The sequence below is a fragment of the Acanthopagrus latus genome, chromosome 11 (assembly GCF_904848185.1).
Source record: "Acanthopagrus latus isolate v.2019 chromosome 11, fAcaLat1.1, whole genome shotgun sequence".
Lineage (NCBI taxonomy): Eukaryota > Metazoa > Chordata > Actinopteri > Spariformes > Sparidae > Acanthopagrus > Acanthopagrus latus.
The window spans coordinates 19,619,976-19,741,871 of record NC_051049.1 but is presented as its reverse complement, the minus strand read 5'-3'; the positions used below and the strand labels follow the sequence as shown (position 1 = coordinate 19,741,871).

Here is a 121,896-nt window from a genome sequence, read left to right as displayed (position 1 = left end):
TGCTGGCGTATACTGACACCTGCTGATGGCTGAATGCCACTATAAAACACACACACGCCTGCCACACTTCCATTATGGCTGCCAGACACATGAAACCAATGAGTACAAAAAGCACGTCGTATTACATGATGGTCATTTATTGCATTTTTCCTTAATCATTCACGCTTTGTCTTTATACAAAAGTACGCATAACATTTTCCAGACATTCTTCTCTTCCAGAATCAATCGTTAGGCCTGACTGGTCTGTCTTTAAAGTTGAGGGATCGTGCTTCTGTGCACATTGGTCCTGAATCCCTCAGCCACCTCCATGTTGCTGCTGCTGCTGCTGCTGCTGCGTCTCAGCCCGGTGCCTCACCACTCATCTGCGGCCCTGTTTGAGTCCTCGTCCGCTACGGCACAGTCCAGGCGCTGAACACCAGGAAGCGCCAGGTCCCTTTCGTTTAGCTTCTCCAGAAACGAGGAGAGCAGTCGTTTGTTTAAATGGTCCGTCAGGGTCCTTTCTTCTTCGACCCGCTCCTTGGCGACGTTTCCACCAGACTCCGCTTCCTCCTCCTCGGCGTCCGCGCTGAGCTGCGGAGGGGCCGGCCGGTGGTTCAAGGACAAGCCGTTCGACTGCTCGTCCTCCCCGGGCTGCTGCTCCGTCCAGCTCCCGGCGTCCGCCCCCGATTCCGTCTCCATCCGCGATATTAAAGTGGTCTGCAGGGCGGCATTCTCCAGCTCTTTCAGGCGTTTACTGTGGAGGCCGCAGGCGGGAGGAGGTTCATTACCAGCCGGGTTGTTGTTGCTGTGAGGCGGCTCACCAGTTTGCTCCATCATGTTCTGCGTTAGTGCAGCCCACAGACAGACCTCTGAGGGGCAGGCTGACGGGGTGTCGCCCCCCTGCGGCCAGACACAGGCACTGCTGCGTCAACACGCACACTGTGGACCTTCGCCAGTGAAAGAAAGTGGTAGAAGAGTATGCATCAGCCCTTTAATCACTTAAAGGCACTCTCACAATTACGGAGTGCGCCGTTTCATATAAAAAGAAGAAAAAAATTTTTTTTTTTTATCCAAGTAACAGCACAGGAGCGTCAGATGGCATAGATTATTGCTGACTACAAAGAGAATTCCTGTGCCACAGGATGCTCAAAATTAAAGTAACATAGGAATACAAATTTAAAAAAAAACCACAACATGCAAAGGATAGAAATGTATAAAAGGAGTAAATGCTGACACAAGAGCCAAATACAACAAAAGTAAGATCAAGATAATAATTGCGCATGATTTGCTAAAAGAAGTACTGTAAACTTCCCCAAGTGGTTTTCCAGCAAACTTTGCAACAACGAAACGCCCACATCATGTTCTTAAGACCTGTGTTGAGGTACACTTTGGCTACGTTTGGTGAATCCAAAGCCGTCAGTTTACGTCAGTTCATTCATAAATGTGCCCAAATCAGCAGCAGAAATAAAACGCAGATGGAGCTGACGCCACAGTCATCTGGCCGCTTTGAGCTTCCGTAGAGCAAGAATCGGTTGCCATAGGGACCATCCTTGGTAGAGAGAACGAACCCCTAAGCTAGCACAGAAACATCATCGACAGGTAACAAACCATTATTAGGTCCGAAAACACGATATGTCACGTTTACTACCTGCTGATCGGGTAGTTTACACAAATATTTTCTTGTAGTTGACATGCTAACCTGCTATTTACGTTCAGTGACAAGAGGCTTTAGCTTTTTGATTTGGTCGATCTAGCCACAAGCTAGCTAGTTAGCTATTAGCTATGTAGTGACAACTCTGCAAGAGAGTTCTGACGTTACCTTGACACACACACATTCACTATTCTTTTTATATTTAAATTTTAGTTAGCCTTAGCATAAATCACTAGTGGTTCTGTTATTTTGCATGGAGATATTTTTGTATCTTAAACCACCCTAAAATGATGATGGAAGTCAGCTGTATTCATGTAACTTAAAAACACATTTATCTGTGAGTAGTTTACAGTCTATTCAACATAGCTATTAAACCTTTGATGCTTTCCTTCAACGGACTCAAACGAAAATACACACTAATGTTCAGAGTCTGTAGCTTGTTTATCTGTAAACATATCTTCTCTCCTTTGTTGTCAGAAGAGGAACCAGTGCATGTTTTGCTGTACTCTTCCTGCAGGTCAAAATGTCCTTCAGAGACTTAAGAAGTAAGTGATGCTTGCTATCTGCTCCCGGCTGTATTCTTTAAACAATGAATTTCTTAACCAAACTGAAATCTGATTTGTGTCAACACACAATTTGACAGATTTCACAGAGATGATGCGGGCGTTGGGCTATCCTCGGCTGATATCGATGGAGAACTTCAGAACACCAAACTTCACTTTAGTGGCAGAAATCCTCATATGGCTTGTAAAGAGGTATACTTGAACTAAAAACAGAAGTCTAGGTTATTTAAGTGTAAAGTCTAATCTCAGAAATCTGTAATGGTTTCTTATTTTTACTCAGCTCAGTACATTAACTCTTGTTCTGTACTTTGGTTTTAAGCTGCCCTGTGGTTTTGATCAAATATCTATTTTGTACTTGGATCAGCCAAAACCTGTGTAAATAAATCATGTATGTAAATGGAGAATACTGTAATATATTTTGCTGTTCATCTTTGGCTCTGTTCCTTTTTTTCTCCTTTACATGCAGATATGAGCCCCAGATGGATATCCCCACTGATGTTGATACAGAGTCAGACAGAATATTCTTCATCAAGGCCGTGGCCCAGTTTATGGTGACGTCTTTGCTTAACTTTACATGTTGTACAGATTACTATTAGCTATTGAAAGCATACCGTTGCTGGTCAGTCCGTCCTAACCAGTGTCTCCTGTGGTTGATACTGTTGCTGGTCAGTCCGTCCTAACCAGTGTCTCCTGTGGTTGATACTGTTGCTGGTCAGTCCGTCCTAACCAGTGTCTCCTGTGGTTGATACTGTTGCTGGTCAGTCCGTCCTAACCAGTGTCTCCCGTGGTTGCAGGCAACCAAAGCTCACATCAAGCTGAACACCAAGCGTCTCTACCAGGCCGATGGCTATGCAGTGAAAGAAATGCTGAAGATTACCTCTGTGCTGTACAGTGCGATGAAAACAAAGCAGATGGCGCTGGGAGATCAAAGTGAGGAGGACAACAGCAAGTTTAAGTTTGACCTCGGCTCACGGGTGAGATTATCAAAGGGTTATGTATGTTATGTTGAAAACAAAGCAAATGCCATATATTGTGCAGTTAAGCAGATTTCCTTTGTTTTATTAATGTTTATTAATTTCTTGTTCACTGTTTCCCTTCCTTTTTAAATCTATCTTAACTCTCTATGATAACTGTTATTAATAAATTGTAATGTTGAAGTCAATTACACTTTATTTGCTAGTTATTTTACTGTTAACAAACAATGAAATGCTTTTTAAGCAATTGTTTAATTTAAAGCCACAGCTTTGTCAATGTTAAACAAATATTGTACAGTATAGTATTGTATAGTGTTAAGTTCATCTATAAACATTATTTGGATGAACTTTATAAAGTTACGACTAACATTTATAAACATTTGCAGTTGCTTAATAAATAGTTTATACAGCATTTGATTGTTAATTAAAAGTGAAATAACTGTTAATTCCATTGACCTTTTTTTGAATGATTATACTTATAACGTTTTGCCTTTTCTTTTATCAAATCATAGGCAGAAGAGAAACTGATTTGCTGATAAAGTGTTGCTCTGTCTTCACTTTAGATTTCAGATCTTAAAACTGCTCGGCAGCTGGCATCTGAGGTCACATCTAAAGGAGCATCTCTGTTTGATTTACTTGGAAAAGAGGTGGACCTAAGGGTGAGGGAAAACACAGATATTAACCGACACTCATGTTCGTTTCCATTTTTCTTGAGTTATATGTTTTGATAAAACCATAGTCAAGAAACGATGCGCCCTAACCCTTACCCAAGAAAGTTATCTCATTATTCTTCAAAAGACAACATTATTTAAGATTAATCTGACATACAACTGTTAGTGTCCATCAAGTAACATTTGTGCTGACGAGGGGGATAGCTTTGTTTTTCGGCAGGGATGATAACAGTCACTCAATTACAATGCCATTTATTTGAAAAAACATCAGTAACAGTGAGACAGGTGGTCAGGAGTTAACTCATATTTAATGTCCCCACAGGAAATGAGAACTGCAGCCATCGCCAGACCTCTGGAGATCAACGAGACTGAAAAAGCCCTCAGAGCTGCCATCAAGGAGGTTTTGGTATGAATTTGTCCTGAAAACATGATTTTTTTCCACACAGGACATGTCTTTATCTATGAAATGGCACTGAATCTACAACCATGGACTTTGTGCTCATTATGAAGGAAAGTGTGGAGAAGACCAAAGACATGCTGGGTAATGTTGTGTCTGATGAAACCAGTCTGGACAACAAGATAGAGAAGAAGAAACAGGAGCTGGAGAGGAATCGAAAGAGGCTCCAGACACTGCAGAGTGTCAGGTAAGACACTTTCACAACATGAAAGGTATCAGATAAGAGTTAACCTACAGTACTTTTGATGAATCAAAACAAAGTATGGAGTAAATGGGAATGAGCTTCATATTTAGTTGAATTATTGGCACACATTGTTCAAAACTTGTGTCATTCAAGTTGTACTATTTTCTTCAGTCTTGGAACAAAAACTCAGAAAAATGTTGCTTGTTTTTTGTTCCTGTCATATTTATAGGCCGGCCTTCATGGATGAATATGAGAAGATTGAGGAAGATCTGCAGAAGCAGTATGAAACATTTGTGGAGAAGTTCAGAAACCTCTGCTTTCTAGAGTCTCAGCTGGATGAGTACCACAGACTGGAGCAGGAGAGGTTTGAGGTGTGTGTATGATTAATAGAACATTGATTCTCAAATGTTTTTATGTGAAACTGCTTGTATATAACTAACACTTTATTTGTGATTTTGCACATTGACACTTTGTCTCAGTGATCCTATGCATAACCCGGAGACCTATATTTGTCTGTGAAACTGGGTTATAAAAACATAGAAAAATACAAAATGTAAAAATGTAAAATATAAAAAAAAACACTTACCGTCACTTGAGTCTCATTTTTTGGTACCAAGAGAGCATAATCTTTCCTCTTCTCATGTTTTGTCTTTGGTAAACTATTGTTTTAGGGCTACACTAAAGTGTCTCTTGACACTCTGTGCAGCTGACTGAATTTGACTGATGTACAAAAGTTTGCACATACATACTCTCACCAGCCCTCTTCATTGTGGCTGTACTGTATGCATCTGTCCATTCCTTTCCTCTGCAGGAGGCTGAAAACACCCTGAGGATGATGCAGCACAAGCTAAGAGAGGAGGAGAGGGATCTGATGAAGAGTTCCTGTGAGACAACACTGTGAAAACAAAGCATAGTCACATGATCTTGAGGTTTCTTTATGATTCAAACAAAATATGTTTTCTGCAGTGAAAGATGATGACTCTGACATGGATGTTCCCGAGGACGAAGGATCAGACAGTGATATGGAAGAGATTCGACCTTCGAAGCCACGGCCCACACGAAATGGCATCATGGCAGGTACAGAGTGGAGGGACAGCTGTGTTCTTTTTATTATCAATTATTAATTGCTTGGAAATATTTGCTAAGACTTAAGTTAATCATAGACAAAGCTATCTCCCTTTTGTTTTGCTTGTTATGTTTCTGATTTGATGTATATCTGCAGTTCAAAAATAAATGCGCTGCATCAAATTTCACATAACTTAACAGCCTTCTTTCACATAAATTGAGTGTTGTTTCTGTTTGCACCATAGAAAGAGCGCGGTTTATCGGGAACATGCAGGGAGGTGATAGTGATGAGGTCAGTAGCAACATCTATGCAAGATTCCTTTTCATTTCTGAAAGATTCTTGTATTTTTTTGCTGATTCTGCTCCTAGTGACCTAAGATGGCGCCCCCTGTGCAGTCTCTTGCTACACAATGACATGCTGTATACTTAAATATTTAAAAACATTTCACATCCCTTTGGTGTTCCAGCTTGTAATCTATTCCATAATTTGCCATTCTCTGTTATTCACTTGTATTTCAAAAGCCCTCTTTAGCTGTTTCCAGAAGGTCGATCCCTCATGCCAAAAAACAAAGGAAAGGAAAGGTTTGTGCAGGACCGGGATGTAGTCCACTACTCAAACATCTGTGTGTTTAAAGGAAAAATCCACCCTCAAGTTTGTTTGTTCAAGTAGGGTTTGTTCGCCCAAAGCTTGCAGACTTGCAACAGTTTCTGCACTCTTTTTCTTCATGTAAGACTCTCAAAGTACACAAAGAACATATGACTATTTTTCTGCATCATAGAACAATACAAGCATGGATACAGTCACAACCTCTCTACCCTTGTCTTGATGCATCTAAAGAATTGGTATTTCTGTCTCTTTTAAATAGCATTTTGGCTGTATAGTGTGAAACGTTCATGCAGATGTTTTAATGCAGATGTTTGGGATGGATTTTTCCTTTAAATTAAGTAAATGGTTTCACTGGTCCCTGTAGTTATCTGGCTCAAGGTGGACATGTCCCAGTTCAATAATTCACTGTCGTATTAGTTCGGGACAGAGTGTGTTTTCATTTCAGCCAAAGAGGTGAATGAGTCATTAGATCTTCCTGCCCAATTAAAGTTTTTGTAAGAAATTAGTTGGTTCAGTAGTTAGTTAGAATGAAAAAATGTCCGTTCCTGTTGTAGTTCCACACTGTGTATTGACTATTTGACCATGAAAGTGAAAATGACCATACGTGTTTAATATTTGATTCTTAAAACTATGAGCGTTTTGTTTAAATTGTCATAATTATGTGTCCCTGCTGTTTCAGACTGAAGACAGCGAGATCGATGTGGACGAGGATGACGAGGAAGATGAAGAAGGAGAGGAGGAGGAGAGCAAGGATTTGGAAGATGACAGTCTGGAGGGACCAGTGTCCAGAGGTGCCCGGCCCTCCAGGGGGGGCATGAGACCGCCTCTGATGGAGGAGAGCGACAATGACTTCTGAATGACACACATTAGACCATCATTAGTTTTCAGAAATATGTATTTATCGTGTTCCGTCATGTTGTTATTGCATTGTAAAACATCCATATAGTTCCTGTTTTTGAATGTATGTGTAAACTGTTTGCCTTAATAAAATATTTGAAATGTTATTCCTCTTTGATGTATGAAAATTTTATTTTCTTTCAGGTCAATCAATCCACACCTCAATGTTTAGACGTTTTAGAGTGTTTAGATTTTGTGCAAAGTAGCCTTAATTTTAACTCTGCTTAGGCCCTTAGAAAAATAATTGGTAGAATTTAAAATTTGTATCTTAATGACATATATATTTTCTATGACGGTAAAAGAAATTAGGAGGATTGTACTGATGACATGCTCAGTGACTTTTAGATGAAAACAATACGAAATTCAGACTGAAACATATCATGAAGCAATAACAAAGTTAATGAATACTTCTCGATGGTAGCTTACAATGAGGCAGATGTGTTCGCAAACAGACCTGAGATTGAGATTCACGTGAAGCTGTCTGAGACATAATATTACTTGACTGGCAACAATAATGCTTCGCTGCATTTTAAAAAGCAATAATATTGCTAAACTGAACAAAATACGTTTCTTGATATTGAGATATCAATGTGGATAAACTAATAGTATTCAGTTATATCTCTAAAGTCAAGTATAAAGACTAAAAAAGTAGAATGTCTCACCGTTGATCGAGCACTACGTCATCAGAGTGCGCGGTGCTCTCAGAGAGGAGGTGGCAGATGCCTCTTCGAAACAACAGTCAGTTGTCGACTGCTTACGACCAGTTTTTCCTCTCATACTGGTATGTAACCATGTTTATACGTTTGCATGTTGTGTTCATTATCCTCTTAGATAAACGTCGGTGATATTGAATTTTGAGAGGCCGGCTGTTTGGCAAGGAAACCATCCTTGTTTTTCTGGCGAACATCAGCTAGCTAGAGCTAACTAGCTACACTGACAAGCACAACTGAAACAATGTGCAGCCCCTTTCACAGAATTCAGTTAGCCTAACGTTTAGTTAAAAAGAAACTCTTCTTTGCCAAGTCGCCTGTTTTGTTAAACTTCGTGTTCGTTAACCCAGATGTTCACACTGATAGGTAAGCTGGTTCTGGTAGATAACTAGCAGGCAGCATTGACTTGCGTTATCTTATGCAAACGTTATAGGAAGTTAATGTTGCACATTGTCCATCGTTTGTTTTTGTCAATTTACATGTGATAAACACCAATCAAAGTCTTTGACAAAGGCCCTTTTTGTATTTTTAATTTCAAAATTGCAAATTATATATAGAAAAAAATAGACTATATCACTATTTGACACCAGCCTTTAATAAGTGACTTGCCAGTCGAACTATTCTGATTTTGCTCTTGTTTCTCAGCTGAAGAGCAGCTGTTGGGATGCCAAAGAAGTTCCAGGGCGAGAACTCCAAGGCGGCCACAGCCAGAGCCCGCAAGGCTGACGCCAAGGCAGTGGCGGACGCCCGCAAGAAGCAGCAGGAAGAGGATGCTCTGTGGCAGGAGACTGACAAACATGTACTCAAGAAAGAGCAGAGAAAGGTGAGATCTCTCTGCAGGGCAGTTTCGTGTGTCAGCTGTGGCTTTTGCATAGTTGTGCAGCTTTGTTTGACTTAAATGATTTGCAGGTACATCTTCAAACATATGTATGAGTTGTGATTGAGAAACAAATGACAAGGCAGAAAATCAGGATTACCACAACACTCTGGACAGGAAGGCTACGTGTGGCTTCTTATTTATCATGCACAAACATCCTCATGTCTAAAGTCTAGATGGGATCAGGTGTCAGTTTTGACAGGTTGACTTGACTTGACATTACAACAGCAGAGCCATAAATTCTGTCTTTACAAAGATGATAATGTTCAGTTTTGATTCCTACACTGTCAGACATGTTTGTAATTGAGGTATGCTTTGCAGTGATGTTATGGGGTGTGTCTAATATTTTGGCCACGTCATTTGTAAACATGAGAGGGGCAGAGTGTCAGAACACCTTTTTTCATGGTGTCAACATGACCTAAAACATTTTTGGAAGATTTGGATTAATAAAAAGCGTATATATGCTTGATTCTGAGAGAGGGGAATTTATTTAGCTTTACCTACTGCACTGGACACACTGTACTGTATGACTACAGGTGGCAGTCTTCTGTGGGCTTAACATGTGATACATTTCTTTTTCAGCATTGTAGTTTTTACGGCATTGTCTTTATCCCCAGTGATGTCAGGGGCAGATTAGCAAAGCTTGCTGAATGGTGAAAGATTGCATATGCCATGATGCATGTAACAGCTGAACTCCTGTAAAACAGCAGATTTTACAGATTGTAGCAGAAGTACTAACGTCTGATGATGAAACCCTCTGTCGTTGCAGGACGACAAGGAGAAGAAGAGGCTTGAGCTCCTGGAGAGGAAGAAGGAAAACCAGCGACTTCTGGATGAGGAATCTGCCAGGATAAAAGGCAAAGCCCAGAAGGAGGCTGCACTTGGAGGAAAAGTGACTCGTGCCCAGATTGACGAGGTGCTTCAGAATGAGCGACTGAAGCAGGAGGATCAGGAAATAAAGCCGAAAGGTAAAGTTGAGGTTGATAATGACGACAAAATACTTGGTCTAGATTAAGATACAGTCTGATGAAGTCTGTGTGCGGTTGAAATCAATGAATTTTATTTTCCATGGCACCTCTTTTGTCATCTTCCCTGTAAACTGTGTTCCTACAGAAAAGAGCCACCTGGAGGTTCCCCTGGAGGAGAACGTGAACAGAATCATCCCTGATGAGGGAGCTGTGGAAGCCAGGACAATAGAAGACGCCATCGCTGTGCTCAGGTACTGATGCGTTGGCCGTTCATACTGCGTGTGAATTCTGATCATCCTTGTAATTACTCTGATGTTGGGTTCAGTTTAAGATTCTTAGGCTTACAAAACATGGGAATGTTAACAATCCCTCGATACATCCCTCTGTTCCCTGTCTCCAGCACTGGACCTGAGGAATTGGACCATCACCCAGAGCGGAGGATGAAAGCAGCGTTTGCTTCCTATGAGGAGGCCAACATGCCTCGCCTAAAAAAGGAGAACCCCAACATGAGGTTGTCTCAGCTGAAGCAACTGCTGAAGAAAGAGTGGATGAAGTCACCAGAGAACCCCCTGAACCAACGCTTTGCCTCCTACAACTCAAAATGAATGCACTGTCTCCCCCGAAACTCCATCTGAGAACTGTCTGCCTATGCACATTGGAGACTTCCATTGAAAAATTTGAATCATTTCATCTAAAAATGAGCGTTACTGCTGAGAGCCGCCCAGAAACAATCTCTACAGGTCCAGAGGACGCAGATTTGTTGGTTCACTCACTAGAAAGGAGAAGCTGATTTTCCCTTATCAAGGTCACAACTGATCATCATGTCTGTGCACGTGGCCTCTAATAAGAAATTAAGCATCTAATAAGTTTGATAACATCTTGTTTTTTTTTTCTCTAGCACTTCTGGGGAGGTGGGAGAGCAGATGTTTTGAGAGTAACTTATTAAAGTTCACCACTCAATCATACACATCTCTTGTTGCTTCTCCCTTGTTGTAAGAAGGCACATAAATCGACTCATACACACTGAAGTCAACATTTTTTGCCAGGTGCTTCCATTGTACGATCCTTACTCTGAAAATCACATGACAGAGTTTAAAAAAAAAAAAACTTTAAAAATCACTAACATCAGCAAAAATATTGGTAAATTTAAAGTAGTTGCTTAAAATGTGCTATGTTTGCCCACTAAGATGTTTTTTCCTGTCATCAGGTCTATCAGCTAGTAAACAAGGACCCAAGATGCTCCTGAAGAGAGTCGGTTAACTGCAACAAATGTAAAATGTGACGGTCTTGGTCGCCGATTAGGGCTGTTGTCTCATAAGCTCAAGTATTTTCACAAGATAAAGTTAGCTGATTACTTTCCTTCCAGTATTTTAAGGCGTTGTTCCAAGTAGAGGTTTATCAACTTTAACCAATAAAAGAAAGTGGCACTTCTTGGCCTGATAACTCTACAGGAGCAAATACAGGAGTAGTTCAGCTGTTATTTACAGGCTGACAGATGCTCTTCAGTACGTTATTAGTTACAAGTTGTTGGGTTTTTTTTGTGTACAGCCCTCATCAGGCTTACACAACAAATATGATTTGTGAATATGTTTGTTTTGTTTTTTGTGATCATCTCCAGGCCTCAAACTGTGGCTGCCTTTGGCCTCCCTTATCTGCTCCAGCAGACTTCAAGGTCTCATTATCTGCACAAATGTATTGGTGAAATGAGAGCGGATGGATGGTGACTGACTGAAAACAGAGGACACTCAGTGCCGTGTTGGTGCCGTGGTGTGTCTGTTTTTAAAATAATTAATACAAAGCGCAGAACCGGGTCGGATGCTGCTTTCCGAGGAAATGTTTCCAGTAGCCAAAACAAAACAACTCTGATCCAATTAACTGCAACAACAAAATTAACACCTTAGGGACATAGTTCCTGTTTGCTTTTGCCATCCAATCCACCATTTCCAGAATTATTTCTGTATGTGCTCCACACAAACATGGTTGTACTTGTTGCTTCTGAAATAGCTTGTATTCATTTATAAGGCCAGCAGTGGTGTCCAGCGCTGCCATTGGTCACAAAGGTTTTCTCCAGCACAGCAACATTTATATACTGAGCTGCTGAGGCAGCAAGCTGCAGGCTTTGTAGGTCTGACTGATGCCAGTGAGAGAGACAGAAAGCAGGAGTAAAAACTGAGCTTTAGCAGCCTTAATCTAAGAAATGTTTATATATATAATGAGATCAAACAATCAAATCAAACTGGTGTTATGAAGGAAGTGGGGTTCAACAAAATAAGGCTCTTACAGCAGCCTGAAAATTACAAGAAAAAAATGCAGCGTGCCCATTTACACGTTTTAAATGTTGTATAAATGTAAAAAAAAATTGCTGCTACGATTAGTCGATTATTTGCTAGTTATTAACTGATTATTGTTCTGAGACATTTTTCAGCTTCTAAAGTGTGGACATTTTCTGGATTCCTTTTGTCCTCTATGACAGTAAACTGAATATCTCCGGGTTGGTGGACAAAACCAGACATTTGAGGAAGTCATTAATTAACATTTTTCACAATTTTCCAACACATCATGGCCCAGACAATCAGCTAATCAAGAAAATGAATGACTGATTCATCAATGATGATAATAAATGGAACTCGCAGCCCCCGTTTTTTGGATGATAATCAAAAAAAGCAATTATGTTTCTTGAAATAAGTCTTTTAAATGACATGTACTTCACACTTCACTGGAAGGCATCAGACCTGTTTCTTGTTTGCCTTCCTGTCTTTCTAAATGGCACAAAAAAGAAAAAAAAAAACAAGCCACCACTCCTGCAGACCGAATGCAGATTTTGTACATCTGAGATGATGGACTTCATCCTATATTTTAAAAATCAATGGTTGTATTTTAATCTTTTAAAGTAGAATTATTGCTAGTTATTCATGTTACATTTGTTGCTTCATCTCAGACACATCTGAGGAGGCTTAGCACTCACTGGCTGTATCCATTCAGAACCAGATTTTTAAAAAGACCACCTTTGTCCAGTCGGGCTGCTGCGGCGGAGGAGATAAGAGACTGTGCGACGGCCTTTGAACTGCAGAGCTTCAATGACAAGTTTTTTTGCGTTGCACACAACCAGTCCCTTTTCTTTCCCCTAGCAACCAATCAGCCCACTCCCAATTTATTGAGATTTCTTTGAGCTTGTGCGTGTGATGTTCCGCCTTAAAACTCTGGTCTGATGTTACAGGTTTTTTGTTCTTCTGCATTTAAACCTGTCACTGCACCCTCCCACTCCCTGTCTATTTGCATGGCAACCCTTTACCAGGCCAGCTGCTGCTGCCCTTTTCTTTCTTCATGTTGAATTCTAATCATTACTTTCAAAGGAAAGCGTCTCCAAAGCTCCTTTATCAAGTGTCCGTACTGGGAGGAGGCAAGCCGCTGTCCAACACCCACTCAGGCTGCTCCTCTTCATCTAAACACTTCTGATCTGCAGAGCGGGAGCAACCTGCCTTTTCAAGTTTGGACGGAAATAACATATGGAAGAAGAAGGTAAGGATCACCAGTAGAAGTGATGATTTGTTTATATGTTAGTTTCATTTTTCAAGGAGAAAGTTAAAAATCCAGATGTTATCTGCAGCCGAGGGGTTATATTTCAAAAGAGGGTTACTCTGTTATAAAGTGATTCGCACTCACAGAAAATTAAGTTGTAAAGCCTGTTAAGATAAAGGATAAGTTCTGACACTGTTCTCTTTTTAATGTTTATATGTACTCTGGAGTTAATTTGACAGGGCACCATTTGGTCAATCTTTATTTGCAGTATGTCACTATATTCCCTTTTTTTTGTTTTGTTTTGTTTTTTTAGCTGCACTTTAGAAATTAAACACAGAATGCCTCTCAGTCCTCTCATACATTGTATCGGGAAGAGAGTTTTTACGAAATAAAAGGATAACTCAAAACTTATTTTGATGGTTGTAAGATAATCACTGTCAGTGCTGCGTCACAGTGAAAATGATAAAATAGCAGAAAACTCAAAATAACATCTACATCCTTAAAGCTTCAATTTAAACCGTTAGCGTAATGACACTTAATGATTCTAAATTATGAATTTCTTTCCTCCAAAATGATCAGTGTACATCTCTGAGCCACGAGCGGAGGGTGGTCACATCTGCTTCTGACAGAGTGTTTCACATTCAAAACCAGCTGAACACACAGTTTGAGATTTACCAAATCATTGCCATAGCTGAATAAACAGACCACAAGTAAGCACAGGAGTGTATTAATAGTCAAATGACAACCAACTGTTATGTTTACTTTGAATGAACTGTTTTTTCAGAACAATTCACATCAAACAAAGGTCATTATCATGGCCGAAGACAGACAAAAGTCAGATATTAAAAAGCCCCGTCATAGTTTAACACTATTTATTTCTAAAGCAAAATAACACACGTTTCTTTTGTTGCCTGTGAGGACAACATTTTGCGTAAGAGTTATTAAAAAGAAAAGAAATTTGAGGCATTTTTTCTGCACTGGTCAGTCAGGGCTCTTTCTCCAGCCTGGCCTTCACATACAGGACTTGTTCATGGAGGAAGAGGAAAGAAATGGAGTTAATGGATAAAGTGTGCACATCATTCAGCAACATCACAACATCCTGCACCCAAGTACATTTCAGGATCTTTGGGTTACACTTTATACTAATCATCATTATTAGATTATAAATATCATTTACATTTTCCTTAATAGTTATTTCACTATTATCAATCAACGAAATGCATGAAAGGACTAATTTTTCTATTGCACTTATCCAGTCGACTGACTGAGCACTTGTCACATTCACCCATTCACACACTGATACTGACCCTCTGATCACTGGACGACCAGCTCTGACTTTACAGACACTACAAATAATAATAATAATAATAATTGAAACATTATTTATTTTGGAGTTGCATCTGATGTTCATAATGCTTTATCAATGGTTAATAGGTACTGTGTTCATCTATAAACATCATGTAGATGGCCATTTCAAAGCTGCGGCTGATAAATATAAACTTTTACAATCGCTTCATGATTAGTTCTGTAGAATTTGATTGTTTGTTAACGGTGAAATAAATATTAACTAAAGTTTAATTAGCTATAAATTTAACATTTATTAATGATGGTTATGAAAATGTGATCTTTAGTTCATGTCATCCAGCTCTTTTTTCATTTTCCATTTTTTTTTTTTGCAGTCAAAGGTCGGGAGGGAAATTCTGGAGAAACGTAGTTGATTGAAGAGAATTATTCCCAAGTCTTTCAATACTGATGCTTTGGGTCGCAAAGTGTTGGTATTTGACAACTTAGGAATGAGACTCAGTCAACTATCTGCCTCCAGAACTGCCTTCCTGACCTTTGAAATTGATGAATGGTCTGTGTATGTGGTCTCATTTCAGCTCTGCAGTGATGCCATGAGGCTGATTTTAGTTAAACCCACCAATGCAACGCGTCGCCTCGACTCAACGGGTGAGGTCTTCCACGATGGGGACCACGCGCATTGCACCTCAGGAGGTCCGTCACGTCTGACAAAATCTCCTGAGGGGGTACACGACCGACTCTCTGGTTCCTCTGTGGAAGCATCGTCTTCCCCGCAGGAGACGAGTCTGTGCTGTGTTTCATCTTCGCCCCACGAAAGGTCAAATGGAATCAGTCCACCAACAGTTTCAGGTCAGATGTCGCCACTGAAAACCCGAAACTTGACTTTGTCACAGCTGAGTGACCAGGACTGGCTGCTGCTTTGTGGCCAGGTTAGCAGCGTAGGAGATGATTCGCCCTCAGCAGAGAGAGCAGGGGCTAGTGTGGGACATCCAAACCACAGCGACCGATGTGGCTGTTCCTGTCTTGATGTGCACCGACATTCAGACGCTTCGAGTTTTCATCCACACTCCAAACGGGGCACGGTCCAAGACTGCCTCTCCAGAGTTTCAAACAAGAGACGCCTTTCATCTTCGCCACAGACCCAGCTTTTCTCCCAGTGCTCCCAAGCTCCAGCCACTTGCCAGGTTTTACCACAACAAACTAACCAAAGGGATCTTTTGAAACCTGCGACAAACCACCCGCAGGATAACCTCATGCTCCAGTGCAGAGAGCAAGAAGGTCGGAAGGAGCTATCGCAGCCTTGCGATCATTCTAAATTTAAAGACGCGGGCCAAGCAAATTTATTCAACATCCCTCTGAACTCCATCGGATGTGCCGACACAAACCAGAAACATCTCCCTCAGCCTGCTGTCCCCGCAGACGTCAACTGGAGAGAGCTTTTTGGTAAAGAACCACTGCTTGTGCAGCAATGTCAAACGCATGACTCCAACTGCTCAATGAGTGGCGATCAAACCTGCAAGTCCGAAGACCCCTCCGTTGTCCTCAAATGCCGTCACCTCCCTTACAAACCTCTAACCAGCGCTCCGAGGGTGAAGAGGTCGTCTACTCCGGCCAGTAACAAAAGCGTCCAGTCCTTCTCCATCAGCCAGTATAGCTCTCTGGACAACCAGGATTTAGTGGAGGAGAGAGCTAGACAGCGACAATGTCAGGTAATTGAATTCCTCCTGGCAAGTTTATTTAAATCTTAAGTTAATCCTTGGAAACTTTGTCACTATTTGCCTTAAAAAGAAAGTTCAGCCCTGATTGGCAGTCAGTATTTTGTCTGCTTGATGCCATCCCCTGTACTGACTGACCATCTAACTTTCTTTTGCAGACAAACTCTCTGCACCTCAGTGGATCCAAACCGACTGCTCTACCTACTACTAACACTTTTGAAACTGGTGACTTAGTCAATGGGGAGGCATTGCGATCCCTGAGCGGCCACAGCACCTCCAGGTCCAGTTTCGCAGATGTCCACTCAGGCCAGCAGCCTCTTCAGCTTCTTCACAGCGCCATCCTGGAGGATGCCTTCTCCAAAGTGATCAGAGAAGATTCCAGCAAGGCCAACAGTGAACACCTGACCAGGGAGGACGGCACCGTACCACAGAAGAAGACCAAGGACATTAGCTACCGGCTGGGTCAGAGGAAAGCTCTCTTTGGGAAGCGGAAACAGTTGAGCGACTACGCATTGGTCTGTGGGATGTTTGGCATCATTGTCATGGTGATCGAGACAGAGCTGTCAAGGGGATATTACAGCAAGGTACTGTACTCCTCTGTCCACTCACTGTATTTATAAAGCACAGTACAAAGGAGAGTATCGTAGAGCAAAAATGAATCGCACTGTAGAGCATTTTGTACACTTTGCACAAGTATATCAGGTTTTCATCACTTGCCCCTTTTACTCTGGACAAAAAGACCAACTAACAACAACTGAACTTTGTCTTCAGTCAGATGAGAACATTCATTCAGGTTCATTTCTTCCCTCCCCTGAGCCACGCACATGCCAGCCTCTGGATGATTGATGCACGATGGAGCCAGTAGTCCCTTTCACACAGGAGAAGACATATTAACGCCACAGCAGCCGTTCGCCAATTTTCTGCCGATGGTGGTTAACACAGAAAGAAGCATTTCTGCCTTAAAGACCAACTGCTGTGTAACTCACACAGAAAGCCGGTGCTGCAGCTCCTAAAAAGATGTTGCGGTACACATCATGATGATGATGTCGGTGTGTTTTCAAGGTGTTTCCCAGGTGTCCCTCCTGTCAGTCTAAACCTGCGGACGGTTTATAATCATATGGATGCTGTTACAATGTGTTGTGATTGAGATCCTGACCCACCAAACATCCTGGAAAGTGACAAAGTTACATTCTTCACTCTAGATTACATAATTACATAACCGCCATCAGTAAACTGGAAGCTGTCTGACTCTCTCACTAACGGGGACGGAGGGTGTTTTCTGGGGGAAAGTTCACTGAAGTCTCGGTCCGGAGGATTGACCATTGCAGTGATTTTTTTTTTTTTTTTACAGCAAACACTTGGTGAGTTAAATTTTTTTGCCAGTGACAGACGCTATTTTTCTGGCAGAAATGTGACGAGGAGGACAGACGCTTCTCCACGTATATATGCTGTATTTTTTTCCTCATATAAGTTGCCAAAGACAGTTACAGTTACTACATTCATTTTGTTTGGACGTGTAACGTTGCTCTGTAGGACGTTTCTCTTTATGAAGTTAAGTGAATTACCTGTGTAGTTAACAGACCGTCCCATCAACATGCCCTCAATACGCGAGGTCGGCTTATCTGTTCACACTGGTTCGGTTCGGACACTGATACTGTGAGAGCGAAGTTTCCATTAAGTTTTCCATTGTCTTTGTCTTACAGGAGTCCATATATTCATATGTACTGAAAGGCCTGATCAGCCTCTCTACTGCTGTTCTTCTTGGACTCATTGTGTTGTACCATGCAAGAGAGATTCAGGTATGTGGATGAATCAAGGGAACTTAACTTACAGTGCAAGTCAGCCACGTGGTTCATCTGATTTGGGGGCACAAAAGTGGGTAATCAATTGTCTGATTACTGTTTTGATAACGGCTAAATTATCTTTTGGTTTAAATGAAAAACATCATCACGCACCAAGACAGTCCCTGTTCTTCTATTGAGGTCAGTTGGGTTCATCATCCTTAAGTCTTCTCTTCTTTCTGCAGCTCTTCATGGTGGACAACGGGGCAGACGACTGGAGGATAGCTATGACCCTTGAGCGCATCCTCTTTGTGGTGTTGGAGCTCTTCATCTGTGCCATCCATCCGATCCCGGGCCAGTACGTCTTCACGTGGACCGCTCGTCTGGCCTTCAGCTACACGGCATCGGTCGCGGACGCCGATGTCGACATCATCCTCTCTGTGCCGATGTTCATGCGCCTCTACCTGATTGGCCGGGTCATGCTGCTCCACAGCAAGCTGTTCACGGACGCTTCCTCCCGCAGCATCGGGGCGCTCAACAAGATCAGCTTTGACACCCGTTTTGTGATGAAGACTCTGATGACAATCTGCCCCGGCACGGTCCTGCTGGTCTTCAGTGTGTCCTGCTGGATCATCGCAGCGTGGACAGTGCGCGTTTGTGAGAGGTATCAGCTTAAAACTTCCTTTTACCTTCTCTTACATTAGAAACCAGCTGCATTGCTTCAGTATAACAGGTTTGTGTATTTCCACTGATCTTCATTATCATTTTGACAAAGGCAAATCAGGGATATTCTAGTGTTTAGGACTTGCATCACCTGCTGTTACAACCAGGTTTGTTTTCTCTCCAGGTATCATGATGCACAGGAGGTGACCAGTACCTTTCTTGGAGCAATGTGGCTGATCTCCATCACCTTCCTGTCCATTGGCTACGGCGACATGGTCCCTCACACCTACTGTGGCAAGGGGGTGTGCCTGCTTACAGGAATCATGGTAAGACTGCGGTACAAACTCTGGCCTTGAAAAGAGAATAAACATAATTTGTTATTTGTGAATAAACTCACATCATTTATATAAAAATTATGCAAATTATGTGAAGATCAAATGAGGCATTTGAATGTTGTTGTGTATTCACCACAGCTAAAGCCCATACATTTTTACCTAACACCTCGATATATAATTTATGATTATCGTAACTGCATGGAATATCATTTTAGCCTCTGCAAAGAACATTCTTTTACTTTTTTTTTTTTATTCTAGCATCCACTTTAGACAAAACATGATGGGGATGAACAAACTTTTAATGTCGTCACACCAAGATATGGGACGATATTTAAAAATTTCACTCCCGATCACCCTGGCCACAATAATTGTAATTCACAATTTTATTCCAGTAACCATCGAAATATACATAAAACTCTTATACTGGCACTATACTTGACCTCTTAAAAAAAGAATATTGTGCAGAGATGGGTGTGGAAACTGGAGGTGTTGAATACATTTACACAATTCAATCCAAATAAATATATTTTTTGTAAGGGATACCATGTCAGCCATGGTGACATGGTATTAGTATTTTGGGATGACTGAAAAGATGTGGGCTCCATCCTTGTGATAATTCACAATAATCTGGAAATCTATAAAGGAGTGTATACTAGCAATTCATGCAATAATTTCATATATATATATATATAGTCGATGTTATTTATGATTGTGATATTGTGATGTGCCCTCCTCCTCAGGGAGCAGGCTGTACAGCCTTAGTGGTCGCTGTTGTTGCGAGGAAGTCAGAACTCACCAGGGCTGAGAAGCACGTCCATAACTTCATGATGGATACTCAGATCTACAAAAAGGTCCCTTTTCACTCACACATACAAATTAACTTTACTTTTTTTAAACACACATTAACAGTAACCACACTAGAATTTAAAAAAAACAAAAAACAAATACAATATGAAACAAACATGATCTGCCACATTTTTATTGTGCAGTTTCATCTGCTCGGTGTTCTGTCCTCCAGATTAAAAACACTGCAGCCAATGTGTTGAGGGAGACCTGGCTCATCTACAAAAACACCAAGCTGGTCAAGAAGGTCGATCGTGCCAGGGTACGCCATCATCAGCGTAAATTCCTGCAAGCCATTCACCAGTAGGTATGAATATGTCATCGCCAGGGAGTGCAGTGTTAAGACAAACAGAAAGCTCAATCATATCTCATTATCAATGTTGGTAATTATAATGATTGGTAGATACAGTTTGTTGACATGTTTATTCATTTATCTATGTAGGTTATGACTTCAGTTGTCGTCAGCACAAACTGTTCTCTGCACTTATTTCCCTTTGCACAAAAGTGACTCTGGCTCTGATTTTCATTTGTAGACTGCGAGCAGTCAAGCTGGAGCAGAGAAAACTGACTGATCAGGCCAATACAGTTGCTGACGTTGCCAAGGTTTGTATTTGAGGTGTCATTCACAAAAAATTGTCTAAGCACAAATATTTCTGTTCGTTGTTAACCTCACGTGAATGTTTGACATTCACCGTGGAATGATGTCTTTAGCAGAGTTTCACACATTCATCTGCTGAGGGGAGAGAGTGTCTCTGTGCTCCCCTGAAGCAGAGTTTAACACATGAACATACAAGCAGGTTTTTGTTACATCACACGTCATTTGGAAGTCAGTCATGGTGCAATTAGCAGCACTTACAAGTGTGAAGTGCAAACTTGATGCCTCAAGTACTTTAAGTAGGAGTAGGACTCTGTGATCTGGCAGATTTGCATTTTCATGAATTATGTATTGTTCAATGTGTTCTTCTTCTGAGAATTTATCAAATGTTGTTAAAAAACAATAGTGTAATATGTAATCGCGCTTTCAGTTGAGGTCTTCATGATATTGTGTGTTTACAGTGGGCCCTCCATGAGTCCATCCCACACATGAAATGAAATGCAAGACCTCTTACATGTGGAGCACTGAAACAATCAACATCAAAAATGAATAAAATAGCCAGAGAAATACATGAATATGCCATTAAATACAACAAAATGTAAGAATTAATGAATTATTAAAATGTAACCTAAGTTGATATTTCCAGATTAATTTCTTTAAGGGATCTTTAGTCCTCATGGAGTCTAAAAAAGTTGTTTTCACCATATTCGCTTATTATCTCAAGTTGCCCTTAAATCACTATTATGATAAAACACACAGTCTTTAAAAAAAAATTCCCATTTGATTGGTTTTTACTTTCAATCACGTTAACTGGAACAACAGGGGACTGATGATTACAGCATTGTCTGTATCTGTCCAAAGAAAACTTTAACTGTAAATGTTCAAAGAAAAGGAATGAGAAAAGACAAAAGAATATATTTTTGTGTGTTTATTTATTATAATTTATTCATATACAAATACATGAGTACATTAATATAAATGAATAAGGGGTATAAATACAAAGGTGAATAAAAACAAAAGAAAATTCAAACCATTTTATGTTCCATTTCACAAATTAATTAACGGCTATAGTTATTTTTAATATTTCTGGTGCATTTAATGGCATATCATTTAGTAATTGGACCTTTAATTGTTTTATTTATGACTCTGACAGTTTAAGTTCTCCATATGTATATGGTCTTACACTTCATCTTATATATGAGTGGACTCACTGAGGCCCCACAGTTCCACTACTATAAATACACCATATCATGAGGTTTATGGAGTTTACATTTTACCCTAACGAAATTTATGTCTCGTCTGTTGTTTTTCTACTATGCCAGTGCTTTGACAACCCCCACCTTTTTACCTAGCCTTTCTTTTTCTTGGATATAACTGTATTTTCCCACCAGGGTCCAGTAGATGTTTGCATCTTTTCTGTGTTCATGATCTGTATTAAAAAATGTGTGATATTGGGGAGTGAGGTCCCCCATCACACTGACCGTGATGTCTCCTCAAAAGGACTCCAGATGTGTGAACTGTCCTCCCTGTTGCTTTCCAGACTCAGAGCATGATGTATGACCTTGTGTCGGAGCTGCAGCACCGCAGCGAGGAGCTGGACAGGAGGATCGTCGCTCTGGAGGACAAACTGGACTCCATCCTTCTCAGTGTGCAGTCGCTGCCCGTTGTGCTTTCTCAGGCAATAACAAAGCTACAAAAGGATTTCCTGGACGACTTGGCCTGTCGAGTCCATTTCCTGTCATCCTCCCTGAGCTCTGAATGCTGTTCAGTCCCTGCCAGGCAGCTCTGTCCAGGACCCACCACACCAGAGACACCATACAGCTCCTAGGCCACACTCAGAGTTTTTTTTTTTTCTCTTTAAATGTTCATGCTGGGAAGGATTTTGTGTAGTAGCACTCTGCTGCACATTCATAAAGTTACACACATTCACCCCTGGGAGTTCCAGCTGCTGTCTCATACTGAGCAGGTTCAATGAAAAGGGAAGTGCCTCGGTTAGGGGATTCTTGAGGAAGGGGAGATCATTATTCCTCCATTTCCTCTGCTTGTCAGTCCAGGGAGTAGTTTTTCATCTAGAAGTACACAAACATAAGTCCATAGAGCCTCTTTTGATCCATATAGGAACAGGATTTGTAAGTTGGCTTCATGGAACATTATAATGTTACTGTCAATGTCAATCAAATCCATGATTAAAACAGCTTATCCTGTACAGACTCTGATCATGTTAATTCAAGCATAAAAAGGGACTAGGAATGATTTTTTTTTTCAAGGACACCTCTGAGCTCACAGACCTCACCTGAAAGAAGCCTTATATATGTTCGCTCACCAGTCAGCTAATTTGCTAAATGTAATAAAAAGTTAATCTTTGTGGAGCTGGAAACATTCTTACTAGATTGTTATATTCATGAAGGCAGCTTTGATTGCTGATTATCAATGATCGTCTTAGAAGTATACAAGTCACTGTCTTGTTCCTGCGCTGAACTGGCAGTGAAAGTGATGGAAAAAGCTGCTTCTCCTTTATGGCTGAGGTTGTGTAGTAGGGCGTGTCCCACAAATGAATATGTAAAACAGATGGTCAGACCAAACCGTTATGATTGTGCCAAATGCCACATTAAAGCCCAGAGGGGGAGAAACATTGCAGTCTGGGCACCATTTCCTTTTGATAAAACATTAATTTCACGCAGCATCTTGTTTCAAAGGCCCTGTACCTTTTCTCTTTTCACATCATTGTTATCTTGATTTGGTTGATTGGTTGATTTGTTCTCCTTTTGTAACTATATGTCTATATGGTGATTTGCTGCTTCCTGCTTTAGTATTTTTGAAGTTGGCAACTGTTGAGAAATGTTTGTTTGTAATAAAGTTAATTCATATTTTGAACTCATAGTCCTGAAACCCAGTGTTTCACTTAGCCTATACTACATTAATATCTTAGTCTGTTTGTATGAATGAGATGTCACGGGTGTACTTTGTAGCTGCCACACATTGTGTTTTTTAAACATATCTTATACATTTTAGGCCCTTGCCCTTAGCCAGCAATATGGTCACCAAGGTGTGGACTTCAGGAACAAATTTCCTTTTTAAAAAAAAAAAAAAAAAAAAAAGCCTATTTATAGCCTAAAAAAACTGTGCTGAAAATTGTCTAATCAGAAATTGTCACTTGTTGATGTAACTGATGATTTGTCATTTCATCACAAATAAATACACATGTATGTTCACCTCTTTTATCACTTCTGGTTGAAATAAGTTAGTTCAGTTCACATCAAATAAACAACTTGGGGAAAAGACAGTAGTCTGTCAATGTTTTCTTGTCTTTTTTTAAGTTACCACTCAGGTCATTTTTTTTCAATAATTGTACCCTCAGTCAAGTGGTTATTTTGATGACTTCCACTTCCCCTCCTTTTGCTGCATCTGAACTGACAGCTGCTGTGACTGTGTGGTAGAGACTAAATGAAGAACAGAGGTGAAGAACATAGAAAAGAGGAGAAACCTGACTGTGTGACTTTATTAGCTGAAGAATGAGACAACAGTCAGGTACTAATGGGAACTTTTTAACCCTGGTTATGACCTTGAATAGGCCTAAGACTTCCTTGTTCCAGAACACAACATATAACTCAGTCAAAATTATATTTCTGTCACAGGTTTCCTTATGTTTCTCTTGGCGGAACTTGTGAGTAAAGTGACGATTCTCCTAGAAAACGGCATCACATGAAGGTCAGTTGTGTTACAGAGAGATCTAGGTTTTAGGAAATAATTTGTGCTTGTCAGGTGAAAATCAAACACAGTGTAGGCCCCTACTAAAAAAACATTGCAACTACCAGTACTCACTTGGTGGGTCAGAATTGAGATGAGAATGCCATAGACCAATAGGATCAGAGGGCCTCAAGGACACCCCAACCACAAATTTAGCAAACAAATGCACACAATTTATATAATCTATATACCCAATGTAGATCCTCCCCTCACACAAACGCCTACTTCTGATTTTCAGTGAACTAGTTTGAACTGAGCTGGCCTCTTCCGCCTTCAGCTCCCGCCAGACAAAAGGAGACATAATTGCACTTCATTAATGAAACAGCATTCATTGAGTCAATCCGTGGCTTCCACATAAAAGTAAAACATACTCTGGCAATTTGTTTGAAGAATGAGGCTCATTGTGAGACCAAATAACGAGGCAGTCGTGCGTCAGAGGTGATAAACAACACGACCAGTGAGGTTGTTTACCAGAACCACCATCTGTCTCTCCGGGTTACCGGTTTACAGGGCCCTGCGTAATCTCGCGATAACTTGTCCGGAGGCGAGCTGCACCCACGAGAATGTCGTTTCGCGCGCTGAGGCTAAGCTCCAGTCACATCTCAGATTGACAGCTCCGCCGGCCAATGAGCTCGATTTGCCTAGAGGAAATCAGCCAATGGTGAAGCGGACTTTTTAAGAGCAGGCGGGCTATGAAAGTCTTGAAGAATAACTCATTGATCTATCTCCAGCAAGGCATAGAGTTGGTCGTGCAAACCTTGCTTTAAGAGTTATTTGGAGAAAACGTGCGCGTTACTCCCTAAACGTCAATTTTTTGCTTTCACTTGGACGAACAAACAGGTAAAGCAGCTTTTTCCTCATGTTCTGATAACTTTTATAATTATATTCATTGATATCTTCACTCACTAGCTAGCTTACTAAGGTTAGCTAACTTGACAAAGTCCTACCTCGTTTCTGTTTGGTTTGATGTGCTGGACCAAGTGCCCTGGCCGGCCAGATGTTAAATTAAAAATGAATCCAATCTTTCCGTCACCAGGACAGTTTTCGTGTTGTTGAACGCACACCGATTTCTCGTTGGTAACGCACTAGTTGAAAGCTTTCTTAACAATAAGTTGTAACGTGGTGTGCTGTGGCTAAGCATTGCTGGGTGGGTGATAAACTTGACTGTTTTCTTGTGTTGTTTATCTGTAGTAAAGCTGCACAATGTGCAGCGCATGGTAGCATTTCAGCCAGCCTGGTTCCTCCACGGCTTCCTGGGAAGCAAAACAAATACGCTAACCTAGAACGGATGGTCTATTTTCCTGTTTTTCCAGTATTGTGATGAAATAGCTCATGTTTTCGTGTGCATTTTGAAAACAATGAATGGTGTCGGTGAAATCACGCATCGTTGATTGGAGGAAGTAGTTTGTTTTTGGTGTTATTACTCGTGTTTTTGCCCCTCTACTGCTGTTGGTTCATTTCGAGCCAGCAGAGCGAACAGGACCTCAGCTGAGAGCGCAAAAGTAAACGGCAGGCAGCCGTCGAGCTCGCTCGTTACCACCGCTTTAGAACAAATCACGGCCTCTGCGGGCAAAGGACCGATTTATTATGGTGATGATCGATTTAAAACTACACACAAGGTAGTATTTCAGGGTGCTTTATTGTCAGAGAGCGAGGGCACATTGTTTGCTAGCGCTCCCTCCCGTCCGGATGTGCTCGCTTTAAAAGAACTGGGAGTGGCCTGCAGCTCAGTTTCCCGCACTGTATTTAAATCAGCTTGTTCCCTCCCTTTCTCATACTCTGTTGAGGTGACAGCCCCGTGCTGACAGCAGGACAATACACGAACTGAGACAGGCATAATCATATTTCTACTACTGAGAATCATTTGGGTAATTCACTGAATACAGTTAGTGTGATTGAGACCTTTTTTTTTTTTTTTTTTTTTTTAAAAAAAGAAAAACGTCCTGGCCTTGAATTATGAAATGGGCAGGACGTTTGAGCTGCAACAATGTCTACACAGTCCTGTCAAAAAGCAGCAATCCCAGGATGTTAAAGCTTGCGTTTTATTGATTTAATGATAACATATTTTTAAATTTGACATATTCGTCATAGTTGCAGGTTCAGGAAGTTCTAACAAGACACTACACAAAGTTGAATACTTGTAAACACGAGACACAGGTTGAAATGAAACAACAATCATGTCACACTTACCCTGTCCAGCATATTCTTAACTTTAAAAGAAAAACTAAAGTTGCACAAAAAATGGCTGAAATCACTTCAACCTCAAATTATGCCTAAATCCTTAATCATGAAGTCTTCTGGCACAAGTAGATGGTGGTAACCAGATCGCGCTCATGTACAATATGCAAGCCATGCCTACAGCTATGGTGACAGGCTTGGGCAAAAAACCAATACAGGACTGTAGTAAGTTATGAAGAATATTCACCCTGTCATCTCGATTCATTACTATCCCGATAATGAAAATTCACAACAATCAACTTGTTGGTTATCGGTATTAAATGGCATGTTTGATACCATGGTGAAAAGTTGACACAACATCAAGGGAATAAATGGGGAATTTTATTTAGAGATAAATATAACAAGGGTTGTATTCCCTGTTGGGTACAACATAATCTAATTTACTACTGGAGTAGGTGGGGCTATGTTGACATGCACTGCTGGGGAAACCCATTTAAATATTCAGAATCAGTATGTGTATATACTTAAATATTTTTACAACATTAATCTGAACAGCCTCAAAAGGATATTGAGCCACATTTTGATCGTATGCAAATACATGTAATATACTTAAATCAAGACATGAATGAAAACAGTGATTAGGTTTGTTGATATAATTGTGTTAATCCATGCATTAACCGAGAAAGACTTCTATTTTGTTGCAAAGTGATATAAAAAAAACCTACACTACTGTGCTGCTCCAAGCAGAAAATACAGTTAGAAAAATAGTCAGACCTAATAGTTATAGCTCATTACACTTTTTATATTGGTTGATCTGTGCATTTATTACTTGTAACTACTTTTGTCTCATTTGCCAAAGATTTTTGCACTGACCAAACTCAAATGCAAATAAATAACATTTTACAGCACACAAATCTGCTCATTCTGTTCATTATATTACCCAAAAACTGGCTAGCTTCTGAGCACTGTCACTTTTAGTTGATGATGTAAAAGACTTAATAAAAAAACTAATCATTGTGTTTATAATGGATCATGGTTTGGCTGTTTACACAGGGCAGCTGCAATGTGGATTCAAGTGCGCACAATGGATGGGAAGGAAACCCATCGGGTGGATTCCCTGTCCAAACTAACCAAGGTGGATGAGCTGCGTGTCAAAATCTTTGAGCTCTTTAAGGTGGAGCCAGAGAGGCAGAGGCTGTTCTACCGTGGCAAGCAGGTGAGGCAGCAGGTTTTACAGTGTATTTTAGAGATGTGTTGTTGATACTGTTCATAGTAGCATTTGTTTTAGTTAGTCCATGTCTGAAAACCTCTCAAAGTACAAGAGTTTTTGTAAAGACGTTTTAGGTTTACATAGAGAATTTTGAATAAGTAATTAAAATTTCTTGTTATGAGGGACAAAACATCTCTTCCAGTTGTTCGGACATCAGCAGGAAAAAGAAATGGCTGCTGAACCAATTGATCAAAAGGAAATGCTGCTTTTTTTTCTTTTTACATCATTTTTATGTTTTGTTTTTTTTTTCTTCTTCTTTTTTTTTCTCAGATGGAAGATGGCCACACCATATTTGACTACAACGTGGGCCTGAACGACATAGTGCAGCTACTTATTAGGCAGAAGGCGCCCCCTGGTGATGTCGTTAAAAGCAAAGAAAAAGAAGCTGAGCTCTCTGACTCTGATTCTGGTTGCGGCTCAACTCAGAGCGAGTCTGACAAGAGCTCCACTCACGGCGAGGTAGAGGGCCAGACTGCTGGCACCTCTGCCCAGATAAACACCGCAGAGCTCATCGATCCAGGGTTTGGATTTTACAAGGTTAGTTTTTAAAAGCATCTTTGGGTTAACTTAAGTTGTTAATATTAAGAGTTTACAGGTGGGATGGGGGGGCATCAAATATATCTGTGGGGACAGGTGGTTAAAGGCTATAGTGAACAACCTGCTTCAGTCAAGGTTGGGAAGAGGTCATGAACCATCAATGGCTTATGTGGCTATTTTGGGTCCGATGGTTTATTGTTGGGGCCTTCATGGCCCTGACTTTTTCTAGCGCAACTGGTGGATGCTTGATCATGTTGAGATCTGTAGAGTTAGAGGAGTGACCACCACCAATACCTGTCTACCATGTTCCTCCAGCCGTCCCTGAGCAGTGTTGTGCTATGGCAGGTTGAATTGTCATGCTAGGGGCACTGTCATCAGGGAATGCCATAGCTGTAGGGATTGTACATGGTCTGCAGTGGTGTTTCCATGGTTGGTGTAAAGGTGTGAATTTATCTTCCCATTCCTCTGCAGACTGTGAAAATGTATAATTTGACCCAATGTATTTTCTGTGACCAAAGATCAATGAGCTGGTGGATGCAAGGGACCTGAACATGGGAGCTTGGTTTGAAGCCCAGATTCTGAAAGTTACGAAGACAACAAAGACTCCTAAAGAAGAGGCCGCGGAAGCCGAGCCAGCAGAGGAGGAGACACTCTACCATGTTAAATATGAAGAGTAAGGATCTTTTTGTCTTCTAATGATTGTCTTTTTCCAAATATTTTTTCCATCAGTAAATAACCAAAATGAATGTGTCCCGTCTTACAAAACTGAAATGAAATACTGTTTTTGTGAAAATCAAACTGTACTGACCCCAGCTAACATACTATAAACCAATAATGATCCACCTGCAGTCTGGATTTTGTTTTGGTTGTCAGGAATTATATTTGCAGATAGATAAAACTAAATGTTTTCAACAGAGAAAATGTTAAAGTCTATAAAGTCAAAACTGAACATCATCATTGATAAAATTATTATGTATTCATTGTGAACAGTGTTTTGATAATGTTGGCTTCCTGTGTGTATCAGTTTGCTTGCTAGAGTACTAATCTTTCTCAATGAGTTTGGAAACTTCAAACTCCTTCTCTCATTGTGTAAATATGTGAAGAAAGCCATAGTAGGACAGAAACATGGTAGATTACAAGGTATTCTTTAGCAGCTGAAAGATTAGGTTTGACGTGGCATCCTTTGCCCTCTCTGAGAGGCGCTCTTGTGTTCGCGACCTTGCAAGTACATTAGTTTTGGAGTTCTAAGTAATATAGTTGTGCATACTTGCTGCACTCATATATTCAGTTATGTAGGATGCACCTGTGGTGATGTGTGGTTCACCTCTGAATAGCAAACTGACATGGCATCACGTTTACTGTCACAGCTACCCAGAGAATGGGGTGATTCAATTGCTGGGCAAGGATGTTCGTCCAAGGGCCCGTACAGTGTACCAGTGGCACCAGCTGGAGCCAGGAATGGTTGTCATGGTCAACTACAACCCAGACGACCCCAAGGAACGCGGCTACTGGTATGACGCTGAGATCCAGAGGAAGAGGGAGACGCGCACCCTGCGAGAAATCTATGCCAAGATTATCCTCGGGTAGGAGCTTTAGCTTGTTTTAGTTGTAGTATTCTGTAGTAGAACAGAGCTGGGAACTACCGTTAGGGCTGCAACTTACAGTTATTATCATTATCAGCTAAACTGTTGATTTTCACAATATCGTCTGCAGTAGCAGGTGGGCAGATGTTCATTTCCTACTGTGGTTTTAAAGTAGATTGCAATGTACTATGTACTGGAAACATTTTAAGTTGTTCAGGTATTCACTATAGTAGTCAGTCACCTTACTTTTTTATATATCTGTACAATTTTCAGTTCTCCCTTCTAAGTTTCATTTGTGTTTGCAGTGATGCTGGCGACTCGCTCAATGATTGCCGGATCATGTTCCTGACTGAAATCTACAAAATTGAGGAGCCTGGTTCTCTGGATGAAACCCCAGCTGGATCTGAGAGTCCACTTAAAAGTAGGTTTAAAGATGAAATGTTGAACTTTTTGTGGTAGTAGCCATCAAAATTGTACCACCACTCGACCCCATCCTGTTCAAATGTTTTATAACAAAATGGAACACAATATAATGAAATGTCTGTACTCTCCAGGATCAAATGGGCCTGAGTGCAAACACTGTAAGGATGACCCCAAAAAGAACTGTCAGTGGTGTAACTGCCATATCTGTGGCATCAAGCAGGATCCTGACAAACAGCTGCTGTGTGACGAATGCGACATGGCCTATCACATTTACTGCCTGAACCCTCCACTCACCTCCATCCCCGAAGATGAAGACTGGTCAGTAGGATTAGATTCACAACTTTCTGTCTCCATTAAATTCAATCAAATATATGAAGGATATTTTGTTGAATGTAGTCATAAAGTCAGAATGTGTTCAGGACGTTCAAAGCTTCATGTGTCGCTCATTTGTTCTGTAGTTGACTATTAAGCCTATTAAGCTATAAAGCCCCAAGTTATCAGGGCTGTTTGGCTAAATTTAAAAAACTGAACATGACACTGTTTTTGTTAGTCAGAACTCAACTGGCTAAACTTGTGTTATTGATAAGCTGAGCTTGACTTGACCCTTACCCTACCTGTCGTACTGTCTCAGGTATTGCCCAGGTTGTCGCAATGACACCAGTGAGGTTGTGAAGGCTGGAGAAAAGCTGAAGGAGAGCAAGAAGAAAGCTAAGATGGCTTCTGCCAGCTCCTCCAGCCAGAGGGACTGGGGCAAGGTGAGTGCTTGGCTGAAACAGAGCCGACAGCTTACACGCAAGCTATAATGCTATAGTTGATGTTAATCTCCATCATTTTCAAATGCAAATCATGTACTCCTCCCCTAGGGAATGGCCTGTGTTGGTCGAACTAAGCAATGCACCATCGTCCCATCCAACCACTATGGCCCAATACCTGGCATCCCCGTCGGCTCCCTGTGGAAGTTCAGAGTGCAGGTCAGTCCCAACAACAGGAGCATTGAATTAATGCTATTACAGAAACATGCTGCATTAACAATACAATAGGTTTTGTGGTCATCTGCTCCAGTGGACAGTACTAATGTTTATTCTGCTTTCTAGGTCAGTGAATCTGGTGTCCACAGGCCACATGTAGCTGGGATTCATGGCAGGAGCAATGATGGTGCCTACTCTTTGGTTCTAGCAGGAGGCTATGAGGATGATGTGGTATGCCTTATTACTTTTTTAAATTGTAATATCAAGTCTATTTCATTTATATAGTATAATCAGAACTTAAAATATGTGTCCGTAAAACCTTGATTTGGATAAGGAAAAATGTCTTAAACTCACTTTTTGGGGAAAAAATATGAGAAACCTCATGAGGAGGGTGAGACAGGTAAAATAGATTGTTAACAAGTAAAGAATGTGGATCTAGGAGATGTCAAGCAATTTATAGGTGTTGCCAGACCTATAGGACCTGAGCAACAGGATCTCCCCTCCACCATGGAGACCTAGAAAGAGGGCAGAACATCCAGATACAGGGGCTCAAATAATATCTGTTTTTGAATGATCAGAATGGACGTCCCGTGAAAATTTGAAGCTAATTCATTTCCATGCAACCGGTTTTGGTTAAAAACCTTATCTGTGTATTTGCGTGTGTGTATTACATTCTAGGATGACGGTAATGAGTTTACTTACACTGGCTCTGGAGGGCGCGATCTTTCTGGAAACAAGAGGACTGCTGAGCAGTCATGTGATCAGACACTCACCCACATGAACCGGTACGACTCCAAAGGACATAACATATTAAAACTGCCTTTAAATCAATTTCTGAATTGTTTTTCCCCATCTTATTTCTATCTAATTTGTCTGGTTCCCAACAGGGCATTGGCTCTCAACTGCAACATACCTGTCAATGCCAAAAATGGAGCGGAGGCCAAGAACTGGAAGGAGGGCAAACCGGTTAGAGTTGTGCGCAGCTGCAAGGGTCGCAAGCACAGTAAATATTCACCCGAGGAAGGAAACCGATATGATGGCATATATAAGGTATGAGGGAAACACTGAACAGATTGCTGTTTGTGCTTGCAGATGTCAAACTGGCTGAACAATTATGCCAACTATTAAAGTATCAAACATGGGGTGTGACAGTTGGTTTGTTATGTTGATCAATTAAATGATTTGTGTGGTTTTAGTTCATGTCATTGGCTTTTTTCAGGTGGTGAAGTACTGGCCAGCAAAGGGCAAGTCTGGCTTTTTGGTCTGGAGGTATCTGCTGAAGCGTGATGATGATGAGCCGGCACCATGGACTAGAGATGGCAAGGAACGTATCAAGAAGCTTGGTCTCACCATGCAGGTAAAGATACTGTATACAAAAACTGTAGAATGTAAGTTCAAATACGGGTTTTCAGTGATATCAGGATGTGATGAGCTTCCAGTTACATCCACAATGCAGGGTTCACAGGCTAAAACTTTTGCAAAAATATTTGTTTTAAGGCCAACTTTTCTTAAACGTTTGTTTAAAATACAAAAATAGTGTTCAATGAATAAAAACAAAGTCCTGAATCTTTGAATTGGACAACTGTCTAACTGGCTGATCTTGGCATGATTTCTCAGCATTGCATTAGCATTATGTGCACTAAAGATATATCGACACCTTCAGCTAGTATATTAAGTAACGTGTCAATATTCTAACATTTGCAATTAAAGTGTAAATAAAGGAAATGTTGTGTTCAAATCTACTATGTGTTTACATGTTATAGAAAATGTAAATAAACATGCAAATATTTGCTGTGGTTTGAGCTCATAGCTAACAATGGCATAACTTTAATTTAAATGGACGCAATCTTGTTTCAGTATCCTGCTGGTTATCAGAAAGAGAAGGAGAACAAAAACGAAGTGGAGGAGGAGGCGGCGACACCCAGCAAGGCAAAGAGGAAGAGAAAATCTCAGGGCAGTGGTAAGTGCTATGTGTTTTTTACTTGACTAGGAAGTACTAGTACTAGTGATTAACAGAGTTTTGTACAAGACAGCTGAAAATCACCCTGGGCCATTCATACTTAAGCATGACCAACAACCTCTACGCTCCATGGCTCCTTGAATTAAGAATTTGTTTACTTTTCTTTCTATCAGAATCCACCAAGACCTCACCAGCCAAGACTCCTAAGAAAATGAAGGTAGAACAGTACAAGCTTACCAAGGAACAGAAAGCGCTCATCAAGAGTGATGAGGCAAACAAGAAGGTGTGGGGTGAAGCCATGGAGTCATTGTCACTTGGACCGGTGAGATTGCCTATTTTTATTTTGGGAGGCTTACAGTAAACCTTATATGGTAAAACAAAGCTGTAAACTGAGCATGGAAATTTTAAACTGCTTCAACACATTTTACATTCAGAGAGGAGCTTTTCTGAGTTCTCAGCTGCTGTGGTTAGTAATTTATTTTTACGTATTTATTGTTTTTATTTTTTGTTTCTGCAGAAATTCTTGAACAAAGTTGAAGAAGTTTTCCTCTGCATCTGCTGCCAAGAAGTGGTCTTTCAGCCCATCACCACAGAGTGCCAACACAATGTCTGCAGGGTAAGAAACTTTCATGGTCTCAAAATTTCAGAACCTTGAGGACTCTGTAAACTATGGAAAGCTGGATTTACAACTCTGTAGCAGGTGCAAAAAGTAAATGTATACATTTTAGAAGTCAGTGAAGGAAAGTTCATGTTTGTTTGTTTGTTTGGTTTTTACTTGACTTGTATGCAGTTACACAATCCCTTACAGTAAACCTATAAACAGTTAAAGGATGTTTTCAATGAAAAATACACTTAACAAAACTAAAAACTCAACACATCTTTCAGAAGCTTAATTAAAAGATTTGCGACATTTAAGCATACCAAATAATCAGATTTTGAGCCGGTATCTGTTGTTCTGTGTCAGTGGGGACTTCTGCTCTGGACATTTTTCTGCAGTCAGCATTACAAATGCACAATCTCTCAGCTTGTGCCTCAAAGAATCTGTGTCATTAGTGTTTGTGACTGAAAAGATACCCCGCTTTGTCACCAAGATTTTATTTTATTGTTTTGCATTAGTGGTGGTTAGACTGGTTATCCTAAATGTCATGGTAGCTGCAGTAGCTTTTGATCAATGTCAAGTAACTGCCTTACACCTGCCTCTGAAGAAATGTGGCTGAAAATCTAACAATGACATTCTGAGGAATGCAGGAAACCATTAAAGAAGCTTACAAAATCTTAAAATCACAAATTATATTTATTTATATTTATATTATTAATATTTATTTATTTTTCCTCCAGGAATGCCTTCAGCGGTCCTTCAAAGCAGAGGTGTACACCTGCCCGGCCTGCAGGCATGACCTAGGCAAAAACTACTCCATGGCCGTCAACAAATCCCTGCAAGACATTCTAAATCAGTTTTTCCCAGGGTACAGCAATGGGCGATGATTATTGGTTCTGCCTACTCAGTGTTTGAGGAAACGTGATGTAAACTGTAAGGGGAATTTTCAGTAGAGGCAATAAAGAATCAGTTTCTCTTAATATATTTTTAATGATTATAAAACTACATTTTTTTTTTGTGGACTTCAATGCTACCATTTTTCACCTTGGATCTGCCATGATGCGTAGTTAACGATAATTGAAAATTCCCTAGTGACTGTACCATTACTCCGTTAACGCCTTCAACTGTGATTTTACTCCCAGCTTTTCATGTTGTTCCATTAACTAATGCCTAATGTCATCCATGTAAAATGTTTGTTACTTTTAACAAAATCCCTCCATGTTTAGCACTCCTTAAGAGAACAAAAGTCAAAGGTGGTTTAGCCATTTGCCCAACTTGTTTGGAGATTATTTTTTACATGGCTGTTAGAATCTCGATTTTAGCTGGTCTGCCGTTAGTTTGGCTGTGGTTAGTCATCATTTTGGTGCCATTTCTTAAAGATCTGATCATTGTGGTCTGTGTTGTACATCACATCTAACTTGGAAGGTTCAATATCTCAAGTTACTTGTCTGTACTGTACTTTGTAAACACTGAGACTGAGGAAAGTGCTGCAGATTTTATAAACACAATGCAGCTTCCTGTAAAGAGACGTTTATTAACTACACAAACTATCAAGATGATAGTCGTATGTGTTAGTCCTGGCGTGATCAGATGATAGAAATTGCACTAACATGACATTTTGTGTGAGAAAGGGGCTATCTGAAACTACAGATCAAATAATAGATGAGGCTGAACATACAAGCACAAACAACATGTTTAAGTTCTTTGTTTTTCTCCTTCAGCAGTCTGAGAGGAAGTGTCTTGTTGGTGAGCAGTGTTATCAAATGTGGTTGGCTCTTCTAACTGTCCATATTGGTTCCTGTTTCCACTATATAACTATTTCCATGCATTCATTTTATATTTCTATTTGAGGGTTGCTATAAAAGATTTTATGAATTTGATAAAACTTTGAATGCTAAATACGTTCTTAACGTTCTTATATTTTGTTATATAGATTTGGATTCCCCATGTTCGAAAAAGTTTCATTTGATGAAGTCCAAAGAAACAAGTGCTTAACCAAGAGTGTAGTGTAGATCTCCCATCTATCTAGCTCTTAGACATTGTCCCTGACACTCAAACCCAATTGAGTCTAGAAACTTTATTTGTACTCTATGCTAAAAATTTAAATTTGTACTTTTTTTTTTTTTTTTCACTTTTTATAATCTATAACTGCCATCTGTCGGGTGGGGGGTTCATTCAGGCTGTTGTCTCCTGTGGTCAATTGTACTACCTGACCTCAGTTTTAGAAAAACAAAATGCTGGGATTAAGTTGAACAGTTAAGGAAATTCCACACACTCTTCTTGAAATTTGATATTGAATCCGCTAAATTATCTGAATTTGTTATATATTTTGCCGTTGCCTTTTGTCTTGAATTTCAACAATAGTGTGTGACAATGTCCATCCACATGCCAGCATTTTGAGTTTTAATAGAGACAAATATTTGCATAGACTGGGAAATGTATATTTTCAGAAATTGTATAATTTTTAGTCCATTTTTAGTTTTGATATGTAGTTTTAGAATTGCTTGCACATGTTCGGTGCAAAGATTTGTCAATACATTTTCAGTGTTATTCAATAAAAACGTGAAAATTAGATGTTTTGTCAAGTTTTTTTTTTGTTATGTATAAAGATTTTTGCACCTGGAAAGATGGAAATTCTTTTAGCTTGTCCTGTTTCCCCATGATACCACGGTTTTCTGTTCCTTTTCATTGCATGCTTTGAGGTACTCTTCAGCTGTCATTTAAAATTAGTAGCATCTTCTTTCCTCAATTTTTGCACACTCCACTGAACACAATGCTAGAAATACTTGACCTGTTACCACCACGCTTTAAATGTCTAAAAATACAGAATTAAATTGGCTAATTTTGATTAAACGTTTTGTACATGAAGAAATGTTTATATATATAAATGCCAAAATGCATATTTCTCAATCAAAATAATGTATTTCAATGATAGATTTTGGTGCAGAAACGACTTTAAATGCTCTTATTGTTTACAAAAAGGTAGGAAGTCACTCAAACACAAGATTCAGAGAAACTGGAAAAGGAACACTTTAATGGCGCATGATGTAGGCTTGGTCGAGCTGTTATCGGTATCATCATCATGAAATTACTGGTAAAACATGTTAATTAGCTTAGTGGCTGTTTTATTTTTGTGATGGTCAGCAGAGCATAAAAGCCCTCGCGAACCCGGCAGTGTCTACGTGAGACGCGTGCACATCGCTGAAGTACAAGCACCGGTGACAAATAGCAGCGAGTGCCTATCAGCATTGGTTGACTTTTGTGTCAATAAATGAAGCAGCAAATCATATTGTTGAGTTTGTCGCCAAGAACGCTATCATCCGGGTGATTCAACCAACCGCAGGAGGTGCTTTCTGAAGTGGGCGTGGCTCCAAAATAGCTCCAGCTAGCTAATGCTAGAAGAAAATCGATCAAGGGAATTTTTACAAAGCGAAACCAAATCGATTGAACGAAACAGAGCGAGGACACTACTTTGCTGCAGGAGGTAATATATTTCAAACGGGTTCATTTTGCTTATTTTCAATGACCGTATGCTCGTGTAATAGTGATGTGTGCTGTCTGTCGTCGCGGTGTTTTGTTTTTTCTAAATGCAGATATGGAAGTAGCTCGCTAGCTAGCTAGCTGCTAGCCTGTGTTGGCTAAGAACACATAAACGTTTGGATACGGCAAAGTGCAGTTCTGCTTGAACGGCTGCTTTCCCATCTTGGCACACCTCTGTAGGATCCTATTAAATGTCAAAGCGAGTTGCACGTTGTTTTCATTTATTAGCGAGTCAGCTACAGTTTTTTGTTCGCTGTCATATTAGATAAAATGCTAACAGTTAGTATCAGTTGTGCAGAGCCATCGTCGCCCTTAGCAGCAGTAGCCTGACCAGCTCCGGTTAAACAGAGCAGTGTCCCTTCACTCACACCAAGCAGATAAAGGAGTTAGTCATCAGGGGTTACGTTACAAAAGCAGTTTGTGCGTATTTGCCTCTCAGTGCTCATTGCGGAGGGCAGCGTGCTGCAGTATTAAAATTTCAGGCCCGGATGGAGTTAAAGGGGCTTTTTAGGCCCATTTTGTTGTGGTTAGACAGCTGGGGGTCATGTGGCCTTGCACCTCCTGAGTGGGTCAGTACTGGTTTTAAAGAGAGTCCTCGCTTGTGAGATAACGTTACACAATTTTGAGTGAGTGGCTGTTAATCATTTTTAAGCAATGCTTGCTGCAAATTGCTTTTTTTGGTTACTTTATGAACCTCCAGCAATGCCTTTCTCAGTCGCTAAGGAGGACACACTGTTGTGTTGGGGTGTGATATGTTTATAAATGTCATTTTAACCATGGCTAACTAACTAACAATATGGCTAACTGCTCTATTTTCATTCTGACTGTGCCGTTTAAAGCTGGGTCATGTTTTCATGCACAACATTGTGCTTCATGCAAATGACTGGTTGAATTGTCTCCACTGGCCTTGGACTGCAGTAGGAACTCACCGTGGATCCTAAGCTAGTGTTGCTTTTTACCTTGTGGATGACGGGTGTTTCGTGTGTACTTACTTAGTTTAAGCCAGAAACAATATTTGATATATCAAAGCTTGTTCAAATAAAGCAAATTGTAATGTTAAATCATTATCATTTACTGGCATACCAGTCCTAAACCTGAGAGCTTTTAATAAATCAAGATATCAGTATTATACCTGTCTATATAAGTATGGTGAAAAATGGCACATTTATTGCAGTCACTGAGAAATACTTATCAAGACTTTTGGCTGTGTGGTTGACAGTGCCAGTGTCATGTCAGTTAAACTTCAATCAGATAATTTCTTCATCTAACAGTTAATTTATTGTCACCTGCATGTTTTGAGATGGGAACTTCCTCAAAAATAACAGATGTGTTGCACATCTCTCTTGAAGGATTCAGAATCTTTCAAGAGCACAAAATGATGTTCTATTGAAAATACACAACTCTATTCTCTCTGCTGCCTATAGTGCCTAACAAATGGACACATTTTTGATTTTATGAAGTGCTGAAGGGAAGAGCATAGCCAAATAAGACCCATGTGGAACATATGGTGTTTTCTCACCCAAATTAAGCATAGCTGCAACTATCAAACTCTATCAGTTTCTATTTTTCAATTGTCACAAGTTCCCTGAGCATGATGTGACATCTATTTATTGCTTTGTTTGTCATGCCAACAGCCCAAAACAAAACCTAAAGATATTCAGTTTAGTATAACGTACCATCCAGTCTCAAGCTGGTGGGGATTATGCTTGAAAAAATTTAAAGATTTTCAAATAAGTTACTGACTTTCAACTGACTAAAAGATTAATTGACTAATTACACCAGTAACTGAAAATTTGAGCTGAACTGTAGTCTGTGCTCCTGTGGCCTTGAAACTTTCAGGAGAGAGTTTGCTGTACTTGGTGCTCCTGTAACCTCAGGGCTTCTACAGTTTTACAAAGTTGGTTGAGTAAGCAAAGATTAGTCGCTAGTTGTATCAGAATTAGGGCATTGGGTGGAAATGTCCTGTAAAATGATATTAAGTCTGACTGGTCTTGGGAGAGAGAGATAAAGAGAGCCTGTGGATGATACACAGAAAGGGAGAGGGGCAGTTAGTGAATGATGTGAGGGAAACAAAATTCACTTTATTTACCATCTGTTATATGCAAAAACAGAAAGGCTTTCTAAATAACACAGGGCATCCTTCTGAAATGTTGTTAAGCCCAGTAGCAGTTAACCTTGCAGTTTTGTTTCTCAGAGTAATTTTTAGCCCTAAAACATTACTAAAACATTAAGTGGTATTCTTCAGTTGTGTATGGATACCCAGGTCCTGACAAAAATTCAGAAATGGTGTTCGGTTTGGGTTGTTTTTGGTCACATCAGTAGTAGTCACTGCCTGGATTGGTTTCCATGAACACTAGTGACAAAAGTTAGTTTTGATTAAAGAAAAAAACCTGAAACTAAAACCGACAACGTGTCTGCTGTCGTGATCTCTAGTTTTATTTTATCAGCACTATATGTACATTATTCTGCCCTTCACCTAATGAGTTTCATTAATCTTCAAAATCCATCCTTGTCTTGTGGTTATGTTGTAAAAATTGGATTGGAAGCACCATGTGCTTCATTTAATAACTTCTAGGTGCTTAATCCACTGAGCCTGTTGTCCACCATGCAACTGCTCCCAATTTGTTTTTTAAAGAAAGGTTGTGGCAGTTTGACAGAAGCTGAACTGGACTGAATATGCTCTGAATGCCAATGCTCCCTCCTCCAGGTTTACCTGCAACCTTCAAAAGACCCAATGGCTACAGATATGCCCATGGACACGGTGCCAGCTCCTCACCCTGTCCCAGCCTCACACCCCGAAAATGCCCCAGACTCTCCTCCTGACCTCAGCCCCAGTGCAGCCCAAGACCAGATTCCTACCCAGGAGCCAGCAATAGCTGAAACGCCTGAAACAGCGGGGTCCTCAGAACACGATTCTGCTCCAGATCTCATCCCAGCTCAGTCCATAGACCAAGATGTGGCCCCAGGCCTTGTTCCTGGTCCTGACCTGCCCCCGCCCCCTCTGGTGCCACCAGTTCTGCCTGTCCCACCAGCCAGCACCAAGAACCCCAGCTGCAAGATTATGACCTTCCGCCCGACCATGGAGGAGTTCAAAGACTTTGCTAAATACATTGTCTACATGGAGAGTCAAGGAGCTCACCGTGCTGGTCTGGCAAAGGTGAGCACAGCACACATGCATTAACACGCCCTCACACAGTCCTGTTATGGTGGGGTGTAATTGTTAAACACATTGAATCCTATCAGGAGTTGTTGCCCATTCCTTTTTATTTATAGATGTCTGCAACTATCAAAACTATAGAAAATTCTGTCACAGGTTACTTGCAAGAAAATCACATATTTTGTTTTGTATAGAAACAAAAATCCAAATATTTATAATTTTTCCATATTAATGTAATTTTTTTATATGTTAGAAGCTAGACTCAGCTATTAGTTGGCATTTAATGTTATGTTGTGTTACAAATGTATGTTTTGTCAAATAATTAATTGATGAAGAGTATCTGATTATATGACTATCAATTTCTTAGGATTTCAATGTCAGTTTAAAGACCTGTACCAACCCCAGATAATCCACAATAAACTGGATTGGGTGTTGGTAATATTCTTGTTGACTGTCAAGATGCATGTACTGTACAACTTATTGTGTCAGCTTACCAATGTAAACAAATGGTAAAAAAAAAACCCTGTCTCCTTTACCAGGTGATTCCTCCAGAGGGCTGGAAGCCGCGGAGGTCCTATGACACCATCGAGGATATGGTGATTCCAGCTCCCATCATGCAGGTGGTGACTGGACAGTCAGGTCTGTTCACTCAGTACAACATCCAGAAGAAATCTATGACTGTGAGCGAGTACCGCAAACTGGCCAACAGTAAGAGGTATGTTCCCGGTCCAGTGGTCTTTCTTACGTGTGCGGTTGCTTTTTTATCTTCATGGACGGATCAATTTTTAGTTTAGGAAGCACTGAATCTAATGATGTGAGGCTACTACGTTGCTTTTGTCGACCCAAGCAATATTTGCTCAGTTTCATACAGGTGCTGGGATACAGTTTTTCCTTTGACGCAACCATTTAAAAGATTTTAAATAAAAACATGATCTGTAAGCTTAATGATGGAGGAAAAAATGGGTTTATCAGTAAGAATGTTCATATGAAAATGTAAAACTTCTATCAGTTATCCAAACACTTCTGTGTTACATCTGTAACAATTTCATGTGTACATTTGATTGGCTTGAAACTCTATGAGCAAGAAAAACAGTTTGTTTTATAGCTTGAAACGCATCAGAATATACTCTTTTAATGTTAATGTCAGTGGCAGCTTTTATTGATTTCATTTATTCTCCATTTGCAGATGATATTGTCTCAAAGGAGATCTCCTCTGATTCATTTAAATGAAAACAGGACATGAACATGCATTTAAGAGTATATTTCAGCTGATCAATGTAAAAAAAAAGCAAAGTTAGAAACCAAAGAAGACTAAGAATACTTCTGTAGGTAGTGTATGAAACCTTGTTGATGCAGGCTTGTTTTTGAGTGTATTTACTGCCCTCTAGTGCTTATCAAATGCAAATTAAGTTTACTAAAGACAAAAGTTGAAAACAAAAGTATAGAAACAGTGAGATTGTCTTTTTTATGCTGTAGAGAAGTTAAAGCCAATTGAAAGAAATGTCTCCTATTAAAAACATCATGCATCTGCAGCATAATTTGAGAATATCAGCATGAATAAGTTGTTCAAAAATAGCACCTGCTATAGAAATGTATTTATCCTTCCTTCTTTTGCCACTTTTGGTCAGGTTTCAGTCACTAACTGATAGCTTGCTACCTAATGATATAGGTCTACAAATTGAACTGAAAACTGTTTAAGTGCTTATTGTACTGGGCCATCATCCCTGCTTACTGTTATAATTTGACTGCTTCTGTGCTTTTTCAGGTACTGCACACCCCGGCACAAAGATTTTGATGACCTAGAGAGGAAGTACTGGAAGAACCTCACTTTTGTGTCACCCATTTATGGCGCTGATGTCAGTGGCTCCATCTATGATGAGGTGAGGGTTCTATGAAAGTGCTCACTGGTCAGGGCTGATTTTCTGACTTGCTGATGAGGCTAGATACTTTGACCGACACGTCTATTGCTTGGTGATTTTTTATATTTATTGTTTTTTTTGTAGTGACAATAGACCTTTTTTCAGAATTGCTGGTTTATAGTTATTATTGGATGATAAATTACCCATAATAATTGTAGTAATATTATTTTCTTGATATAGGATGGGTACTTTAAAGAATAGTTTTTATGACTTGTTGCCAGCATCAAAAAGTGTCCCAGTGTTGCTGTAATACTCTGCTTAGTGAATGTGACACTGATAACCAGATCAACAATCAGTATATTTTTGTTTAACAACAGCACCATCCGGTGGTCATTGATGGAATTTCAGGACTGATTTGTGTGTATTGTGCAAACTACTCTAAAAATGCCTGTTGTCTCTCTTCAGGACATTCACGAGTGGAACATTGGCCACCTCAACACACTGCTGGATATGGTGGAGCAGGAGTGTGGCATCGTCATTGAGGGTGTCAACACTCCTTACCTCTATTTTGGCATGTGGAAGACCACGTTTGCCTGGCACACTGAGGACATGGATCTCTACAGCATCAACTACCTGCACTTTGGACAGTCCAAGTCCTGGTGAGTCCATTTTTGTTTTTGTTCCATTGTTTTTCTTTCTTAAAGCTTTCTGTGCTCGCAGTCCTACCACTTGTCATTTTATAAACCTGGGCTTGGTGCACAGAGATGTCTGTCATTTTTGTTTAAAAATATAAGGGCATGGCTCCCCCTGGTTTCTTGTGCATTATCATGCCATTATTACAATAAATACGGCAATCTTAATCATTTCATGTTTTAAAGAATTTGTTTGAAAAAGGAGGCTGATAGAGTACAAAAATCAAACACACAGCGAATTGCAGCTTGTCCATCAAAACTCTGTTCAAAATAAAAATCAGTGATGAAAAATGTTGGCTGTTTGGCCAGCAGCTGGTGTTTACAGAAAGCACTGCCCATGACAGTGTTGAGTGTATTGAAAAATGCAGTTTTCTCTTTCTTGTCTTAAGAAGGTAATTTATGAATAGTACTTAGGGTGGAACTTGGTTTTAGAGGCACTTATATGAAGAGACAGACCTCCTGTTACTCAAACGCAAACTTGCACAGGGACAATAGCACAGACATGCACACTAAAGGAGACCATCAAAGCATAGTAGTCAGGACAGGAGCCCTGCGGTGCATGTTCTTTCTCGGTCAATTTTCTTGCTTTTTCGTCAGGCCTCTATCGTACACCAGGCTCCCTCAACTCATTTATCTCAGGGAATCAGTCCAAAGCACACATGACACACCAGGGCTAGAGGGTGGTAGGTTTCTATTGGGTATTAAACTACGCAACTCTTATGTTAACGTCATCATTCACAGTTCTCCAATTCTTGTTTAAGGCTGGTTTTTCAGGAGTAGTGAACTTAACATATTTATACATTTGTTGGAAATCTGTTCATATATGCTCCTTTTAGCATGATGCTGTGTGTTCACAATTCGAAAGCCTATCATTAGTTATTTCAACATATGAGGGTTTCTAATTTGGCAAGTACCCTTTTTTTGTTTGTTTGGGAATTGACCTTTCAGGTTTGAGGACAAACGCCAACCCTAACCCAGCTGTTCTGGTTAATTATGTGCAAATGTTTCCTTTTTTTGTATTTGCCCTGAAATATTTAGAGATTTATCCTTGCATTTCTCAAGAAGTGTGTGTGTGTGAATAGAGTTTGTGGTGGCAGTAACATAATTATAAAGCACATTACAGCTTTATGCCTGCATTGTTCTTTAGCCTGTGTGGCCTCATGGTATTGAACCCCCAACCTGGGCATTTATTTCACTGATGCAGTGTTACATTTACAAGTCGTAGGTAGGCAGGGTGTTATTGCCTTCCTCATGGACACAACACATGGCTGAAGCATGTGCCTACATTCCCCACTATGCACTTAGCCACTGAGCACCTCTGGAGGCAATTTACTCTTATATTGTTTTTTCCCATTTTCATTTGTACTCCCAAAGAATTTTTTAATTTGTGGAAATATAATAGTTACCCTTTAATGACTTAAAGAACAACTGAATTAGAGAAATAAAGCAGGAAGTTTCAAGAAGCGTTTTTAGAGTACATGTAAGAAGGCATCTGCAGAAATTTCTATTGCAGATTTCACAGTTCTTGTGATAAAACATGAAACATTCTTTAGAGGTCGGTTCTCCTAACAGGACAACCCTTTGAGGCAGACTTGTATGTATACAAATGAAATTGCAGGACTAAAGACCACAAGTCTAATCTGCTCCACCAAACAACTGTCTCCTCACTTATTCCATTCTCCTTGATAAAATCAACAACATACATGATTCTGCCCATTGCTGCATTTTATTTGACGCTTGAAGAAAAACAAGTCATACCTTTCAAATATGCTAATCATAATCTACAGTAATCAATATTCTGAATATGTTGTTAAATAAAAGTTTATATTAGTTTCTTTGTGGTGCTGGACAGATTAATTGTATAGATGTCACAATGCCGGTCTGCCCATCTAGAGTCTGTATTTTACCAACACATTAATGCATATTAACTTTCTTGCTTTTAAACTTGCTCTCTCCCACTTAGACTTGCACTTACTTTGCCCGTACCAATTGTCATTTGTTAAGACTAATTCACTCTTAAATGGATGGATGCACACCATTCATTTCTTTTTGAAACATGACCCTTTTCTTTTTCCTCTCTTTTTCTCTCCTCTGTTTAATTCTCTCACTTGGTTTTATTCTCTCCCTGTCACTCTCTCTCTGTGCTCACCAAGCCTTTCCACCTTCATTTTTTTCAGAAATTCAATCATTTTCACTGTTACACTTGTGTGTGGTGGGGTAATTACAGGCTGTTAAACAGAGCATGGCCCCTTAAAACACACACATACACAGACACACTCTTCCTCTCCTCTCATAGTGCAGCCGTTTGTGAAATTAAGTCCATTCCCCCTGCAACTCAGCTCCCATCAAAGTCGGACCCCACCATAACGACTGCTACTACTACACACATGCATGCTCACACACTGGCGGATCTGCAAAAGACCTCAGCCATAGCAGGCTGTCACTTTCTCCCTGCCTTTATCCCTCCATCATTCATTTTCTCTTTATTTTCATTGCCGAACCCCTCTCAATCACCCCTCTACCCCAACACACACCAGTGGATGTGCTGTCAGATAAAAGATTAGCCCCAGAGCATGTGAGGGGAAGGTAGAGAAAGGCTGACGAAAGAGAATTGAAAGGGATATTTTTAAGTGCATCCCGGCTGCAACTTCCCAGGAAGGTTTATTATGAATCCATCAGTCCTCAAGCTTTTCTATAGTCTAAAGTTTTTGAACCATTGTCGTTTGACAGGGGTTTTTTGTCCCTGAGGAGAGAAATGGAGAGCTGAAGATCTGTATTTAACATAGTTGGGTTGGAACTGTAGTTTGGATGTTGGGCGGGGTGTTCTGAGCTTTGATTTAGTATTTGCACTGAAAGAAGGCTCTTTTTACAGCTCCCACAGTGGTCGCTTTTAATACGTTTGAAGTAAGTCACACACGTGTGTTCTGGCGGGCATATGCACTCTGTATTTCAACTGCACTTCAGGTTTTTTCAGAGACAATTACAATCGGCTTAAGTTGCATGTAGTTGTTCTTTTAAGAATAAAATGAACCTCGACTCGTCACCATTGTAGTGCAATGATAATTGGTTCCTCTTCATACACGAGGCTGTGAGCTAGCAATCTCTAAATTAGAAGAATAGTTATCTACTAAATGTAACATGTCTGTAGTGGTGCAAAACAAATGCCGTCTGGCTTCTCATGCTATTGTGACAGCTTAGATCCAACTTTTGAGGAACGCTGTCCAACCATAGATAAATCATGCTCTTCCTCAGAGAGGTGGAAAAGTTCAAGCCTTCATTTGCAGTGTGTTGTTTATTTGTGTGATTCTCTCTCTGCTGCCAGTGTGACAGACGTGTTGCTGCTATGGCAACTGTGGCCTTAGGAGGGAGGGAACAGGAGGAGACGCGCCGATCGGCTGATTTGTTTAGTTTGATGTTGGGATGGAAGGGATCATCTGAGGGATGTTCTCCTGCGCAGGCTGCTCTGCTTTCTGCACATTTACACAGAACCCTCTGCAATGTGAGGCTTCCCAGCGATAAATTTAGCTTTAAACGAATACCCTCGACATTTTAAGAAATGGACTTCATGCAGTCCTACAGAGAATTACAGTTAAAGAAAGGATGAATATCAATTTAACCTTCAAAACAGGTATATCCCTGGTGTCTTTAGCCAAGCTAAGAACAAACACTGTACTACACATTACTTAACAGCCACCTTGTTTAATCTCTGGGTATGGCTGAGTCAAAACACAATTTCCTACCTCATAATGAGTAGTTCAGTGGGAGTTTAGTTTAGGTAAGAAGTTGTAAAATATCTAGTTATAAACGTGTCATTTGCAACCAATATACAAAAGAGTTCAGCACGCACATACTTTGACATGAATGAAAATTGTTCCCCAAGCATACATTGTCAGTCTCATGTGTCTTGTTTTGTCCACAACCCAAATATTTTCACTTTACTATCCTAAATGGTTAATGACAACAGAAATTTAGCAAATGTGAAAATTCTTTCCTCTTGAAAATGACTCAAACAGATTGATTTTCAAAAAAATAGATTATGATTGCCGACAATTTATCAATGAATAGTTCCAGCAGTATTTCTTATTCCTAAAACCTACCAAAAGTAAACAATGCACAGTGACCAGAGTCTGTGTTAAATCTGGCCATACAGAAAAAGGATTGCCTCTTCCTATCATCAAAATAAAAAATCCCGGGCTTGTTTTAAGTTGATACAACATTTTCTGCTCGCATTGTTCTTTGCCCTATAGTCACAAAACAAAAGACAATATGTGATCATGTAGAGAATGATTATGGTCTTACAATATCTGAAAACCACAAGATAACGGCATATTTACCTACTAAAATGACTCCCAGACAATCCCCTGTATTTCAGTACCTTTGCTGCTTATCAAATGTCACTTTCTTGCTCCCAAATGACATGAAGGGCTTTGGTCACAAGCCTCTAATGTGGGATACCAGGCCAGAACATTAAATGGTGGGGAAGGCTGCACCTCCTTGAAACGTAAAACTTTCGTCTACAGGTGGCAGTGTGGCACCATGTCTTGGCACTTAGGACTGCAATCGAATTTGTCTTGTACTTTCTTTTGTGTTTATTATTTTTATCTCCCCTCTCTCCGTCTTCTGCTTTTGCTCTTTCCTTTTCCGTCTCCCCTTAAGTGTTGTTGCTTCTCATAGCTCTCCATCTTTGTTCTTTCATTCTTCATTTTCACCTCACTTTCTCCCTTTGTTTCAAATACCAATGTAGTTGGCTTTGAGAAATGTTGGCTTTTTTCACCCATAGTTCATTGCCTAATGTCTCTAGAGGGTTAGACATCCTGGAGGATATTATTGCATTAATAAAGAGCATTTTAACAACTTCACAAATCTGATTCAGATTTGAGCTTTGCCGACTCCCTCCAACACTGTTTTAGAAATAAACTTGCTTTCTAAATGTAGCATCTGATATTTATTTTATTGATAGATACTTTAAAGCGCCTCCCTAATTATATTGACTTCTTGGTTATGTTAGTACTTTGCTCTACCTATGTAGCAACACTGAACCAGTGCCATAAGGCCACTGTATTTGTACAGTGATAAAACAAGCTTTAACTGCTCATTAACTCAGATACCTCAGTTTAAAAACAAAGCAGTAATGGACAAAGACATACCAGAGCGGATCAAAGCAAGCTGGTAGCAAAGACTTAAAACCACTTTCCAGCAAACATGGAGAAGAATAATGGTTGCTTTTCAGTATGTGTTCATGTGTAAGAGAAGGAGAGGGAAGGGTGGTGAGGTGTACGTCATGGGTAATTTAATTTCTTAAAATGGTGAGTGCTGAGGGCAGTGAAATAACCCAGCACTCCCAAAACAGCAATTTCTCCTCGTCCTGCCCTTCACCTGTCATTTAATCCTTTCCAACACCCTCCCTTTTCTCCTTCTTCTCCCCTTCAAAAATAACTTTCAAGTATATGGGGTTTGGGGTTGGGGGGGTTGATGTAAGGGTATGTGCAGTGGCTGTACATCATCAGTGCATTGTGTTTGAATGGAAATAAAATAAATATTTGATAAAAAAAAAAAACCTTTCATGTATCTACATAGCACTGTTAAAAAGGGCAGTGATTAAAACTGTTGTGTTAGCTTTAATTCTTAAAGTATGTTCAGAGTTAACAAATTATTTTTTCCATTCCCTGTTATTTGCCCAAATTTTGACATTGGAGTGATTTTACTGTCCATTAAGGGTTATTTTCAGTATTGATAAGTGTCTTGATTAATTTCCGCATTAATAGATTAATCTTTAGGTCTATTAAATGTAAAAAAAAAAAACAAAACATTGTGAAAATTGCTCATCACTCTAAACACAACACCTTTAGATTGCCTCTTTTGTCCAAAACACAGTCCTCAGTCTGCAAACTCTTCATTAAATGACAGAGAAAAAAAAACACATCTTGACATTAAACAGACTGAAACAAGGAAATCTTTTACATATCTCCACGAAAAATAGTTAAAGTAATTGATTATCAAAAGTGACTAATGGATAAATTGTTACAGCTCTAGACTGTACAGACCTTGTCTGTATATAGCTAGTAACATGCATATAAACACGTGTCTTTGGTTTGTACCATTTCTTTGTCAGTGTATTAGTGCAGATTACTGATCTAAAAAAATGAACAAAAGTCTTTATTTTTTTCCTCCCTTTTATTTCCCTCAAGCAGTTTCCTCTGATCTGTTTCTTATTGTGATATTTGAGTCTTACAGGGCAAATATGTTGCTCAAGTTGAATGGTGTCATCATATCTCTGCCTTAATTCTCAAGCCCAGCATGAATTTGCCTCTAAGAAATGACTTTGCCTTGACTTTGTATTCTGTCGTAATGCTTTACAATATGAACATTGAATTTTATGGAAATACTCCAAAGCAGTGTTGCGTAATGCTGCTTCAGCTTTATTCAATACCATCAGTTGTAAGTTGTTAAGGAAAATAGTGGATTCAAGACATAGTATCTTGAATTCCAAGAAGGCAGCCCAGTCACGATCCATTCCACAGTCCATTTTAACATCTATTTTACTTGCAAAATCCTTTGGTCAAAAAGGTCTTAAAATTGTAGCTTCACTTGTAGATAAAACCTTGAGATACCCTGTAGATCTGCTTAGGGGCAGAAAGAACCCTAGGGAGTTCATAGGTCAAATATGTAAATATCTTGTCTTGTTTAAGATAATATTTGAGAATATGCTATACATACTGAATTTCAGTGTTTCCCACAGGATTTGGTGAGACTCTGGGGGTGGACTTTGCACTTTGCACCGGGGTCTGGGGGCATATTCGCCCAGAAGAAAACTTTGTACATTTTAGAATTAGATACAGGTACATCTCAAAAAATAAGAATATCATGAAAAAGTTCAATATTTTTTTATACTCATTTCAGTCCATATATTATATAAATTCATTACACATAGAGTGAAATATTTTAAGCCTTCATTTCTTGCAATTTTGATGATTATGGTTTACAGATAATTCAGTGTCTCAGAAAATTAGAGTATTATATAAGATCAATAAAAAAGGATATTTTAAACAAATGTCAGGCTTCTGAAACCAATACTAGGCTGGACCTCCTTTCGCATGAATTACTGCATCAATGCAGCATGGCATGGAGGCACTGTGGCACTGCTCAGGTGTAATGGAAGCCCAGGTTGCTTTGATAGCGGCCTTCAGGTCATCTGCATTGTTGGGTCTGGTGTCTCTCATCTTCCTCTTGACAATACCCCATAGATTCTTTATGGGATTCAGGTCAGGCAAGTTTGCTGGCCAATCAAGCACCCTAACACCATGGTCCTTGGACCAGCTTTTGGTACCTTTGGCAGTGTGGGCAGGTGCCAAGTCCTGTTGGAAAATGAAATCAACATCTCCATAAAGCTTGTCAGCAGAATTGAGCATGAAATGCTCTAAAATTCCCTGGTAGATGGTTGCGTTGACTGTGGACTTCAGAAAACACAGTGGACCAACATCAGCAGATGACATGGCAGCCCAAATCATCACTGACTGTGGGAACTTCACACTGGACTTCAAGCAGTGTGGATTCTGTGCCTCTCCTTGTGAAGCTCCCCCAAATTCTTGAAAGGATTTTGCTTGACAATCCTCTCAAGGCTGCAGTTATCCCTTTTGCTGGTGCACCTTTTCCTTCCACACTTTTCTTTCCACTCAACTTTCTATGAATATGCTTGGAAACAGCACTCTGTGAACAACCAGCTTCTTTAGCAATGACCTTTTGTGGCTAACCTTCCTTGTGGAGGGTGTCAGTAGCCCTTTTTAGATAGAAAAGGCAGCACATTTGCTGCAGCCATGTGTTTCTAAAATGGAGGCATGATATTCCTCCTTTTCCAAAAGCCGCCACTGAGGTAGGCGTGAACATGTGATGTGACGTGAAGCACGAAGTTGGGCAGTGATCAGTGACAACGAATTTGTCTTCAAAATAAGAGCGTTACATTGCACCCCATTGGAGTTTTAAACTGGGTTCTTTAACCGGCAGTAGCTTGCTGCTACAGCAACAAGCGGACAACAAAGACAGCTACAGAGACCGAGGAGATGCTAGCATCTCCTGGATGCCAGCGGCTGTCCAGTTGCTCATCTTGACGTCTACGGATGAAGTGATGGACTAGCTGCTGTGATCAGCTGTTTCCTGGCTTGAAAACTTTCCAGCTGTGGGTCGCACAACAGTGCACATCATTGACACCTCCGCCCATCTCATGCAGTTGCCAGCACATTGACGCCTTGTATTTAGATATCAATGGAGGCGGAAATAAGTGTACCCTCCGAGGCGGCAAATTGGCAGCCCAAAACAGACCCCCGATTTGCCGCCCTCTTGTCAAAAACTGCGGACCTAGCCGCAAAAAGATGGCTAAGTTGGCAGCTTGCTGCCCAGCATAAATGGCTAGTGACTGTCTTCTGGACATCTGTCAAGTCAGCAGTCTTCCCCATGATTGTGTAGCCTACGGACCCAGACTGAGAGACCATTTAAAGGCTCACGAAACCTTGGCAGGTGTTTTGAGTTAATTAGCTGATTAGAGTGTGACACCATGAGTCTATATTCTAATTGTCTGAGACACTGAATTTGGGGTTTTCATTATCTGTAAGCCATAATCATCAAAATTGCAAGAAATGAAAGCTTGAAGTATTGCACTGTATGTGTAATAAATCTATATGATATATGGGTTTCTGAAATGAGTGACAAAAATTATTGAACTTTTTCATGATATTCTAATTTTTTGAGATGTACCTGTATATCTGTCTGGTGCACTTCAAAAGAACAATTCATTCACAATTGACTCTACTACACAGCTCTGGCTATGCAATGTTGGCAAAAGCCTATGAGCTATAGTCAATATCAGTCTATTACTTTTAATTTTGTAGCCTGTTAGTCCAGACTGACTTAACCTTGACTTAGAGACCAGATAATCATGGGCATTAATAATTTTAAAACAAGACAATGGGTGCTACGTTAACTATATAGTGTCTGGTCGGTGTGGTTCAGGTTGCTGCTGGAAACGATTTCATGTGCATGCAAAGACACTTTACTGAAGTAACGGTGGAAAATGTTGGAGATCTACAGCGCTAATATGACTGGTGAAAACAGAGACAAATAAACAAACTTAGACTATGGCCGGCCACCAGAGTCTCTAACTATTTGCAAACACTATTGAATGTGAGAAGTTTTTGGCACTCTTTCTTGGTAACAGGTCAACCTTTCACTAAACTGATCACCTTTTTTCCCCTCCCTCTACAGGTATGCGATCCCACCTGAGCATGGAAAGAGGCTGGAGAGGCTGGCACAAGGTGAGGCACTGATGATATCAATTAAAACCATATTTTTGCCTATTTTACCCTGTCTTGTTTGTCACATTAAGGGAAGGTGAAAGTGCTTCAAACTGTTTAGCAGGCACCATGAAATACACATGCTTCACATTTAGCACGTACACAGAACTAGCACACATCTAAAGCACAGCTACCTGCTGTCCCTTTCACAGGACAATAACAAAGTAAAATAGCACCTCTCAGTTACACACAGCACACACAACACTGTTAATACACAGTGGACTTCACAACCAAACAGTTTGTCAACACTGTGGGCTGCATGGTGAAGAACCCTTGCATGTACTCAATTGGTGAAAAACTTTGATGTCCCATTTTCTCAAGTCATACAACAACATAGATTTTGCCTGGCTGTGCTTAAATGGAGCTTGAGGAGCAGAAGCAGCTTGAGGCACTTAGTGTGTGCAGTGACTTGTACTGAAAAGATCAGGAGGACTGTAGATGCTGAGCTCAACTGAGCATTCTGCAGAATGAGTTTGAGGAATCTTTCTCAAGCCCAAGTCTCCCAATAGGTGTCACAGCCCAAATCAAAACATACCAGAGACATTTATCATCAGGGTTCTTGAGAGTTTGGAAGTGCGATTCAACTGGCTAGTATTTATTGTCTTGACTAGCGAGGTTGACCAGTTATCTAATCTTGCATGTCTCTAATCTGGACCTCGATATAAATGAAGTGAGCATTTCCTCAGCAGCTGCAGCAAAAAACCTGTTGAAAACTAAACCTAAATAGATTTGATAAGAGACTCCAAAGGAGTCGTATTTCATAGTGAGTTCAGTGCTTAGTTCAAAATAGACACTGTATACAGCTTTTTGTCACTCTTCATCTTTGCATTGAGCTTTCAGTCACAGTTTGCAGTCTTCCTCTGTGCTGCTATCTAAGCAGCTGTCAGTGGGAGGAAAGCAATGCCAACCTAATTTAACAAGCACCCACTGACCTATCAAAGCCATCGTCAGCACAGGTAGCCAACTGTTTACGAGGTCCTAAAAAGACGGTTATGGGTGCAGTAGGAATGCCTAATGGGACTGGGACAATGGTCTTGTTACTTGAAAACTCCTCTCCAAACATTTGACACAGCGACAGCCGTTTGTCTTATCGCTCCTCATCTCCGCATTATTTTTAGTCATGGCTTCACACTCACTGGGTGGGGGTAGGGGGGTGGTAAGGGAGTGTGCAGGGTTGGAGGCAGGAACTTAATTTTCAAACTCAAAAGGACAGAATGAAGCCTTTAAGTTAATATTACCCCGCGGAGAGCTCAGAGAGCCAGCTGCATTTTAATGGGGATTAATACTCGGGCTCTGTCGGCACATTATTCACCTTTATCAGCTCCAACAAGCAGGCAGGCGATGAGAGAATAGAGGCCCTCTCTCCCTCTTTTGCTTTGTAGGGTGGAACAGAGGCTGAAACAATGCAGTGAAAATGAAGGATGAAATGGGCACCGATTATACTGTCAGTCACATTAAAGTTTAACTGGGTGGAGGCTTGGACGGACCCCCCTTTGAGGCACCAGCGGGTACAGACAGTAAAGAGTGGGAGAGCAAGCGATGGAAGAGAAATTCTTGCTTTTGATTATGTAGAGACAGTCTGAGTCCCTCTGTCTCCAAGAGCAAAAGCAAGCCTTTGTTTTAGAGAGAGAGTTGGGGCTTCGAAAGCCCAAAATGTCAGAGGGGTATATTATGATCTCAAAGCAGTCTGGGTTTTTAAGAAAGTAGGGTGGTTGTTTTGCAACATGAAAGTGCCATTGCAAAGTGTCAGTAGCTATGCATGTGTGCTGTAGCTTATATTAATTTTAGTTGCTGTATAGTTGCAGTCAAATGAGAGTTTTTTTGTTTTTTTTAAGTATGAAGACTGCAGATGCTTTTTGACAAATGACTTTATGGGCATAGACACCAATAATTGACGGTAAACAAGTGAGACTATGGTAAATACACGTGGTCATCTCTGAACAGCAATCTTGTTAGTGCTGCTGCTTCTTAGTTCAAGTAATTGTGCAATATCAACACATACTTTTCTGTCATTGCAAAGTAGATCTTGAGGCAAAAGATTTTCTGTTTGTTTGTGCTGAATGGGATCAAGATTTTTAAAGTGGCAGCACCCAGTCCCAGTTTTCTGGTGTACGGTAGTCTTTTCTTGAAGACATAATACAATCCAGCACGTATCCCATTAAATTGTACCAGGAGGCACACAAACAGTGCATTTACATGCACTGTTTTAATGTGATTATTCCACACTTTAGGCAGTAAATTAATTCACACCCATGTCAATAGCAAACCAGATTTCCTTTTCCAGGTGGTGGGATTAACAATAATATAGTAAACACGGCTACAGTTCTGCTGGGGAAATCAGTTGAATTGGCAAAGCTTATCTGGCATTCTTTGAAATACTCACTTGCCAGCTAGTCACTCCTCCAAAACTGCAGGAAAAAGAATCTTGTAAAGCAACATCTTATCACTAAATATTTTTCTATTATCTTACATCAGAAACATTTGGAACAATACAAATTGAAATACATTTAAATATTTCAATACATATGGAAAATGTCACGTATATAGTAAGACATGGTTTAGATAAAGTGCAGAATTCTTACTACTGATCAGACAGCATCTGAATTGTTATATTCAGAACAGTGTTTCAGCATATTGTTTATCTGTTGATATTCTTTTATCGTGATATGTTATTATACAACACTTGGACATCAAATTGACTTACTGTTGATGATTTTTTTCAAAATCTCAGAGTTAATATGCAGAAACAGTTTTCACCCCTACAGCATCTCTGCAATATTGTTATTGGGGTATTTGGTTAAAAAGAATATTGATTTTTACGCACCACGACATAGCCTAAAAATATCACAATATTATTTTAATGTCACGTATCGTAGCACTACCACACAAATCGCTGCATAATGTTTGCAGTCCTGGAGCTGCTGGTCTTTGAATAGTTATCCATGATTTTATCAGACAATATGTTTGAGATCACATATCCCATGTTCTCTGTTCTCCTCCTTCAGGCTTCTTCCCTGGAAGCTCCCAGGGCTGTGATGCTTTTCTTCGCCACAAGATGACACTGATATCTCCATCCATCCTGAAGATGTATGGCATTCCTTTTGACAGGGTGAGTGACAACCGGTCCTTTGCGTGACATAAATTTAATACAAATGTAAATATTATTAATTTTTGTCTAAGCGCAAGGGGCAAACACTGTGCTGCTGCTGGATACTTATTAACTGTCGGTTAATTTTTTATCTAATAAGTGACTAAAATCTACCATGGCTAAAAACCTAACATGAACATTTTTACATATTAAATCATTGGCAGTGCTTTCTATTAGAATAGGAAGAGCTTGGGAAAAATAAATGAATAAATAAATAAATGAATAAATAAAGAGAGAGACTTATATTTAAAAGAGGAACTGAAGGTAAGCGTTTCTTACTGCCTCCTCCTAATGGCAGTCGTGGGTCTTGCATAAACAGCAGAAAAGAGAGTTTCATTTTGAATGACGAATTACAACGCAAGGCAGCTTTGACGCAAACATTACAACTGCTACAGGCTGTAATAATGATACAGTAGGAGTAACACCCTCTTTTGTGGCTGCCATTGGAAATTAATTGGCTTATTTTCCAACTTTCTGTTTCAGTTTGATTTACTAGTTCATCTAAATCCGCACAGTCCAAAAATTAAGTCATACAAAGTTCTCTACTTTCAGCAGACTGTTACCCCTGTGCCTATTAATCTTCTCACTCCCCCCTTAGGACATCATTATCACAGCGAACATGTTACTTGTAACACACCTACAGTATCTCTCTCGATTCATGGGTAAAAATAAAACCGTCTTCTTGTGCTTTTGCAAGAGCAAAAAAAAAGACGTTTGATATCTGAACCACTGCCTTTAGTTGAGGAAGTTCATCTCCCACTCTCAGCCTCAACTCCTGTTTCCTCCCCTCATGCCTGTCACCTTGTCTGGCTTGATGTGTCTTTTGATTGCCTGGATCCAGGATTCACAAAGAAGTTGAGATCAGCAACCAGACATATAGGGCTTAAGTTTTGGGGCAACACATTAAAAAAGAATGTGCTTAACTTGTCCTCACATTTTTAAACATTCTGAGAATAACACTGAGCTCATGGGAAGACACTTGGAGCAGCAGTCATGTTCCGCTGAATTAATTTTGCTCGCAAGTCAGAAAAGTGTAGAGAGAGGTTGTTTCTGAGGAGTTGAACTCTGAGAAACTCAATGGCACATGTTATGGATGTGAAATTCATGATTTACAACGGAATACATTTTTAGATTAGAGATTTTGAAATTGTGTTTTAAAGGCCAAAGCCAGTATGAACTAATTTTTAAGGAAGCATTTATAAAATAAACTAAATGTCCAATAAAGATAACAAAACTGTCGAGAAATGACCATATTCATAATAAGTGAAGAAAGACTTGAACAAGTGTTTGCTCCCAGACTAATTAGAGAAGATGTTCCCTCCACAAGAAACCTAATTAGTTTTTTATTTAGTGAGTATGAGATTCATATTTGTCAGCACAGACTTGGTGCTAATACATCTTGATCTCAATTTTAGTGGAGACTCTGTTGGAATTAGTTTCGCAGAAGGGGGATGGGAATTTAAGAAACCTTTTATACACATGCACACATGAAGCATTTTTATATATTAATTCTTTCATTTATGCATTTAGAAAAAAATCTGAAATGTCACAATAATTGTTTCTGCTCTGTCTGAACAGATCACTCAGAATGAAGGGGAATTTATGATCACCTTTCCTTATGGCTACCATGCTGGCTTCAATCATGGCTTCAACTGCGCAGAGTCCACAAACTTTGCCACCTTGCGCTGGGTGGACTACGGCAAGATGGCTACCCAGGTAAAATGAGACAGACGGACAGTATATTCATCCTGTGGCAGGAGATGAAGTCAGTGTATCAGAGATTAAAGTGGTAAATTCCACAGTGAGATCTATGCACATTTAACAGAATGTGTGAATGTTTTCTTATTTTCTGTAAACTGTAAACTATTGGCATCAGAAGTGTGAATCTGTTCAGAAAAGGTATGACATTTTGAAGTAAAAGTAAACATCTTACACATGGCAGGGTACGCACATCTAACACTACACTTGAAGAGGTTTGATCCGATGTGTGATTCAGCAGCAACTTTGCAGCCTTCCTGCTCTGGCTGTTTGGTTCTCTGAAGAGATGAAGTAATAGATCATATCGAAATATAAAAGCAGCGTCTGGTTCTGTGCTGCACACCATCTGTTACCGACACTAACCGTCCCCTCGTATCCTTCCATTGACTCAAACTGCTGCTTTGCCTGTGGGCTGCTGAGCATGAAATTGACAGGGTATGGGTTGGTTGTGGACTGGAGCCCAACTACAATGTCCTCTGGAAGAACCTCCCCCTTGTCTCTTTTCTTTACATTCCACTTCATTTTCTTGTTCAGTTCCCTCTCTCTTCCCTTTCATATTAGTGTTCACATATGTGTGTATGTGTCCCTTTTTTCCTGCCTTCTCTCTACTTGGCTGCATGTCAGATTTATGAGGTGCCAGTTTGCAGAAGTACATCTCCCTCTCATCTCCCTGTTTCTCATTTTCGGCTTTCCCACTTTGCCCGTGTGGCCGCTTGTAATTTAAAAACCAGTAGTCCAGGCTCCAGCAGTTTTTCCCTCCATCCTGCCCAGTGCTCAAGGGAGCATCTCCCCTACACTTGTCTCAGTCTGATAAAGAAGAGCGGTCCACTCTGCACTGCTAATCCGAGTCGACAAACCGACAGCGCAGCACCGCACACAGACACAGGAATTTGAAAGAGAGCAGCTTGGCCGATGAGACAGGCTCTTTCTGCCAGTCTATCCCCTTCTCCTTCTTTGTCTTTCACACTGATGTTTTTATTCTCTTGGGGTGGTGGAGTGGCATGCTGGTCACACAGATTGTCCCGTATCCAGTGCTGTTTAAAATCACTCTTTACAGGTGTACTGTATGTCGTGAGCTAGACCCTGAACCCATTCATGCTCTGCTGCCCCTCACTGGGTGTGGCTGCCCAAAATGGCATATTTTTTGTATTTCCTCCTTAATGGTTCGTTAAGTACTTTGAACCATTTTGATATTTCTGGCAGTAAGTTAAGCCTTTGTCTTGACTGCCATAAGAAAACATAGCGAAATAATGCCATTACATGAAGACAGCGACATTTGCTTCCACAGCAACTTTAAGTGGCTCTTTTCAACATCTTAGTTCTTGAGAGCGAACACTTAAGTACAGACACATCTAGAGAGTGTATTTGTCTTCAGAAAATGTCTATATATTGACAGGAACTGGCTACCTTTTTTGGTATTAAAGTCCAAATGCCTGCAGATCCCAAAGAGTTTTTCAGTCACGTTTTTAAATACAGTTTTGTAATATCTTTGAGATCAAACCAGCCCTTTTAGCAATAGTATTCAAAAATGAAAGAAAAAAAAAATAACACCTTTGTCCTTTCTTTAGCCTTGGCCAAAACTAAACTCTTGGGGGTCTCTGAGGTCAGCCTCACTTGTGCAGGGCAGTGTTGAATTGAATTGAGTGCTGGCAAAATTTAAATGCATTTTTTAGAATGAATATTAATTTACAACTACTTACACCATTGATTATGTCAAAAAGTTGTGGTTTCTTTGCTCCTCTATGACAGTATACTGAATATCTTTTGGATAGTGAACAAAACAAGACATTTTAGCGCAATATATTGGGCTTTTAGAGACACCATTTTTTCGGAGATTTTATAGAACGAGCAACTGACAGATACATTGTAAGTAAAACTAAATTCTTTATAGCTCTTCTCTACTTTTCCTGGTTACTCCATGTTTTAGCCTTTCCAGTCAGCTTAAAATGTTGCTTGTCGATGTGCAGTAAAAGTGATTGAGTTTAGTTTTAAGTAAAGACCTGTACTGTGCATAGTGTTGTGCTGCCTTCTCAGTGAGATATTGGGCTGAAATTTTATTTCCACTTCAATTTCATTTTCGTAACTTCTGTCATATACACCTAGTTATACACCTCACCCACAACAGCCACTTACTTTGCAACAATGAAGTCTCTCATTCTCTGTTGGTCTTTAACATAACTCCCCTCATCTCTCCCTCTCTCTCTCTGTCTTTGGCTTGAGCAGTCATCTGTTAACTCGATAGGCCGTCTCCCCTCCCTCTCCCGCCCTCCCCGTACTGAGCTTGATTCTGTCAGCACCAAATAGGACAGTGAACGATGGGGCTCGGGATCAAATTTGTCACAGTTTTGGGGCTGCCAGCACAGGAAGGAGGGAAGGAGGGAGTGAGCTCAGGCATTCTTCACGTCTCTTTTTCATGTCTTCTTAAATACAAGCTCCCCAACTGCTGACCCATCTGTCTGACTTACTAAGCAAACACACCTGCAGTCAGAGAAGGCCCACTGTCAGCACTCCTTCCATGCTGTCAGCATGCAATTAGACTTTCATTATTTCAGACATTGCAGCCTTTATTAACCTTCTCCTCAACCTCTCTGACTATGCTTTAAGCACAAGCCATTTCATTTCTTATTTTTGTAATCCAGGGCTTACACAGACATGACTCATTCTTCACTCTAGACTCAAACTGACTATACTAGGAATCGTCTTAAAAAACCCCACAAAAAACAGCACCTGTCCACATAACCTCACCTTGCCAATAGGTGCCTGGGACACACTGTTCATACTATATTGATGTTGTCACAAAGTTTAATCAAGTGCTAAGAAAGCTCTCTGTCAAGCGGTTTAAGTAGTTTGTGCTATGCTTAAATAGCTACACTGATTTGAATAAAGCACATGCAATTTTGGCATGTTTGATTGAGAGGAGTTCAGCTGGAGCCCACCGAGGCACTGCAGATGGCAAAAAGGATCTTGCAGATTATTTCTAGTAGTTATAAATAGTTATGTCTGCTTCACCATTATGCTGCTGAATGTTAACAGTTCCTATGTTCTGGCCCTGTAGTGTTTTCAATGAAAGCCTCTCTCGATTTGTTTGGTGCTCAAACACACTTTGCGACTGTTCCCGCAGGCTTCCATGGTGATTTTTCTGTCTGGGAGAGAAGCAGAAATCATCCTCCCAGTTTCTAGACTAAATCACATCACTTTTTCATCTTGAGAGTGAACTGTAGAGGACTCACTGTGCACGCTGATATTTGTTTGCAGACATGTCTAGTTTTGGCGTGGCCAGACATGCTGTGATTGGACATGCTGAATTGTTATTAGATGTTGCTTATGTGCAACCTATGCCCATGATAGCCAATACACAATATGTATTCTTCTTCTTGTGTGGTAGGCTTACTGCATTATAGAACTGATAAGAGTCTTGTTCTTGTAGAAAATGCTGCCTGGAGCCTAAGATGGGTTGTGTCCACTGACACAAAACATGATTATCTGCTACACACACACACACACACACGCACATGCACACACGCGCACACACACACACACACACACACACACACACACGCACACACCTAGCAGTAGAAAATAATTTCCATTGTTCTCCCAGTGAGTTTACAAGGACACTTAGTCACATTTGGTGTTGTCATGTTCTCAGGGGTTTTCACAAAAATATGTCTCACACATTCAATAAAGACAGTTTACCCAGACTTTCTTGGTCACATCAGTGACCTTTGATTTGAGTCCATTGGCAGCATTTACCGCTATAAACCTCCAGAACATCACAGATCAGAATCTTTCTAAATTGCATTTACTGAGGCAGGGTGCTAACATGACAAGCCCCAAGAATTCTATGTCCCAATGTTGGTGAAAGTTACTGTTCCAGAAGTTCTGTTTCTAGTGCAGTTACATCTTATGTGGTTGATTGATGAACTTATTTTAAGGATGGTTGCATCAGATCCCTCCAGTGTTAAGATGAGCTCTGTAACGCCCAGTGCACCCTGCCACTATTTGCTGCTATTAGAGAGCAGCCATAATATAATGAATGAGCAGATCAGAGACTTGGGGCCACACAGTGAGATTAGTGGGAACAGTTTCATCACAGTTGAAATATTGCTGACATTTAAAAAAGGAAAACTTGGTGCAACATATACTAGAGAGATACAATACAATGCTCTATAAACTGTTTATCATGCACACAATATCAAATGGTGTATGGCTTTCCCAGCTGTAGATCAGACATTTATATATCTCCCTCTTTCTATTCAAGATATTAAGCAGTTGTTGTTGGATTGTGGTGTATAATAATAGATAAAGAAGGGAATTAAAGAAAAATTTGAATAATTTGGATTTTTTGGTCAGCATTTTCTCTCTAGTGTGCATCTCAGTTAAAAAATGGTTGTGGAACAGATATGATATAAACCTCAGATTCGTTTTTATCTCATCACAGTAGTTTTTAGGAGAGTGTGTGATGATATTTAGCATCTTGACAAATTGTGACTACTTGACAGATCAATCTAAATTTTTTGGATCATCTCTCTGGTTATTGCTGTCCTCATCAAAGCCATCGTCAAGAATTGTGTATAATCACACTTTTCCAGTTACTGTTGGTCAGGTCACACAGGTCAGACTAAAACCCTGTCTTGCTATCAGTTCTTGGCACATCTTTTGAATCCACAGATCCATAGAGTCCCCAGGCTCTGGGTTTTCTGTGGCTCCAACAATTTAGCTTCATTAGGAGCTGAAGTATACTTCAGGGCTCATTGACTGCCTGCCTCAGGGCGAGTTTTTGTTTTCTCAGATCTTGTGCATTTCCAAATCAGTTTCCCTCCTCTAATTAAGTTTTTATATGATAATAAAATGGAACTTGTCCTGGCCCTTGAGGATGGCAACAATCTCTATAACCTCTTAATAGTTTCATGAAAATAAAATCAGCCATTCAATCCTTTTACAGTAGCAAAAAGCACATTTTGCCAGGTACAATCAGTGCAGGAGCGATATTTATCTGGTGTTCTTGTGCCTCTGTAGTTTTCTGGCATGTTGCTGTTTTTATTAAAGGTTTCATGATTGTAACAATCAGCTGCACCCATGCTCACTTGCCCCCCTCTCCGTTCCCACTTTCCACTCAACCAACCCCCCCTCCATATTTTAATGTTTCCGTCTGTCAAGTGATGACTAGATGAGATGTAGGCTGGATATTGTTTTGCTGGGGAGGGCGAGCTGCTGTGTTTCCAGTAATTGAACATAAGGTTCCCAGTACAGCTCGGGAAATAATAGGGCCAGAATGTAATACAGCAAACAAAGCACAAAAGGAAAATATTTCCCCATCCATCCCTCCCTCTCCTCCCCCATCTTTGTTTGTTTCATCTCTCTCCTTTTGTTTCCTTCATTCCAAACTTCTCTCTGCTGTAGCTGCCATTTTCTCTTACACTCAGCACCGTGGTTTCATTTAAAAGCTCTGCTGCTCCTCATGTCACCAGACAGCAGAAGGATTCATTGACCTGTATTGTCATTATGAAGGTTTGTGGAGTCACCTTGAGGTGTAAGTGCTCATAGGATGTAGCTATCACTGTCATTTACCTCTGAACTATTTGCACATTACCACATTTACCAAAGGCTTATTACTTGCAATATTTGACTGACTTATTTTAGAGTTCCAGTGTGTAGGATTTAGGGGCAGAATTGTAACTTATTAACTTTCATAATTAAGTTTTCTGTCATCATTAGTGTATAATCACCTGAAGGCTGAGTTTCCATAACCTTAAAATAAGTACTTTGTATCTACAGAGGGAGTAGGACCTCTTCCACTTATGCCTTTTTATATTAGCCCAGAACAGACAAATCTAACATCAGGAGGGCCTTCTTCATTTCTCACCTTTTCAGCAGCCACCATAGGAACAATAAGGCAAGAGTTGTGCAGACTAAAAAGATGGAGACTACTCAATCCTATGCACAGGACCTTGAAAGTACATCTGCTCATTGCAAATTTTTTTTTAACTCGTGGGACGCCAATTGTTGCCAACTTCACTGTAACCTCATCGCCTGTCTGATGTGTGTGTTGTGTTTTTCTCGTGGAGATTGCTGCACTCTAAACTATATGCCTCTTGTTATATGGTAAAACAAGAGCCAGCACAGTGTCACTGTTGTTAGCACAATTGCCTCACAGTAAGAGGATCATGTGTTCAAATCCTGTCATCTTCTCTTCGTGCTTGCATGGGTTTCCTCTACAGAACCAGTTTCATTACACTGTATGATTAAATGTAGGGTTAGGGTTATCCCTCAGTTCAAATTCAACCTTACCATATTTACTTGTTTATACACAATGTCCTCTTTTCACTCCTAACTGCAGTACTGTGTATAATACCAGTAAATAATACTAGTAAATATGTTGTAAATCCTATACAGTGGCTGCATAAATGTTTTATTAATGTCTCTCCCTCCATATAATGGATCTAATTAGGTTAAACAGGTTTGCTATTTGCACTAATTTCAAATACAAAATTGGGCATATAAATGTTTACCTCAGTAAAACCTCTTCAGCAATGAGAAGAAAGACTCGTTCTTGGCAGAGTGCATAACACACGTGCCTTTCATGTGAATAAAATGATAAATTAATTATAAAACATTACAAATTCGTTATATGAATTCATCTAATTTAAGTTCAAAGACCATCTCTGAAAAGTGTGATTGCTGCTGCTCTCCCCTGCTGTTAGTTACCATCCTCTTCGATCCATCCTCGTTTTTTGGGCTTCTTCATCAGTGTGCCAAAGTCTGTTAACGTCCTCTTTTGATCACTCTTTGCAGAGTTTTCTGTCTAAAAGTAAAAGCTAACAATGTCATCTGTAGCACCTGCTCCAGTTCAGCTCAGTAGCATCCTCCCACGGCCGAGCATTTTCATCTTCTTCTTCTTCTTCTTTTTTTTTTTTACCTTGCAACATATTTTGCTCCATGCCTTACCTGCAGCTATTCTCTAACTTTCAGTCATCTTCTTTCTTCGCTTGTTCTTCTCTAGTGTACCTGCCGTAAGGACATGGTGAAGATCTCCATGGATGTGTTTGTGCGCTGCCTGCAGCCAGATCGCTACGAGCTGTGGAAGCAGGGCAAGGACACCGCGGTGTTGGACCACCTTAAGGCCACTGAGCTTAGCAGCCCCGAACTGGAGCGCTGGAGGCAGCATCGTGTAACCCATCGGGCAAACCTACTGCGAAGGTGAGAGGTCAAACTGCACATTGTGTCCAAATTCTGAGGTTTTGACATTCTTACAAAAATTTATCTCTTGTAACCGGGAAAACCTGAAGTTGTTCTGGTTTTCACACTACATGACAGTTTGTGACAGTCTTGAGTCTCATGTGCTACTTTCCCAAACATACATGGAGGCTTTTGCAATAGATAGACATACATATGAATTATTACATGTCTTTGTGTCCCACCCCAGAGCCATGCAGAAGATGAAGCAGCTTCGTCGTCTAAAGCTGGAGGAGGTGAAAGTGCTGGCAGAGGAGGGCATTGAGCTGAATGCTGCTGATTACCAGCGTCAGGTTGAGGAGCGTGAGGCCCAGCGGAGACAAGAGAGGGAGGAACGTCTAGCCAAAGAGGCCATGATGACCCTGGAGGCCATGGAGCGTGAGGAGCAGGAGGCTGCTGAGGCCGCTGCCAAGGCAGCAGAGGCTCCAGCTGTAGAGGGTGAGGACAATTTAAGCATTAAGATAAATATTTTTCTATCTGTGTCACATACCTATGTGTTCAAAACCAGCTTAGTTGTTTTATTTTGAATTTTACTCGATCTTTTTTAACTTCTTGCTGCTGGTTCATGAAATATGGAAAACTAAACTTAACTCAAAACATTACAAATTCCAAATGTCACCTTCCTCCTCAAAGTTTGTGATGAATGAAGTTTGTTTTCCACCGATTCTCTTTGCCAACAACAGAACCTGAGGCCAAACCTCAGAACTTGATGGAGGACATTGAGAAAAAGAAGCCCAAAAAGCCGAAGAAGACTACAAATACCCACAACTCCATCACTGGGTTTGAGGAAGCATTTGAGCAGTTTGCTACATCCAATATGAAGACTTCAAATAATGTTAGTTTTGCTGCAGAGGTGGCGAAACCTCCTATCCCAAAACAGAGTGACATCCCAGCAGACAACAAGCTGGATGTGAGTGCCACCCAGGTAAGACTATTCAGATCAAAGTCAATTGTGTTTTTCCCTTTGAGATGTACTTGCGTCCAGCATTACAGCACACTTATTCATCTAACTCAGTAGTTGGTGCTATTTCAATATGGAAAAATGAAGTTGCTTGATCTGAAAATAGAGTTGAACCTCTAAATGTTAATTGTTTTTCAGCTGCAGCATACCAACAGTTACTGAGATCAGTTTGATGCACAAATTTAATCCTCTAAAAGAATCAGACTGTTTCACAGATGGCAATTTATAGAAACCACGTGTCCATAGTAAACAGTTTACAAAATCAATTTTACCTTGTAATATTTTGAAAAGATTGTAATGATTTGCTGCTGCATATGTCAAGGTCAAAACACTGAAATCTTGCGTTTTATCAGGCATGCTTCTCCAAGATGAAGATGCCAACAGAGGTCAAGAAGAGTCGCCGTCACCCCCTCAGCAAGCCACCCAAACGCTCCCCTTTGTCCGTCTTAAAGCAAGATCCGACCAGCGAAAAAGGTGTGCACGCGTCACCGTACATTTATTTAACCTTGAGTATATGAGTGAATTTTTAAAAAGTTGAAAAGAGTGAATCATTGCTGAATACTAACAGTAACATTTTAAGATCATTCACACACAATGTACCAAAAATGATGATGCAATTATAGATGATCTTCATCTATAATTATGCTTTCTTTCCCTCTATCCCCTACTTCATCACGCTACTTAAAATGAAGAAGACACACCATTTTTGTTTTGATTATCGATCTTGAGAAAGAAAAACAAGCAGGACTAAAGCTCCTTGTGGGGATAATGAAATCAAGACTGCAAGGCCTCTTTTCACTCCCCATCCCTTCTGTCTGTTTCTTCTCATTTTCTGACTGACACTTATTGATCCGGGGATCATGACTTCCAATTACCTGCTTTCAAAGTCACTTTAAGTTGGCAGCAGGGGACCCGACTCTGGGCCTGTCCTTCAGAAGGGTGGATGGGGTACAAGGAGAAAGAGAGGGAGAAGAGAGAGAGAGAGAGTTCAATGGCAAGCTTTTGAAGAGTTCTTCCTGCCTTGTGTCCAGGTTTAACAAACACTTTGGATCAGTAGCTTCAGGGGCTTCACTGAAAAATTGATTGCAGACCCCACAACAGCAAGTTGTTGACGTCTGTGCTATTTGTGCTCATCGGCCAATTATATCAGGAATGGTGTTGTTATTGTCTGGAACAGAATGTGCTATATTTGTTTCTTGGCAAGGGCCCCCTTATTAAAAAAGATCCTTGTGCTTTTCCAAAAATGCTTCACATGCATTTCAGAGTAAAATCATTACCAATGAGGATTCCTCCAACGTCGCTTCTGTGTGCGTCACTGACTTCAGATTGTTGTTATGTCTTTGAGCAGCATTTCTTTAATGTCTTTATTTATTTATTTTTTTACCCACAGAGCTGTCCTCCCCCATGCCGCTGGAAAGCGACATGAAGAAACAGGAGCACCTGTGGCAGAATCAGTCACCCAACTTCCTGGCAGAGAAGGCCTTCAATGCTGCAGTGGCAGCACTCCAACCGTACTGTGCGATCTGTTCGCTCTTCTGTCCTTATGCAAAGGTACAGCCACAAACTGCAGCACACGCACATACGTTTCAGTGAACTAGAATTGGTAGTGATTTGAAGTAGTAGTCACAAAATCTGTAGTATTGTATGTATTAGTTCAGCAGTGTTAGCACAAGTGATGTTGAGTAGCAGTAGTTTAGGTTAGGGCTTCAACTAAGGATGATTAACGTTATGGATAATCTGGATATTACTTTCACACTTAGGTGATTTAATTTCAGTCCATAAAGTATGAAAAGAAGTTGTGAAAAGTGCTCACCAAAAAGTCCTGTCATATAAGAAGCTGGGACCAACAAATGTTTGCTGGAAAAATAGTCGCCAGCTATTTTGTTTCTATTGACAAATCTTTGCAGCTCTCATGTAAGTTTAACAAAAAAATGTTTGTTAACTAAGGGTGTTGCGATTTCGATTTTACATCAAAATCGACTGAAATTAAGTCACAATCTCAAACTTCAAATTAAAAAATGGAATTGTCGATGACGCCACACCCCCATGTCACCCGTCTGGTCGGCTTGCCAAGCAGAAAAAAACACGCATGTGTTGAAGTGCTGCGAGTCAACCTCCTCTAACTTAGCTACTAGCTAAGCCAGTAGCTATTAGCTACAGCCAGCCAAACGATAGCATGGTGTTAGACCATTCCTGTTCGGCTCCCGGACCGTGGTCGGGAAGCACAGGGGAGGTTTGCTTGCTTGCTTGATTGCTGTCGCTACTCCTGCTACTCCTTTCGCTTCTCCCTCCTCTCCCATTCATTCACCGTCCACACATATGCACGCTCCCTCACTCTCGCTCGCCGACTCACCCCTCACACTCTGCCTTATTCCTGAAGGGGGCTACACCACTCTTACAACAATGGCAACTGCAGATGCAAGAGACCCATAGACAGAACTATAACCCCCTCCTCTTTCACTGAAGTCGCTGGTGTGGAAGTAATTTGGATTTCCAGTGAGTTATGTTGACAAAAAAGCCACAGTTTGCAAGCTCTGCGGAAACTAGATGGCAGGTTATTTTGTTAAAGTTTCCAGTTGACGGAAGATATAAGTTATTGTGACATCATGTTGTTAATAAATGTTTTAAATTTGACAATGTAGTGTGGTACATTGTGAACAAAGGTCAGATATTATATTACCGTACATAAAAGTCTAGTCTAGTCTAGTCGAGAATTGAATCGAACCATGACCTGAGAATCGGAAAAACTTAATCCAGTTGAGGATTTGGAGAATCGTGACACCCCTATTGTTAATTATCAAAACTATCCTCTTTAAATGCACACCAGCTGTTGTAAAGACTGACCAATAATCAACATGGTTAAAATACACTAACTGCATTATGTTCAATTTCTGGCCTCTCCAGCCACAGAAAGACGTCTTTGTTTCACCCGACGCCCATCGCGCCTCCCTTCCTAAGCATGGCAGTCGGACTCGTCCACTGGTCCCAGAAATGTGCTTCAGCGTCGGTGCACGCAACACTGAGCCTCCGCCCACCAACTATCACATTGCAGAGGATGGCACCAGTGTTCTGCTCCGCTGTTCATCTTGCCACATGCAGGTTCACTCCAGTAAGTATAAAACCAGTCAACACATCTTAAAGGATGCTTGCTATATTTGAGTAACATTGGGACCAATCATAGTGTGTTCAGCCCTATTAGCAGTGGAGTAATAACAACCCAGGAACAGCTGCAGGAGATAAAAAGTTGTTTTTCCATTTATGTCTAAAGGGGGCTTCCATAAGATGAGCTGTCGAAATAAATGTGAACACAACACAGTGTTTGTATGCTGTTAATGAAGAGTCAATAGTCAGCTCACAGCTGCAGGAAGCTTAATTCTATCTTAGACACTGATGAAGCTCTTTGAATTATGAGTATAGTCTCTCAGAACAGCCTCAGGTCTAAACCTGCATTTTGACATTTGTTTTTATTGACTTTGTGAAATATGGTTTAAAAAAATCTCACTATTAAGGCGATTGCTGCATTTGCAAATGTAGTTAACATCATATACATATGTGGGATATACATCCTAATGGATGTGTAATGCAGCGAAGTATATAATGTCTTCATTGTTTCACATTAATTTGTGGATTAAAAAAATAGCAAAAGGTCCTTGTGTGTATTGTTGTAGAAAAGTTATGTTTGATAGTGTGGAGGAAGCTAGCAGCTGTGGGTACACTGCAGTTTGAGTTGTAACACTCCAAGCGATGCACTCCACCAACTACAAACAGATACATGGACTGACAAGCTTTACAGACAGGCTCTGCTGGGCATTTCACCACTCGTCTTTATTCACAGCTTTTTATTTCTGAACCCTTGAGAATAGAGTTGAAAAATAAGAGGCACAGAGTATGAGACTCCACTACAGCAGTGTAACAACCTGTCTGTTCAATTCCCCTGCTACCACTCTCAGTGAGGCTTCATAGTTTAACTCTCCTTGACTCAGGGTAAACTAGCTAAGTGGCTGCTCAAGCAACGCAAAGGCCTCTCTGAAGGCTGCACACTATAAACTTCCCTAGCTCTTATTTACTGTGCTCTCCGCTCTTAACCATTTTTTACAAAGAAAGCTGACTTTTAGGGGATATGGCTTCTGTTTAAGCAAAGCGTGAACGAAAAGGCAGCTTGTTAACTTTCTATATGAGCCATGGGATCACTGTGCTTGTCTCTACTTCTCATTGCCACATGTTAACATCAGTCATTGTGCAGATAATAGAATGAATGCACATTTTGTGGCATATGTTAAGAATATACTACCAGTCAAACGTTTGAACATACCTTTTCTTTTAATGTTTTTCTTCATTTTCATGACTATTTATATTGTAGGTTCTCACTGAAGGCTTCAAAACTATGAATGAACACATATGGAATTATGTAATAAACAACAAAAGTGTGAAATAACTCAAAACATGTTTTGTATTTTAGATTCTTCAAAATAGCTACCCTTTGATTTGCTTACTGCTTTGCACACTCTTGGCATTCTCTGGATGAGCTTCATGAGGTTGTCACCTTAAATGGTTCCCAACAGTCTTGAAGGAGTTCCCAGAGTTGCTGAGCACTTGTTGGCCCTTTTGCCTTCGCTCTGCGGTCCATCTCATCATGGGTTTAGGTCAGGTGACTGTGGAGGCCAGGTCATCTGGTGCAGCGCTCCATCACTCTCCTTCTTGGTCAAATAGCACTTACACAGCCTGGAGATTTGTTTGGGGTCATTGTTCTGTTGAAAAATAAATGATGGTCCAACTAAACACAAACCGGATGGGATGGCATGTTGCTGCAGGATGCCGTGGTAGCCATGGTGATTCAGTGTGCCTTCAATTCTGAATAAATCCCCAACAGGGTCACCAGCAAAGCAGCCCCACATATCACACCTCCTCCTCCATTCTTCACGGTGGGAACCGTGCATGTAGAGACCATCCGTTCACCTTTTCTATGTCGCACAAAGACATGGCAGGTGAAACCAAAGATCTTAGATTTGGACTCATCAGACAAAAGCACAGATTTCCACTGGTCTAATGTCCATTCCTTGTGTTTCTTGGCCCAAACAAATCTCTTCTGCTTGTCTCTTTTCCTTAGTAGCGTTTTTTTAGCAGCTATTTGACTGATTTGCGCAGTCTCCTCTGATCAGTTGATGTAGAGATGTGTCTGATACTAGAACTCTGCCTGGTATTCATCTGGGCTCTAATCTGAGGTGATGTTAACTTATGATTTCTGAGGCTGGTGACTTGGATGAACTTAGCCTCAGCAGCAGAGGTGACTCTTGGTCTTCCTTTCCTGAGGCAGTCTTCATGTGAGCCAGTTTCATCAAAGCGCTTGATGGTTTTTGTGACTGCACTTGGGGACACATTCAAAATTTTTGCAATTTTCTGTACTGACTGACCTTCAGTTCTTAAAGTGATGATAGACTGTCGTTTCTCTTTGCTTAACTGTTAGAATTCATATTATGGCAAGAACCAATCAGCAGTCAAACAGGGTTGTCAGCTGTGTACCAACCTGACTTCTGCACAACACAACTGATGGTCCCAACCCCATTAAGAAGGCAAGAAATTCCACAAATGAACCCTGACAAGGCAAACCTGTGAAGTGAAAACCTTTTCAGGAGACTACATCATGAAGCTCACTGAGAGAAGGCCAAGGGTCTGCAGCGCTGTCAACAAAGCAAAGGGTGGCAACTTTGAGGAGTTATTTCACACTTTTTTGTTTACTACATAATTCCATCTGTGTTCATTCATAGTTTTGATGCCTTCAGTGAGAATCTACAATGTAAATAGTCATGAAAATAAAGAGAAACCATTAAATGAGACAGCGTGTCCAAACTTTTGACTGCTGGTGTATTTTTACAGTTACACTGATATATCTGCTTGTTGATTTATCGCATGTGTCATGCTGCAGCAAGATACTTAACAGCAAGGACATGTGCACATGTCAGTAACACACACACACACACCCCAACCCTCCTGGGTTCCTATTATCCCTAAAGCTGTAGTGCACCTTCAGCTGGAGAAGCAGTGCTGCAATTGATAAGAGGACATGAAGCAGAAAGAACTTCTGTCAAAAACAGCAGCTCTACACTCAAGCCTTTTGCTTCTCATTGTTTTGGATTGGACATTAATTTAGAAATTATTCAGACCTTTTTAGGTTTTGCATAAACATTCAATCGTTCTGGTTTAGGAGCTCAGATTAGTGGGACGAGAGGATTCATAATGCTAACAAAGTGGCTGGTTTTGTCAAGTGGTTTGTAGAAAAGGACCCAAGTATTTTAATAAACATTTTTATTAATGCTAGAGTTTGAGTTGCCATGGAGCCCATCATTACTGTTCATTATTACTCTTCTGCAGCCAGATGGTGTTTTGGAAACATTCAATGTAAAAATGTTAAAGGAAATATATTGAAGCTATTTATCTTTCCTCTTTCATAGGTTGCTATGGTGTAAGGCCAGAGTCCATCACCGAACCCTGGATGTGCTCCCGGTGTGTGGCAGGAGCCTGGACAGTGGTAAGTTTTTAAAAAAAAAAAAAAACAACAATCATTTAGGGCTCCAATCCAAGTCCAGAAAAGCAGTTTGATATTCTCCATGACTGCATGTATTGGAGTAGTACAAAATACTTTAAAATACTGTAAAGATTAGTTGATTAAGTTTCCCAACAGCTATTACAATACCAATCCATGGTATGAGAGCTCAGAAGATCTGTGTTTGACCTGTCCCTTGCTGCCTAAACTACATCCTCATTTGCTTTGTCTTTTTCAGGAATGTTGTCTCTGTAACTTGCGGGGAGGAGCTTTGAAGACTACCACAGACAAAAGGTTTGTGCATGTGCTTTGGTTTTAAGGTGGCAGTTTGCCAAATTTGCTGTGACGATTAGAAGTAACAAAACATCAGAGGTCATATTAAAATGTCTTTGCCAAATAATTGTTAAAAGTTATGTCAATTACATTTTAGTAGGAGATTTCAATAAAAAATGATTTTATTGAATCTAGTTCAGTTTGGACATTTTAATTCTTAAAGATATTCAGAATAAAACTTGGTAGCTAAAAGGACAAACATCAAGCAACACTGTTATCAGATTAAAAGAGAAGTAAACCACAACACACAGGTAATGAAACAGTCACATAACTTCTAACAAATTCAACCAAGTTCTGTAGATTGCTGTTGGAACAGAGTTTGTCAAGTTTTTTCAATACCGGTATTGGTGAGTACTTTGAGTCTATGCACTGCTCCGATACCATGTCATTTAGAACCATCACGTCATAGGGACCGTGCTACTTACCCGTTAACTCCATAAGCTCTGCCCAGTGTTAAACACCGGAAATCAATTGCTCTCAAAGCCAGTACAGGAAGTTGCACTGTGCTGCCCCTGGCAACTACTGTTTTTAGAGTACTATAGAAGAAGTTGATTTCACTTGAGTCAGACAGAGCTACTAACATGTCAGCTACAAAGCATTTAAAATCTTCTTCCTCTTCTTCTTTATTTTTTAAACCCACACTTGTATCAGATTGGTACTTGTTAATGGCCAATACCCAAAGCCCAGGTATCAGAAGTGGTATCAGTAAGGAAATAATGGTGTCAGAACATCTTTGGAGAAAGCTGAAAAAATGACACATAGGTTGACAATAGCAGTCTGTTGGATTTTTGAAGACATACGTTTTTATGGCGTGTCTCCCTTTGTAACCAGGTGGGTCCATGTCATCTGTGCCATTGCTGTGGCTGAAGCTCGCTTCGTCAATGCCATCGAGAGGGAGCCAGTGGACGTCAGTGCTGTTCCAGAATCACGCAAGAATCTGGTTAGTAACTATGGTGTAGTGAGACGGGCAGGAGTCATTTAAACCCAAGCAGGGCTACCCAGTCTTCTCTCAGAGATATCATTGAATGTTATCTTGTGCTCTGATTTAAGATTTTATCGATTGACTGGTGGCATTATCAGTTCTGCTAATCAGTCCAATTCCCTTATTGACTCCTGATCACTTTTCTGGTTAGAAAAAAGTAGGCCTTCACAGTTTTTCAGCATTAACAAAGCAGTTGTATTTTCTCTAAGTGAATACAATGTAGAAACAGAGTAGAAAACAGGTTCTTGCGTGTGACTCAGGTGGGCAACAGCTCTGTTGTTTAACCACTGAAGATGAAAGCACATCACTGTTGTTTGCATCTTTACTTGGAACTGATCATTTTACAGGTATTTCAACTAGTACTGTTGTTGGCTATGGATCATTTGTACCTCTCCTCCATAACGCAGATACATGAGTTTGACCCGATAATATTGCAGTGTGAAACTGTCAGAAACCCACACCAGCATCCATGAAAGGAATTGATAAGCTCAGAGACAAACGATTCCAAGTGGTCAGACAATTTTGAAACAGTTGTCAACTGGAATGGGTTCTTCATTCCCATCCCTATTCCTGCTCACTCTATCTGACACTCTCTCCATTGTCCTCCTTTCATGGTGAATGGACAGATCATGTTTTTGTGGCTGTGGAGGACATGGGGTAACTCATATGTGCTGAGGGGAATGACTGAATAATTAGCTGTCATTTCTGAGCCAAATGAACTGAATTGATCCCAAGGGGAGGAGGCAATTTCCTCAATACTGCCGTGTCTTTGAACACATGTCCTGCCCTCCAGTTCTCCTCCCCAGTCTCTGCTCCCCCTCCATTCACCTGATTCCACTTCACAGGCAGCTGCAGTGCTTGCTGGTGCATTATCACAAATCTACAAATAATGTCACCTCCCTCCTCTCCTCCTCTGAATAATCTATCAAACAGAAGCTGGGTGACATTTGCTGGGTGACTTTCAAAGCAGCTTTCCTCCATGTCTTCTTAAAAGGCGATGAGAAGAAGCTCTGCGGTCTAATGATTCGGATGACTGCGCAGATCAAATGTGAACACGCACCTTTGAAACCAGTTAATAGTGCACCGTGTTCAGCAGTCTGTGTTTTTTCCCTCCATCTTTGAACATTTGGTTTTCAGGGACGGAGAGATTTCATAGAAGCTTTTTTCGTCTTCGTTGTGTCAGAATTTCTCAGGCACAGTAACGCTGAGTGAATCCTCACAAGATGTAGCTCTCCCAATAGTGGTGTTGCATCTTGCACCTACAGGTACCTGGATTTCTTTTCTTGTGAGAAAACAGCCTCAAGCTTGGAAAAGCAAGCTGCTTAAAAAATCATCATCAAAACCTTTTAAAACAATTTTTCACCTGTCATTCCAGGTAAATTCTCCTGTTGCATTGGAACAACACACAAATGATTTTTATCATCTTTTAACTGCTTCTCCAATTTTGGAGTCTGTACTATACATAAGAGGATAGATTCAGTGCCATGCAGTGTTTCTTTTTTAGGTCGACATGCCAGGAGAAAACTATAAACCATACCAGCCCATGAAATATCACACAGCACTGCTCTGTTGAGAGCCGTTGTACATTTCTTTCTGCACCAGTACAAAAATGAAGTATTGGCACTTTAATAAAGAATTTTTATTTTTTATTGATCGGCCATGAGCTGCACTATAGCTGCTCACAGTGTGATTTGTCAAAAGGGGGAGGAGGATGAAGAAGGAAGGATGAGGGATTGGAAAGACATAGTGTGTGATGATAGATCATCACAATAAAACCAGTTCATAGAAAGATAGCAGTGACATAAGATGAGACGCCTGTCAAAGCTGTTGGAGTAATAGGTTTCTGTTCGATCGAAACTTGTTGTCATGGGTTGAACATTTATAATTTGACTTTTCTCTTATCAAATGTATTTCCTGGCAGGTGATGTCTTGATGTTCTTATCAGGAATTGAAGGGAAATGATGTTTCTGAAACACACCTACATCTGTGTATATAGAACGTGACTCAATATGACAGGCCAAATTCCTGCACATGCTGTTAATCTTTCCTTGTCCCTTCCCAAGGGTCGAGGAACAAATGAGGGGTGAGGAATGAAAGTGTTAAGACAAAGGGGGGTAGATAAAGGGTTGAAGGATTGAAAGTGCACTGAAAATGAAAAATAAAGGTTGGGGGTTTGGAGTGTTGGATGTAGAAGTGTCTTGGTGGAGAGTAGACTAGGTTCCTGGCCAGAGGCAGATATTTTGTTGGCTGGTGGTAATTTCACACTCAGGATGTGGGGAAGGAATGAAGGGATTTGAAAAGGAAAATGCTCCAAGGGAGGATGGCAAATTCATGTATGATTGCGAAAGAGTAGAAGTTGAACAAGTGATGCAAGACTCTATGAAGCATGCAGGAATAAACAGAAAGAGGGAAAAAGTTTTGAACATCATAAGAAGTTTATGTTCACTGGCATTAAAAGACAAACCAGTACTTGCTTATTGTCTAAAATGCAGTGCCACAAATGGCATTATTATACATACAATTATGTAATAATGTAATTTTGTAATACAGTTCCCATGATCCTTGAACGTTCATGAAAGTGAATGCAAAAAAACAAATCCCAGCTCAAGGTCGAGGGGAATTCTTCTCCAACCTAACTCCTTATTTTCTGTTTTATTTTTAGAAGTGTGTATTCTGCCACAGCAAGAATGCTAATCAGAACCGCGGCGCCTGCATCCAGTGCTCGTCTGAGAAATGTGCCACCTCTTTCCACGTCACCTGTGCCCAAATCGCTGGAGTCGTCATGACGCCAGCTGACTGGCCGTATGTGGTGACCGTCACTTGCCACAAGCATAAACGGGTCCCTCCAAAGGTAAGGATCGATCAGGATCTTGGTACTGTACAGTGAAAGGAGTGAAGTGGCTGCCCTCCCGATAATTTCTGAGCTCAGTCAGAGCTCTCTTAAAAACATATATTTATTTCAGAAGCTAAAATCCAAATTCTGTGTCCTCTGGAGAGTTTAACTCCTGTCAAGTTTATATCTACTGCTTTTAGTTTTGCTGCGATAATATCTCATGCTATTTGCTCCAGTGACAGGAGCATTGGTTAAAGTATAACTCTGTGTTATTTTTTTTCAGTATAACTGAAAATGGATTTTTAACAATTCAGAATTCAATTTATTTTATGCCGTAAGTCATGTGTTTTGAGCATGTATTGTGTTGTTTTAAATAGTAAGTGTCTCTTGGGATTTACTCTAGAAAGATTGCTTTCTTCTTTGTTTTTTTTTTTTTAATCCTGTCTTAAACCCAAATTCTCTGACCGGATTTTCCTCCCTCCAGCCTCGGAAAGCGGCCAAAGCTCCACCGGGTCTGAACCTGGACCAGAGGGTGATTGGTCGCAACAATGATAGTTGGTACTACCACTGTACCATCGTCGGCATGGCAGCGCAGACATTCTACGAGGTCAACTTTGACGACGGGTCGTATTGTGACAACGTGCACCCAGAAAACATATTAGTGAGTGTTTTAACAGTGTAGACACTGACAGCTATGTGTGATTTATAGAGATAACGTTTAATTCCCTTTCTTAAACCTAGGAGGAAATATCTAAGCAACTGCTTTGTTCCTGTAAGCATCTTTCCAAATGAAAATGTAATATGACTTACTGTAACTTCAAATAACCTTTAGTAACTCACTGCTATATGTGAGCAACACACATAACTTGAACTGAATCATCTGCAGCCAAGAAAACTGCTTCAAAGTGGCTTGTTTTTGTTTTTTTTTAAATTCCTCAGTCAAACTTCATCAGGGACTTGATAATAATAACATTTTTCTTTTGTCTGTATGCTCAATTTCATGTAATTATCAGGAGTTCCTCTTCTTTGTCTAAATCCTTTTACTTTTCTTCCCCCCTCCTCCTCCTTCAGAGTCATGACTGTCTACATAGCGGCCCTCCTGACGTGGGAGAGTTGATCATGGTCAGCATGCCTGAAGGTCAACTCCTCAATGCTTCCTTTGTCAGACAGCACACCCTGCAGTACTACCAGGTGAGGAAAAACCCAAATATAAGATGGCAGCCTCAGTCAGTTAAGGCCAAACCTTCTAAACTCTGTGATTAAAAGTTAGGAAGTAATTTGTTAATACTCTGTGGCAATCGCATAACTTGCATATATCATCTGATGCTCCTCTTCCGAATGATTTGGAAGTGGCGGAACCACGTTTGGTAACAGGGTCCTCCATCTCATTGCTTTGCCATCCTCTGGTTTGGTTTCCAGATCTGGTATTTATCAACATATGAAAAGCTTTGCTGCCCTTGTAGATTATGGGCGAACATTTTGATACAGTGTGGCATTAAAACATAAAGTGGAGAGATTTAGCATCACTGCATATTTGCCCCATAAATTCCCCAGCATATGCACCATAGTGCTTACAAAGTGGAAAATGTGGAATTGGAGAAGATGATTCTCTGGCACTGGTGTCAGGGGAAGCCATCTTTAAAAAAAACACTTGCATACACAGATACAGGAATGTATTGGCAGTAAATTTTAAATGAAGTTGTTCATCTTAGATTTTGCTAGTTCTGTGAGCACATCTGCAAACATTTTTGGGGGGATTGTTTATAGAGGCTGCATCATAACCTAAATATGAGTTGCTGAACAAGCTATTAAACTCTCTCTGTATTTTATTGTGCTCCCTTTATGTCCCTGTGACGCCCGTCTGCAGCAGCAGCACTGAGAGAGTACTGTTAAAGAGGAGGAGTGCTGTTATAATGAATTCAAAACAAGCCTCCAGCTGGTCACTGTGTCAGGGCCACAACCCTGACCATGTATTTTTTTTTTTTAAATGCATACCTGATGCTCCCATCCAGTCAGTGAGCACCTTTGGGGTTCGGTGTCATGGTCAAGGGCATTCTGACAGAACACATGGTTTCCTTCACTAACCACAGTTGTGTCTTCTTTTGCCAGGGATTTAGTTACCTGCTGAGTCGTGTTTATTCGGATATTATATTTGACAAACCAGATGGAAATGTTTATGAAAATGTTCATTAATCCAAACTTCTATTATATCTGCCTAGGTTGAGTTTCAGGACAAGAGTCAATTGCTGCTAAAACCCTCAGAGATCCATCAACTGGATCAGGAACTGCCCAAGAGGGTCCGAGCCAGACTGGTGAGTACATTTACTGAAACTCTGCTTTCTGCTCTGCTCACACACCATACAATGGGCCTCTCAGCATTCTTGTAATAATAAATAAAGGGGAAGACACCTCAGCCTGGCAGCTATCTGGCGGGGCTGCCACAGTAGATTTTAGTATTGGATTCCGAGGTGAATTATAAGAAAGGGCGAACCAATGATAAGCTTGTATATTTCAATAAAACATCACCAAAGTATTTGCAGATAAAAAAAACAATTTTTTCAAGCAGCCAACGCTTTGCAGCCCACAGAGGATAAAGGCCTCTGTGTGGGCCGCAATGTGTAGGTTGTTTAGTTTTAATGAAATTTAGTTTTGTGTGATTTGAAGAAAAAGTCTGTAGAAACATTTATGAAATGCTAGATCAGCTTTTCAGAAATATTTGTCCGAGGAAAGCTGTGATAACTTTTAAAATCCAAATAGATTCTGAAGACAGTTGGTCTTCACACAGTTAACTGGGCATCAATTCTGTGTTTACAGAATATTAATTTTTCCTTTTTTTTGTTGCAAAAAACTTGGAAGTGACTGTTGTTAGTGCAATGTCAGCGTGATTTGGTCTATATTAGATATATGCTGAGCAGCCCCAACATTAAAACCATGGACAGGTAAAGTATATAACATTGATCACCTTATTAAAAGGCAGTTATTTTCTGGGAAACCTGTGATTTGATACAATCACCCACCTTAACACTGTTGCAGACCAACTACAATCCCTCATGGCAACAGCATTCCTTGATGGCAGTGGCGACCGGAGCAGGACAGTGTGCTATGCTGCACCGCGAAAACTGCTCAGGAATGGGCCGAGGAAAGAGCTTAAGGCATCCACCTGGCCTCCAAATTCCCCAGACCCCAATTGAATTGAGCATCCATAGGATGTACTGTACCAAATCTGATCCGCCGACGGACAGATGTCCTGTATTAATGCTTCAACAGGTTAGAGCCAAGTCTGATCCTTGGAGGCCCCACCGTGGATCAGACTTGCCTCTGGCGCATCCACGCTTGTAGCTTGTTGTGACGTACCTCGGACTGTTCCCTTGGCAGTTCTTGGAATGTCACAAGCCACATTGTGGGCCTCTGCCATCAGGGAGTGCCATTGCCACAAGAGGGGTGTACTTGGTTTGCACTAATGTTTGGGTGGGTAGTTTGTGTCGGGTCGCATCCACATGAATGCCAGGAGCCACTGTATTGCACTGTATTGTAAACAGGGAATGATTTTGGAAACAGCAAGAAACTCCTAATTAGGCAAATGTGTCCTGACTTGAAGTCTGTACTTTTTTTTTTTTTTTTTCAGGCCATTAATGCACCACAACAAGAGGTTTCCTCAGCAGATGAAGCCCAAGCAGCCAAACGCCGCTGCCTGCCCTCAGGTTCAGCCCCGCCTACCCAAGCCCCCACGGAGACAACCAGTAACCCCGACTGTCCTCTAACTTCAGCCCCGGTAGCAGCATCAGCAGCACAACATCACAGTATTAGTACACCGCCGACCTCACAACCTCTGTCCCAGCCCACCACGACCCCACAGGATGTCCCCGCCTCAATCAACAGCATTCAGATGGACACCGTGTCCCAAATGGACACCAGTGCTGCCCTCACCAACACACCGGCAGAGTCGGCCCCAGCCTCGGACCCGGTGCTGACTCCGCAGTCAACCCCCTTTCAGTCAACATTGAACTCTGACCCCCTCCTGTCCGTTCCATCCCCTCCCCCGCCACCCCAGCACATGTCTGACGGCTACATGCCGAGCAGTGGCTACGTCTCCTACATGGAGACCCTCCTCAATTCACATTTCCCTCAGGACGGTGGCCCCGGTCCCCTGTATTAAAAAATCAACTCCACTATGCTATTACTCAGCCAGTGGAGGCCGAGCCCATAGAAAGTAAGCTAATGGAGGTGGATTCTACTGAGTGCTGTATTAATGGACACAAACGTTTCCTCTGTTGGCTCTGAGGGCAGGAGCAGGAGAAAACAAGGACACACGAGCACTCTTTTAATGCATGTAACCTTTTTTTTTTGTTTGTTTTAATGTATTTGCAGTGGTGCTTCAGCCTGCTCTGAAGCAGCAGCTAAAGAGGACACATTATTTTTTTCTAATATTATTATTATTATTATTATTATTATTATTATTATTATTATTTGTTTGTTTTTTTAAGGTCTTTATGCTTTTTTTCTGTTTTTGGTCAGCTGCTGTGCTTTTCTTCCTCCATCTTAATATGAATACTTGTCTGGGTGGTATCAACTCCATACCTCGTTGCATTAATCCAATAATGGCACACTCCTGTTTTTTGTTGTATAGGAAGCTAATTACTATGATCTCGCCTCTCGGCACTGAGGCGCCGGTGGACTTTACTTCTTCTTTTTTTTTAGAATCAAATAACCAGCAACAAAATATCTATTTTTCAATCAAGCCACTCATGGCTTTGAACTGAAGTGAACTCAAGTGTCACACTGTCCATCTGCAGGATATTTTCACAATGGTGTTTTATTGTCAGATTGCAAGAGGTACACAGGGGGGATGGGGTTAAAAATGTATTGTAGGGGGAACTCAGTATTTATATGTCTTAGTCAAATATTGAAAGAATTATTTGTAATAGAAGAAAACCTGTTGAATGCAAACACTAGTAGATTTGTCTGCAGGAATCATTGACTTTTTGTGAAGATGTGTCACAGTAGTTAACAGATGAGATCTTTATGTATTGACGTCATACAGTCATTTTTTGGTGGCTCCACTTTTCTCACCCAGAAACTGTCTCAGGGTTCCTACATGTGGAAAATAAATTCAGTTATAACATCCCAGTCTTTACACAGTTAAGGGAGTGCAGAACGGCTCAGAAGGCTGCATCAGAATGTTCTTCGGTCATAATTGGCACTTCTAATCTGTTGCTTTTATATTATTATATTTGCTCCCGTTAACAGTTTGTCTATTATACTGGAGGATGCCTTTGTTTACTATCACTTTTGAAGTCAATTTAAAAGATGACAGTCTGGAAAATATGTAGGAACCCTAAAGTCTGGAAATATTTTGTACCATTCTTGGTTTAAAATATATGTATAAATCAATATTGTATATGAATACTGTGGTCCGTTTTACTTTATATGTTGGGTTTTTTGAATTGATTTCAAAAACGTGGCCGATCCAACATGAATACCTTTAATTTTTGGACAGATTTACTCAGTTTGTACCCATAAAAAACAGCTTTTCTTTTTCTGGATGTGGCCATTTTTTGCCACAGAGGTGCTACAGAGATATTAAGTACTGATGAACTGAGTTTCCTAACACTGTCTACTTGTACTGCAGGCCTTGTGTATTGTGAATGAAATTTGTAAATGTCGCACATACCATTTTTCTCTGCCATCACAACTGAGATGTTGGAACACATCTGTGTTCTTGTATCTAGATGATTTCCATCAAGAAAATCTGATCTTAAAAGGGATTAAAGTGGGTTGCTAGTCACCAGCTCGTCTGTGTTTTGTGTGTTCAGTAGCGCAGGGACTCAAAAAGTTGTTTTCTGGCTGCAATTGAAAAGACAATGAAAAAATCCTCTCAGTATCTACTGACGCCTTCTGATTATCATGGAATATTGAGGGATGGGTGGTGTTAATTTAAGAAATATGAGTTTTTGTATGCACTCCCTCTGGAAACTCAGTGCTCAGTTATTGATAAACCAACCAGAGAGGAATGTCTGATACTGTCTGATCCAGTCTTTCCATCTTTGGACAGAGACAGGGTAGCCTTTTTTTTCTCCCGTCATACTTTACGTTAAGCTAGCTGTCTCATGGCTGCAGTGATCCAACCACCAGTGTGTCACCAGACCTGGATGTATAAGAACAGGACAGTCAGTATACAGTAAAGTAAATTTTATTTGTACAATTTAAGGTACTTGTACATTATCAAAACAAATGTATATATCCAATAATTAGATAAACCAGGTAGCTTGATGTTTAATACAGCACAATTGTTTATAAGGTAATGAAAGTGAGTTCCACCTTTACCAGCTGCGGCATTCAAGTAATACACACATGAATGCATCCACAACTAGAATGGCAGTAGTAGAGTGCATACCTACACCAAAAGGTAGTCAGTCTTCTTTTGTACTCATAGTGAGAAATAAACAAAATTGTTTGTCTGTTGAGGGAAATAATATTATTAGTATGTGTAGTATATTCTTATTTTAAACACCAAACCCTCACACAGATGGCATTCAACACAAACCTCAACACAGCCCTTTTGACTTTTTGCTCAACCCATTGATAATCAATAACCTGTTTTTATCATTTATCCAAACACGACCTTCTGGTTGAGGAGGACCGATCCCAGTGCTCACGACGGGATCCAACATTCTGCTTCTGGAGGAACATGGTACCAGATCGCACATCACATTTTTTCTACATTGAAACACTTGAAGGCCTTGACAATTTTTAATTTTTTTCCCCCATTCATTCATTTATTAATAGTGAAATTTAATAAAGGCCGTCAGGGTTGCCGTGGGTCTGTGGTGTGTAATCACCTTTTTAAGGCAGGATCCTACGCCGTCTCCTCAGATGAAGAAATTGTGTGTATTTACAGTAATCGTCAGTGCAAAAAGCTATTCGGTTCTCACTGCAGTGTCTCTTTGGCAGGATTTCTGGATTCGCACATTAAGCACACAGCAGGACAGCGTGTGTTAGTGCTTCCTCGCTTAGTTTGTCATCGTTACACAAGCTATTTTTAGATCATTTGGATGGTGTTTCCTGTTAATTATACCACCTGAAACTCCCTCAGAATAAGCTCCGCATTTAGTATATTCGTATACTGAATGCATTCCTCTGAAGGAACGGTAGTTGAGTGTGGATGAGGGGTAAATTGGGTAAGTTTATTCATTGTTGAAGCACTTGACAAGTCACAAATGATTATAGGTCACAAATTGCAGTACAGCTGAAGGCTAAAAGGCTCTTACATGTTCTAAGTGAATTGCTGGCTTGTTTATTTCACAATACAACAAATCCATATTAGAAGAAGTTGTTGGAGTACCACTGGTAGAAAATGGCAGCTCTAGAGACAACCCTTCCTCTTTCATTCTGAGGAACTGATTCAAAAACTTTTTTTTCTTTTTTATCGCTGTTCTTATCTCATCAAGGAAGCAGTCGCTGATGTCATACTCTGTCGGAGCTGTCGAGGAGGAAAATGACGTCACACGGTTCGCCACGGGACAAGAACGCGCCGCTGACGAACACGATGGGGCCATTGGGAGCCATTTTTAACAGCATCAGTGTTTTCTTCCTTCACGTCCGGAGACTAACAGGATTCACTTTGACTCTTGGGTGTGAAGAGCTTCTGAATTTGGAAGAAGCCCAACAAGAAGCAGAGAGAGAGAAGGTCAGTGGAAGAACAAGAAATCTGTGTCTTATGGACAAATCGTTAATGTGGGCTTGTGCTTGGTTGTCTCTCTCTCTCTCTCTCTCTCTCTCTCTCTCTTTCTCTTTCTCTCTCTCACACACTCACACACACACACACACACACGCGCGCGCGCGTGGACCACTAGCTGTGCATATGCCGAGGCTGCATTGCCCTCGCCGGATCACGGTGGTCATTAACATTCTGAAGTGCCCGCTGTGTCTTTGGAGAGGAACTGGGGGACGTGCCAGCTTGGCAATTACTTTAACAACTCCAGCGTTTGATTTCTTTGTTCAGTTGAACCCAGCCAGAGGTAAAACTAAGGAGAAACTGGAGGAGGAGGACGCCAAAGGAAGTAAAAGTTTGGGCTGACCCGACTGAAGTTTGACAGGGAAGGTAAACAGAGAATAGTCGGCACGTCAGTAATATCCGACAGCAGCGCGAACGGGAGGAAATGACGCGATGGCGCACGCCCACAGCTGTTAAGTTCAAAGTTTGTGACAGCCGGCGAGAGAGTCCGTCGCCACCGAGATGTCCTTGAGGCCGACGCCGAGACCTCTAACCCGCTGGACGACCATCAGACAGCTGAATGGCTCGCATGGAAATGGGAATCAGTTAATGCGGTGGGATCTAATTGCAGATGGAAGTGGCAATTATGTTGACAAGCTGGTTGATATGACAGGCTCCATTATAGCCTTAAGCTTTTATTACATACTCTGCTCAGTAAATCACATCAGTGAAGCAGTATTACCATAATGACTTAGCGGAGCTCCGTCTGTCAACACGGTCCCTGGTTTCAAGGGGACCGGACCGAGAAGCCGGAGGTGGCTGGGCTTTACGAACTTCAGGGAAGAAGACTTTGGAGCGACCTGAAGTGTGGCGGCCGTGTTGGGCGTCAGCTCTCAGGTAACACCCGGCAGCGCTGAGCAGACGGAAACAAATGGAATCCGAGGGGTGAGTTTCCCCGCTGTTTGTGTCTCGTTAGCTCCATCGCCGCGCTGTTGTTGACACAGCTGGTTTGTATGTTAGTTAATTCATCAAGCGGAGACGTTAGAAGCACGAGAGCGTGTTCATCTTTCACTTTTAGCGGGGGAACATCTGCCGGGAACCGCTCAAGCCACTACAAATACGAGACAGATGCGTCGGTGACAGGATGGCACGTAAGGGGACATCCCGAAGTGAATGTTTTGTTGGCGCAGTCTGTAAGTGTGATTTACTTAGCAGCCACACTCACATGTGTACAAAGACGGCCGTTTTTTGTCGCTGATTGAGATCTGCAGTGTGTTACAAGACGGCGTGGTGTCGAACACGAGTGCAGCCAGGAGAAAACAGGCTGGCTGGCGGGATACAGAATGGTGTGGGCCTCCCTCCAGTCAGGAAGAGGTGGCGAGCTCCGACCATCAGCTACCCTCTGGGGACCAGCTCGGGCACTTCTACGCTCCAGTTTTTCGTCGCTGGAGGATGATTCCAAGATGAAACACAGCTGGACATCGCGGGATAAAGGTTGCTCTGCCATTGGGTCTCTCACGGTTGTGTGCAGTGGTTCAGTGCCAAAATGCACCGGATAGACAGAACAGAAGCCTGATCGCACCGGGACGCAACAAGATTCGGGAAAGTTGTCTTTCGAGCCTTTACACAGTGGGGACGTTTCCGTAATGTAATCAGTGTTTGGCAGGATTTAGTTTTTCCTTCAAACTTTTTCGGAATGAGGTGGATATTTCTGGCCTCATGCGTGCGAAAGGCAACCTCTCTCGTTCATCCGGTCTTTCTCTTATATAAATGTAGTTCCTACCCCTAACCCTAACACATGTGGCCTTAAAAGTGATTCACAAAAAAAAACCACTCCAAAATGACGTTCTCAAACTACATCTGCCAGGTGATCTGACCTGATCTGACACTTTGTGCGGTGTGTAGAAGTTACAGGGAAGAATCCTTGGAAGACATTAGCACCAAACACTGCTGCTGGAACGCTCTTAAATTGGACGCTTTGTTGTCGTGCGTCCGTTTTGAAGTGTGGTGTTTTTTTTTAAAATCATGTCCGTGCAGGTTTATCGCTTGTTTCTCCTGTTTGGATCATTTTTGTATTTGCTTCTGTGTACATGCCGCTGAGAGGGCTGTAGACGGAAGACGGATTAGCAGGACAGTCAGGCTTTTTTACAGGAAGTGCACCATATGTTCTCACTAAGGATTCTCAGACGGCTCTCAGTAATCGATGTGCGAGTGGCTACACCTCGCCAACGGTTCCATATGGATCGTCTGTTTACGTGCGTTTCCAAACAAATGCATCACGCTTTGATCTATCAATCCCTTTCTTTTCCCAGTGTGAAAAGGTTTCCTCCATTATGGATGGAAACTTTTTTTCCTGTGTGTGTGTGTGTGTGTGTCTCAGATGTCTTGATGTGGTGCTGCAGCTCTCCTGCTCTGCCGCTGTCTGCTGCCCGTTTGTTTTCTCTCGGCAACAACAAAAAAACAACAACAACAACTAAAAAAAAAAAAACAATGTTGGTAAGTGCCGGGCCTTATTAATGAAGTGAATCTTCATCCAGTCACACACAACAAATAAATGGCCGCCCCCTTGAAGCTCTTAATCGGCCCATTAGTCTTCCAGCGACCACAGCACCCCCCCGCCCGTCTTTGGCTTGTTCCCTCTAGACCACAGCAGATACATCCATCAGCCTGTATTTGCATGCCGACCGCGCACACTGACAGAGCTGAGTGCACAGCTGGAGACGCTACATCATATTTAGCTCCTTACTTGTGCCATAAACACCGTTCCCCCCATCTCCAGCCCGTCTCCCTCCATCATTTAAATACTCGCACCACTCCCTCTTTTCACGAGTAACCCGGAAAAAGCCATCCGTTCCGGAAGCTCCGTTACATCTTGTTCACTCGCGTCCCCAAACTGCTTGCACTAAAAACTCCTCTTGTAATACTTCTTTCCCCTTGCGCCTCTCTCTCCTGCACCATCATTTGAAGGACCGACTTTGTTCCATGCCATCGTCAGGCCGCAGTGACTTTTACCCGCCGATCTATGAATTCAGTCTCGCTCTGTGACTCGCTGTAAACGGCCCTGCAGACGAGAGTGCGTCTAAACGACTGAAATGAGAGATGAATGCGCTAAGTAATGACAGGGTTTGCTCTCCTAAGTCGGCCTAATTAATCACCAGACGGCGTCCTGTGTGGTTTAAAGAGCTGCACAAACACAGAGTCGGAGGCGCCGAGAGCTGGCGCGCTTATCTGTATGTGACCTGCGCTTCCTTTCCCTCCACTCTCCCTCCATTTCTCAGCTGCCACGCGCTGCACCCTCTGCTAATTCAGCCGCTTAAAATCTCATTTCCGACACAATTAGCCTTTAGCCCATCTGAGTGCCGTCGCCCGTGGTGTGTGTGTGTTTTTTTTCTTTTTTCTTTTTTCCTCCCATCCTTTGTGAACGTTTTCCTCTTTCACTCCCCGATAAAGATCATTATTGAGGTTACTGAAAAGGAGTTTTGATCGTTTACAGGAGAAAACATATTAAAGGGCATTTTAGCGGGCCCATTAGGACACTGTTAGAGCCCCCGCTTGTTGGCACGCCGGGGTTATCAATGCTACTGGGAGCCTTTTGATTCATTCCTTTGCGAGAAGTTTTTTTAATTACATTTGCAGCGAGAGGTTTCGCTGCAGCACCGCCCCGCCCCTGCTGCTGTTATTTATTTTTTTGTGAAACTCTCGACTGCAGAGCTTGCAAAATGAGGACGCTCATCATTTTCACTCTGCGGCAAGTCACCACATAATTTTACTGCGCCTGCTCTGCAGCTGCTTCTAAATGGGCTGATCTGTTGGATGCACGTTTGGGTAATTTTTTGTTGGGATAAATGCCCAAAGTGTGTTTTTCTTTGCCAGATCTGTCTGTGAAGTCTCCACCTGATTACGTTTATCATCAACTGTCGCCAAAGTCCTCAACATCGCAGACTTTTAAGGCGGGGTTGATAATGTGGCCTGGTGATGAAACCTGAATGTCAGCTGAGTTTTCTCAGGCTACAGCCCAGTTGCCGAACAAGGGATACATGCAACTTCGCTGGTGGCAAATGCATCGTATCGACTATTTCTACAATATGTGTCATTTCACGTTCAGTTTACAAGTACATTCACTTTGTTTCATACCCTGAGGTAACGTAACATGTCGGTGACAAGGCAGCCGAAGCCAAAGACTCCATTTCAACATATGTGAGTGTCAAACCAGATTATAGGCACAGCGTTGTCACAACATGAGATAGAAAACCTAAAGACAACTGAAGTGAGAACAGATGTGGTTTGCGGAGATCGACTGGGTTGCAGGCTGACTCTTGCACACTTAACGCGAAAACAATACGCCTAAACAATAGCTTTCTTTTTGATTGCTGACTATGCAAAATGCCATTAATATTTTTACACACACACACACACACACACACACACACACACAAACTTGCTGTCTTGTTGTGTTTGTCAATGCACATTCACTTAGCTGCATGGCTAACTGAGCTAACAGAAGCTCCAGTCATGGATGTATAAAAAGGAATACAGTTCGTGTTATTTTGATATTTTGCTCCTTTTTTGCTGGGAGAATTAATTCAAGGTGGCTTATTTTTACATAGTGCACCTTTAATTAAATGATGTGTCTTGGTGTTCTTTCAGCTCTAAGCCTATGAGGGTCATCTCGTGGCCACCATTATAACTAAAGAAATGTATGGTACATGATTAGTCCAAAGTTAGGATACGGTTTGTCTGGTGATAGTCTCTATCCAACTTTTATTCAGCTACCTTACACCCATCTATCCATCCATTTCCATGGAAATCTGACCTGAGGGCTTGGAGATCTCTTGCTGACAGGGAACTCAATAACTCTTCATAAAGGTCAAAAAGCCAAGAACACTCCGGTTCAGCATGTGTGAACGCTCAGCTACACGGTGGGTCCTACTCCCTCTACCTATCTAATGACGGCTGTTTCCCGTCGTGAGCGGGAGCAAAGGTTCTCGTGCGAGGTGGGAGGGTCTCTGTGCATCCTGGGAGTAGCTTGGGAAGCGCCTGATTGCAAAGCTGAGGGTAATTATGCAGCGAGAGCTCGGCTGCCCCAAGGTGAGAATGAGAAAGTCGGAGGACAGAGAGGGGAGACGGCTGCGGAGGGTCGAGCCGACGGAGAGCAAGAAGACACTGACAGGAGCACAGATGGGGTGAGAGACAGGTCTGTGGAACAGTGGATAGCCTGTTTAGGAGGCGGGCTTTTTAAAAAAAAGATGTATTGCAGCAGTTTTGATGTATCTATACAGGCACTGAGGACAAAACTAATGTCAGGCACGGATGCCGCATGATGGGCTGTTGGAAAGACTCAGACTGAAGCCTCCCACAGTGAAAAACCCACACGGACAAGTTTCAGTAGCCACCAAGTACGATGAAGGAAAGTATCTGCTCACTAGAGGTTAGATGTTTGCAGTTGGAGAGAGAGGAGTTTGGAGTTTCTGAAGGATCTGACAGCAGGAATTCATTTCCAAATGAATTCTTGCAGCGAACCACAGCCGTTTAATTTCTGCCAACTTTCCATGCATTCGTTTGCATTGTGCAGTGACTGCTGTCTTTTCAACAGTCCTTTCTCGACATGCATGATACCTTCTTTTCCAGCACAAACTTGGCTATATGCATGACTTTCATTCATAAACCCATACATGGCAAAGGATTTGCCTTACCTGCCCAAACCTGTACATCATTGAAAATACGAATATCTCAGTCGAAATAAATCTTGAGGATATTAACAGATGAACAGACACTTCTGGACTGTTAGAGGTGGGGTGGTCGATGCCGGATGTTGCTTTTCTTGCTTTTCAGAGTGGTGTGGAGATGAGTTGCGGCTGCATTGGCTTCAGTTCTTATTTAATTGTCCGTCTTGGTTTGCAAGTGAAGTAACGTCAATTCTGAAAAGTGTCCTCATTAACAAAATAACACGACACCAAATCACCTATGATGGTGAACCCTGAGGTGGCATGTACGTACGTGTGTCTGTTTGATGTGTTTGCATTAATGTGTGTGTGTGTGTGTGTGTGTGTGTGTGTGTGTGTTCATGTTTCCATGTGTACGTGCCTGTCTGGCTGTGTGTGCATGTGTGTTTGTCAGCGGGCGAGAGAGCGCGGAGAGAGATTTCTCCCCCATAATTAGAAAAGCCAAGATGCAGAGGGAAAGGGAACACTTTAATGCCGCTAATTATCCTCCTCTGCTCGCCCGCCACACCTGCGCCACCGGTGAAGGAATTTAATTTGAATAAAACTGAATTAAATCAGTGTCAGGGAAAATGATGTGGGTGTGCGATTGTGCGTGTGGTTGTGAGAGAGCCAGGGTCAACATTAACAACCGGAGAATTAAAAAAGAACATATTTGTTTCGTCGTCGAGTGTGGCTCTCTTCTCAATGAAACCGAATAACCTCATTTGATTAACCGTTGGCAGAGTCAGCACAAGGGAGGCTCTCCATCCTTCATAGCTTTAGTGAGAGGCTGCCGACCAACAGGGGGCGCCAGAGCACCAACTGTGCAGCACCAAAATAAATGCTTTGTTAAACAAAGTAATTAGATCAGGATACCTTTCTCGGTGTTTCTGATCTTTTTTTTTTTTTTTTGCTGTTATCCTTTATTCACTTTCTGTCACCTGGACTTCCAATAATGGCCTCCTTCAGTCAGAGGCCTGGTTTTAAAAGCCTGTAATACATAAACTTGCCGGCGGCCTCAGGCCAGTATGTAAAACAAGCCTGCAGGGTTTAACAGAGCGTCACATTGTAGTGACCTGCAGTGAATGTGTAAACAAGGCTTCATTGGTGTAATTTTAGCGGATAAGTATGCGTGCACTTTTTTAAATGGCCACTCAGTACGTTGCTGGATGACACTCATGTCTTGTGCGGCAAATGTAGACCCAGACATGTTGTAACACGCACACACCTGGATATGTATTTTTAACACAGCGCTATTTTCCGAGTGGACCCTGATCCAGTGGCGACTTAGCAGCTCACCCGGAGCACTCACAGGTCTGTCCGAAACATAATGTGTTTCACTCAGGAAAATTACACCTGAAATAGCGCGCTCAACTGACGGTGGCGGACGACACAGAAATGTAGATCGCCTCAGACTGGCCGGCTTCCAGAATTATACAGCAGCATGTGTCATGTGTGCGCCAAGCAGCCCAACATGGTCAAGACAGATCCAAAGAGGAACGCTCAGGGCATCAAACGTGTCGTCATGAATCGATGATAAAAAGGGTGAGGACAAAATCACGACAAATGTTGCAAGTCTGATCAATTTCAGTGTTTGACTCGCCGCCTCCACACTAGTTTGGGTGCACCCCACCACGTGAGCTTACTTGTCATCTAAGTTAAAGAAATGGAAACACACTTTTATTGTAGCAGTTTCTACTGCTACAATACCTCCATGAGTCATCTGAGGGACTGAATCAAATATAGATTAAAAGTTTGCGCACGCGTATGAATTATTTCCAAGGAGCTAATTAAAGGGGAACTCCGACAGTTTTACAAAGTCTGTCTAAAGGACTTAGGAAGTATGACTGTGTCAGTGAAAAAAAGTTGTGTAAAGCCTTTTGTGGCTCCAGAGGGAACTCTGAAGTCTAATTTAATTGCCTCAAGGAATTCTCGGACGAATATGATGAATACAAATTTGAGAATGGAAAAAAAAAAAAAAATCTGGTGGTGAGGATTTAGAAAGAAGCAAGTTTGTCAGACCCCTTTAGTCTGGTCCTCATCTGCTTGAGGCTTCGTGAGGCGCTACTAGCATAGCACCACATCTCATACTGTATTACAGGCTGGAAAAACACTCGCTCCTCTGCAAGTTCTTTACACACCAACACTGAAGGCACTGGACAAAAAAAATGTAAAAAATGATTAGCATAACATTAATATCATCCAGAAGTTTGTGCCTGTATGTGCCTCTCTGTGTGTGTGTGTGTGTGTGTGTGTGTGTGTGTGTGTGTGTGTGTGTGTGTGTGTGCACCTGCAGAACATCAGCTCATCATCCACTGGCTTCATCTACCAGGTCTCTCCACCACTTCGGCGCGAGACAGTTGTGTCCAATACTGTGACTATACGGTGCTGCTACTTCATGTCCTCTGTGTTTTTGCCTTTGCGCTCATGTCTTTCTCTTCGCTGCCTTCTGTAAAAATCTCCAGCGCCATTCTGTTCTGCTTTTGCTCATCTGTTCACCTGAGTTCCTCCACGCCGGCTCCCCCCAACCCTCCTTCCCTGCCAGCCCGCCTTTACCTGCAGCCCCCGTCGTCTCGTCCTCATCACCCTCCAGCACCGCGTGTTAAATCTGAATCTTCGCTTCACTGCTTCCTGTCTCCGTTGTCTTCATTTGGGTCCTAGAAATACACTCCCACCATAACAGATTCTCCCCCATTCAAGAGTTCGCGTTCAAGAGTGCTTCACTGATTTTAAGTCTAGGATGAAATCATGGCCAAAACCAACATTTCCAGGAATCATGTACCTGTCAGGTACAATGGAAGAAACTAAAAAGGTTTCTTTGGACGTGTGGAAAATAAGTTAGCTGCTCGCCTGCGGTGAGTCCTGCCATGATGGTCTCCCGCCATCCAGATGGTCTAACTGTGCTCAAAATGAGTGGTGCTTTTCAGCAACGGTTTCGAAAACCGGAAAGAAACAAAAGATGAAATGAACTGCTATGTAGTTTACATAGCATGGGCACAGTGGCAAATGTTGTTCTTGTTTGACAATTTATAATTTATAAGCTGGCCACATTTTCTACATAGATAGAGATACTTTTAATAGATATAACAAACGAGAATGGATACGCAACATTCGAAGAAGGTTGTAAGCACACAAAATGGAGCTTCTTCTATCTGTTGCGAATGCCGTCAAACATCGAATAATAGCTTCGTCTTCCCAATCCATGTCTTTATCCCGTCTTCGTTTTCCAAGCAATGAGCAGTAAACGGCAAGTAAATCGTCAGGCAGCCCTGCACATATCTGTTAATCTGTTTCACTTATTCACCTTCGAAATGTCTTTATCCAGGCTCAATATATTGTTAGGGGCCAATACGGACTAATCTGTCTCTTAGGAGGCTCCAACAAAAGGAAAAAAAAAAGACGAAAAATCAAGACATGTATTCATCAAATACTGTCTTCATTTGTTCCAAACGCGCGGACACATATTTCACACATATTGCAGCAGGAAGAGCTATTTCAATTACATCCTATTACAACAACCATCACGTGATTCATTATTTAGTATCTCTGAAACATTAAAGACTCGCTGGCTGTATAAGAGGGATTTTTCCCAAAAGATGACTTCAGCAGGTTCCCATCTTTAAAAATGAACCATAATGTCTCAGTTTTACCTGTTAAAGTAGGTGTCACAATCTCATTTCGGAAAGAAAAATTACTTTTCATCACCCTTTGTGTCCACACACACACACACACACACACACACACACACACACACACACACACACACACACATCCCTCTATCAGGCTATCGCCATGTTTGATGTATTAACAGTATAAAATAGGGGCAAATCCATCATTTTGAATGCTCGGGTGACATCTCATTCAAACGGCGGATCTCATTTTGCAAAACGAAACATCGGATCCATACGTGAATCGATTCACGCCAGCTGTTATCAAAGCGGCCGTGAGCATCAATCTGCGCAGAGAGCTACATCTGCGGCGCCGATGCAACAGATGATGAGTCGGCAGCGCGGAACCTGGAAATGGAGACGTCAACCTTCAGCGTATCTGATCGGCTATCCCTCCTTAAACATCTGACAGGAGTGCACCACGGGGTAAACCAGCCCTCACTGCACTGACATGCCCTCGCCAGCCCTCCCTCCTCGGCTCTTCCCGTGTCAGCTCCTGGATCGTTATCGCAGCACCCCAACTTGGGTTCAGCCCCCCTTCAGAGAGAAACCTGTGTTTGTTCTGGCTGATTGAAAGCAACAAAACACGTCCTCCTCTCCGCTGCGAACTCTGGCTGACGTGTTCCTCCTGGGTTCTTCTGGCACCTCAGACTAAAACAACCTTATTGTTGATGTTTCCAAAGAGGAATCCTAAAAAAATATCCCATCAGGAAAAACCTCTGAAAGTTTTGGATGGACTTCAACTTCAAGAGACCCCCGTGTTGTCTCTTCTCTGTGAAGATGGAGCGCTGTCATGCATCAATCTTCTCTCTCTGTGTTGAAGTCCTATTAGTGTTCAGATGACAGTTACTAGTCCTCATCAGGTTCACGCGAACACACAGCCGCCGGTCAACACACTCCCAGTTTCTGGCACCGAAACAACAACAGCTTCGACAGAAACCTGAACACGGCCAAACTGAAACGATCAGCATCAAAACAGGATCAGCCATCACGTCTGCTCCGTTCTAACAATCATCAACTCTGACCTTAACTTTGCAGCAACCTTATAATGTCAGCTCGAGGACTTAATCCATAACTCATCAGCACATTCATTTAAACACATGACTATTGATTTTAATATGGGTTTAAATCACTAAATATAGTTCAGCACGATGTAGATGTTGTTTAAAAATCAATAGAATGTATATGTTTTTTTAACCATACTTGACAGTATAAAATGCGTCTGTCACTATAGGGTTGTGTGTGATTTGAAACTGTTCAGTCTGAATCACTGTGACGTCAGGGTAACACTAATTTCAGGGTAGACAGCTGACAGTTGGTTTGCATTGCTGAGCTATGTGAAATCAGTTCACTTATCATCTACAGCTGCGTTTTATTTTTTGTGTTGGGACAGCTCAGAGAGATGACAGGTTCAGGTTGAGAGAGAGACAATTTCAGGATCGGGTCCATACAACACTCGGGTTTGGCTTAATTTCCAGAAAGGTCTTTTTTAGCCGTTTTTTTTTTCCACTGCTTGGTACAGCTCGACGCTAATCGTTTTTGGTCTGCCGGTGAAAAGAGTTCCGGAAAGTTTTTCACATCACCCAAGTTGAACTTCCCAGCGAGCAGAGATAATACCGACAGATAAAGGAGCTTAATGCTGCCGATCACTGATGGGTCAGAGAGTTGTCACCTAGGACATTTCAACCCTGTAGGGAAAGTGACTACAGCAGTATAACGGACCACACTGGGCGGAGAGGTTTAAACTATAAGAGTTAGAAGAAGAGGTTTTTTTCCCCCCAACAATCCTTACTTATTCAGTAAAATCAACCAAACTTTTACACTTTGAAATTTGTATGCCATCCGATTCATCAAGCACAGCAACGCCGCCAACATTTGTGCCTGAAGTAGTTTGAAACTCAAAAATCTAAAGTAAATACAGACACCACCAGTCACACATGCCGTCATAAGACCCTCATATAAATACCAAGGGGAACGCACAGTGTTGACTATAGTGACTCTACTTGTACCTTTCAAAGGTTACATCTGAGTGAAGTATAGCTCATCGGCTCATCTAGGCTGTTTAACCCATACCATTTGAGTGTGCATTTTATTTCATGCTGCTTTGGTTCATTTATACCATCTTACACTTGTATTCTTGTACTTGCAGTTTTGTAAGTTTGAATGCTTTTGTACACAGGGCGCCCATACGAACAAGCGAACAGCTTTCACTGGACACAACCTGCACTGTATGACTGAAGAGATATTACTCGGCTTATTGCTGCCGCTGCTGCTGCTCTTCTGTCTGCCAAGTTAATCCACGGTGAGTACATTTCTGAGTGTTCGCTGCAGGGACACAAGGTTCGACAGGAGCAATGTCGAGGGACTGAACCTTCTTTACAACAGCGATGCAGCCGGCTCCTCAGCCTCCCTGCGAATAACAGCTCTCACCCCCCCCCCCCTCAAAACAAACACATTGTTGGGAGAAAGATGGAGGAGCTGCGAACAGCGAGGGTCCCCCGTGTCGTGCTGACAATATCACAGGTGTTTCATGTTCGGTCCATTCATTTTTCTTTGGTCTCGTTATGCGGCAGCAGACGCTTACCTCACAACCCACTTTTACTTGCGAGTGATGTTGATGTCCACTCCTCCACGCTTGGAAGCTCTGCCCTCTACCCCTCCATCATTAAAGCTAAATTCATTACTTAAACAAAAGGCCGCAGCCCGTTTTCCCTTCACTGTCCTTCCTGCAGTGGTGTCCGCTGCTGCCGCTGCTGCTGCCGCTGCTGCTGCCGCTGCTGCATGTCACCACGCAGTTACTTTACAAATGGAGCCGGGCATTCACATAATTAAAACCAAGATGCTAGGACATAATTCTTAATTAAGCACTAATGTGATAAAGCGTTATAGCGGGACAGAACTCTCCTTTAAGGGAAGGGAGGCCTTTGTAATGAGGTGATTAATGGACTTAAGAGGGGAAGGAGATGTAATTGGCTCGGTCGACCCTCCCAGCTGTAGAGTAAGACACTGCTTGTCGTCCTCTGCAGCGGGTGGCACACAGAGCAGAGAGTGAGGCAGCCTTTGAACGTTTCACGTCTGTAAATGTTGATTACAGTTCTTTGCTTCAGTTCAGTCGCTGTGTTTTTTTTTTTTCTTCTGTCAAATCACAATGCAGATGTGCGCACAGATGTGGCTCAGCTCGAGAGCACCGCTTGACAGTCACAGCGTGGCCTCAGGTGTGCGACGCAGTTTTTTTTAGTCCTCCATGCAGCTTCGTACCTTCATAGCGGCTCCGAAGAGGAGCGTCATGCCGGCCTGGCGTTGTTGAATTGCTCAGATTTAGCGTATTCTGTAATTTCTCCTTGATTTTTGTGCTTCCGCTGTGGTTGAGAAGTCTACGTAGTTAACTCGTTTTGTAGTTTCCCTGTTTTAAGTGTGTTTATGTCTTCAGTTTTTGACCTCATTCTCTGCTCTAGCCCTCTCTGCTGTAGTTTGATTTGAACCTGACACTTGAGTTTGTTATTGCACCCGTAACAGCACCCAACAGTGATGTCAGTGTACCGACACAGTGCACCTCCACTACACTTCACTCCACCACATCACTGCAGCAGGGTTGCAAGCAAAGATTTTCACCTGCTGTATGTTCAAAAAAAAGTGCCATCTGAAGTTTCCTTGTGGACAAGTAGTTCAGTTAAACTTTCTTTTTACCTGTATCAAAGAGGTCTAACGGACATGACATGCAAGTCTGTCTGAAAACGCTCACAAAGCAGCTTTAAACAACATTAATTCTGCATTCTTCACATCCTTGTTTTTCTCACTCAGCATCCTCTCCGCCCCATTCACCATTGCAACAATTCTTTGTGTGTTACCGCCTCAAATGTATTATTTTTAAAATTTTTTTGGCCTTTATTGACAGGATAGCTGCAGATATGGCAGGAAACTGGTTGACAGAGACAGGGAGTGACACACAGCAAAGGGCTCCAGCTGCTGGGCCTGCTCTACCCACTGAGCTAAACCCCGCCCGTCGCCTCAACTTTTAATTTGTAGAACAGCATTTGAACAGTAGCAGGACTGTAGCAGCATTGCAGTATGATGGCAGCTCCACATATGACAACATGCAGACATTGTCAAGATGTTAATTTGATGTTCAGATCAAACGTCAGAACGTGGAATAACTTTCAGTGATTGCCGAATGATTCATGTTAAAGTAAGCTGAGGGTGCAGAGTGCAGTGGCTCACTAAAACTGGTACAGCAGAAGATGGAAAAAACATAGCCTGGTGTGAAGAATCTCAATTTTTGCAACATGCAGATGGCAGGGTTAGAGATTGGTACAGGGAATATCTTCCTGGCACACATTAGGCCCCTTAAGACCAATTAAGTCTGGTTTTAATGCCATGGTGTTGCTGCTGACCATGTGTGTCCCTTTATGGCCACAATCTGCACATCTTGACACGTCTACTTCCAGCAGGATAATGTGCCACGTCACAAACTGATTTCATCTCAAGCTTGTTTCATGGTGCCACGACAGTGAGTTCAGTGAACTCCAGTAGCCCCCACAGTCTTAAGATATCAGTCCAGTAGAGCTCTCATAGTAACACTAATGAGAGCTGTGTATGTTTGACTGCATGGCAAAATAAAACAAGCAGTACATGAGAAGGGATGCAGTTTGCAGTGTGAGGGCACTGACAGAAGTGGATGACGGTAAAAGGCTTACTAACTTTGTGAACTTCTGTCCGTTAGTGTCATCACATTATGTTTACAATCATTTCACTGCCGTTTCCTGTCTACTCTATGTGTCATGACTCCTGTTTGTTTTGTCCTTGTATCTGGGTTTTGGTTTTGATTCATGTCCTTTTTTTCTATGTCTTGTTGTGTTCTGTGTTTTGGTTTTTCCTTGTCTCGTGTCTCATGTTCTGATTTTTCCATGCCCGCATGTGTCCTTTAAGTTCTCCTGTGTTCTCCCCTCTGGCTCCCTCTGTCTGTTGTCTTGTTCCCTCCTGGTCTGTTCCTCTGTGCTCCTCCCCCTCGTTATCTCACCTGGTTTCCTTCCTCCTCTCTCCTCACCTGTGCCTCGTCATGTCATTAGTGTCTGTGTATTTAGTCTCTGTGTTTCCCCTCACTCTTTGTCCAGTTATTGTTTCTGTTTGCTGTTCTCTGTTCCATGCTCCTGTCCATGTCCATGTCCATGTCCATGTCCCTGCCCGGTATGTTTTGGTTTCAAGATTTTCATGTTTGATTTGTACTTTGCCTTTTTCTTTTGCACTTTGGCGAACTGCTTTATTTTGCTACTTTGTTTGGATGTTATGTTGTTACTTTGCCTCGTTGTTTTTGTTTTGCCTTCTTGTGTTTTTTGTAACAGCTATAATTAAAGCTCGCCTTTTGTTCATCCCCATCTCTGCATCAAGTGTACTGCGTTTAGGTCCACATTTTCCCTTCCATAGTTTTCCCCTAAACCCCAACGTGACACTATGACGGATAACACCTGGCAATTAACAAGAAAATAGATGCGACAGTATATATGTTGATGACAACTCACTTTCCGTAGAGTGCTGCATTTGTTTACTGCTGCTGCAAACTGAATGTTTTCTACAGCTGCAGCATCAAATCAGAAGCATTTACCAGTTGAAACACAAGATGGACTTCATTATGAAGTTATCACAGGGAATGAAACATGTTTGATCGTTACTTTACTTTTCTCATTCATCAAAAAATTCAGTTATGGAAAAAAAAGACAGCTGCAGGTGTCAGGCTCCAGCTTCTCAGTAAGATAACCGACTCCTTGTCCTTCAACAGTGTTATCAGGTTCCTGTTAGCATTGGGTTTGAATACAAAGCATTGTTAAGCACTTTTGCACTTTGGCACCAAATCGCCTGCCATTGTCAGTTAGTGTGACTCAGCGGGTGTAGACTGTAGGTATAAAGCTGTCAGGAATATAGACCCCTTGTAGTATTTTCTCAGTGTTTTGTGTTTCTCTGAGTTGTCTGGCAGAGGCTGGGCGTGGCTTCCCTGATTGGCTGGAGCTCCTGCTGCTCACACACACGCTTGCAGCCAATCTACTCCTCAGCACCAGCTCTGAAGCCCTGGTCTTCTCCGCACTGGCTGCCAGATTGATTGCGCTCCACGCTGCTGTATTGATATAATAAAAGTGGTGATTTCTCTTGTTCATTTACCTTTTGATCCCTTTGAGTCGTCAGACCTCGCCTCAGCTGTTTCGTTCCAGGAACCCCAGCTAAGGCTTCAGCCGAGCCCAACACCTACCTCCACTACTCCAGCAACCTGAGCAGTTGGGTCCAACTTTTTATTCCCCCTATACCAGAATGAGAACTGGTGTAGCCAGACCTGTCTTCAGTGCTGACAGAGCACTGGTAATGCAAGGATAGTTGTCTGTTAACCCTCCTCAATTTGTTCACGTGGTAAGGTTAAATCTGACTGGAGCTACACCGAGCAGACACTTTCAGTGTACAAAAACTAAACTCAAACCGATGATGTGTTGGGAACATGAGGGGCAAAACAGATGAACTGACAACTGAAAGAGGGGAAACACAGTTACTAAATCCACAGGGACTGATGATCAGGGACAGGTGAAACAGATTAAGGCAATCACAAAAGGAAGGAAAGAGACGGACGGGAAATAAAGCCTGACAGGGTGAAACCTGCAAAAAAACAAAACAAAACAGGAAAGGACTGAAACAAAACCAAAAACCATTACAGTAATAAGCCCTAACAGCAGGTCAGTCTCCCCTTGCGTATTACCACAAGGCGGTAAGTGTGTCGACACTTCAGGTGTCGAGGAGCAGTCGGCAAACACAGCCGATCTGCAGGAAGATTTAGTTGGACTAGATTTTTTTCTGTTGGTTCCAAATTAAAATTCAGAGTAAGACGGGGAACGGTTTAAAAATTACAGAGTGTAGCAGTAGGTTTTTTTTCAAGAGGGAAAATAAAACTTGATTTACGAGGCGACCTTGGATATACAATCTTAATAACTCTCATCATCAGGGTTGTAAATGATGCAGAGATGTGCAATGCCTGAATCATGACAGGACCGTCTTTTTTTTTTCTGCAGACAACAGCTGCTACTTTAATTTGGCCTTGTTAGCTAAATACATGCTTGTAAAGGCTTGTTTTAAAAAACAAAAATGGGTGAATTGTTTTGCTAAGTGGCAGGAGTGGATTGAATACACTCAGGATGGATCATTAACAAATGTACAAATAAAGTTTGGCTCATCAATGCAGCGATGTGAATACAAAACAAAAGCGAGGCCTAAGCGTAGGGGATAAGTGGGAAGATCTGCACAGGAAGGAATGCCGTCGGCAAGTGAGCAGAAAACCCTGACGCCTCCTGGACTTTTAAAACCTGTCCTTGGGTGACTCCAGTGAAGCAATTATCTAGAATCTGAGCCTGTCTGGGGTTAGAGCTGCAAAGCTACATTGATTAGTTGTCAACCATTACATTAATTACTAACTATTTTAATAATCTATTAGTTGGTTAACTGGTTTTCATGAAAGAGAAATCAAATTTCCCTGATCTCAGCTTCTTAAATGTATGTCGATTCTGGTTAACTACCGTATTTTCACGACCATAGGGCGACCATAGCATGTCTCTTTGCCATTATCGGGGTTGCCAAAACAATGACGCACATACCGGCACAACGTTCTCATCTAGTCCTCTGTTACCTCGGAACACAAGTCACTTGAGAGAGTCATCTTGGGTTTTGGGACACGCTGATAATCATTTGGATGAGGGTTCTCCCTTTTCTGACATTAGACCAAAAACTAATTGATTAATCGGGTCATTGAAGCCCTAATGAAGGTGGATCTAGAAGTGGAATACAAAGATGGAACTTTGCATAAACGCTGAGATAATAAGTTTTTTGCTTGCTTACATGATGAGATGATCGTTAGAAAATTGAGTATTTTAGCAAGCATTCAGTTCCAGTCAAAAATGAGAATAAACCGCTTTTTTTCTTTTTAGGGTCGAGCGAATACTCGACTGAAACAAGTATCCAGTACAGACAATGTAGTTTTTATGAGTAAGTATAATGTATCAATATCTGTACTCATGATGAAGGAAAATCCTCATTGAGTAGCTGACCCAGTGGGCTCTGTAAAGGACTCTCTAAATTTTGTGATCATAAACATTGATCTGAAGTTCAATTCTCAGGCTGTTCTGTACATAGTTCTCGAAAACTTAATAAATATTGTAATTTCTGATCAACCTGTATCAATTTCAGGTTAAATTTAGGGTCGCACTTTATTTTACAGTACATTAATTAGATGTAACAAGCTGTACTTTGTATCAAATTAGACAACTAGAAATAATGTAATTTTAATTAAACGAGAAAAGTAGTTGATTTGATACAAAGTATGGCCTGTTATGCCTTATTAATATACTGTAAAATAAAGTGTGACTGTCTGATAGCCACGCCCACTCTGTCTACAAGCCCCACCCACTGTGAATAGTGTGTAGATATGGATACAAATTCAGATAATGATGGACTTGTTCATCCCTTCCTTTTGTGTCCAGTTTATATCATTGTGAACTGAACATCTTTTGGGTTTTTGGCCAAAACAAGGGATGTGATGTGTGACAGTTGTCCTCTGGACTGTTCTTCTGACATTGTGTCTACTTCTTTTATCTACTACATCTATAAAATGGTTAAATAAATTGTCAGTTGCAGCCTGAAAGTGGAAACGTGACCAGTGAAAGGACCAACAATGACAGGTGCTTTTTCAGAGATTCTTAAAACTGCAACAGTGACCTTGACTATCATTCTTAAAAAAATATTGCTGACTGTTTCACTCCCTTTAGACGAGTGATTCACAGTTTCTGGTGAACTTCTAATGTTCTCACATCCAAGCTGAATGAGATTCAGGGTGCAGCAGGTGAACAAGGAGGCAATGGATGAGACCTTAACTGACAGAATGTTTTGAAAGCCGAACATGTTTGAAAATGTCGGTGTCCTCCATTGCCTGGATTTAATGGTTTCTTGACGAAGATGTATTTATAGTGGCCATTACAACCACAGAGGCCCTGTGTACCATTTGAGACAGTTTAAAAATGCCACTCACAGTTCTTGTCCTCTCTGCTCTAATGAAATGTTATTTAACATCCCGCCAGGAAAGGAATTTACAGCTTTCATGGAAAATCCAACCCCGAACCTCCCAAATCCTGCCTTATGAAAGAACAAAGCAGCTTAATGTTGCTGCTGTTTCTCCTTGAATATGCTGCTGTTCGAAACTAAGTGTCGTGCTTAGAAACAGGGGCGGCGATAAGCTGCAGGATTTGCTGAATTTTCCTCTCCGTCGCAGCTGCTTGGATAAGTGTTGAATCAGGAAAGAAATCTTACCTGGAGAGTGTTTAAAGTCTATCGGAGGAGGTGAACGCGAGCGAGAAACACGATGATCTCTTCTTTCTCAATGCAGACTCACCAGCAAAACTTCCTGTCAAGATCATTCTGAGTAATTTTTTTTTTCAGTCCGAAAGATTTGTGTTTAAACTCCACAGCTGCTAAAAAAAACACAAAAAACAATGGGACAATCAGAGGCAATGTTTGCATCTAAATGAGCAGGACTGCAGACAAACTCGTACATCATGACGAGTGAACAAAATGTCTCAGACAGCTTGGCCCCACTGCCTGGCAACATGAAAGGCCCAGGGTCGTAGCTGCGTCTTGGCCCGGGACTTAAAGGTTGTCTGTTGGCGTTGCTCTCCGCTCTTGTACTTCACGACTCAACCTGGATGCTCCTGCGCCTGATCGGGCCTCTGTGCCACCGTGACAAGCGGCTCGACAAGGAGCCATGGCAGGAAGCCCCAGTGGACAGAGAGGCTGATCCAAAACTAGACGGACACAACTGTCGATACTGAATCTCCTTCAGCTCTCTACAACCTGCTGCAGGCTTCGACCTCCAGTTAAATGGGGTGACTGTTTAACAATCACCTCATTTTAAATGAACTGCTTCACTAGTTTTGTTTTAGATCATCTTACGCTGCTGAGATCCAAAGGGGTTTCAGGCAGATTAAACAACATTAATTGAACACATACTGTACATTCGGCAAAAATCCATCCTAAGGGGATACACATTCAAACTGGCTAATTTACACATTCTTTGTGCAAAATAATTAATGACTGAGATGTGAAATTCAGACAGAATAAATAATTCTCTTTTAATATTTGTATCTCTAGAAGTCTGCAGAGGCTTGTGTTATAATGCGATGTGAATAATGTTAACAATACATGTTGAAAACATCTTTATGTTGCAGTTGTACGTTATTCTAAATCAGTTTTAGGAGCAACACTGTGCCTGTGCTCACGTTAGGTCTAGGTACAAGAACCCAGCCAGAGATGTTCCGACTTCTCATAAAAAATATCCGCTATCCCAGATATCATCCAGCAGTCCCGGCGTCAAGAGGGGGCGTGGTCAAAATGTAGTATTTTCATTTTTTTTTATATTGTTTTCAGTCTATGATATGTTCAAACCATCCAAAAACTCGGAAGAAACTCCACTGACTTGTTAAAACAATTATGAAAAGTTTTGGAAATTCAAATTCCGAGTTTCCAGTGGTCTTTGAACCCCTCACGCACCTTACGTTATGTCGTCAGTGCATCATCCCACCGCAAGGAGTAGCCAGCAGCTACATTTTCATTTACAATGGACATTCGAAAATGGCTGAAAAAGCCAAAAACTACACCGTCGGCGTCCCTGCAGCCTGGCAGCAGCAACAGGATAACTGGCGAAGCCGAGGAGCACCTGCCGAGGCCAAATTCGGAGCGGGAGCAGTGCATTCAGCGGCCCAAGGAGGCGAGTGAACTGCCCGCCGGCCCGCCGGCGCCCACAGCCTCTGGGCCGGGTTCACCGGGAGCGGAGAGCCTACCGGAGGACCTCGGAGTTGACAAGCCAGTTCAAGTTCGTCTATTGACTTCAAAAACACGTTCAAACACGCACTAACATTCGGGACATAAACTGCTATGTGCGAAAACTCATTCTCCACGTTGAGGAACGTATTTACCGAGCACAGACGCAGCATGTTGCATAGACGGAAAGCCCATCTTATCCAGCTGGCACCTGAGAATGACCTCAGTCGGAAATGCAAGGATGAATTGAAGGAGATGCTGTTAAGGAGGTTCACTCATCAGGAAAGAGGAGACTGCAACTCTACTGAAGTTAAGAGCTGGTTATTTTATCACCTGTATTGTTGCTGCTGTTTGTGTTTGTTACCAATGTGGTTATTGATCATACGCTGTTGGACATCACATGTTATATCAGCGCCGTCTGATATGTGGAGTCTGTTTTATGTTGCTCTGGGTTACCTGGCTTGTTTCTTGCTTCTGATTGGCTAGTGCGGTTAATCAGGTTTTCATCTGTTTCTTAATGGGCGGGTTAGAACGAACGTTGTGTTAGTAAAGCAGGTATATTTACTTGTGGCAGTGTGTTATTGTAACTTGTTTCTTATCACGTTTCTACGTGGCTTAGATAAAACAGTTGGGCTGCATATGTTTTATCATACTATGCATCACGTCGTCGCCCCCCCCCTTCTGTATTGAGCTGGTGCCGGGACTGTCATCAGTAATATCATACTCACAAAACACAGCCTCAAACTCCAGCCAAGGGCTGATTGTGTTGAAATTTCAAGTCCTCTCAACTCATCCTCCACTACAGAGGTCGTTTTAGAAGGACTCTAGAGGAGGTGACTGGTTTGTCTGTTCTACGCTTCTATAGAAACATGGCGGTGCAACATGGCGGACTCAGTGGGAAGGTCCTGCTCCCTCTGTAGACTGTAAACATAATGTTTCTTGTGCTTAGACACTCAGGAAAACAGACAGCTTTATTTATTATTCATAATTATGAGTATTGTGTTCCCTGAATCTCAGTCACTGGCTCGGTGAGTTGCTCTGAACAACGTCTTTGTGTCTTTGTATCTTTGTATCTTTGTGCTGCATCACATTAGTCGTAATCTGCAATTTAAAATGTGTTTGGTCTCAAGCAGAACGTAATGTTCCTTCAAACGCATCCGTCTAATGGACACTGGGAACTGTGTCTGAACACACAGCACCCGAAACACAAAATAAAGTAAATACTGTATGTAGCCTGTCAAAGTTACAAGGTCATTAACACTGCTTGTACAAGTCCCTTTAATTGAAGGCCTAAATGCTATTATCTTCCATCTGCTCGCTCATGCACTGCTTCCACTGCACTTTATATATTAAATGTCTTGTACAACTAAAATCTTTACTCCCCCTTTCTCTCCTTTTGTTGTATTTTACACATCTGGCTCATGTTTGTCTGTTCCTATTCCTCTCAATCTTTTTTTTTTTTTTTCTGACTCGCCTTCTGTGTTTTTCCTTTCGATCTTTTCCTGTATTGTTTTCTCATTGCTTATATATTTTCTGTTTCGCTCTGTTTCCACCCATCTGTCTTTGTTCTTCGGTCAGACCAGAACTGCTGGGGATCATCGTGATTGCAAGCTGTTACAAAACAGAAGTTAGGTCAGGAAGGGACATGGGTAGAGTATTCCTAAAAAGAAAAATCACTCACTTTATTCTCTTTCAGCATCCCTGCGCTCACATCCACCCATGTAGTATGCCTACTGCCGCTTGTTTTTCGTGCACCGCGCAGTTACGTAAACATGGATGCAGTCACTTAGTATTACTTGTACAACGGGTCAGTCTCACCCTGCCAGTGACGGACTCGTGATGCCCGAGGGGCCGCTGGCACCCGTGGGCCATTGGGGTCGGCCGACCAATCACAGAGCGGCCCCGAGATAACTTCTGTCGGCCCCCTTTCTTTCAAGTGTCAATAAAGACTTCACGCTAATTGACAATCAGATTTCTTTGTCCTTCGCACTAATCATCAATGGCAATCTAATCATCATTTACACACCACATACGAGTCTCTATATCACAGTCATGGTTACCCTCTACAGTCTAGAGTCACAAATGTTTATATCAGTCTGCATTGTTGTGTAGCTAAATGTCTAATTCAAATGTCCAAAAACGTGCATGGTTCAAAATAAAACAAATCTAACTGCATTTTTTTATTTTGATTATTTGTTTGCAAAAGTTAAAATGAAGCAATGCCTCCTGGGAATTTGAGGACTGAATCGAGCAGACTGCGTCTGCATGGTTGTTGGAAGTTGGAGATTGGAAGCTGGAAGTTGACTGAGATTAAGCTAGCAAAAAATTAATCGAGGCATCAAGTGACACAAGGGGTAAGCAGAGAAAAGAGAGATATCTAAGAGAGCACTGTTGGCTGGTGGTGAAAAATGCTGCAAACTGAGTTGTTTTTAAAATCAAGTGCAGCTTGAGCTAGCACTAGTGCTAATAGTGCTAGCACTAATATCAGCGACACAGCTGAGCCAGCACACAAGGGAGAAAGACAGGACAGTGAGGAATATGAGAAAGAGGAGGAACAAAATGAGCAAGAGGAGGATGAAGAGGTAGACATGGATAACTGCATGACGGTAAGACATGTTTTTATTATGGAGCTGCTGGCTCTGATGAATTATTTATTTTATGCATTGGGGTTGTGCATTGTTCTGGTGCAGTTGTTTACAGCATGGGAATAGTCAATTTGGGGCTATCTAAAGTGCATGACTCAAAAGTTGCGTGCACCCCCGCCCCGCCATGCTGGTGGGTGAAAATGACAAGGCCGTTTTTTGTTCCCAGTCCGTCACTGCACCCTGCCTTTCAAAACTGAACAGACTCACTACTTCTGCCACACAAAGGAAGCACACTGTTGAACGTATTGATGAATGAGAGTTGAAGCGATGTTGGCGGAGACTGTTTCGAGTGTGACCGAGCCTGTGCCTCGTCTGTCTGCTGCTTTCTGCGGCCCCTCTAAACCTAACTCCATCTGCCTTTTTTTCCCTTGTTCTATTTGTCAAGGACAGGCTGTCTGTGCTTCTCCGTCTGAACACACACACACACACACACACACACACACACACACACACACACACACACACACACACACACACACACACACACACCATTTCACTACTGGTCAATGCTCTGGCCATTTGTGACACTAGGGGGCAGTAAAACTCCACATGTTTACACATGATAACATTGTGTAAATGTGTCCCCACCCAGTCTCTCTCGCTCTCTCTCTCTCTCTCTCTCACACACACACACACACACACACACACACACACACACACACAATTGCAAGAGGACGCACGCTCAGTAAATGTGCTGTGCTGTAGTCAGAAAGTGGTTTGAATGTTTTGGTTTAAAATGACACAATGACATTAGATGCACTGCATGAATTTAAAAGCTTCACATCAATTTTAATCAGACGCTACGAAGCCAAGCTGTGTCAACTGACTGCTCCACCATTACCCATTGAAACTGAGTGTTGCACTGTAGCTACTGTTTGGTTGTCTAATGTGGCTGTGAGGTTTACTGGTTAGATATGTAACAGAAATGTTTAGATTACAATAACGCAACTCAAAGCAGCCTAATGATAACAACAAAAAAGACTGACGTGATATCGCCCTTCGCAGCTCCTTGATTGAGTGGATTCAGGGCGCACATGGCTTAACAAGTTCATAATAAAATGAAGAAGGGCTGAACTGTCTGAAGTGCATCAAAGTAAACAGTAAGCAAGGGTACCTGACAAGTAGCGGCGGCACAGCATTTTGAGTGCCAGCCATCAGACAGCAAACTTAGCTGAGAAGTACAGTACACAGTGCGGGCTGCTACAGAGTACTGTTTCAAAGTGCGACAGATGAACCAGTTACCTAGGTCAGCGTTTACAAATGTAAAAGTGCAGAGGAAAAAGGCTGCAGGTAGGTGTCCACAGCGTCTGTCACCCGTGATGTTCACGCCTCCAATTCACTGTCTATGAAGGAAGCTGTGAAATGCATTATAGTAGCTCCGCGTTGTTCACTCCTCATTTGCAATTAAGTGGAATTCTGGCCACTTATGCAATACAATATTTATATTAAACATTGTTGAGTTAAAATGAAGGCACGTTCTGCAGCTGCATGGCTTTTTTCTCGCCTATAATGTGTCAAGACACACATTTTGCTAAGCTGTTTCTGTAATACAGGAGTTTACAAAAAAGATCGGCCATTTTGGTCTGGTTTGAAAGCATCCCATTAGGTGGACAGAGAGCGTTCGTGTGGTTGATGGAAGGCGCAACCTGTTTTGGTCAAGCTTGCAGAGCTGTGGCCTCGCCTGAAATGAGGCCTCTGTGGACATCACGACTTCAGTCCTGTCATACCGACACAACACAACCGCACCTACACATTCGCAGGTCGCTGTGTTCTGCCTGCCAAGAGAGAAACAGATACAGAATGCATCAGAGATTTGATTTTTTTGTGTTATTTGAAAACAGATTACTTGAATTGCAGAATTAATGCTTGATGTTTCTCCTTACAACAAAAAAGTAATCTGAGTCCTCAAAGTAATTACTTTGTAATGCCTTACCCTCAACTCTAATCAGCCTTCATTTTCCTGGGAGATTTCATGCCCAGTGGCAGACAAGGTGCTACATGATAGCAAGTTTTCTGGGTAACTTCTCAAAACACAGTCACTATCGTTGCACCACATGGTGCAATCAGCAGTACCTCATAATGACACGTCAAAGCAAATCACTTCAAATTATTATTAACTATGCTGTTGAACTTGTTTTAAACATTTGTTGTTATATATTTTTTTAGCGAGCACTGTTGATCCACTAGTTTTTGTTTATTTAAAAAATACAGTAAAATATTGTAAAAAAAAATGTGACAGGACCATATGAATACTTCACTTCCTCTGATTATTGTTAAAAAGAGATCATTTCAATGCTCATCAAGTGAAATGTGTTTATTTCAAACGATCTGACAGCTTGACTGAAGTCTTCTGATCTGAGGATGACGAGCCTTGATACAAAATGATATGCCAACCATAGTTTCTTCTTCGACCACTTTTCTCTTCATGTTCATTGTTTATTCACACACACACACACATACACACACATGCACGGATATAAATAGATGACAGTAGGTTCGTGAATTGTGTGTGTGTGTGTGTATGTGTGTGTGGGCCTCTCTTTGGCTGCAGCATGGATCTCATTTCAGGAGTTGGAATTAAAGCTGGCTGAGACCTAATCCCAGCGTAATACTCCCCTCTGTCTCCCCGCCCCATTTTATGAAGTGGGGAAAGAGGCTGGTGGAGGGTGAGTGAAATCAGAAAAGGAGGAGGTGATTTGAGGGCTAGAGAGGTGAGTAAAGACAGGAATTGTGGTAATTGTTTGGGATGAAAGGGAGGAATGGAGGGACGGAGATGAGAGATTCAAGAGAGTCTACATTCGGTTCGTACACACGAACATTTCTTGAGCACTTCTTAAAATAATGACTGTATTCAAGCATGGAAAGCAAATTCCTCTAATAATTGCAATAAACAGAGGCCTGCAATGGCAAACAGTTCAGTGTGTACATGTCTTTGTGTGCTTGACAGGAGGAGTTTGGTCGTTGTATGTGAAACAATTTGTAGCTACATGATTGCAGTTTGCTCATTAGCATAAATAATGCTGAGTGATATCAGGAAATTACCTTGCAAGTGAGAAAATTAAAAAAGTATATAACTTTATCACATAGTGGACATGACATTTGTGGCAGTTTGTATAAATAATATGCAGATGTAAATGGCATGTAATACAGTAAATGCTTATGTTGGCATGTGCATACATTAGCATGTTTAATGTGCCAGTCATCAGGATTGAATCTCTACAGACATGAACATTTGTTCCTAATTGAATGTAGTATTTATTTATAGAATATTCTTATTCATTTATTTTTTTTTCAATTCAGTCTATTTTTTCAAAAACAATTATTTTAAATTAGACCCCTGTGGTCAAATTTCTTAACATCTCTCTGGTGGAACCAATACGCAGCCCAGTTGCCAGAATAACATTTCGTCAGTTAGGGTTCACATTTGTACATGTCATAGATGTGACATTTCTATGTGTTTATAACCTGACAATGACTTGAAGCTGGTAGAGATCATGGTGAATTTACCAGTGGGAAGGCTGCCAAACCAGTGACTGCAGTTTCAGACTGTACGTGGGAACACTAGATCAACAAACAGATTTTTTCTAGGGGCAGTCAGAACATCTGCAACCCTGTTTGTGGCAACAAAAACTTCTATCTTAAGCCAAGCCATGATGTTTTCCTCACTGAGTGGTTCTAACCAGATCATAAACTGTCACGTTTCAGTGTACCAGTGGTTTACAGAAATGTCCATTGCCAACATTTATTCTGGCGACTGGGTTGAAATATGCTCCCATTTAAGCAGCAATTCTGATGTTTGACATCAGACACCAGAACACCAAACTAATCACAGACACAAATTTACAAGTCTGTAGAGTCATCACTAAGGCAACTATTTTATCAAGGTTAACTGTAGAAAATCATTCATGGATGTGAACTTCCTGCCAGACAATCGTCAGGCCCCTGACCGAAAAGCATATTTTTGGTTAATAGTCTTCAAACCAAGATGAGTATAAACAAATTTCAAATAAAGACACACACTGATAGAAATCTGAGGACAATCCTGACCCGAGGGAGGATAATAAGACTCAATGCTTTAAGAAGAGATCCAAATAGAGAGAGAACCCCATCACGGGTACATGATCTGCCACTAATTACTGTAATGAGCTGCCATGGAGGACACAGTAGTGACATATATTTCATAGTTACAACGCTACACATTTGCTTCTTGTGATGATAATGACTTCTCATCGAGAAAAAAAACAAACAAAAAAACATCATGACCAGACCAATCTCCCTGAACCTGCGTGTGTGCTCCTTTTCTGATCGTGGCCGACAGAAAGTCTACAGGCAAAAGAAGAGAGAGAGAATTCAAGGTGAGAGAACAGAATCAATTTCTGCAGTCGAGGAGGTTCAGATGACGACAAGGTGTTTTGTGAAGGTCACTGATGTTGCACTCGGCTGTTATTTAGGCTTTCAGGGATGAGGGCCAATCAGATCGCTCTAAAGCCGTTTTCCCCAAATCCTCATCACATTATTTCGCCGCATAAGCCCCGTTGAATCAGCGGCTATTGGACTAGTAATCAGCTTAGCTTAGCCCCACTGTAAATATGCAAATAGTATTTGATGATTAATTGACCCTAGTCTGTGGCACAGCTAAGCGGAGGGAGGGAGTGTTTGTGGGAGAGAAGGAGTCAGACAGTATGGACGAAGAAGAGTACGTGACACACATGACTGAGTGAATGTCAGAGAAAGTCGTGAGAGCTAAATGAGTGTATGGTGTGTAAATGAAACAGGAGTTAAGGACATATTTCTGTTAGGAATGACAGTAAGGGTGTTGTCAGCATTTGTGTAAAAAGCTCATTTTCAGAACAGAAACATGAAGTATTTACACAAAGAACTTTAAGCACAATCAAAAGACATATGTCAATAATTCTGCATTAACATGGTGAAAAACATCTTGTTATATTTTAGGTTGAGTTGTGCTGTGTTCAGTGTTCAAACCCTGAGAAATCCAGTTTCACTGCTTTTAATTTATAATTTAGTAATGAAGCTGAAACATTATGTCATCAGTGAACATGCCTGAGTCATGTTAGACAGATTTACGTCAGCAATGGATGTTGTTTAATGGTGTGTTGGTGTACCAAGAACGGAGTGAGACCAGAACTCATCAGAGACTCTGGTTTCTCTTTCTTCTATTTCATTGCAGAACATAAACACCCAACAGTGGAGGTCACCTCTGTGGATTGCTGCTGCAGTCAGGTGGCGTGAAGATAGATCCCCAAAATAATCTTTGAGATCTTCTGCCGTCAGTAAATGTTTCCAGATCATAACTTTGGGTGTTTATTCCTCCAGCTGGTCTGGCTCTGTCAATAAGAGCTTTGAGGGTGGAATTAAGAATGTGGTTACACATGCTGTTGTAGTGTTTTGATTTAAAGAATAAAATGCCATCTTTTTCTGGTTCCAGCTTCTGAAAATTGAATATTTTTCTAGATTTCTTTGTAATCTTTGGTATTAAACTGAAAATCTTTGGATTTTTGACCGTCAAGACCAAAGACATTTTAGGGTGTTAACACCTCTAGGAACTAGGAACATGTGATGCTTGTGGGAACATGACATTTGATATACCAAATGATCAGCTGTTCTAGACTATTACTAATAGATTAATTCAGTATCACTACAACCGTTAGCTATAGCCCTAGTCATCTTATTTTTACAATTTCAGTTCCTTGTGCATTCCACCGCTGTGGACAGAGAACAGGGGTGAGAATATGTTCAAAAGAGAGCATGGTGCTGTGTCTAAGTTCCCAACACTGCAGCTATGTACACACACACACACACACACACACACACACACACACACACACACACACACACACACACACACACACACAAACACAAACAAACAGTGCCCCCACCCCTACGGCTCAAATGTCAACAAGGAAAATTGGAAATGAGTAATTCTTTCAGAGTGTGAAATAGATTGCTTCTCATATACGTACGTCCCTGAATATGACAAATTGATTCTTGGGGAGAAGCGAGCGGCAAATCCACCAGACAATTTTTATTGTATATTTTCTTTTTGAATTATGATTATGATTATTTATTTCGTTTTTTTTTTTTTTTTCCAAACACAGCTCTCCATTGTAATTGAAGTCCTCTCGCCTGCAGGGGAAGTGTTCCTTCTCCAGCCCTCTCATTTGTTCTTTTAGCAGCCTTGATTCTCATTCTGTCAATAAATCGGAGACTCAGAGAAACTCTGTGTGTGAGACAGAAAGAAAGAGAGGGAGAGGAAAATGAGGGCGTGATTATTCAATATTAACATGCTGGAGCCATCTGAGATGTTTCCTCCAATTACAGTATTCATAATGCACCCTGCTGTCATTCTCAGTGTGTGCGTGTGTGAGTGTGTGTTTGCGCACACTGCCTCAGCTGAGACGGAGGGAGATGAAATCGATTAGATGTCTGTACAACCCTCTGAAATCGTTCGCTTTCTGTTTGTGTGTGCGGTTGATTGTCCAATTTTCCATCCTCTCATTTTCTGCTGTGTTTCCATACATTCACCTCCACCCCCTCCCCCCTACACCCCGAGCACATGATCAATTCTTTCTGCTGTTCCTCCACTGCTGGTTTCCTTTCTGCCTCCTCTTCCTCCACCTCTGTCTCCCTCTCTGTGTCTCTGAAGGATCAGTGTTTTATGAAGTTGGAGGCTGGTTGCTCTGTGGATGGCTGAAATTGGTTGGCGAAAATAAGTCCAAATTGCTGTTTCTTTGGCTTCTGCTATTACCTGTTACTTTCAGAAAGCCAAATGTAAGTATTTCTATTACGGGCTTAACACTAAACCTTAGCTTGGTCTTTTTTCTGTCTTTCTTTCTCTCTCCCTTTTCTTTCTGTGATATCAGGCACAACACATTTGTGGAGGCCTGTCCCAGAAATACCAGTGCACTGTTGTCTTTTTATTTAAAACTTGAACTTTTATTGATTTTTCCACGTAGTATTATTCTTACAAAGGTTTTCAGGGTGAAAAGTGAGCGTTTACTTTGTGTGGCGAGATGGGCATCTGCATCCACCGCGTTCGCTGCCTTCAGTTCTTTAATTGTGGTGCCTTTGGTAGTTTGCTGTGTTTTCTGTGGAATTCAAAAAGCACATTGCTGGGAATTCATCCCGCCATCAGTGCGAGGTTCAACTCAGATTTTGCCCTTTTTATGACTAAAAAAGTTTGAGAGATGAGTCCAGATGTGTTAAACTTGACTTAAATAAAGAACAGAGGCTCTCTGAAAGGTTTGTATTTTCCAGTGACACATATGGGACTCTTCTACACACATGCGCTGGCTCGGCTTGACTCGGTTTGACACCCACCCATCTGCTATCTGGTTGAATGTGTGTGCTTTACTGATGACCATCTTGTCTTGACTTTGTAGGGTTCAGCTCCAAACTCCTCAAAACACAAGAAAACGATGGCGGGGACAAAGAATGTTGGAACAGTCCGTTTTATTCTGGCCTCCCAAAGTGCAAGCACTGCAAATGTTAACAAATGCTGCAGAAACTTAACTGTAACCGGTTATCAGATAGCACTGAAAACTCATATATTCTAGGCAGAAATAGGTAAAAAATAAATAAATAAATAAATAGTGACAATCCAATATTCAGTCTGACAGCTCAATGGATGATCACTGACAGAACCAAGACTCACTTCACCGGGACAAGATGGCCCCCTCTTAGCTAGCTCACTAACGTAGACAGCAAGGTTAGGACTTCTGTGCATGTCGCTGGTGTTGAGAATATGATCTCTGAATATTAAGGCTACAAATAAAATCAACTTAAATGTTTATTTATGTATATAAATTGCGTGTGGTGGTACATGTACTTATATTCAATACCATGCTATGTCACACCTGTGTGACCTGTGTAAACTTTTCATATTAAAACTCAACATATAAAACACATGATAAATTATTAAAACGTAATCCATGCTTCTGCTGTTCCACATGCTACAGTGTGAAAATGCCTCTCAACTAATCAGTCATTTTCCTCCAGTATAATTAATATTTAAACAGTAAGAGGGGGTTAATTAGAGCTTCTACTTAATTTGTGAAAAAAAACCCCACAACACGTGTTTTTTATTTATCTGCATTTTTCTGTCTTCACTGTTTTATTTGCACACAGTTAATTCTCCCGAGCATCTGCATGATGAAAGCAGACATGGCAGAGATTTGTGTCGCAGATGCAAAGCCTCCGTCTCTGACGGAACAAAGCTAATGAAAGCTCTGAAGCAACAAACCAACTGTGTAAGACAAAGGAGAATAAATGTTTAGCGACACGATATCCGACTGTGTTTGCTGCCGGCAGGTGCAGTGGAAACAAAATATGGCAGGCCTGTTGTATTATTGCTGTCTGGTAATCTCAGAGTGCACAAGCCTGTTGATAGAATTTACTGCGGCTAACTGGAAGTGCAGAGATGTAGGAAGACATTAAATAAATCTGACGTTACCAGTTGTTCCCAGTCGCTTCCTCTGCACATCAAGACTCACGTGTCTGATCTGTGGAAATGTGTTGGTATTTTTTTGTCAAAATGTGTGTCTACTGCCTGTAATCAGCATTTAGTCAATTCAGCAGCAATTTAAAGACAAACCTGTATGACACTGGGTAAAAAATGCAACACTTTATTAGATTTTAAAGGGGAACTGTGGTAGTTTTCAACCTGGACAACATTTTCTCATGTTTTGTGTCTAAGTGAGTAATGGGAACAGCAATCTTGTAATTGGTCCAGTATTGAACAAGTCTGCTACAGTCAATTACACACCGTCAATTGCTGAGATTGTTATTCCAAGTGTCTGCCAAGTGTTTGACAGCATTATGCATAGGATCCCGACAGCCATGGACCTTGTTGTTCAAGGGTTAGATCCTTTATTTATCCCAGAAACAGCAGCTCTTTCTTAAAACAATCATGTTGTCACTGATGACACACTTCAGTTAAACTACAACTACATCAAACTTGGTTCATCTTTCCCCCGTTGAAACAACCAGCTCTGATTTGGTCGAAATAAATCCTAATCTACCATGTTAGAATTGTAGATATTGAAAGAGGAAGCAGAGGGGCGCGGATCACATAGCGCAGCAGATTAAAGATTTTTTTTGACCAATTCACTGGAGTCGGTGATTGTTGGAAAACTGTAAAACCAAATCAAAATGGATTTGGTGTGTTTTTCTTTCACTTCTGTCAAGTTTGAATGAAGTCTGTCATACGATGTTAAAATGGCGGTTTCTGCTATTTGAGTCTGGTGGGTTCTGGTGAGAGGCTGATTCTGGCTAAACAAAAAGGATCTTATTCTTTTGCAAAGAGGGCCTCTCTGTAAGGAAACCTTTCCATAATGTTGATGGACAATTAGAATAACAATCTGAGCCTGTCGGTGGCGAAAACAAGCACTTAAAGTGAGCCTAGCAGTACTCTGTGGCCTGTCCTGTAGCTGCCGGCTGTAGTGGTCACACTCAATACTGGACCAATTTCCAAAAAGTGTTGTCCCCATTAGTCACTTAAAACAGGACACATAAAATATGAGAAAATACGGTCTAGAGTTCCCCTCTAAGTATACCAGAAACAGTAAAATACTCGAAAGCATGTATGCAGGAGTGTTTTGCCCTGACGAAAACACACACGCTTGTGTACGCCACTGTCTTGAAACCCTACTCCCTCCCTAATCCCTCTTGCCGGGGTTTCAGATAGTGACAGGGTCGTATTTGGAGCTAAAACATTATCTTTCTGCTCATTAACCTTCGACAGGGTTGCCATTCCGCCCGGCTGACTCCCCCTCCTCTACCACCTCTGTCTTCACCTCCATCTCTTTTCCCTGTCGTTCCTCTCCTCCCTATTTGTCGAGGCACTCACCCGGATGAGACGGGAGCCTTTTAAATGTCTGGCAATGCTTCACGGTGCCTCTCCTCTGCATCGGGGATCGACTTATCTGGACAATTTGTCCCAGGAGGTGCAGAGACACTAATGAGATCATCCGCGGCAAAGTTTTGCAGGGTTGAAGTGAAAAGGTTTTCTCTGCCCACTTTGTTGCCTTAAGTCACGGTGATCCCCCCTAAATCACAAACGGATGATTAATCAAAGTTTCAGCTCACAACTCAGTGTGTTATTTCTTTTTTTTTCCTCATTTTTTTTCCCTCAGTTTGCTACATTTGGGGCTTTGGAATATTTTTCATACCTAAATAATTCAATCAACAATTGTTCTAGTTTAAACTCAGCTTCACCTCATCGAGTGATGTTCTCTGTCACGGGTGAAGTGGACTTGACCTACCCATGCAGGTGCCGTCATTCTCAAAACGGCGGGTGCCACAGGTCAGCCAGCCGCCGCGGGTCAGCAGCGTTTTTTGCCTGAAGTGTGTGGCGTGTGCAGTGTGAGTTTATATACGAAGGAAATGGGAGCAATCGGAGGACGTTTTGGTGCCTTTTACAAATTGTTTTTCCTCCCTTTTGTAACTCCGCCTGCCCACACACTCCTCAGGCCTTTACTCTCTCCGACCTCCTCAGATGAGACTCTCGAGCGCTCTCAAATTTCTCCGCCTAAGTGGGTGTTAATGGGATGATGTCCTCGCATACTGATGGCCTGCTTTTTGTTTTGCACCCTTTCGTTTTGGGAGCGACACGGAGGAGAGGATAGATGCAGCACAGACAAGCCATTCTGAGAGAACGCTCTACTGATTTAGTATTTCGCTCATGTCAGAGTCACAATGGAAAGTTTTTTTTTTTTTCTTTTTATACAAAGGGATGAAAATTGATGCAGGGATATCGTCCTTCTTATTCCACACATTCTTCTTTCCTTGTCATGTCTAAAGTCATTGTCAGGTATGCCTAACAATAACTGTCTAGCGCTGTGGAAAATGGCTTTGAAATACTTTCATTTCTGTCTGACATCTGAAACATCGGAAATGCTCCAGAAACCTGAGGCACTCCAGGAATATAAGAAAATGTATCAAATGAGGAGTGGAAAATATTAAAAAGCATTTATTATGTTATCGTTAAAAAAAGCCGACCACTGGGTCTTCATCGAGGCTCCAAACAACACCGCGTGACCTCACATATGCAGTAGCAACAGCCTTCTGAGTGCATATAGTATAAAAAGTAAAAGTTACTAAAGTTAAAGTCTAAACGCAGCGTTGTGACAAGAGAGATAGAAAATGACTCTACAGAAACCTTAAGTTGTAATGTAAAGACACACGAGGTTCTACCTTCTCTGCGGTGTTACAGAAAAGCGCTTCTGCCAACATCTATTTTGACGAGTGGGATGAGAAAGACTGCTTTCACACTTGACTTGTCTTTTGAGAGAGAGGCATTTTTTATTTCAAAGTGCAGAAGAAATGAAAACAGACGCAATGTTCCTCATCTATATATATATATGTGAGGACATAAGGCAGACCTGACGCTGCAGGATGAGAAACAGAGGCGTATAACAAGCAAACACCATTAATGGCTTCCCCTGTTGCCGCGGCATGATGTCAGCATCATCCTCATTTTGCCCGGTGCTAAACGTGTGCGTGTCGCTGCAGGTTTGTTCCCGTCTCTGTCTGCTCAGAGCGACACAGCGACAGGGACCAGCTTTTCTACCCTCGGAAAAAACATCCGAGCACTAAGAGCATCGTTTATGCTCCACTGGTTCATAACAGCAGCAGAAGATGAGCTGATGTAGGTGCCGGATCAGACCAGGACTTACGCTATAAAAACAGTTTCTTTTCATGCAGAGCGATTTCGTATTCGATAATGAAAGCTTGACTTCTTTTGGGGAAATAAATCTGCCATTATGGTTTAGTAACCTGTCACTTGGGTCACTGAATCCCTTGAAGGCAGGATGAGTGATTGAGAAACTCTCCCCTTTCCACCACCAACTCCTGTCAAGTTGTCTGAGGGAGGCATAATTCTCAGCCCAGTCGACAGGATAAACTGTAAGTCGTTAATGTTTCTGCAAACCACTGATACGTTCACAGTAACAGGGTACGTATCATACTGACATTTGAACAGAAGGTTGAACACTTTTAAGTGCGATACCTCACGGATACCTTGGCACAATTTCCCGCCATGTTTGTGGCGACGAAACCAGGTGTTTTATGCCAAAACATGATGCTTTCCTAACCTTAACCCTAATCTTTTTTTGTGCCTAAACCGAACCCGAGTAGAAACACAAGATTGAGGACAACTTAATGAAAATGTTAAGTTTCAACATACCTGTGCTCTGCAATAATGTACATTGCCAACATTTATTGTGGCAACTGTTGATGAAAAAGATTCACTAATGAAAAAGTGATGAAATCACAAAAAATTACTGATAAATTATGTGGTGATTTGATTGATTTAAAGCCAATTTCATTCAAAAATGGCACGATGCGTTAAGAAACAGTCATGTGTTGTTATTTACCACATCTTGCATTCATTATTTATCATTCACAGCACCATTTATTTGATTATTAATTATTTAAGGACAGTGTTCTCTAGGGTGCAAGTAACAAAATGAGTGACAAAAACTGAGTTTTCGCTGAACCTTCATCATTATTAAGTTCATCATCTCCATTTTCAGCATTTCATTTTAGTTATACCTACCTACCTACCCCTCATAGCTTTTTATGAAGCAAACATGTTTAGTAATATAGTATGCGTTTGTGACGTCCATAGTCAGTTGGTTCGAATTGTTATTTGTATTGTGATCCAAGGTGGAGCTGTCATTTCTTGTCTGCATTTATACTCTTTAGCCTGCCTTTTGTGCACGTTGATGTTTGCCTGATGAAGACCTCGGGCTGCCTCTCTCTTCCTTTATGAAACTGATATGCAAGCTTCAGTTACAAAGACCCCAGCGACCCTGAGAGACAGATCAAACTATCTGCTTGTTAGGAATGTGGGAACTACATTCATCCATGTCTCTGTAGACACGTACATGTGCAGAATTCACCTGCGGACGCACTTCGGTTGTTTTTCAGCATGAGCAAGAACAAAAATATTCACTGAACCCTCATCATTGTTTTATGACACGAATGGTGTGGCATGAAATATTTATGAAGAACACCACTATGGGCACTCGAGTTTGCGACTTTGACTTAATTTGAAAGTTCTCAAAGTGAGTAAATCAGCTTTATGCTTGTAGTGCAGCTAATCTTTATTGACTTAGATTAGAGTCTGACCTGTAAATAATAACCTGTGAACGTCTTGAAATATTGGTGAGACACTGTGACATTTCTGCTGGAATCAAACACAAGCTGAGCTCGTCTGAAAAGGCTTTAATGGGATCTGTACCATAAGTTAAAGCTTTGGAATTAAACAACCTCAAAGACCTTGGGACAGACATGTTTAGTGCAGAATATGGAACAAAAAAGAGTGAATTAATCTGATTTTAAATGCTTTTGAAAAACACATACACATACACATTTAGGACCCCAAACAAAGTTAATACAGAAAAAAGCTCCTGGACAGAGTTCGTATCACCACCCACAAACTGTAGTTCTTGGCCTTCGATGCTTGCCCACTTTGTTCAGACTCGATCGATGACTTGTTTTAAGTTTTCTGCCTCTGCACTCCGGATCAAAGATTCCTAGCCCTCTTTGCACATCCATTTGTCTGCTGGGTGATCTCTCTACACATCAAGCCATGTAGAAGTTCAAACCAAGTATGATAAAAAAATAATTTGCAAGTGTTTGTTGTTTGGTCAAGAAGTAGACATTACTGAAAGAGTGAAATATTCCAAAGATGCGAGACGTGAGGACTTTGTGTGGCTCTGATTCACACCGAAACATAAGTCTTTCATTGTACATTTCTAAATGGATTAATGAGCTAATTAATGAATCCATGTATTCCCTCATGTTGAAACGAACAGTTTTAAGCAGTGTTTCACTTGAGGTGCAAACCGTTGAAGAGGAGCATATCGACAGCCTGGAGGATGTGGTATTGATGTGATCACTCTCACTTAGTGAGGGGAGCCGGTGAAGTGTGACTGTGAATAATCAGCCTTGGCGCTACATCACCAACACATTATCCACCGGCGGGGCTTTAACACGCCCTTTGGGATGGTTGTAAGCAAAACAGGGAATGGTAATGTTTTATCTGCTGGACATACTCCAGAGGTCAAGCTTGGCAGAGCAATGGCAAAAAAATAGGACTGTAGAAGTTTTGAGAGAGAGAGGGAGAGATGGAGGGAGCATGAATCCTTCTGGGTATCTCTGCTTAAAGGGATATTCTGGTGTAAGTTTAATCCTTGTTGGAGGCGTATACTGCAATGTATTGTTATCGTGCGGTCATTTCTAAGGTTGCTAAAACTACGTAAGCTAGCGGTCTGCAAACTTGATCTCTCGAGGGGGTCTTACTTTGTGTCACGGTGATAGACCCTGGATTAAACTTTCACCGCAATATCCCTTTAACGCTTTCCCCATAAAAGATTACAAATCTGTGATGACTGAGTGGTTTAAGACAATGTCAATCATTAACTATTAATCAGACATCAGCAATAATTAGATATCTGACTCTTTTGTTTAGATATATATATATATGTGATGTTTCTCCGTGTGTGTCTGTGAATGTAATTTCTGAGCCAGGTTAGGTGGATTGCTTTTGCCACATGACTGATTTCTTTCTAACACCCAGTTGAGTCACATTTCTTAGAAGTGCCCTGATTAATAGGTGCCAAGGAGCGCTGCTCATCTGCTCTCATGTATTCACTCAGACACACACACACCAGAGACATTGTTAGAATGTTTTTCCGTGACAACAAACAATTTCCGTGAGGGGTTGAATCTTCCTCTTGTTTGCTTGCTGTTTACTCTTCTGGGCAAGTTGAGGAAATTGCATGTTTTGACCTTACATTTCCAACAGTCCCAACAGTTTCTCTGCTGTAGGGGAACCATAATATTTTATTACTTGGTGTGCTGATGTATGGCTGAATATATTTCACAGTGTATTTTTTTTCCCGCCTTCTTGCTCAGTATTCTTGTTATGTAACAGTGTACATTTTTTTTCAATCACAGATATTGTATGTCAAAACTTTACATTTCTTTATGTTGCAATTCTGCTTTCAATTTTATGCTGTATGGTAAGGTTAAGGCACAGAAAACACTTGGTTAGGGTTAGGAAAAGATCAAGTGAAGATGTCCCAGTTCATGTCAAAAATATCTCCATCAAAATGCCCTGTGGCATCACGCTTACAAGTGTCCATTGTCGCCAGCGCCTCTTGGCATAGGCCATAGAAACGGTTGCCTAGAGTGCCACATGCTGGAGGGGTGCTGCAGCTGGAGAAGGGCATTCTGATCTGCCATATATATCACTCTGAAGCATGTAAGTTCAGAAATGATCGGTGGTCTCTGATACACTGCTGT

General features: G+C 41.3%; 5 protein-coding genes across 7 annotated transcripts; all 5 read left to right on the top strand.

Annotated features, from left to right (window-relative positions):
* Positions 1-1,440: 1,440 nt before the first annotated feature.
* On the top strand, positions 1,441-7,155 carry cluap1 (clusterin associated protein 1). 2 transcript variants are annotated; one of them, XM_037115741.1, is made up of 13 exons: positions 1,441-1,578; positions 2,108-2,175; positions 2,274-2,385; positions 2,660-2,744; positions 2,988-3,167; positions 3,731-3,826; positions 4,161-4,244; positions 4,349-4,482; positions 4,709-4,850; positions 5,291-5,363; positions 5,446-5,556; positions 5,790-5,836; positions 6,067-6,795. In XM_037115741.1, exons 2-13 carry the CDS (start codon positions 2,154-2,156, stop codon positions 6,175-6,177), a joined length of 1,197 nt encoding a protein of 398 aa, XP_036971636.1. In that variant the 5' UTR covers positions 1,441-1,578; positions 2,108-2,153; the 3' UTR covers positions 6,178-6,795. The 2 variants fall into 2 exon arrangements, with proteins under 2 accessions (XP_036971636.1, XP_036971635.1); XM_037115740.1 differs by lacking the exon at positions 6,067-6,795 and adding an exon at positions 6,831-7,155 and having other exon boundaries at positions 1,452-1,578.
* Positions 7,156-7,677: 522 nt separating this feature from the next.
* Positions 7,678-10,568, top strand: ccdc124 (coiled-coil domain containing 124). The gene is made up of 5 exons (XM_037113725.1): positions 7,678-7,829; positions 8,404-8,581; positions 9,405-9,603; positions 9,749-9,854; positions 10,004-10,568. The coding sequence occupies exons 2-5, from the start codon at positions 8,423-8,425 to the stop codon at positions 10,206-10,208; spliced, it is 669 nt and encodes a 222-aa protein (XP_036969620.1). The 5' UTR covers positions 7,678-7,829; positions 8,404-8,422; the 3' UTR covers positions 10,209-10,568.
* Positions 10,569-10,715: 147 nt separating this feature from the next.
* kcnn1b (potassium intermediate/small conductance calcium-activated channel, subfamily N, member 1b) lies at positions 10,716-23,553 on the top strand. 2 transcript variants are annotated; one of them, XR_005077619.1, is made up of 10 exons: positions 10,716-13,122; positions 15,003-16,133; positions 16,298-16,723; positions 17,843-17,938; positions 18,166-18,584; positions 18,768-18,909; positions 19,659-19,769; positions 19,937-20,068; positions 20,295-20,364; positions 21,897-21,968. XR_005077619.1 is itself a non-coding variant. In XM_037113723.1 (10 exons), exons 2-10 carry the CDS (start codon positions 15,018-15,020, stop codon positions 22,182-22,184), a joined length of 2,796 nt encoding a protein of 931 aa, XP_036969618.1. In that variant the 5' UTR covers positions 10,716-13,122; positions 15,003-15,017; the 3' UTR covers positions 22,185-23,553. The 2 variants fall into 2 exon arrangements, 1 of the variants encoding a protein (XP_036969618.1); XM_037113723.1 differs by having other exon boundaries at positions 19,937-20,064; positions 21,897-23,553.
* Positions 23,554-24,786: 1,233 nt separating this feature from the next.
* Positions 24,787-36,192, top strand: uhrf1 (ubiquitin-like with PHD and ring finger domains 1). Its single transcript, XM_037113724.1, has 17 exons — positions 24,787-24,943; positions 27,335-27,497; positions 27,822-28,088; positions 28,607-28,761; positions 29,456-29,671; positions 29,977-30,092; positions 30,226-30,412; positions 30,726-30,849; positions 30,958-31,065; positions 31,189-31,293; positions 31,741-31,847; positions 31,950-32,112; positions 32,282-32,419; positions 32,920-33,022; positions 33,196-33,344; positions 33,540-33,638; positions 34,361-36,192. The coding sequence occupies exons 2-17, from the start codon at positions 27,345-27,347 to the stop codon at positions 34,505-34,507; spliced, it is 2,337 nt and encodes a 778-aa protein (XP_036969619.1). The 5' UTR covers positions 24,787-24,943; positions 27,335-27,344; the 3' UTR covers positions 34,508-36,192.
* Positions 36,193-36,833: 641 nt separating this feature from the next.
* kdm4b (lysine (K)-specific demethylase 4B) lies at positions 36,834-81,792 on the top strand. The gene is given in 24 exon segments (XM_037113721.1): positions 36,834-37,084; positions 37,086-37,104; positions 39,868-39,884; positions 39,886-40,317; positions 40,857-41,032; positions 42,083-42,197; positions 42,642-42,835; positions 52,124-52,173; positions 55,218-55,321; positions 56,939-57,076; positions 64,122-64,318; positions 64,545-64,792; positions 65,038-65,279; positions 65,669-65,789; positions 66,706-66,866; positions 68,220-68,424; positions 71,765-71,841; positions 72,095-72,150; positions 73,021-73,129; positions 75,834-76,022; positions 76,489-76,665; positions 77,076-77,195; positions 78,224-78,316; positions 79,630-81,792. Coding segments are annotated over 24 exon segments (3,843 nt in total). The 5' UTR covers positions 36,834-37,012; the 3' UTR covers positions 80,161-81,792.
* Positions 81,793-121,896: the final 40,104 nt, after the last annotated feature.

Excerpts from the sequence above, each read along its gene's own strand:
- cluap1 (XM_037115740.1), top strand. The coding sequence starts at position 2,154 with ATGTCCTTCAGAGACTTAAGAA. Across the intron at positions 3,168-3,730 it reads AGTTTGACCTCGGCTCACGG|ATTTCAGATCTTAAAACTGC; the intron begins GTGAGATTATCA and ends TCTTCACTTTAG. Across the intron at positions 4,851-5,290 it reads TGGAGCAGGAGAGGTTTGAG|GAGGCTGAAAACACCCTGAG; the intron begins GTGTGTGTATGA and ends TTTCCTCTGCAG.
- ccdc124 (XM_037113725.1), top strand. The coding sequence starts at position 8,423 with ATGCCAAAGAAGTTCCAGGGCGAGAACTCCAAGGCGGCCACAGCCAGA. Across the intron at positions 9,604-9,748 it reads TCAGGAAATAAAGCCGAAAG|AAAAGAGCCACCTGGAGGTT; the intron begins GTAAAGTTGAGG and ends GTGTTCCTACAG. Across the intron at positions 9,855-10,003 it reads GACGCCATCGCTGTGCTCAG|CACTGGACCTGAGGAATTGG; the intron begins GTACTGATGCGT and ends CCCTGTCTCCAG.
- uhrf1 (XM_037113724.1), top strand. The coding sequence starts at position 27,345 with ATGTGGATTCAAGTGCGCACAATGGATGGGAAGGAAACCCATCGGGTG. Across the intron at positions 27,498-27,821 it reads TGTTCTACCGTGGCAAGCAG|ATGGAAGATGGCCACACCAT; the intron begins GTGAGGCAGCAG and ends TTTTTTTCTCAG. Across the intron at positions 29,672-29,976 it reads TATGCCAAGATTATCCTCGG|TGATGCTGGCGACTCGCTCA; the intron begins GTAGGAGCTTTA and ends TTGTGTTTGCAG.
- kcnn1b (XM_037113723.1), top strand. The coding sequence starts at position 15,018 with ATGAGGCTGATTTTAGTTAAACCCACCAATGCAACGCGTCGCCTCGAC. Across the intron at positions 18,585-18,767 it reads ACAGTGCGCGTTTGTGAGAG|GTATCATGATGCACAGGAGG; the intron begins GTATCAGCTTAA and ends TTTTCTCTCCAG. Across the intron at positions 20,365-21,896 it reads CAGTTGCTGACGTTGCCAAG|ACTCAGAGCATGATGTATGA; the intron begins GTTTGTATTTGA and ends GTTGCTTTCCAG.